This window comes from Chelonia mydas, chromosome 20 (assembly GCF_015237465.2).
Source record: "Chelonia mydas isolate rCheMyd1 chromosome 20, rCheMyd1.pri.v2, whole genome shotgun sequence".
Lineage (NCBI taxonomy): Eukaryota > Metazoa > Chordata > Testudines > Cheloniidae > Chelonia > Chelonia mydas.
The window spans coordinates 16,877,830-17,013,675 of NC_051260.2; the positions used below are offsets into that span (position 1 = coordinate 16,877,830).

The window sequence follows — 135,846 nt, forward strand, 5'->3', positions numbered from 1 at the left end:
ATGGGCCCCCCCGGGCTGAGCCACTGTAACTAACCCTGTTGGTAGCTAATTCAATCTGCTCTGTGCAAATGTTCGTTCCTATTGTAATCGAATCTAAGGCAAGCTAATTTGATCCCATCTGATCTATAGGTCTGCCTGTTTCTGTTTCTAATTGAATCTTACCCCATCTGTAGAGAGGGAATGAATAAACCAGGGCAATTATCGACTGGTCCACCCCCTGTCCTCCAGCCCCAGCTTCTGGCAGTCAGAGGTTTAGGGACACCCTGAGCATGGGGCTGTGTGCCTGCCCACCCTGGCTAAGAGCCACCGATGGACCTGCCCTCTATGAACTTCTCTGGTTCTTTTCTGAACCCAGTTATACTTTTGGCCTTCACAACATCCCCTGGCGAGGAGTTCCACAGGCTGACTGAGCGTTGTGTGAAGAAATGTTTCCTTCTGTTTGGTTGAAACCTGCTGATCACTAATTTCACTGGGTGACCCCCTGGTTCTTGGGTTATGCGAAGGGGTAAATAACACTTCCCTAGTCACTTTCTCCACCCCGGGCATGATCGTACAGACCTCTCTCAGATCCCTCCTTAGTCGTCTCTGTTCCAAGCTGAACCGTTCCAGCCTTTGTAATCGCCTCACACAGCAGCTGTTCCACCCCCCCCATCACCCCCCCAGCACTCACTGCTTAGGGCACCCACAGCTGTTCCACCCCCCCCATCACCCCCCCCCATCACTTGTTGCCCTTCACGGCACTTTTCCCCGTTCTAATATATCTAGTTTGAGCTGGTGTGACCAGAGCTGCGGGCCGCATTCGAGATGCTGGGTGACCTTGGGCACATCCCCTGCCTTCTGTGTGCCTCAGTTTCCCCTCCCGCCCTTTGTCTCTTTAGACTGTGAGCTAATTGGGGCAGGGGCTGTCTCTCAATGTCTGTCAGTGCAGCACACTGCACAGGGGGGCGGTGATCTCGGATGGGGTCTGGGCAGTGCCGGCCCCCTGCACTATCCTACTGTACAGCTGATAATAGGCCGACCCACCAGCCCCACAGAATAAATGACACCCAGCCCCACTCCTTGCACAGGAGGGCGAGGAGTCGGATCTCCCGAAAGTGGGGGGGAGGGACTCCCTGTAGGGTCATTGGTATTTCTATAGGGGAAAGGGCCCCGGGCAGGAGGAGTCTCCGTCTTGATGGGATGTCTCCAGGGGAAAAGGTCTCTCTGCCTTTACAGCTGCATTTCTGTAGGGGATGCTGCTGTTTATAGGTGTCTTTTATAAAAGCACTGTTTATACGGGGGGGGGTCTCACTGGAGGGGGAAAGTCTGTCTATAGGTGCCCTATAAGGGCCTGTGTAGGGGAAGGGTCTCTCTCTGAGGGCTCTCTGTGGGGGAAGTGGTCTCTCTACGGAGTTCGTTACGGGACCTCTCAGTCGTTAGGGCGCATTTCTGTAGGGGATTCTGCCTATAGCTCTCTGCTCACAAGGGCTGCGTCTATACAGGGCTCTCCCGCAAGGTGGAGAGGGGAAGCGTCCATAGGGGGTCTCTAGGGGTCTCGCTATAGGGTTTCCCGGGGGGGGTCTCCGCCCGGGGCAGGGCTGTCTCCGGGCGCTCTATAGGGTCTCCATAGGGGACGCTGCCCCTACAGGGCTCCGGCCGGCAGGTGGCGGCGCGGTCCCGGCGGCCGGACCCGGAAGGTGCCGCCCCCGGCTCGGCCCCGCCCGCCCAGCCCGGCCCGGGGCGCCCAGCGCGGAGCGGAGCCGGCGGCGGCGGGACGGAGCCACATGGCGGCCCCGGAGCGACGGGCCTTCGCCCAGCGCATCAGCCGGTGAGAGACCCAGCGCCCCCCCCGGGTCCCCCCCGGCACCCAGCGTGTCCCCCCCGGCGCCCCCCCCGGCACCCAGCGTGTCCCCCCCGGCGCCCCCCCCCGGGCACCCAGCGCGCCCCCCCGGGCACCCAGCGTGTCCCCCCAGCGCCCTCCCCGGGCACCCAGCGTGTCCCCCCAGTATCCCCCCGGGGCACCCAACCTCCCCCCTGGGGCACCCAGCGCGCCCCCCAGCACCCCCCCGGGCCCCAGTGCGTCCCCCCCAGCGCTCCCCCCGGGCACCCGGCGCCGCCCCCCCGGGCACCCAGCGCGTCCCCCCCGGCGCCGCCCCCCCGGGTACCCGGCGCCGCCCCCCCGGGCACCCAGCGCGTCCCCCCCGGCGCCGCCCCCCCGGGCACCCAGCGCGTCCCCCCCGGCGCCGCCCCCCCGGGCACCCAGCGCCCTCCCCGGGCACCCAGCGTGTCCCCCCCCAGCGCCCCCCCCGGGCACCCAGCGCCCCCCCGGGTCCCCCCCGGCACCCAGCGTGTCCCCCCCCAGCACCCCCCCCGGGCACCCAGCGCCCTCCCCGGGCACCCAGCGTGTCCCCCCCCCAGCGCCCCCCCCGGGCACCCAGCGCCCCCCCCCGGGTGCCCCCCCGGCACCCAGCGTGTCCCCTCCCAGCGCCCCCCCCGGGCACCCAGCGCCCCCCCCAGCACCCCCCACCGGCACCCAGCGCCCCCCCCCCCCCGGGGCACCCAGCGTGTCCCCACAGTATCCCCCGGGGCACCCAGCGTGTCCCCCCAGCGCCCCCCCCGGGCACCCCCTCCGGGCACCCAGCGCCCCCCCAGGCACCCCCTCCGGGCACCTAGCATGTCCCCCGGGCACCCAGCGCCCGCCCCCGGGCACCCAGCATGTCCCCCCCAGCGCCCGCCCCCGGGCACCCAGTTTGTCCCCCCAGCGCTCCCCTGGGGCACCCACCACTCTGGGCACTGAGCGCCCCCCCCAGCCACACAGCACCCCTCCGAGGGCACCCAGCACCCACCCAGAGTCCAGCCCCTCCAGCGTACTTGACCAAGGGCACCCACCCCTGCCTGAGAGAACCCAGTCCCTACCCACCCCACCCCAAGGGCACCCAGTGCCCTTGCCCTAGCCAGCCCCTTGGGGCCCCCAGCACTCACTCTTAGGGCACCCACCCAGCGTCCACCCCCCAGCACCCAGGGCACCCAGCACCCACCCAGTGAAGGCACCCAAGGCACCCACTGCCCAGGACACCCACTTCCCAGCCCCCTCAGGGCCCCCAGCCTCATGGTACCCAGTCCCCAACCCACAGTGCCAGCAGTACCCCCCTACTGCCCCCTACGGTACCCTGCACCTACTCCATGGGCACCCCAGTCTGTGCACCTCCACCCATCCCTGTGTATCTTCCTCTGCATCCCGTGGGCCCCTCTAACCCCACGGTGCCCCCACTCCCAGCCCTGATCCTCCCCATGGCAAGCTAATGGGCAGCCACCCCTATTCCTGACCCCACAGGCCCCTGTGGGGCACCCCCCATTTTCCATCCACCCACGAACACCCCCAGCCCTGATCCCTCCCCTGTGGGGCACCTCTGAGCCCCACAGCTCCCTCTGCACTGGGGGCGCCATGTCCCCGTCCCCTCTGGCAGCCAATAGCCTGGTGCTCCCCAAAACCTGCTTCCACCTCCCAGCAGAGCCCCCTCCTGCCAGGCGTAGGCTGAACGGGCGGGGGGGGGTCCCCAGGATGTGCACTGGGGGAAGGGGATAGAATCCTGAACAGCTTCCTAGCACGGCCTTGGTGGCGTGGGTCTCTGGGGGAGGAATCCTGTGCCCTGTGGGGTCCCAGCTGGCATCCCCCCTTCCCCCCTAGATGGACGTGTGAGCCAACCACCCCTCCTGCCTTTGCCGGACGGGAGCGTCACCCGCACTCGCCTTTTTCTAAAGACGTGGGATTGGGCGTTGATGGGGCTGAGAACTGGAGTCTCTCCCCCCCGCACCCCAAATGTGAGCTGAGCCCCAGCCCCAGAAGATGACGGGGCAGCCAGGTATCCCCACTCTCCCCTTGTAAGGCGCATTGGTGACTTCTTGCACGTGCTTGTGCCAGGCGTGTCCCGTCGTGAAATGCTGGGGCTGCCCGGGGCCGGGTCGGTGTCCGAGACGCCAGGCTGTCCGTGGTGCGGGAGACACGGTGTGTTTCAGGAGGGTGCCCCGTGGCGAGGTGGGTTTTACCACCCCAGCGTTCGTGGTTGTGCTTTTGACAGCTCGCCGTCGCCACAAAACCTTGGCACAGCTGCAGCCTTGTGTAGACGCTGCTTTGAGAGGATGACCGTAGCGGGCACTGGCTCCCCCCTGCGAGGAGCCTAGTGCAGACAGGCTGAGATGATCGCCGGGAAGCATGGGCTGGCCCCTCGACAGCCCTCCGTTCCGCACCAGCGCTGACTCGGGCCAGGTAACACGGCGACATGACAAGTGGCCCGTCTACACCAGGATCTTAACCCGTGTGTGCCTAAGGGGCTAACGCCCTCTGGATCCAGGCAAGACCTGCCCTAGGCCACGGTCACCAGCGCCTCCTCCCCTTCCCGGCCCTCGGCCAGCCCCGCTCTGGCATGTATTGTTTCATCCCGCGGAAGGAAATTCTGACCCATTTCCTGGCTCTCCCCGCTGGGACCAGAGCTGGCCCTGCAGTTTTTAATTGCTGGGCTTTGTTGCCTTGCCTGCTTGGGGGGGGTGTGTGTGTGTGTGTGTGTGTGTGTGTGTGTGTGCGCGCGCGCGCACGCACGGGTTTGCTTTTCCTCCAGTTTGCAAAGTGTGGGGCTAATGCTCTGGCAAAGCGCTGGTGTCTCGTAGGTGGAAGGCGGGGAGCTGGGCCCACCCACGCACCCATTCAAATTTAAATAGCAGTTCGTGGACGTTGAACTGTGTCGGTTTCGTTCTGCGGCCGGAGTCTTGGATTTGTGTCCCGTCGTTTTCTTGTTCTGTAAAAAAAACAAACCCCCCAACTCCACACAACCCAGCTCAGCGTCCGGCAGTCGCCTGGCAATAGCCGAAGGAGTAAGAGCAGGATCTCCGGGGTGTGTGTTGGGGCAGGGTTGCAAAATGGACAATGCCGGGCCTTCGGGTCATCTCATGAGCTGGCAGCAAGCGGGGAGCAGGTGTGTGAATAATTCAGCGCTCTGGGCTCTCCCTCCCCCGCCTCTGTGGTTGCTTTCGGCTTCCTCTTTCCTTCGCCAGGCTCCCGGTGGCGGATGTGTGCGCGGCGGGCTGGGCCGCCGGGCCTCTGGCTGCACTTGGCCCCGCCGGTTTCCGAGGGGAAGGCAGAGGGGCAGCGGGCAGAGACACGTCCCGTGGGCTTAGCTTGGGGGCGTAAGAGACGGTCTGGGACCTGGGGGACCTGCCCGGGCTGCAGACTCCCTTGGGCAAGTCTCTTCATTTACCCGTCTCAGGTACTTGTCTGATCCCCATCCCCGTGGTAGCTGAGCGCCTCACAGGTCCCAGGCCAGCGCCCTAACCACTGCACCATCCTTTCCCTCCACTCTCTTGGCCTTGGTTCTCCCAGCTGCAAAAATGGGCATAAAAGTCCTCCCTCTCCCCCCCCCCTTGTCTCGTTGGACAGTGACCCCCTTCTGGCAAGGACTCTGTGCAGCCCCCCCAGTCCGGGACAGCACCCGGCACAGCAGGGGAGCCTCCCCATCGCTCCAGGGCGGGGCCCTTGCAGCGATCACAGGGCTCCAAGGCGCTATCACAGAATCCATAAATAATCCATCGTACAGCCTGCGGCAGGAGCCTGTCTCTGAGCTAGTCCCAGGAGCGCAGGGCGGCTGTCCCTACCCCAACCCCTCCCATTCGCCCTCGCTAGGCTGTGGGGAGGTGGCGAGGACAGAGTCCCTCGCTGTGACTCAAAGGTCCGGGCGATGCGGGAACTCACAATCTGGCAAGACAATCCTGGCCTTGCTGGTGACATCGGGCCAGGCATCCCTCCTTGCCTCAGTTTCCCCATCTGTAAGGGGGGTGAGTGATCTCCCCTAGCCTCTGCAGAGGCGGGTGGCCCATGCTGGATGAGAGCCAAGGCAGGGATTTAGGTGCCGGGCTCCCGTTGAGTTACTTGGGGGCCTGACTCCCTTCAGCTAAAGGGTGCCCGGTGTTATTGTGGGGCTGCAGGTGGCCGGGTTCCCCCTCCCCCACAGCCAGCGTACCGGAGAGAGGGAGCCAGTCGCCACCAGGCTTCCTGGCCCGATCCCGGCACCTCGGGCCGGACAGATGTGCCTCCCCTGCCCCCCCCCCCCCCCCCGCCCCCAGACACACAGGGCCAGGCTGACTGCAGCTTATTACGGCCTGCACATCCTCCCCCAGACATGGCACCGCCCCACTTCCCCTGCCCTGAGCTCCTGGCTGGGCCTGCCCCGGAGGAGGGGAGGGGGCAGGAAGGCTGCCCCACGGCTGGACCACTCCCCTGGCGTTGTGGATTCCAGGGCCCGAGGGGACCCCTGTGAGCAGCTGGTCTGACTGGCTGCCGGGTGCCCCGATTCCGTTCCTCACCCTGGACAGACCCTCTGCCTGAATGGAGAAGCCACCGCAGCCCGGGGCGAATTGCACCCAGGGTCCATTCGCCTCCTTTCCCGTCTGAGTTCATCTCGCTCCCACTTCCAGCCTCCTTTGGCTGCTAGACTCAAGAGCCCGGTGTGAAGTATTTGTTCCCCAGGCCGATACTTCTAGCCTGTGCTGTAGGGGGCGCTCTCTCTGCCTCCGGGGCCCAATGCTCCAGTGTGGCGCTAGGGGGGCGCTGTGCTGCTGTGGGTACCACCCTTTGCTAGTGCTGTAATCCCGGGGCTCTGGCATGTGGGAGTGATGGGGAGGGACCCTGGAGTCCTGACGAAATCCCGGCTCTGGTCGCTGCAGTCTCTCCCCTCCAACTGGGGGGCGCCGCTTCCCTTAGGGGGCCGAGCCCCCCGCTGGGCCCGGGCATTAACAGCCCCTGTGCATGGGACGGGGGCGCTGTTCCCAGTGCACCTTTCCCCGTTTGCTTTGGGGCACTGCCTGCAGGAATCCCGCAGTTAAAACCTCGGTGTGGTTTGTCGCTGGCTTTATTGTCCCGGGGCAGGTCAGCTTCCCCAGGGGGGTGGGTAGGGGGCAGTGACCCTCAGGCCTTGTCTGCACCGGGCTTTGAGCCGCAAGCCTCTAGCGTGGTCGCGTGCCCTGCAGTCCTGGCAGCATTGACGCCCAGGGAAGCTGGGGTCCCTGCTGGCCTAGCTTGGGGCTCCGGACTAGCCTGCCACCCCGACGACTCCTCTCCCTCCCTCCCTGGCTGGGCCCCGCTGCTGGAGCGTGGGAGCCTGGCCGAGGAGCCAGCTGGAAAAACATCCATCTCCCCAGGAAGCCGGGCTGAATGCTGAGCCGGGGAGGTCGGCCCGGCAGCTGCTGCGCCATGGCTGAGTTGCCAAGCCTGGCACTGCCAGCCCCAGCCAGATGGGTGCCCAGCCGGGGCCCTGTGCCGTGCTCTGAGTCCCAGGCCGGAGCGAGGGTAGAGAGCGCGAGCGGGACTGGGGCAGCTAGCGCCAGCTGGCCTGTGCAGTTCAGAGCACTGGGTGAACTGGGCCCCCGGGGGCCGCTGGCTTCGGACCCGCTCAGGGTCTGCTCTGGAGTTTGCAGAGCTGCTGGCCTGGAGACGCTCGGCTCTTCGGGGGCCTCTCCCCTCCGGCGGGGCAGGGAGCTGCCCCCAGAGCCTGTCGTGCGCTCTGCGCTCGCATCTGCGGATGCCTCCGTGTCTCGGAGCAGGGCCAGCAGTGCGGAGTTTCAGGCACGTCAGAGCCGACTCCGGCCCGGATTGCGGGGAGGGCGCTGGGCAGGGCCTCGGACACCTGGGTTCGATTCTCGGCTCCGCCTCGGAGGCGCTGTGGCCCCGTTTCAGAGGGGGAAGGTTGGGGCTAAAAGTTGCTGGTTTGAGTGGTTAATTTTTTTTCCCCCCACTGAAAAGTTGAAATCTAACCACTAGACCCCATTCCCCTCCCAGAGCTGGGACAGAACCCAGGAGTCCTGACCCCCAGCCCCCATGGTCTAATCCCTAGACCCCTCTCCCCTGCCAGAGCTGGGAGAGAACCCAGGAGTCCTGACCCCCACGCCCCTGCTCTAACTGCGAGACCCCGCTCCCCTGCCAGGCCAGAACCCAGGATTCCTGACTCCCCCCTCGAACACTAGCTCCCTGCTTTTCCCCTTGCACTGGTATAGGCCTGGCAGGGGTTAAGTGACATGAAGCAGATAAAGTCGTTGCTTGAAGCGGGGGGCCGGGAGAAGACAGACCCTCCTTTTCAGCAGCCCCCCCGCCCCCGGGGGTTTCCCACCCGGTTGGCGCCTGCGCTCCGAGCGCCCCCTCTCTGGGCAGGCAGGTGCCACTCGCAGCTGTCTCTGTGTCGCCGTGGGGAGATCTCCGGGTGCGGGGCCACCTGGCAGCACCCGTCGCCTTTCACATGCGCCCAGCAGTGCCTGTCTGTGATGGGGGGGGGTCTGCTCATCATGATGCTCCCACCCCCTGCCCCCCCGGGAATTTGAGCAGGGGCCAGGGCTGACCTCACCCAACTGGGCTGACGGCGGGCCACATGTCGGCTTCTCGGAGGCACCGCCCTGCAGTCGCTGCTGAGCTAGAAGGAATTCGGGGGCCCCCCCCCAGGACGGGGGCGCTAAAGGCAGCAGAGGATCCACTGCCAGGGCGGGAGAGCGTCCCTGCTTCCAGATCACTTGTGCCAGGGATGCAGGTGTGAGGATGTGACGCAGCAGGGAGGGGGGAGTGTTGACCTGGGCATGTGCTCTGGGGATGGGAGACCTGAGAGCCTGTCACCTGAGCCAGGAGGGGGAGAGGGAGGGAGGGGACACCTCTGCCCAGGAATGAGAAGACAGGCTGAGAAGGGAGCCTGCTGGGGGGGTTTAGTTTCAGTTTGGGGCTGGGTGGAGGAACGCAGGGAACCCCAGGGCTGGGGTCTAAGCTCCCTGCTCCCCCAGAAGGACTTGACTGAGGAGTCCTGGGGGTACCCACAAGCTCTGTTTTGGACTGTGTTCCTGTTGTCCAATAAACCTCCCGTTTTACTGGCTGGCTGAGAGTCTCAGTGAATCCCAGGAAGAGGGGTGCAGGGCCTGGACTCCCCCACACTCCGTGACAACTGGTGGGAGTGGTGGGATGTACTGCACCCCGTGACTGGCGCTTCCTGCAGTAAGTAACAGGGGAACAGTAAAACGAAGGGGGATTGATGGGGACTGGGCATGCTGAAGATTCAGAGAGAGACGGTTTCAGGGGGCGGTTAACCCCTGGGAGTGTGTGACCAGAGAGAAGGACTTTTGCAGTAACAGGGTCCGCCGGGGGATTGCAGCGAGCGGTCCCAGGGGCGGAGGAGTCTGCAGCTCGACCCTGGCAAAGAGGTGGTGACCTCAAGAAGGACTGGCACACGAGGGGTTTTTCCTGGAAACCGTGGACAGCTGCCCGGCCTGCGAGTGGCCAGCAGGGAGATGTACGCTAAACGCCTGAAGAGTGACCTGGTGGAGCTGTGCAGGCAGAGGGGGCTGCGCATCGGGAGGTCCACCAAGGAACAGCTGATCGCCCAGCTGGAGGAGAGGGATCGCTTGGATGACCCGATCCCTGTCCCGGAGGGAAGCCGCCCGGCGGATGCAGCGTGGGCCTGGGGCCTGACCAGGCTGGGAGGGGTCAGACTGCTGCCGAGGACATCCCGAGACCCTTCCTACCTATGCCTGGGGGAGGGGTTGGGGGAAGCCCAGCGAATACCGAGGGCACCCTGACCCCAGCAGCCAGCAGGGGATCCTCCCGGCGGAGCTCCCCATCCCTGGAGCGGATGCGGCTGGAATGGGAGAGGGAGGATCACGAGAAACAACGTAAGCATGAGCAGGAGGAGAAGGAGAGGGAACGTCAGGAGAAGGAGAGGCAACATAGGCATGAGCAGGAGGAGAAGGAGAAACAGAGGCAGCATGAACTGGAGCTGGCCAGGCTGAGGAGCAGTGGGGCCCCGGCTGCGGTGAGTGCGGGGGGACCCAAGACTGCAAGGAGCTTTGATAAGTGCTTCCTGGCCCAGCGGAAGGAGGGGGAGGACATAGATAGCTTCCTGACGGCCTTTGAGAATGCCTGCGAGCTGCACAGGGTTGACCCTGCAGACAGGCTCCAGTTCCTCACCCCCTTACTGGACCCCAAAGCCGTGGAGGTGTACAGCTGAATGACAGGGGTGGAGGCAGGGGACTATGAACTGTTCAAACAGGCCCTGCTCCGTGAGTTTGGGCTGACCCCCGAGATGTACCGGAGAAGGTTCCGGAGTCAGCGTAAAACGCCTGAGGTCACCTACCTACAACTGGTCAACAGGATGCAGGGATATGCCCGCAAGTGGACAGCGGGGGCCCAAACTAAAGAGGACCTGCTTGACCTGTTCGTACTGGAGCACCTGTATGAACAGTGCCCTTCCGACCTGAGGCTGTGGCTGGTGGACAAAAAGCTCGCGAACCCCCAGCACGCAGGGCAGCTGGCCGACGAGTTTGTGAACAGTCGGTCAGGGGGTAGCCGGGAGGAGTCCCGAAAGAACAGGCCCCCCCCCGATGCAGAGAGAGAGTCACCATGGGGCCTCCCAGCGGGGAAATAGGGAGAACCCCCTCCCAAGGGGAACGCCTGGTGTCGGGCCCCTCCGACCCACGCGAGGGGAACAACGTGACATGAGCTGCTATCACTGTGGCCAGAGAGGCCACGTACGGGCCCAGTGCCCCGGGCTCAGGGACAAACTGAGCAGACCCAACCTACCCAGGGTTAACTGGGTAGGGGCTCAGCTGGACGAGGGGAAGACGGCCCAGGCAAGGGGGGCTGCCAGTTTACCACCTGCTCAGGAGGGAAGAGTACCCCCGGCCAGCCCCACCAGAGGGCCGGATGCTCTGGACTCAGGGTGCTCGGTTTACAGGGTGGGCGCGGGGCTGTCCCTCCGGAGAAAGTGCCTTGTTCCCCTGGAGGTGGATGGGAGGAAGGTCAATGGATAGTGGGATACGGGGGCGGAGGTGACGCTGGCCCGGTCCGAGGTGGTGGCCCCAGGTCGGGTGGTGCCCAACACCTACCTGACCCTGACGGGGGTGGGCAGGACCCCATTTAAGGTGCCCGTGGCAAGGTTACACCTGAAATGGGGGGCCAAGGAGGGCCCCAAGGAGGTGGGGGTACACCACCATTTGCCCACTGAAGTTTTGATGGGGGGAGACCTAGAGGACTGGCCAAGCAACCCCCAGACCGCCCTGGTTGTGACCCGTAGCCAGAGCCGGCGAGGGGCACTGCACCCTGACCTGGGGGAGGGTACCACACCGGAGGCGCAGGACCCTACCCTGGTGGGGAGGGAGCACCGAGGGGCACGGCTCAGAGAGGCTGAGGCCTCAGACCTGACCACTGCGGGGGAACCGGGCCCCATCCCTTCCCCAGCCGCTGAGTTCCAGGCCGAGGTGAGGAAAGATCCCTCCTTGCGGAAGCTCAGGGACCTGGCCGACCTCAGTGTGGGACGGACCATGAGGAGAGGCTGCCAGGAGAGGTTCCTGTGGGAGAAGGGGTTCCTGTACCGAAAATGGGCTCCCCCAGGGGAAGGGGAGTTCTGTGGGATCAGGAGGCAGCTGGTCGTCCCCCAGAAGTATCGCCGCAAGCTCCTGTCCCTGGCCCATGACATCCCCCTCGCAGGGCACCAGGGAATCCGGCGCACCCGGCAGAGGTTGCTACAGAACTTTTACTGGCCTGGGGTCTTTACCACCGTCCGGCAGTATTGCCGATCCTGTGACCCCTGTCAGAGGGTGGGGAAGGCCCGGGACAAGGGGAAAGCGGCTTTGAGACCTTTGCCCATCATAGAGGAGCCTTTCCAGAAGGTGGCCATGGACATCGTGGGGCCTCTCAGCAAGACGACCCGGTCGGGGAAGAAATACGTCCTGGTGGTGGTAGATTTCGCCACCCGCTACCCCGAGGCAGTGCCCTTAGCGTCCATTGAAGCAGACACCGTGGCAGATGCGCTCCTGACCATTTTCAGCCGAGTGGGGTTCCCCAGGGAAGTCTTGACAGACCAAGGCTCCAACTTCATGTCGGCCCTGCTCCGGTGCTTGTGGGAGAAATGTGGGGTCCGGCACGACTGGGCCTCAGCTTATCACCCCCAGTCCAATGGGCTGGTGGAGAGGTTCAATGGGACGCTAAAGATGATGCTGAAAACCTTTATGCACCAGCACCCGCAGGATTGGGACAAGTACTTACCTCACCTGCTGTTCGCGTACAGGGAGGTGCCCCAGGAGTCTACCGGATTTTCGCCTTTCGAACTGTTATATGGCAGGAGGGTGAGGGGCCCCCTGGACCTGATGAGAGACGAGTGGGAGGGGAAGGCCACTCCCGATGGAGAGTCAGTGGTGGAGTATGTCCTGATCTTCCGAGAGAGACTGGCTGAACTCATGGGCCTGGCCAGGGAGAATCTGGCCAGAGCCCAGAGGAAGCAGAAGGTCTGGTATGACCGCACGGCGCGGGCCCGTGCCTACGCCACCGGGGATCAGGTGATGGTTCTCATCCCCGTGAGAAAGAACAAACTACAGGCCGCCTGGGAGGGCCCTTTCAAGGTCGTCAAGCAGCTCAATGAGGTAAACTATGTGGTGGAGCTGTCGAACCGGGCCCACCACCGCCGGGTGTACCATGTGAATATGATGAAGCCATATTATGCCAGGGGGAATGTGGTGTTGGCCGTGTGTGGACAGTGGGAGGAGCAGGGAGATGACCCTTTAGTAGATCTATTCCCTGGGACCAGAGCTGGTTCCCCCCTGGAAACAATTCCCCTCTCGGATCAGCTAACCCCTGCCCAGCAAGCTGAGGTCAGGGGGGTGCTGCATCCGTACCGACAGCTGTTTTCCAACCAGCCTGGACGCACTAATCTGACTGTCCACCGGGTGCAGACAGGGTCGCACCCGCCGATAAGATGCTCCCCGTTCCGAGTCACAGGGAAAACTGCTCAGGACCTGGAAAGAGAGGTCCGGGACATGCTGGCTTTGGGGGTGATCCAGCCATCTGCCAGCCCTTGGGCCTCGCCGGTGGTGCTGGTCCCCAAAAAGGATGGGTCGGTCCGGTTCTGTGTGGACGATCGGAAGCTCAATGCCATCACTGTATCTGATGCCTACCCCATGCCCAGGCCGGACGAGCTCCTAGACAAGCTGGGAGGAGCTCGGTACCTTGCCAATAACGCTTTGTAAGGTCCATGGTGGTAAGTGCCGCTGGATGCAGATGCCCGGCTGAAATCGGCCTTTATCACCCATCTGGGGCTCTATGAGTTCCTGACCCTGCCTTTCGGCCTCAGGGGAGCGCCGGCCACCTTCCAGCGCCTAGTGGACCAGCTCCTGAGGGGGATGGAGAGTTTTGCCGTGTCGTATATTGATGACATCTGTGTCTTTAGCCAGACCTGGGAGGACCACGTGTCCCAGGTTAGACAAGTGCTGGACCGACTCCAGGGGGCTGGGCTGGCTGTAAAAGCGGAGAAGTGCAAGGTGGGGATGGCGGAAGTATCTTACCTGGGCCATCGGGTGGGGAGCGGCCGCCTAAAGCCGGAACCGGCCAAGGTGGAGGGGATCAGAGACTGGCCCGCTCCCCACACCAAAAAGCAGGTCCAAGCCTTCACTGGGATGGCAGGATACTACCGAAGATTTGTGCCCCACTTTAGCGCCATCGCCACCCCCATCACTGAGCTATGCAAGAAGGGGAAGCCAGACAAGATGGTCTGGACCGGGCAGTGCCAGGAGGCTTTCCGGGCGCTAAAGGAGGCTCTGGTCAGTGGCCCAGTTCTGGCAAACCCAGACTTTGACAAGCCCTTTGTGGTGTTCACCGACGCCTCAGACACGGGACTGGGGGAGGTGTTAATGCAGGAGGATGAAAAGGGGGAGAGACACCCCATCGGGTACCTGAGCAAGAAGTTGCTACCCCGGGAGCAACACTACGCGGCCATCGAGAAGGAGTGCCTGGCCATGGTGTGGGCCCTCAAGAAACTAGAGCCCTATCTCTTCGGGCAACACTTCACGGTGTACACCGACCACTCGCCCCTGATCTGGCTGCACCGGATGAAAGGAGCCAACGCCAAGCTCCTGAGGTGGAGCCTGCTCCTGCAGGATTACGACATGGACGTGGTCCATGTGAAGGGAAGTGCCAACCTGATAGCGGATGCGCTGTCCCGGAGAGGGGGCCCCGAACTTCCCCAGGTCACGGGTCACAGTGACCCCGCTCAGTTCAGTCTCGAAGGGGGGAGAGATGTGAGGATGTGACGCAGCAGGGAGGGGGGAGTGTTGACCTGGGAATGTGCCCTGGGGATGGGAGAGCCTGTTACCTGAGCCAGGAGGGGGAGGGGGAGGTGACACCTCTGCCCAGGAATGTGAACAGAGGCTGCAGAAGGGAGCCTGCTGGGGGGGGTTTAGTTTCAGTTTTGGGCTGGGTGCTCGAAGGCAGGGAGCCCCAGGGCTGGGGTCTAAGCTCCGTGCTCCCCCAGAAGGACTTGACTGAGGGGTCCTGGTTGTACCCACAAGCTCTGTTTTGGACTGTGTTCCTGTTGTCCAATAAACCTTCTGTGTTACTGGCTGGCTGAGAGTCTCAGTGAATCCCAGGAAGAGGGGTGCAGGGCCTGGACTCCCCCACACTCCGTGATAGCAGGACTCCTGGGTTCTATTCCTGCCTCTGCCACTGGCTTGCTGGGTGCCTTGGGGCAAGCCCCTTCCCTGCTCTGTGCCTCAGTTTCCCCATCTGTGAAATGGGGGTGATGGTAACCACCTTTGGAGAGAGCTTGCAGATCTACTAAACCCAGGCCTGCTGTTTCCTGCCAACTCCCTTACCTAGCAGTAGGTGTATTACGGTAGCACGTAGGAGCCCTCACCGAGATCAGGGCCCCGTCGTGCTGGGTGTTGCCCGGACCCCAGCAGTGATCGGGGCCCCGTCGTGCCAGGCACTGCACAGATCCAGCGCGGGACAGTCCCTAACCCAGTGAGGGAAAAATGAAGGATCATTAGCGGCATGTTACAGGTGGGGGAAACTGAGGCACGGGGCAGCCCAGTGGCTTACCCAAGGTCACACAGGGAGTCAGTAGCAGAGCCCGGGTGTCCTCAGTGCACATCACTGAGAGAAGGGGAATTAAAAACCAAATGCTGTGGTGAAGCAAGGAGGCTCCCCCAGGCTCACCGGTGCCACCCCCAGGCCTTGGGGCGATTCGTGGAGGGGAGCTCAGAGCCTGCCAGGCCAGCTGAGGCTGAGAGAGCAAAGTTGGGGAGGGAGGGGCCGGGGGCAGCGCAGCCCTGGGTGGGGAAGGGGGGGGCAGCAGCTGCTGGCCTGGGGCTGGGCGCGCATTTCTCCAGCTCAGCTGTGTGCAGTGCGGGTCTTGTTTGATCTAATCTGCAGCCGGGCACAGAGGGGGGAGTTCACGGGGGGGGAGGAGGGGGGCTGCGAGCCTGGACTCCTGGGTTCTGTTCGGAGCGGGAGTGTGACCTAGTGGTTAGACCAGAGGACTGGGGGACAGGAAGGACTAGTGAATGGCCCCCTGTGTGAACCCCCAGCCCCCCTCGTCCGGCTCCCTGCCCCGCGGGATCGGCCGAGCCCAGGGCGCTATCGCCCCTGACCCGTGTCTCTTGCAGGACGGTGGCCGCCGAGGTGCGGAAGCAGGTGTCCCGGGAGCACAGCGGGTCCCCCCAGCTCTCCAAGAAGCGCAGTGGCTCCCAGCAGTTGGTGAGTACCCCAGCGCCCCGCGTCCCCCAGCCCCCGGCACTGACGGGCTCTCAACGTGGTGCAGCCACTAGAGGGGGACAGAGCCACCTTGGGGAACGTCACCGCCGGCTCCTGCCATTGGCTCTTCCCCTGTAGCCCCTCCCCTTCCCAAAGCATCATGGGAACGTCCCGGGACTCTACCTCCTTGGTCCCGCCCTTCCCGACCCCGCCCACCACTCTGGGCTCGGGGCGGGCGGCAGCAGGCATCGAACCTGCCACCTCGGTGTGTAAAGGCGGCACCCTCCTGCCCGAGCTGGCGCTGCCGAGGGCTGGGAGTCGCGGCTGGAGCCGGCTCGTGGCCCCCGCTAGACATGGGGCCGTGGTGAGGGCCCCAGCACCCGGGCGAGGAGCCAGCCGCACTGTTCCCTGTCGTCCCTTCTCCGCTCCAGGACCCTGGGGGCCCTTGGGGGCTTAGCGAGGGGCCCGCGGCAGGGAGGGGGACGGCGCGGGCTCCCCCCTACAACGGTTTCCAGGCCTCTCTCCCGCGCTGCCTCTTGTCCCGGGTGCGGCCTTTCCCGGCGGCGAACCCGCTGAGCTTTAACAGGAGGTGGAGCTGTTAGACGGGGAGTGGGGTCTAGTGGCTAGAGTGGGTGGGGGAGAAGACTGGGAGCCAGGACTCCTGGGTTCTCTACCCAGCTCTGGGAGGAGAGTGAGGGGCTAGTGGTTAGAGCAGGGGGGCTGCACTGGGGGGAGCATGCCGTGGAGAATGGGGCGTTTCCATCCGTCTCCCGGTCCCAAGTGCTGGCAGGCTCAGGGCCGGCGCATTGGCCTCCGGGAGCCCCAGGCCGAGCGGCTGGGGCCAAGCGCCAAGGGGGAGGGTTCCGGCGCGCTTTAGATCTAACCGCGTTGGTTTCCCCTTCCCTTTCCCGTGTGGTTTCGGTGTCTTGCCCTCACTTCCTGCCCGGTTAGTGCCGGCCCAGCAGGCGCTTGTGAGCAGGTCGGCGCTGAGATTTCCTCTGGCACAGATGGCTTGTGCTCCCCGCGCCCCCTCCCGTCAGCCGGCGTGGCCCCCGCCCAGCCCGGGAGTATTGAGAGAGCCCCCTTGGCCAGCCACGTGCCGGCAGCTGCCCGACTTCCTGCCGCCTCTCAGTGGCCAGGCTGGGAGGATGCCGGGGGGCTGCAGGGAGCGATGCTGGGGGTTCGCTTGGGGCGCTCAATTCCCAGTCGATACTGACTCTCAGCTGTGCTGGGCTGCCAGGAGCTCAGCCGGGGTCGCTCTCCCCGCTCAGTCAGACAGTGATGTGGTACCCCAGATTGCACACTGAGTTGGCAAAGGAACCCAGGAGTCCTGAGTCTCCTGCTCCAATCACTGGACCCCACTCCCCTCCCGGAGCCGGGGATAGAACCCAGGAGTCCTGCTCCCAGCCCCCAGCTCTAACCCTTAGCTTATCCCACTGCTGTGGGGAGCGCAGCCCTTCTCATCCTTGGGGGTCCACACTGGGGTTGTCCCAGCTCCAACCACCAGCAGGGGGCAGCGGTGGGGTGGGGTTTGCAGGGAGCTGCCCTGGCTGCATTGGGACGATCCCGCCCTGTGCTGACCGGTCTGTCCCCGCAGGTGCCGCTGACGGAGGTGGTGGAGCCGGTGGACTTCGAGGAGTACCTGGCTGCCCACCCCCCCGAGGTGGAGCCTGGCCCGCTCCGTGACCTGGTCGAGTTCCCCGCTGATGACGTGGAGGTGGTCCGGGAGCCGCGGGAATGCCGCACGCTGGAACCGGGGTTACCCGACGAGGGGTGGGTGCCTGGGCCGGGGCTTGCTGCTGAATGCGGGAGAGGGGTGGGACCTGGCCCTGTGTGGTGGTGCAAGAGACCCCCAGCCCTGGATGGGGCACCGCAGGTTAGCGTCTCAGTACTGCCCAGCCACCAGCAGGGGGCAGCGCATCTAGCACAGGGTCCTACGTCTTGGGGCATTTTGTCGTCCCCCTGGGGAAACTGAGCCACCAGGGGGACTGACCAGACTGCGGAGGTGGGGACTCGGGATAAGGGGCCTGGCCTGAGCTATACAGACCGGACAGGGGTGGGGACTTGAGGCATCAGAGCTCATGAATTCTCGGCTTCCAGCCCCGTGATCACCCCCTACCCTCTCTGTGTCTCGCCCCCTTGCCGTGCACACCCTGTGCCTGGCTCAGCCCCGTCCTCTGCTGCACAAGGGGTGCTTTGAGATGGGGCATTTGAGCCTTCCTCCACCTTGGCACGTCCCCGGCCTGGACGCATGGCTGGGATAATGCTCCTTGCCTGCCCCCGGGGGCTGTGACGAGGCTTAATTAGGGAGTTATAATTAATGAATGCCGGCAGAGTGACTTGCTCAAGGTCACCCAGCCGGCCAGCGGCAGAGCCAGGAAGCGGGAACCCAGGTGTCCTGGCTGTTCTGAAGGCTGCGGGGTTGGAAAAGAGGCCCCCTGGGGTTGTGGTGTACCCGCTGCCCCCTGGAGCTGCCCAAGCGTCCCCTGCCCTCGTCCCTCCCCCCGCTGATGCAGAGGCGAGCCCTGTGTGTTTCCCTCCCGCCAGGAAGCTGGATGCCCGGGTGCGGGACGCGGTGCAGGTCTACACGGAGGACTGGCTCGTGGTGCGGAGGAAGTAAGTTGGCGAGCCCGGAGCCAGCGCCCGTGGACGGCTTCCGGTGCTGCGCTTTGGAGCCAGGCGTGTCTCCCGTCCCCTCTCCCCGCAGGCTGAAATCTCTGGCCCACTGCATGCCTGGCGGGAGGCCAGGGGGATGGGCCCAGCACGCCGGCGCGTGTCTGGGTTGCCCGGAGCTATACCGGAGCCAGCCGCCCGCTGTGGGCTTCCAAACTCCTGCTAACCGGATCCGCTCAGTCCTTGGAGAAAGGGACCTTGTTTCTCCTGGTGCCTGGGGCTCGGTCAGCCGAGCCCGGCTCTGCCTCGTGTTCCGGAGGCGGGCGCAACTGGTGGCTTGGCCAAGGGACAATGGGCTGTTTGTCCTCTGCCCATCTGTCCGTCCCTCAGCCCGGGTTACACAGCAGCTGAATCCTTGGGAAGGAGGGGAGCGCCACCCCCTGTTTTACAGATGGAGAAATCGAGGCACAGAATGGGGTGGTTAGTTCCTGGCTCCCTTTCCTGTGCTCCGAGCCTGGGTCCCTGCCCCTCTCTACCTGGGCTGGGGTGATCCAGGTGTGTCGTTCCCTGCCCCCCTCCCCCATGCTAGGGCGACCCATCATGTGGCTGAAATAAAGGGGGAGGATGATGGGAAATATTCTTTCTTGCACCTCTCCCCCCATCCCCCAGACAATAGCCTGGTCTCCCCCGCCGCACTCCCTCGCTCTCATTGTGGGGCTGCGCTGCGGGGGGCCGGGGGATGTGACCAAGGCTCCCCGCGCCCGCAGGTACCAGCGTCTCAGCACCATGTACTGCCCCAACACGGCCGAGCGGCAGCGCCAGAGACAGAGGGGGCTGCCCCGGCAGGTCTTCGAGCTGGATGAGGCCGCGGAGGAGCCGGTGAGGCCAGGGGGCGAGGGAGGATGCCCCCGGGCAGAGCGTGGCCCCAGCTGGGGGATCTGTAGGGGAAGAGGCCTGGCTGGGATGGCGGTATCATCTGCAGGGGTCGGGGGCTGGGGCGGAGGGACATTGGGGTAGAGGGAGGATGTTGGGGGGGCTGGGACAGGGGTGTTGGGGGGGCTGGGACAGGGGTGTTGTGGGGTGCCAGGGCTGGGCTGGCCTGGGGTGGTGGGAGGCGGCCTGGCGCCCCCTCACCCCCCCCGCCCCCCCAGGAGGAGCTGAAGCGCCGCTCGCCCTCCCTGGACGACACGCCCCGGGGCAGCTGGGCCTCCAGCATCTTTGACCTGAAGAACTCGGTGGCCGACCCACTACTGCCCACCCTGCTGGAGCACACGGCCATGGAGGAGGTCGACCGCCGTAACGAGGAGCTGCGCAAGGAGAACCGGCACCCGGAGCTCCTGGCCCTCTTCCCCGCCCCCGACGAGGTGAGCTCCGCCTCGGGGAACGGGCCGGGTCCCCTTTCCTAGGTGTGTTAAGGTGGTGTCCCAATGTCCCAAGCGAGATCGGGGCCCCCTCTTTAGGCTGGGCCCTGCCCCAACAAGCTCTCAGTCTAAACATACCCGGGGGGAGGGGAAACTGAGGCACAGAGCTGAAGTCAATGGCAGAGCCGGGAATAGAGCCCCGATGTCTCCACAAGGCCACGGTGCCTGCGCAGGGCCTGCGTGTGCAGCGGTGTATAAGGCAGGGTCTGGGTGGCCGCATGGGGCGGGCTGGGGGGCCCTGGGTTTCGAGGGGCCACTCTCACCGCTGCTCCCCCCGGCCGGCAGGACGAGGCGGTGGAGCGCTGCAGCCTGCCCGAGGCGCCCCGGGAGCACTTCGGCCAGCGGATCCTGGTGAAGTGCCTGTCTCTCAAGTAAGTCGCCCCCCCCATCATCACAGCGAGGGAGAGCTAGGGGCTGCGGGGGCTCCCTGGGGCTGGGGGGAAGTAGTGTTTCCATCCCCGCTGCTGGGAGGAGCCTGCCAGAGCCAAGCAAAACTGCCCTGGAGGCTGGGCCTGTCCAGCAAGGGGAGGAGAGGTCTTCCGGGTAGGGTGGGGTCCCTGGCTCCCCCCCGCAGAATGGGAGGAGGGGCTGGCTGTGAGAGCGGAACGGGCTCAGCCTTGGATGTCCATGCTGAGCCCTGCTCATCCCTAGGACCACTGGGGGGCATGTGGGGGCAGTGATATCTGTGTTGGAGGGGAAACTGGGGGTGGGGCTTCGCCATGGCAGCCCAGTGAGTAGTGGCAGATGCTGGAATGGAACCCAGGAATCCAGTCCCTCTCCCCCTCCCCGCTCTAACCACTAGACCCTGCTCCCCCCGAGCTGGGAATGGAACCCAGGTGTCCTGGCTCGCAGCCGCCTGGGCCACACTGCCCCCTGAGTGCCGAGGGGTGTGGGGCTGAGGGTGGGGGGTGACTGTGGGGCTGTTGCTCCCAGCTGAAGGGCCCTGATGCGCTCGCCGTCTCTCTGGTGCCAGGTTTGAGATCGAGATCGAGCCCATCTTCGGGACACTCGCCCTGTATGACATCAAGGAAAAGAAAAAGGTACCCGATGGCCCCGCCCCATCGGGGCATGTGCCAGGCCAGGGGGGCGAGGACGCAGGGTGAGGGGTGTGTCCTCGGCTGTACTGACCAGATGGGTGGGCGGGGAGCCTGTCCTGGGCTGTACTGACTGAACGGGGGGCCAAGGACACAGGGTGAGCGGCATGTCCTGGCCTGGTCTATACCTACTGGGCAGAGGGGCGGGGATGCGGGATGGGGGGTGTGGCCGGGCCGTGCTGACCAGGGGGCGGGGATGCAGGGTGAGGGGCGTGGCCTGGGCTGGACGGTCATGGGGTCCCCGGGCGATGCTCTGGAACGGCTCCCCATGAAGCCAGGCAGGACTCTGGGGGAGTCTCCTCTCTGGGAGCAGCCTGTCTGCAGGACACACAGCTCCCCCGGCTCCACCTTCCTGGGTCTGACCTTGGAGCATTCGGCCTCCTCTGCCCCTCCCTGCGCTTCCCACAGCCAGTCCGCCCAGGCGGGGTCCTCGGGGGGCCAGAGGGTCCTGCCCCCCAACTCCGCAGTCAGACGGGACTCTCAGCCAGCCAGTAAAACAGAAGGTTTATTAGACGACAGGGACATGGTCTAACACAGAGCTGGTAGGTGCAGAGAACAGGACCCCTCAGCCGGGTCCATTTTGGGGGGCAGTGAGCCAGACAACCCCGTCTGCCCTTCACTCCACGTCCCCAGTCAGCCCCAAACTGAAACTCTCTCCAGCCCCTCCTCCTCTGGGCTTTGTCCCTTTCCCGGGCCAGGAGGTCACCTGAGTCCTTTGTTCTCCAACCCTTTAGCTCTCAGCTTGCAGGGGGGAAGGGCCAGGCCATCAGTGGCCAGGAAACAGGGTGTCGGCCATTGTCTGTGTCCAGACCCCTGCACACACCTGCCCTCTAGGGCTCTGCAACGACCATACACCCTTATCCCACCACCTAGATACTTAAGAACTGCCTAGGGGAAACTGAGGCACCCCCACAATATTCAGAGGAAACATTAAGAACAGTCCTGCTTCGTCACAACTGACCAGGGGGCGTGGATGTGGGCTGGGGGGCGTGGCCTGGGTAGTACTGACCAGGGGGCGGGGAAGCGGGATGGGGGGCATGGCATGGCTAGTACTGACCAGGGGGCGGGGATGAGGGGCAGGAATGCGGGGCGTGGCCTGGGGCGTACTGACCAGGGGTGAGGGGCGGGGCCTGGGCCGTACTGACTGGGGCGGGGGGCTGAGGGGCAGGGCCTTGGCCAGCCCACGTGGGGGCTCTGTCTCCTGCTCTCACCTTTGCTCCGTCCCTAGATCTCCGAGAACTTCTACTTCGACCTCAACTCGGAGCAGGTGAAGGGGCTGCTGCGGGCGCCCGGCGCCCACCCCGCCATCTCCACGCTAGCACGCTCCGCCATCTTCTCCATCACCTACCCCTCCCCCGACATCTTCCTGGTCATCAAGGTGAGGGGGGGGCTCCCAGCCTCCTGCTCTAAGCACTAGACCTCACTCCCGAGAGCTGGAACCCAGGAGTCCTGGCTCCCAGCCCACCCCCCCTGCTCTAAGCACTGGCCCCCACTCCCCTCCCCAGTGGGTCACTGTTCCTCTTCTCCCCCAGCTGGAGAAGGTACTGCAGCAGGGGGACATCGGGGACTGCTGTGAGCCCTACATGGTCATGAAGGAGACGGACACAGCCAAGGTAGGTGCTGCCTCGGAGCCAGCCCGTCCTCCCTGCTCTAACCACTGAGCACCACTGCCCTCCCAAGGCTTGGGAGAGAACCCAGGAGTCCTGGCTCCCAGCCCCCCCCCACTCTAACCACTCAGCACCGCTCCCCTCCCAGAGCCAGGGAGAGAACCCCGGAGTCCTAGCTCCCAGCACCCTCCGCTCTAGCCACTCAGCACCAGTGCCCTCCCCAGAGTCAGGGAGAGAACCCCGGAGTCCTGGCTCCCAGCTCACCCCTCCCACACAATAGCCACTCAGCACTGCTCCCCTCCCAGAGCCAGGGAGAGAACCCCGGAGTCCTAGCTCCCAGCTTCCCCCGCTCTAGCCACTCAGCACCTGTGCCCTCCCCAGAGTCAGGGAGAGAACCCAGGAGTCCTGGCTCCCAGCCCCCCCCCACTCTAACCACTCAGCACCACTCCCCTCCCAGAGCCAGGGAGAGAACCCTGGAGTCCTAGCTCCCAGCACACCCCTCCCACACAATAGCCACTCAGCACTGCTCCCCTCCCAGAGCCAGGGAGAGAACCCCGGAGTCCTGGCTCACAGCTCACCCCTCCCACACAATAGCCACTCAGCACTGCTCCCCTCCGAGAGCCAGGGAGAGAACCCCGGAGTCCTAGCTCCCAGCACCCTCCGCTCTAGCCACTCAGCACCAGTGCCCTCCCCAGAGTCAGGGAGAGAACCCAGGAGTCCTGGCTCCCAGCACACCCCTCCCACACAATAGCCACTCAGCACTGCTCCCCTCCCAGAGCCAGGGAGAGAACCCAGGAGTCCTAGCTCCCAGCCCCCCACTCTAACAGGGGTACAGCTCTGACAGTGGCAGTGCAATGCCCGGTGCCCCAGAGGGCTTGGTCTGGGGCTCGGGGTGAGCCGGGGTTGCCCCGCCCCGGTGACTCGGTGCCCGCCCGCCCCAGAACAAGGAGAAGCTGGAGAAGCTGCGTGGGGCGGTGGAGCAGTTCTGCGGCCGTCTGGGCCGGTACCGCATGCCCTTCGCCTGGACGGCCATCCACCTGCTGAACATCGCCAGCACCGCCGGGGCCCTGGAGCGCGAGGCCGCCGACGCCGAGAGCGGTGAGCCCGGTGGGGGCGCGGCACGTGGGGCACGGGCCTGGGCGCGGTCCGGAGACCTCCCTGGCGCCACGTTCCCCGCAGCCTGGGGCTGGGGGGCGCTGCCAGGCTTGGTAGGGGGCATTCTGCCCTCTGGCTCGGTGCTGGCCCCAGTGCCCCCAGGGCGGCGCTAGGGGGCGCTGTTCCCCCGGGGCGGGATGGGGCTCAGTGGGGGGCGCTCTCCCCTGGCAGGCAGGGCTGGCCCCGGGGCGGCGCTAGGGGGCGCTGTTCCCCAGGGGCGGGATGGGGCTCAGCGGGGGGCGCTCTCCCCTGGCAGGCAGGGCTGGCCCCGGGGCGGCGCTAGGGGGCGCTGTTCCCCAGGGGCGGGATGGGGCTCAGCGGGGGGCGCTGGCGCCTGGCAGGCAGGGCTGGCCCCAGAGCCCCGGGCCCAAGCTAGGGGGCGCTGTGCTGCAGGAGGTCCTGGCTGCTGCTGGGGGTTAACGGTTCCTGTTCCCCGTGTCTGAGCGCTGGCCGTGCCTGCCCCCCGTGGGTACAGTGGGCCGCAGGTTTCTTACCAGTGGCTGTTTAGGCAGCTGCTGCCTCCCACCCCAGAGGTGGCTGCAAAAAAAACCCAACCCTTCGTCGTCTAGCTGAGCTGGGGGCCCCCCGGGAAGAGTCTGGGTGCTGCCGGGCTTTTCCCTGGGCGGCCGGCAGGCCCAGCGGAGCCGGGCGCGTTGCCGGTTGACACGGCCTGTGGGGCTTTGCTGGGCCTGCCCGCTGGGAGCCCCCTTGCCCGGGGTGACCACCCTCCCCTCCCCGGCAGAGCGCCGGGGCACCTGGAACGAGCGCAAGCGGAGGACGCTGGAGCGCGTGAGCGCCGGGGAGGAGCCATGCAGCTTCGGCAGCTTCCGCCCCGCCACCCTGACCGTCACCAACTTCTTCAAACAGGTAACGGGGCGGGACGCCCCCTCCTGGCCCTGGTGGGGATTGCTTTGCTTTTAGGACGGGTGGGGCTTGGGGTGGATGGAGGCAGCATTTAGGGTGCTTGGGGGGTGGAGCTGCTCGGGGTGTGATGGGCAGCATTTGGCTTGGGGCAGCTGGGGCTATGGGGTGTGTTTGCTTTGGGGGAGCCTGGCCGCCTTGTGGCTCTGGGGGCTGGTGCCAGACGCCGCAGCCCCCTCCGCTCTCACGCCCGCCCGGCCCCCGCAGGAAGGCGACCGGCTGAGCACCGAGGACCTGTACAAGTTCCTGGCGGACATGAGGCGCCCGTCCTCACTGCTGCGCCGGCTGCGGCCCGTCACAGGTGCGGCTGGCGGGGACGGTGTGGGCTCTGTGTACTGGGGGGGGGTGGTTAGGGGCTCATACGCAGCAGTAAGGCCCCCCGGGGAAGCTGACTATGCCCCCTTCAGGGGGCGGGGCCCCAGGGGCAGCCACAGAGCCGCACCCGCAATGGCCGCTGCACCCAGGGCAACCCTCACGGCTGCTCTAACCTGCATCGAGGCCAAAGGAGCCTCCGGCAGCTCTGGGGGAGGGGAGCTCCAAACCCCGCCCTCTGCACCTCCAAGCCCTGCCCCGTCCTGGGTCCCACCTTTTCCCTGCCCTGGGCCAGGGGCCAGGTGCCTTCCCCAGTTGGATTCTTCCTTGGGCCCCTTCCCACCAGCCCCTGGGCTCAGTCCTGTGTGTTAGCGTAGCCATGGCCCTCCCTTCCCATCAGGCACCGGGCCGGCTCTGGCCCTGGGGGTCTGCCCCACGCACCGGCCCCATAGCGCTACCATCCTTACGGCCCGTCGCCTCCTCTCTGCAGCACAGTTCAAGGTGGACATCTCGCCGGCGCCCGAAAGCCCCCACTACTGCCTCTCCCCGGAGCTGCTGCACGTCAAGCCCTACCCGGACCCCCGGGTGCGGCCCACCAAGGAGATCCTGGAGTTCCCGGCCCGGGAGGTCTATGTCCCCCACACCACCTACAGGTGGGTGGCAGCCGAGTGGGCACCCGTGAGCGCGTGGGCTGCTGGCCTCTCCTGGGGAGTCACTGGCCACGCGGCGACACCCGGGCACTGCGCAATCGGCGATCAGATGGGCGCTTTGCGGATCAGTAGGGCCGGGCGCGTCCGCTGGGACCCCTGGTGCACCCACGAAAGCCGCTGGGAAAATGTGACTGTAGGGGCAGTCTGACTTCTGAAGGCAACAACAAAGATGGGTGTGGGATGTCAGCGGCTGGGATAGTCGGGGGGCTGCAGGTTGAGAATGCGGGCTACCGGCAGAGCTGGGGGGGGGGCAGGGCTGTGATAGTGGGGGACTGCGGGTTGGGAGTGAGGGCCACCAGCAGAGCTGGGGGGGCAGGGCTGGGGTAGCAGGGAGCTGCGGGTTGAGAGTGAGGGGCACTGGCAGACCTGGGGGCACAGGGCTGGGGTAGCAGGGGGGCTATGGGTTGGGAGTGAGGGGCACTGGCAGACCCTGGGGGCGCAGGGCTGAGGGTAGCAGGGGGCTATGGGTTGGGAGTGAGGGGCACTGGCAGAGCTGGGGAGGGCAGGGCTGTGATAGTGGGGGGGCTGCGGGTTGAGAGTGAGGGCCACCGGCAGAGCTGGGGGGCAGGGCTGGGGTAGCAGGGGCTGCAGGTTGGGAGTGAGGGGCACCGGCAGACCTGGGGGGGCAGGGCTGGGGTAGCAGGGGGCTGTGGGTTGAGAGTGAGGGGCACCGGCAGAGCTGGGGGCCAGGGCTGGGCTAGCAGGGGGCTGCGGGTTGAGAATGTGGGCCACCGGCAGAGCTGGGGGGCAGGGCTGTGATAGTCGGGGGGCGGGTTGGGAGTGAGGGCCACCGGCAGAGCTGGGGGGGGGGGCAGGGCTGGGGTAGCAGGGGGCTGCGGGTTGGGAGTGAGGGCCACCGGCAGACTTGGGGGGGCAGGGCTGGGCTGGCAGGGGGCTGCGGGTTGGAAGTGAGGGGCACTGGCAGAGCTGGGGAGGGCAGGGCTGGGGTAGCAGGGGGCTGTGGGTTGGGAGTGAGGGGCACCGGCAGAGCTGTGTTATGGGGGAGCTTTTCCCCCGCACCCCTGTAGAAGCCAGAGTCACTTTCTCTCCAATCAGCCCCAGGAGGAGGGCGGCTCCCCCCTGCCCCAGGTTCATTTATTTCCCAGGGGAGATGTGGGGGGGATGGAGGGAGGCTCCGGCGCTCGGTGCCAAGAGCCCCCGTGAGGGTGGTCTGTCCCCCGGGAGCCGGGGTCCTCCAGATCCAGCGGCCCGGCTGGCGCGGCCCAGCCCCTCGTCGCAGCGGGCCCTGGAGCCGGGGTCCCCGCGGCCAGCTGGGCGTGTGCTCTCCGGGCCGTCCCTCGCAGCGGTGAGGCTCCGTGTGGGTTTCCTCCGCCGTCCCTGTGGGGCCTGATCATGTCCTGGTGCCAGCCTGACCCTCCGTCTGCCAGGGGGAGGAGTGGGCAGGCTGAGAGCAGGCGGGGGCTGGGCAGCGGAGCGGGGGGCAATCAGCGTCGTGGCGGGGGGACGGACTGGCTTTTCAGGGAGACCACCTGGGCTCCGCCCCCACGGACAGCACCCAAAGGAGCCGATCCCGCTCACAGACCCAGGGTCCCCAGCCTGGCTCAGGCCCCCTGGCTGCAGAGGGGGGGCGGGGAAGGGGGGGATAGTTGTGCCTGAGAGCTGGGGATCATGGGCAGCATGGGCTCGTGGCTAGTGCGATGGCCACAGGGCACCAGGTTCTAATCCCAGCTCTGCTAGGCCCTCTCTGCCTCAGTTTCCCTGTGGGTAGCGATGCCAGCCTTTCCCACGGCAGCCCTGAGCTGTGGCCCCCCGATGCTCTCCCAAGCCGAGCTCCCCTCCCCGCCATCCTGCGGGGGCCTTGCCTGCTTCCGGAGCCGGGCCAGCTGCTCCGCCTGCCTGGCCACTTGCTCCTGCTGCTGCCGGGCTACGTCCGCCAGGGACCGGAGGGAGAGGTTCTGCCGCTCCACGTGCGTCTGGGGAGAGGCGGGGGTCAGAGACGCCCCCGGCAGCCGCGCTCTCCCCAGCTCCCCTCGTGTTAGCCCTCTGCCCCTCCCCACAGGCTGCCTGCCCCGCATCTCCCCTGAGCTGGGGGCCCAGCAGCCCTGGGGGATCAGCGCCCCGCCCCCCCCACTGTTGGGGCCAAACGGATCATAGGGGCCGGATCCCAGCCGGGGTTGGTCGGTGTCACTCCTTGGGGGCTGTTGGGGCCAGATCCCAGCTGGGGTCGCTCCACTCCCATTGACGGGCCGTGCCGATCCCCGCCAGGCGAGGGCTGAGCCCGCCGTTCAGCGCTCCCCCTGCGGCACAGGCCGGGCCAGGGCTGGGTTCAGGGGTGTCTGACACCGGGGGTCAGTGCAGCATCTGGAGCTGGGAATTCCCAGGCCCAGGCCTGTAAGGACCCCAGCGCGCGTGCACGTTACCTTGAGAGCAAGCCAGCTCCCTGCCCCCATCCCGGGGGTCCCTCCTCGCCAGACCGGCCAGCGTGTCCTCCAGCTCCCTCACCCGCTCCGCCAGCAGGAGGCGCACTCCGGCTAGCATTGGCCCGGAAGGCCTGGGCCGTGCTCTGGGTCTGCAGCCGCAGGGCCGTCTCCTTGGCCTGGCCGGGGGGGAGAGCAGAGAGCTGTTGGGCCACTGAGCTTGGGGCTGGGGGTACTGCAAGGGGGGAGAGCAAGCAAAAGTATCCTTCCCTGTGCCTCAGTTTCCCCATCCAGGGCTGGTAATCCTGCCCCGTCCTTGGGGTTGTGGGACTGAGGCCAGGGGCTGGGTGAGCCCTCAGGTGGGCAGGTGAAGTGGGAGACCCAGAAACTTGGGGGTTAATAGACACCTGGCCCCAGCCGGGGAGACACCCCCAAATCCTCTTAGCCCCAGGGCCAGGGTCCAGCGGCCTCGTCGTCCTCCCCGCCTGGCCTCCCGCAGGCTTTGCAGACTCTAAACCATCACCCTCTGCTGTGCAGCTGGGGAAACTGAGGCACAGATGTGCCCCGCAGCTTGAAACCTTGAGCAAGTGCCAGAGCCAGGAATAGAACCCAGGAGTCCTGGCTCCCAACCCCCCCTCCCCTACTTCCCCATGCTCCCCAGTGGGTACCTTGAGCCCCTCCACTGCCCCGCGCAGCTCCCCCACTGCCTGCCGGGTCTGGCGCGCCTGGCGCTGCAGGGCCCCCAGCAGGTGTTGGCAGCGCCCGACCCGGCGCCCGGCCTGCTCCAGCCGCTGCCCCGTGGTGCCGTAGGTCTCGTGCAGCGCCTGGCTGAACTGCAGCACCCCATAGACCAGGATGTCCACCTCCTCCTGCGGGGCCCCCCCTGGGGCGGGCAGGGCTGTGCCAGGGGGCAGCAGGGCCAGCAGCAGCAGCAGGCTCAGCATCGCCCAGCACCTGGTGCCGGAGGGTAGGAGGCGGTCTTATGTGGGCCTGGGGACAGGGGGTGGGGTGGGGCAGGGCATTGGGTGTCTGGTGAGCGTCTCCTCCCCGCCCCCGGGGCTCCAGTGCCAGCAGACTTTGGCAGCTGGCGTGGGTCCAGCGCCCTGTCCTGACGGCTGCCCTGGGGCATGGAGCCCCTGGCCGGGGCAGGGCAGTTGCGAAAGGGGGTTGCGTCAGAGGCGGGCAGCGAGGGGTTAATAGCAGAGCCGGCGAGGGCTCCTCAAAGTTCCCTGCTGCCAGTGCGGGCTGGGAGGGGCGCGGGACAGAGCCCCAGCAGGCAACCATAGAGCTCCTGACCCCCCCAACCACTAGATCCCGCTCCCCGCGCAGAGCCGGGGGGAGAACCCAGGAGTCCTGACACCCCCCCCCCCCTCCCCAACCACTAGACCTCACTCCCCTCCCAGAGCTGGGGAGAGAACCCAGGAGTCCTGACACCCCCACCCCCTCCCCAACTGCTAGACCTCACTCCCCTCCCAGAGCTGGGGAGAGAACCCAGGAGTCCTGACACCCCCCACCCCCCTCTAACCACTAGACCTCACTCCCCTCCCAGAGCTGGGGAGAGAACCCAGGAGTCCTGGTTCCCAGCCCTGCCCCTCTAACCACTAGATCCTGCTCCCCTGGGGTTCCAGCTGAGACAGGAGCTGGGGCAGTCCAGTGCAGGACAGCAGGGGGATGACACCAAATCTCAAACCAAATCCTTCCCCAAATCCTCCCCCGCCTTTCATCCCCCTCCCCCACACTCCTGGCTCCCTGCTGCCCATTGGCTCTTTGCCTGCCCAGCTGCGTGGCCGTCCCAGAGTGGCCTCGTGATCAGTCCCATCAGGGTCACTGGCGGGCAGCCATGTGCAGGCGGGGGTCAGGCAGGGGCTGGGGGGCAGGAGGCACCACTGCTCAGCCGGGGGGGGGAGGAAGGCAGGGCAGCACCACCTAGGAGCTAGGATGCCTGGGTTCTCTCCTCTGCCTTGGCACCAAGCTCCTTCCTCCCTCCGTGCCTCAGTTTCCCTCCCTGCAATGGGGCCGCTGCTCTGCCCCGCAGGCCTCTGGGAGGCAGGACCCCGTCCCAGCCTGCAGCTGTGTGAATGGGTGTTGCTGGGCCCCGCTGACCCCCTGTGTCTCTCCCGCCCTCCCAGGAACCTGCTCTACGTCTACCCCCACAGTCTGAACTTCAGCAGCCGCCAGGGTCGGTGCGCAACATCGCCGTGAAGGTGCAGTTCATGGCGGGCGAGGACCCCAGCCAGGCCCTGCCGGTGAGTGCCGGCCCCAGCCCAGAGCTCCCCGGTCCCCGCCCCCCCCGGGAGCGACAGCCGGCAGGGGCACCCAGCTCCTTCCGCCCCAGGGCGCGGCCAGGGCACCTGTGCCGATGGTCCGTTCGGGGGGCAGCAGAAATGGACCCGAGAAAGGGGTGAAGCCGAGATGGGTCTGTCCCCCCCCCCGCTGAGAGCGGGCACCGCCCCTCCCTGCTTGCAGCCCAGAAGCAGAGGTCTGGCCAAGCAAGAGGCTGGGGGGCCCTGGCCCTACAACCAAAGCGCCATCCCGGGGCGGGGAGGGATGGGGTACCCTGGGGGTGCTGGGCCCGTAGGGGGCGAACAGGCTCTGGCTCTCCTCGGGGCATCACAGAGCCGCAGCCTCCAGCCCGTCTCGGGATTTCAGGGGCCTGGCTGGAGAGTTTTGCCTCCTCGGAGCTGCCAAGCCTGAGACATCCCAAAAACGCCCAGGCTTCAGGGGAGCCACAGGTTGCCTGCGAACTCAGGGCCCTTCAAGGCACTTCACGTCAGCCCCGAGATCAGGTGGGGGGCCCCCAGCTCTGCGATGTTAATAGGGGGCACCCAAAGCTTCCAGCCAGAAAGGTTAAACTATCCAGGAGCCCAGGGAGGTTAGACCCACGCCTGGTGCCTGGAACCCACCCTCGGCAGCACTGTCCCCTCTCCCATCTCTTGCCGTCGTGTTGTTCTGTGGCCGTCCCGCCTGTCTGCTCCAGGCCAGGGGTGGCCGCAGTTCAACCCCCCCTCACCTGGTGTCACCTCGTTTCTCTTTCACCAGGTGATATTTGGCAAGTCGAGCTGCAGCGAGATTTACGAGGGAGGCCTACACGGCCGTGGTGTATCACAACAGGTGAGCGCTGGCCCACCCAGCTGTCCGAGGGCCAGGCGGGGGCCTATTTCAGTAAATACGGTAACCCGCCTAGGGGTGTCTGGGTGGGAGTGCTAAGCTGGATGGGGGGGCTATTTCAGTTAATACGGTAACCCGACTAGGGGTGTCTGGGTGGGGGGTGCTAAACTGGATTGGGGGGGCTATTTCAGTTAATACGGTAAACCCGCCTAGGGGTGTCAGGGTGGGGGGTGCTAAGTTGGATTTCGGGAGGCTATTTCAGTTAATACGGTAACCCGCCTAGGGGTGTCTGGGTCGGGGCTGCTAAGCTGGATTGGGGGGGCTATTTCAGTTAATACGGTAACCCGACTAGGGGTGTCTGGGTGGGGGCTGCTAAGCTGGATTGGGGGGGCTATTTCAGTTAATACGGTAACCCACCTAGGGGTGTCTGGGTGAGGGGTGCTAAGCTGGATTTGGGGGGGCCTATTTCAGTTAATATGGTAACCCGCTAGGGGTGTCTGGGTGGGGGGTGCTAAGCTGGATTGGGGGGGGGGCTATTTCAGTTAATACGGTAACCCGTCTAGGGGTGTCTGGATTGAGGGGGGCGCTGGGCCCAACCGGTCTCTGCCGTGGGCCGGGGCCCAGGGCAGCCCCCCAGCCTGGAGATCGGGGGGGGGCTTTCAGTGCCTGTGCGTGGGGATCGGGGGCTGCCCCGCGCGGACAGCTTGGGGCCCTCACTGCCTGCTGGCGCCCCCCAGGTGCCCCGAGTTCTACGAGGAGTTCAAGCTGCGGATCCCGCCCGCCCTGACGGACAATCACCACCTGCTCTTCACCTTCTACCACGTCAGCTGTCAGCCGAAGCAGAACACGCCGCTGGAGACGCCCGTCGGCTACACGGTCCGCCTGGCCCCGGGGGCCTCCCCCCTGCCCCGGGGGCCTCCCCAGGCCCTCGGACCCCCAAATCCCTGCCACGGGAGCCTCCCCCACCCCTGGTCCCCCTGCAGGCCCGCGTCCCTGCCCCCGGGAACCTCCCCAGGCCCTCGGACCCCCAAATCCCTCCCCCCCGGAACCTCCCCCACCCCTGGTGCCCCTGCAGGCCCGCGTCCCTGCCCCCCGGGAACCTCCCCAGGTCCTCGGACCCCCAAATCCCTGCCCCCCGGAACCTCCCCAGGCCCTTGGACCCCCAAATCCCTGCCCCGGGAACCTCCCCCACCCCTGGTCCCCCTGCAGGCCCGCGTCCCTGCCCCCCGGAACCTCCCCAGGCCCTCGGACCCCCAAATCCCTCCCCCCCCGGAACCTCCCCCACCCCTGGTGCCCCTGCAGGCCCGCGTCCCTGCCCCCCGGGAACCTCCCCAGGCCCTCGGACCCCCAAATCCCTGCCCCGGGAACCTCCCCCACCCCTGGTCCCCCTGCAGGCCGGTGTCCGTGCCCCCCGGGAACCTCCCCAGGCCCTCGGACCCCCAAATCCCTCCCCCCCGGAACCTCCCCCACCCCTGGTGCCCCTGCAGGCCCGCGTCCCTGCCCCCCGGGAACCTCCCCAGGCCCTCGGACCCCCAAATCCCTGCCCCGGGAACCTCCCCCACCCCTGGTCCCCCTGCAGGCCTGTGTCCCTGCCCCCCGGGAACCTCCCCAGGCCCTCGGACCCCCAAATCCCTCCCCCCCGGAACCTCCCCCACCCCTGGTGCCCCTGCAGGCTCGCGTCCCTGCCCCCCGGGAACCTCCCCAGGCCCTCGGACCCCCAAATCCCTGCCCCCCGGAACCTCCCCAGGCCCTCGGACCCCCCAAATCCTGCCCCGGGAACCTCCCCCACCCCTGGTCCCCCTGCAGGCCCACGTCCTTGCCCCCCGGGAACCTCCCCAGGCCCTCGGACCCCCAAATCCCTGCCCCCTGGGAACCTCCCCAGGCCCTCGGACCCCCAAATCCCTGCCCCCCGGGAACCTCCCCCACCCCTGGTCCCCCTGCAGGTCTGCGTCCCTGCCCCCCGGGAACCTCCCCAGGGCCTCAGACCCCCAAATCCCTGCCCCCTGGGAACCTCCCTAGCCCTGAGGCCCCCTGCCTTGTGTCCCTGCCCCCTGGGAACCTCCCCGGCCGCTCGGACCCCCCGCCCTGTGTCTGGGTCCCCCAGGAACCTCCCCACCCCATGGCCTAGTCCGCCGGTCTCATCCCCGCTCTCTCCCGCCAGTGGATCCCGCTGCTGCAGCACGGCCGTCTGCGGACGGGGCCCCTCTGCCTGCCCGTGTCGGTGGAGAAGCCCCCCCCCAGCTACTCCGTGCTCACCCCTGACGTAAGTAGGCACGGTGGCTCCGTGGCAGCCCTGGGCCGGCTGGACCCAGTGTTCCGGCCCCTGGCCCGAGGGGGCGCCGGTCGGCTCGGGCTGGGCTCTGGGAGGTGCGTGTCCAGGCCAGCAGACCCAGTCTGGACCTCGCAGGGCCCTGCTGGGACCTCCCCACACCCAGCACCCTCGCCCAGTAAGGCCGGGGTGGGGGAGTCAGCCCCCTTTGAGACGGGGCTAAGCAGGGCCGGGCAGGGGTGTCCTTCCTTCGGGCACTACCTGCCCTGCAGCTGGCAGGGAAACTGAGTCACGTGGGCGTGGTCAGATCCCAAGAGGGAGCACTGCCGTGCCCTCTGCCCATGGGGATGGGGTGGGAGTGGGTGCAGGCGCCGGGCCCTGGGTAGGGGCGGGTGTGGGGGGCAGGGGGAGGGAGTGGGGCCGAGCGGTCAGGGGCTGGGGCCCACGGCTCTCCCTCCCCGCCGGCAGGTGCAGCTCCCCGGCATGAAGTGGGTCGATAACCACAAGGGGGTGTTTCACGTGGAGCTGCTGGTCGTGTCCTCGGTGCACACGCAGGTGAGGGGGGGCATCCTGGTGGACTGGAGCTGTGTGGTTCCCCAGCGGGGGGTGGGGAAGTAGTGTAGGGGGAATGGGGGGTGCTGGAACTGGGATCCCCGGGGGGTGGGGTGGGTAGGGGGATGGGGGAGGTTGGGGATGCTCTGTAAGGCTTCCCAGTGGGGTGGGGAGGTACAGGGGATGGGGGGATGGGGGTCGAGGCTCCAGGGCACCGTGTCTAGTTACTGCGCGTCGGGCGCTTTGCCCAGCTGCGTTGGGTCCCCGGGGGCCTGGCTGAGGATCTGGGCCCTGCCCATCGTCCTCATGCGCCGTCTGTCTCTGGGGCTGGGATTGGGGCCTGCGCCCCCTGGCTCCAGACCCGCCGCCCCAGCTCTTGGCCATCACGCGCCCCCTGGCTCCAGCCCCAGCCCCCCTCTGCCAACGTACCCAGCGTCCCTGTGGCTGATGGGTCTGATCCCTCTGTGCCCGCACTACGTACCCACTGGGGTGCCCCGTGGGGAGCTAGAGCCTGGCGTTGGGGGCCAGGACTCCTGGGTCCATTTCCCAGCTCGTTGGTCCCCCCCCTGCACTGGGGGGCACTAGTGCAAGAGGGCAGATCGGCGCCAGCCAGTGCTGGGAGATCCCAGGAGCTGGGGCTGCCCCCCCCCCCCGGTGCCACCTGCCCCTGTCCCCCGGCAGGACCCCGCCCTGGATAAGTTCTTCACGCTGGGCCACGTGCTGGAGGAGAGCAACTTCCCGGTGCGCCTGCGGGACGCCGTGCTGACCGAGAGCAACGTGGAGGGGGAGCTGCGGGCCAGCGTGGCGGGGCTGCGGGGGGCCGGCCTGGGGCCACTGCTGGCCCACTGCCACCAGGTCCTGGACAAGCTGCTGCTGCTCATCGCCCGGCCGCCCGTCATCGGGGGCCAGATTGGTGAGTGCCCGGCCACCCCGCGGGGACCTTGCCCTGTGATCGGGGGGAGCCCGCCCCCCCCGCCACCCCGCAGGGACCTCGCCCTGTGATTGGGGGTGCCTGCCTCCCCCACCTGGGGTTCTCGGCACCCAATCATCGGAGTACCTAGTGCTGCCCCCCGCCCCCCACGGGGACCTCGCCCCCTGATCGCCGGATTACCTGGCCTCTCTTCCCCCCACCCGCCCAGCGAGGATCTCGGCCCCTGAGTGTCGGGGGCCAGAGCAGCGAGTTCCAGGCTTAACAGGGTCTAGAAAAAGGGAATGGGGGAGTCTGTCGTTTTCTGCCGATCGAATTCTGCCCCCCCACCTCTGCTCCTCCTGGGGACTCACTCACCCCCTTTCCAGGCCTGGGAGGTCAGCACTGGGGTCCTCTCCCCCTTCCCAGGCTAGGTGCTAGGCTAGGGAAGACCGCCAATCAGGGGGGGCTTTTCACACAGTCGATTTCCTGGTTGTGACCCGGGGCGCATGTCGGAGCCCCCGCCCCAGGGGAGCCTTAGCCCTGCTGTCCCGAAGGGGAAACTGAGGCACCGGGAGGGGCAGTGGCTTGCCTGTGATCGGCCAGAGGCAGAGCCAAGGACTCCCGCGTGCCAGGGCAGGGCTCCCCCCACTGGGCCAGGACTGATGGGGACCTGCTCCCGTGCCCCAGGGAGAGGAACCCAGGAGTCCTGGGGCCCAGTCCTGCCCCGGCTCACCCCCGCCCGCTTCGTGTCTTCCCTCAGTCAACCTGGGCCGCGCCGCCTTCGAGGCCATGGCCGTCATGGTGAATCAGATCCACCAGGGCCTGGAGGCCAGCCAGGGCCAGCACGGCCACAATCCGCTGCTGGCCGCCTACATCCACTTCGCCTTCCGCCTGCCCGCCGAGCCGCCGGCCCCGGGGAGAGGTGAGCTGGGGGGGAGGCAGAGCCCCCGGGGGCTCGTCGGCTGGGGGAGCTCTGGGAAGCTGGCCCCTTAACATCCATGGGGCTGTGAGTTCTGGGGGGGCGGGGCGGCTGCTGGGGACCAGTTCTCAGGGGTGTGGGGGAGGCAGGGGCTGCTTCTGGGGAGGGGTGGGTGGGAGGAGTCCAGTGGGGAGGGGAGGGCTGCTCCCAGGGGGGTGGGGAGGGGGTCTGATCCCGGGAGGGGATCCTTGGGAATGGGGGCAGAGTCGGGGAGGGGAACTGGGCTGAGATGCAGGACTCCTGGGTTCTCTCCCCAGCCCTGGGAGGGGAGTGGGGTGTGGTGGTTAGAGCAGGGGGCTGGGAGCCAGGACTCCTGGGTTCTCCAAGGGGGGTTAAAATGCCTCCACACCCCCTTGACCCCCCCCGGGTGTGTTTGTTCCAGAGGCCGGGACGCCGCCCCATGGGGCTGCCGTCCAGTGCGCCACCCTGTCCCGCGCCTCCGGCCGCCCCGCCAGCCTCAACCTGTCGCGCTCCAAGAGCATCAGCAACAGCAACCCCGACCTGGCCACCGCGCCCGGCTCCCCCGACGACGAGGTGCAGAAGATCCTGGGCAGCAAAGTAAGGCCGGCGCTGGCTGCGCCCTGGGGAGGGGCGCCCGGGGCCCGCACCCCCGACCCCCTTCCCGGCTCTGCCGCTCCCCGGGGCGCTCTGCACCCTCCGGGGTGGAATTGGCCCCCGGGTCGGCCCTTCCCCGCAGTCCGTGCAAGCCGCCGGTCGGGGCACGGCTCCCCCGTCCCCTGCCACCTCCCCCGCTTGGTGCTTTCGGGCTGGGGCTGCTCCGGTGGTGGGTCGCTCTGGGGGGGGCCTTTCCTCCCGGTTCCCGTCTGCAATCCCGCCGTGGGGTGGGGGTGGGCGGGGGTCCTGCTCTTGGCTCTGAATCCGCCCTCCCCCTGGTGACGGCTCTCGCTGCTCTCTTCTCTCCCGGCGGCCGCGGTGCAGGGGATCGACCGCTCGCACTCCTGGGTGAACTCGGCCTACGCCCCCGGCGGGCCCAAGGCCGTGCTCCGCCGGAACCCGCCCAGCTCCAGCGCCGACCTCAAACAGGTGCCCCTTCCCCTTCTCCGCTTCACTTGCCAGCCGCGCCGGGCCCCCACCGGGCCCCCGGCCCGCCCAGCGCTGACCCCTGCTGGTGGGGAGCGAGGCCTGCGGCACCACTTCGCTGTCGCTCGGCACCTCCGCCCGGGGTGGGCGGGTAGAGCCGGAGCAGACCCCGCATGGGGCACGGGGTGGGGGGGGGGCTCGTCCATCACATCTCTCCTCTGCTCCATCCTCTTGTTCCATTAACTCCTCTCCTCCATCGTCGCGGCCCCCCGCACCCCGCAGGCCTGCGAGCGAAGCTCTAACCGCCTCTCCTCCTTCCTGGAGCGCCCCTCCGCGCCTGCCGCCCCCACCAGGCCGACCGCCAAGAAGGTAGAGGGGGCGGGAGGGCGGCCTAGCAAAAATCGGGAGGTGGGGGGATGGTTCTTGCTCACTACAGCTGATCCTCAGGCTCACCCCACCCACCCCCCGCATCCACCCATGGGACAGAGGAGACCCGGGGTGGGGGGGGTGTCTCATGATCAAAGCCCAAGGCTGGGAGCCCGGACTCCTGGGTTCTGTCCCCCGCGCTGGGAGGGGAGTGGGAGCTAGTGGTGAGAGTGGGGGGGCTGGGAGCCAGGACTCCTGGGTTCCATCCCTGGCTCTAGGAGCGGGAAGTGATGTAATGGCTAAAGCTGGAGCACTGGGAGTCCGGTCCTCTGCCCCCAGCCTTGCCACTGACGTCCTGTGTGGCCTGGGGTAGGTCACGTCCCTTTTCTGTGCCTCAGTTTCCCCACTGATAACGCTTAGCCTCACTGGGGTGACAGGAAGCCGAGTTAACGAACCCCAGGAAAGTGCTTGGAGCCCTGCCCTGGAGAGTCCCGGTGTGTCGTTAGAGCGTTGAATCGGTCCTGGGCTGTGATTCCGCCCACGCCCGACGCATTATTCAGAATCCCCTCGCTCCAAAATCGTTCCGTGCTCCGGGTACCCCGGCCGGACAGAGAGAGAATCCAGGTCGGGGGGAGACGTCTCCTTTCAGACAGGTTCCATCTATCACCCCCCAGCTAAAATCTCCTGTCTCTGTTACTCTCCATCCATCTTCTGCCCTGCGCCCCATCACCATCCACCCCTCCTCTGCCATGTCTGCGTGAGCCGCCTTCCACCTCAGCCCCTCGCCGGCTTCCTCGCCGGCGTGCCCAGGGAGCGCCCGGCTGGGCCGCTTTCCCCTCCAGGTTCGCAGCCTCGGGCCGGCGGGGAGGTGCAGCCACCGGGCAGGTCCCGCTAGCCAAGGGCAGGCCCGGCGCCCAGTGGTAGCCGTGAGCTAACGGAGGGGCCCAGTGTGTTTCGGGGGGAAACATGCTGCAGACCGGCCGTGGGCCATAAGGAATTCCGGCAGGGCCGTGCTGGGGCCAGACGAACCCAGGGTCTGTCCCTGCCCTGGGCGCCTCTCCGGAGCGTTTCCTCCGCTCGGCCCGCCCAGGCAGGCGTCGGTGGGGAGCGGGGTACCGTTCCCAGGCCAGGAGAACTGCCCGAGCCAGGCCTGGCGCATGCCAGCGGGGCTGGACCCACGTAGCTGAGTCGCCCTGCGCCTCGGTTCCCCACCTGTGCCGAGGGGTCAGAACCTGGCCTGGCCACGGTGGGGCGGGGGCGCGGTTGTGTGGACTGGGGAGCAGGAAGGGTGATGGGGGCCGGTGTAAATCAGTGTAAATTCCTGCTGGGGCCAGGCCTCGGAGCAGTGGGGGAGGGGGAAGACGCTTGATGCCCCAGCCCGGGAGGAGACCCCCCCCCCCTCCCCCGGTGTTACCCGCTTGGTGCTGCCGGCCATGCCCCCGTCCCCGTTAACCACCCGTCCGTCTCTGCCCAGCTGCTGCACGAGGAGCTGGCCCTGCAATGGGTGGTGAGCACCAGCGCCGTGCGCGAGGCCGTGATACGCCAGGCCTGGTTCTTCTTCCGGCTGCTGGTGAGTGCCCGGGAGGGGCCCCTCCCTCAGCCCCCTTGGCCCTGGCAGCCCCCCTAGTGTGCGGGCTCCCCCAGCATTAGCCTCATGTCCATCCCCCCGCCGTGCATCGGCCTTGGCCTGGCAGCCCCCCAGCACCGTCCCTGGGGACATGGGGCGGGGAAGGGGCCGGCGCCTCCTGCTGGGGAGGGAGGCTCCAGGCTGCGGTTCTGGCAGCAGGTGGCTGCCGTCCCCTGGCAGGGGGTTCCTTGGTCCCCACGGCTCCTGCCCCCCCTGCAGCTCCCCCTCCCCCCGGTGGCTCCTGCCTGCCCCCCGCCCGTGCCCAGCGCTGGCGGCTCTCGCCCGCAGGGGAAGAGCATGGCCCTGCATCTGCACCAGGCCGAGAAGCTGGAGGCCCCGCGCCGGGTGCGCTTCCCCAGCCGCTTCGTGGACGACATCGCCGCCCTGGTGGGCGCCGTCAGCATCGAGATCGCCACCCGCTACCAGAAGGTCGGTGCCCCCACCCGCCCCCCGACACCTGACCTGCTTCCCAACCCCCCTGCCCCCCTTCCCGTTAAGCTGTCCCCCCATTGTCATCTATCCCCTGCTCATCTGTCCATCTAGGTATCCAGCCAGCCCCCCGTAACCCACCCGTGTGTCCCTCCCTCCATCCCCAGCCTGTCCGGCCCCACATTGTCCATCCATCCCCTAACCCCTGCCGGCCAGCCCCCCTGTTATCCATCCGCTCCTCGTGTCTGCCCCTCCCTCTGCCTGCCCTTGCTGGCACCCAGCCTGACCTCCTCTCTTGCCCCACCCATTGTTCCTGGACTGCTTGGAGTCCCGTGTCCCTGGGGGGCTGTCACGGGGTCCCTGGGCGATGCTCTGGAACGGCTCCCCATGAAGCCAGGCCAGACTCTGGGGAAGTCTCCTCTCTGGGAGCAGCCTGTCTGCAGGACACACAGCTCCCCCGGCTTCCCCCTTCCTGGGTCTGACCTCGGAGCCTTCAGCCTCCTCTGCCCCTCCTTGCGCTTCCCACAGTGAGTCCTGGGGAAGCCAGAGGGTCCTGCCCCCCCAACTCCGCAGTCAGACGTGACTCTCAGCCAGCCAGTAAAACAGAAGGTTTATTAGACGACAGGAACATGGTCTAACACAGAGCTTGTAGGTGCAGAGAACAGGACCCCTCAGCTGGGTCCATTTTGGGGGGCAGTGAGCCAGACAACCACGTCTGCCCTTCACTCCATGTCCCAGCTAGCCCCAAACTGAAACTCCCTCCAGCCCCTCCTTTGACCCTTTCCCGGGCCAGGAGGTCACCTGATTCCTTTGTTCTCCAACCCTTTAGCTCTCACCTTGTAGGGGGGAAGGGCCAGGCCATCAGTGGCCAGGAAACAGGGTGTCGGCCCTTCTCTGTGTCCAGACCCCTGCACACCCCTGCCCTCTAGGGCTCTGCAACGACCATACACCCTTACCCCACCACCCAGACACTCAAGGACTGTATAGGGGAAACTGAGGCACCCCCACACTATTCAGAGGAAACATTAAGAACAGTCCCGCTTCGTCACACCATTGCTCCTGGATTGCTTGGAGCCCCGCGTCCCTGGGGGGCATAAACACCGCCCCCCGGCCTTGTCTCGGCAGGACGTGGAGCTGGTGGAGCGCCTCAACAGCAGCCTGGCCTTCTTCCTCAACGACCTGCTCTCCCTGATGGACCGCGGCTTCGTCTTCGGCCTCATCCGCGCCTACTACAAGCAGGTTGGCTGGGGCAGGCTTCCCACGGGACGTCCTGGCCAGGGCTTTGAAACCCCCCTAGGGTGGTCGGTTCTCCACTTTGAGCTGCGGCCTCAGAACCGGGGTGGGGTGGGGGGCTGTGCCACCGGGCTACGGGAGATCAGCCAGCGAACTCCCAGAGCTGGGGAGGGGGTGGGCACGGGGGGCTAGAGTGGGTGGGGGGGATGGTTGAGCAGACGGGCAGGCGGGAAAGGGGGCGGTCGGGGGGAACAACTGAGCTGGGGGGGCAGGCGGGAAAGGGGGCGGTCAGGGGGGGAAGCAGGCTGGAAAGGGGGCGGTCGGGGGGAACAACTGAGCTGGGGGGGCAGGCGAGAAAGGGGGAGGTAGGGGGGGCAGCTGGGCCGGCGGGAGCGGGCAGGTGGGAAAAGGGGCCATCGGGAGGGGGCAGCTGGGCCGGGGGGATTACCTGGGGAGCTGTCAGCTGCTGGGCTGTCCCCGGGACCCCGTCCCCGCCGTCACAGGCTGCGTCCCCCCCAGATCGGTAACCGGCTGCCGAGCGCCCAGAACCCCCCCGCCCTGGTGGCGCTGCGCCTGGATTTCCTGCGCGTCGTCTGCAGCCACGAGCACTACGTCAGCCTGAACCTGCCCTGGCACCGCCTCTCGCCGCCCGCCTCGCCCTCGCCCTCCGTGTCCTCCGCCACCTCCCAGGTACGGCCCGCGGCCAGGCCCAAGCCCCCGGGCGCCCCCCGGAGCCGAGCAAAATCCCCCCTGGGCCCGGGGGCTCCGTCTCTGCCTGGGGGTGCTAGTCTGGGGAGGTCCCACACCGAGCTCTGGCACCCCCGGCCCGGCCATCACAGCCGGAGGGAGCCCCCGGCTGGTGGGCGGCACCGTGGAGGGGACCACGGGGGGGAGCCCCCAGCTGGTGGGCGGCGACCCAGGCATGGGGCAGTGGCTGGCCAGGCGGTTCCTGTTCCCATGGCTTTCCCCGCCCCCGCCCTTGTGCCACCTTCTCCCCCCAACCCCTATGCTCCTGGCTCATGCCCACTCGCTCCCGCAGGGCTCGGCCTTCTCTAGCCCGGCGCAGGACCCGCGGGTGGCCAGCATGTTCGAGCTGTCGGGACCCTACCGCCGGCAGCATTTCCTGGCGGGGCTGGTGTTGACGGAGCTGGCGCTCGTCCTGGAGCCGGACGCCGAAGGGTGAGCGGGGTCCCCCGGCCGCTCTCCCGGGGAGGCCCGGGTCCCCCCTGCGATCCAGCCCAGAGCTCGCGAGAGCTTCCCGCGGGTGGATGGGCCCAGGACTCCTGGGTTCTATCCCAGGTCAGGGAAGGGAGTTGGGTACAGTGGTTAGAGCAGGGGGGCTGGGAGCCCGGACTCCTGGGTTCTTGCCCCAGCTCTGGGAGGGGAGTGCGATGCAGTGGGTAGAGCGGGATGGGGCTGGGAGCCCGGACGCTTGGGTTCTATCCCAGCTCGGGGAGGGGAGTTGGGTGCAGTGGGTAGAGCGGGGAAGTCTCATTCCCAGGCTCCGTCTCACGCAGCCCCTCCTTCCCACCCCCACCTCCCCGCAGCATCTTCTTCCTGCACAAGAAGGCCATCAGTGCCCTGCACAGTCTGCTGTGCAGCCACGACGCCGACGCCCGCTACGCCGCCCCCCCCGCCCGCGCCCACGTGGCCCGGCTGTACCTGCCGCTCCTCAGCATCGCCCTGGACGCCCTGCCGCAGCTCTACGACTTCACCGGTGAGCGGGGAGGGCTCGGACCTGCCGGGCAGCCCCCCCCGAGAGTACACGGCAACGCCCAGCCAGCCCCTGGCTCTAACCACTAGACCCCGCTCCCCTCCCGGAGCCTGGGAGAGAACCCAGGAGTCCTGGCTCCCAGCCCCTGGCTCTAACCCACCAGCCTCCACTCCCCTCCCAGAGCCGGGGAGAGAACCCAGGAGTCCTGGCTCCCAGCCCCCCCTGCTCTAACCCACCAGCCTCCACTCCCTTCCCTGAGCCGGAGAGAGAACCTAGGAGTCCTGGCTCCCAGCCCCCCTGCTCTAACCCACTAGACCCCGTCCCCTTCCCAGAGCTGGGGAGAGAACCCAGGAGTCTGAGCTCTAGCCACTCCAGCTCCTGGCTCTGTTCCCTTTTCTCTGTCCGGGGACCCCCACAGGCTGCCTAGTGCCCCGACACCCCCCAGCCCTGCGCTCTCTCCCCCCAGAGAACCACAGTCCACGTGGGCGCCTGGTCACTGTGCCAGGGGATGAAGGAGACAGCGACAGCGGCAGCATCAGCCAGTCAGTGGCCATGGCCATTGCCGGCTCCCCACTGCCCCACGCCCACCGGGCCAGCCCCTTCCTGCTGCCAGCAGCCGTGAGTACCTGTCGGGGTGCAGGGGTAGGAGGGGAGCCTAGAGGCCCCCCGGGACATCAGAGCAACCCCGATCTCTGGAGATGGAGAGCTCTCTTTCCAGGGACCCCTCCCTCCCAGAGCTGGGGAGAGAACCCAGGCGTCCTGGCTCCCAGCCCCCGCCCTCTAACAACTAGACCCCCACCCAGAGCCAGGAGTGGCTCTCCTTTGAGCACAGCGCCCCCTGGGGGTGGGTGGCATCTGCGGGCTCGTTAGGCCTTGCAGGGCTGTCCCTAGTGAGCAGCTGGGCATGGGCGGGGTGGGGCCCGCCCCCCGCCCCCCGCCCCCAGGATCGATCCTGGGCCCCAGCTGTGAGAGTGAAACCAGGGGCTGGGAATGGGGGGCAGCTGCTGGAGGGCACCCCATGGGGTACGGTCCTGGAGCTCCCCACCAGCCGGGCGAGGATGGCCGCTGACCCCGTCTCTCCCCGCAGCCCCCCCGCCCGGGTGGCACTCTGTCGGCCGAGGCGAGCCGCACCCTGCTGGCCTGCCTGCTGTGGGTGCTGAAGAACGGGGACGCGGGGGCGCTGCAAGGCTGGTTTGCGGAGCTGTCCCCCCTGCACCTCGGCCGCCTCCTCGACCTGCTCTACCTCTGCGTGGCCTGCTTCGAGTACAAGGTGGGGGGGACTTGGGGGGATCTGGGGGCAGGGATCCAGCGGGCCAGAGGCGGATCTATGGGGGAACCCAGTGGGTCAGGGGGATCTGGGGGCAGGGATCCAGTGGGCGGGGGCGGATCTGGGGGGAACCCAGTGGGTCAGGGGGATCTGGGGGCAGGGATCCAGAGGTCAGGGGGGCAGATCTGGGGGGAAACCCAGAGGGCCGGGCAGATCTGGAGGCAGGGATCCAGAGGTCGGGGGGGCAGATCTGGGGGGGAACCCAGCGGGCTGGGCGGATCTGGGGGCAGGGATCCAGCAGGCCGGGGGTCAGATCTGTGGGGGGAACCCGGTGGGGCAGGGCAGTCCCCAGACACAGCCCTGAGCATCCGGGCCCCCTGGGGCTCCATGTAGGGTGCAGCGCCCCCTGCAGGCTGTGTGCCCTGGCCAGGGGCCCCTCATCTCCAGCCTCTGTCCAGGCTGCCGGGGGGCCCCTCCCCTGCCCAGCCCCACTTGGAGTCACGGGGGCCCCTCCCCTTTCCAGACCCGCTTGGAGTCGCAGGGGCCCATGCTGGGGGGCTGGGTCTGATTCCCTGGGGAACCTTCCATCAGCCCCCCCAGTGCTTAATCCGGCTCCCTGCGGCCGCCCCCGACCCCAGCCCTGTTCTCACCCCCCCACTCCCGCAGGGCAGGAAGGCCTTCGAGCGCATCAGCAGCCTGGCCTTTAAGAAGTCGCTGGACATGAAGGCGCGGCTGGAGGAGGCCATCCTGGGCACCGTCGGGGCGCGCCAGGAGATGGTGCGGCGCAGCAGGGGTGAGCCGGGGCAGGGGGAGGGGGACAGTGGCCTGACCCGCCCCCCCCCCCCCGGTCACAAGAGCCGCAGCGACAGCTTCTCGTGGGCGGGGGGGAGCAGCGCCACAGGGCTGAGCCATGGCCCTGCCCCTCCTGGCCCTGCCCCCCCGCTACTGGCCCTGCCCCTGCCCCCCCAGCCCTGCCCCCCGGCCACTCCCCCCCCCCCCACTGGCTCTGTCCCGCCCTGCCCCGCCCCCGGTAACAGTGCTGGCTTTGGTGGGACTTCTGAGCGTATCAAGTCAGGACACATTGCTGAGAGCAGGGCAGGGCTTTTGCAAACTAAGGCAAACCAAACCCGCCAGCCAGCGAGGATTTGGGGGTCTCACCCCACCGGCTAACCACAAGTCAGGCCGGCAATGCCCTCAGACGCGCCCGTTTCCCAGGATCCCCACCAGCGCCGCTCGCTGTGGGGACGCACAGTTATGAAAACCAATTCGCCAGTAAAAGAAAGACGGTTCTCCCGATCCCAACGGACCAAGCCCCAGACCCCGAGACGAGTCAGCTCTTACCCACAAATCACACTGTTGCCCATCCTTTAGCATCTAAAAGCTAAAGGTTTATTGATCAAAGGAAACCGAGGTCGGTGAGAGCCAGCACGGGTGAAATGGAATCAGTCCCATCCAGTAACGGCCAAGTTCTCGGGTCAGGCTTGTAGCAGGGATGGAATAAGCGGCAGGTTCAAATCAAGTCTCTGGAGAACGTCCCCAGCTGGGAGGGGACCTTCGGTCCCGGGTTCAGAGCTTCCGTGTGTAGCAAGGTCCCTCCAGAGGTGAGCAGCAGGACAGACGACCAGGTGGGAGGGGTTTTCAGGGCCTGTTATATTCTCTGCCCGTGGGAGGACCCCCCTCCATTCCCACTATGGAAATCACAGCAGCAAGATGGAGTCTGGAGTCACATGGGCAAGTCACATGTCCATGCATGCCTCAGTTTGCTGTTCTTTACCTGTTAGTTTGAGTTCCCAGGAAAGCTCAGATGTGGATTGGCGTCTCCCAAAGTCCATTGTCAGCGAAGTGTTTCTGGATTGGGCACTTTCGGAGAATAGTCCCTTCTCAAGAAGCTGGCCAAATACTTCACTGAGGCTGCTTAGAATCATAACACATAACAGTCATAACGTCTCACACACACACACACACACACACACACACTCTCACACACCCCATCGTCATAACCAGCAACTCGCAACCTCTCCATAGACCCCGTCCTGGACCCCCTTTGTACAAGATTTGGTGCAACTACAGGACCTTGGTTGCAACAATGATCTATACGGTCCCAGTTCACGTCAGTAACGTTACACCCCCTTGTCGGCCCTGGCCCTGCCCCGCCAGCCCTGCTTCTGGCCCTGGCCGACCCTGCCCACTGCACCTGCCAGACTCCCCCAGCCCCTGCTGTGCCACGCCTGCCTCTACCCACCCCAGCCTGCGGCTCCCCCAGCCCCTGCCATGCAGCTCCTGACACACACACCCCCCGCCTTCCCGCAGAGCGCAGCCCCCTGGGGGGCCAGGAGAGCGTTCGCTGGAGGAAGAACCTCGCCCACTGGCGCCCGAACTCCGACAAGGTGGACAAGTGCGTGTGCTGCCACACCTGGGGCCCTGGGGTGGGGGGCGCCGGGAGACACTGGGGGCACTGGGCTGGGATGGGAGGGGGGTGCTGGGGGCACCGGGCTGGGGAGTGCTGGGCAGGGCCCAGGATGGGAGCGATGCCAGGGAGCCCGGGGCACTGTGGGGGGCTGGTCCGGGGGGGGCTCCATGCTAGGGGTGCTGGGGCAGTGTCTGGGTGGGGGGTGGATGCTGGGGAGCACTGTGTTGGGCCCTGGGGGGCCATGGGGTGGGTGGGGGCACCGGGCAGGGACCAGGATGGGAGTGACGCCAAGGAGCCCGTGGCACTGCGGGGGGCTGGCCCTGGGGAGTGCCAGGCTGGGGGATGGAGGGGTGGGGGGCACTGGGCTGGGAGGGTGGATGCTGATGCCCCGCTCTCCCCCAGGAGCCGGGAGGAGGTGGAGCAGGAGGTGCTGGTGGAGGGGAACCTGGCGACCGAGGCCAACCTGGTGGTGCTGGACACACTGGAGATCATCGTCCAGGTGCGGGCAAGGCGGAGTTAACCCCTTCCCTCCCAGCGCCCCCCACACCCCAGCAGCTGCCGCTGACCTGTCCTGCCCCCTCCCAGAGCTGGGGATGGAACCCAGGAGTCCTGGCTCCCAGCTCCTGCCTCTAACAACCAGCCCCTGCTCCCTGTGAACATCAGGGACTGGTTGCCCCAGGAGGCTCCGCCTCCCGGCCCCCCAGGCAATACCCCCAACCCCACAAGCTCTGCCCTCCTGCTCCTTCCTCTCCTGCCCTGGGCGAGCTCCACCCCCACTCCCCAGAGCTCCGCCCTCCCGGCCCCTCCCCCTGGCGAGCTCCGCCCTCCCGGCCCCCCAGGCAATACCCCCAACCCCACAAGCTCTGCCCTCCTGTTCCTTCCTCTCCTGCCCTGGGCGAGCTCCACCCCCACTCCCCAGAGCACCACCCTCCCGGCCCCTCCCCCTGGCGAGCTCCGCCCTCCCGGCCCCTCCCCCTGGCGAGCTCCGCCCTCCCGGCCCCCCAGGCAATACCCCCAACCCCACAAGCTCTGCCCTCCTGTTCCTTCCTCTCCTGCCCTGGGCGAGCTCCACCCCCACTCCCCAGAGCACCACCCTCCCGGCCCCTCCCCCTGGCGAGCTCTGCCCCTGGGGAGCTCCGCCCTCCCGGCCCCTCCCCCTGGCAAGCTCCTCCCCCTGGGAGCTCCGCCTTCCCGGCTCCTCCCCCTGGAAGCTCCACCCCTGGCGAGCTCCGCCTTCCCGGCCCCTCCCCCTGGCAAGCTCCGCCTTCCCGGCCCCTCCCCCTGGCGAGCTCCGCCCTCCCCCTGGCGAGCCCCTCCCCCTGGTGAGCCCCTCCCCCTGGGAGCTCCGCCCTCCCGGCCCCTCCCCTGGCGAGCTCTGCCCCTGGGGAGCTCCGCCCTCCCGGCCCCTCCCCCTGGCGAGCTCCTCCCCCTGGGAGCTCCGCCTTCCCGGCTCCTCCCCCTGGGAGCTCCGCCTTCCCGGCTCCTCCCCCTGGGAGCTCCGCCTTCCCAGCTCCTCCCCCTGGGAGCTCCTCCCCCTGGCAGCTCCGCCCCTGGCGAGCTCCGCCCTCCCAGCCCCTCCCCCTGGCGAGCTCCGCCTTCCCGGCCCCTCCCCCTGGCGAGCTCCGCCCTCCCCCTGGCGAGCTCCGCCCTCCCCCTGGCGAGCTCCGCCCTCACGGCCCCTCCCCCTGGCGAGCTCCGCCCTCACGGCCCCTCCCCCTGGCGAGCTGCGCCCTCACGGCCCCTCCCCCTGGCGAGCCCCTCCCCCTGGGAGCTCCGCCCTCACGGCCCCTGCCCCTGGGAGCTCCGCCCTCACGGCCCGTGTCCCGCAGACGGTGCTGCTGGCGGAGGCCAAGGAGAGCGTGCTGGACGGGGTGCTGCGGGTGCTGCTCCACGGCATGGCCTGCACGCCCAGCGCCCTCTTCCTGCAGCACTGCTTCGCCTCCCAGAGGGCGCTGGTGAGCAAGGTGAGTGGGGCCCCCCGCACGGCCCCCCGGCTCCCCAGCGGGGCCGCGCTCCGCTGCCTCCGAGTAGCCGCGCCCCGGGGCTGGGGCAGGTGCCCGCTGGCTCAGCCCAGCCGGGGCAGGTCGATCCAGGGGCCCCGAGATCGATGGCCCGCGGGGAGCTGGCGGGGGGGTGGACGGGGTGACTGGGCTGCAGGGAGAAGGGCTCTGTCTGCCCATGGGGGCCCCTGGGCAGCGGGAGATCGGAGTCCGGGGCGGGTTCGCCTGGGCCGTCCCACGGGTGGCTGGGCGGGCCAGCTCTGGGGGGGGGTCGCGCCCGGGTTTGTGTGTCTCCATCCAGAGGGGGTGGTGAAGCCAGGATGGGAACCCAACCCGCTGCCGCAGCTGCTGGGCCCTCCAGCAAGCCAGGCGAGAACCCAGGTGTCCTGGCTGCCAGCGCTTCCTGCCAGCGCAGGGCGAGAACCCAGGCATCCTGGCTCCCAGCGCCCCCCCACATTCCAGCCACTGGACCCCGCTACCTGCCAGCACCGGGCGAGAACCCAGGCGTCCTGGCTCCCAGCGGCCCCCCACCTTCCAGTCACCGGACCCCGCTCCCTGCCAGTGCCGGGCGAGAACCCAGGCGTCCTGGCTCCCAGCGCCCCCCCCACCTTCCAGTCACCGGACCCCGCTCCCTGCCAGCCCCGGGATGGGACTCAGGCGTCCTGGCTCCCAGCATTCCCTGCCAGCGCTGGGCGAGAACCCAGACGTCCTGGCTCCCAGCGCCACCCCAACATTCCAGCCCCTGGACCCCGCTCCCGGCCAGCCCCGGGCGAGAACCCAGGCGTCCTGGCCTCCAGGGGCGGCTGTAACCCCTCTCCCCGCGGCGCAGTTCCCGGAGATGCTGTTCGAGGAGGACACGGAGCTCTGCGCCGACCTGTGTCTGCGGCTGCTGCGGCATTGCAGCAGCCGGGTGGCTGCCATCCGCACCCACGCCAGCGCCTCCCTCTACCTGCTCATGCGCCAGAACTTCGAGATCGGCCACGTGAGTGCAGCGCCCCGCCCCCCCCCCCCCGCTGGGCATGGCCCCCACGCCCTGCCCGCTGCCATGCGGCTGTCTCTGGGGTGGAGCGCAGCCGTCGGATGGGCCGTCTGGGGCACGCCGCCGGCTCCTTTGCAAGAGGAAGATGGGGGCGGTTTGTTGGAGGCTCCGGGCTGCCAGGCAACTAGGGCACAGCCAGCCGGTGGGATCCCAGGGGCTGCCTGGGCATCCCCTGCCCTCACCCCCGTGCCAGGAGCCGGGCAGCAGGGGGCGCCGCAGGTTCCTCGGCTCAGCCCCTCCCCTCCCCCTCCCCCCCGCAGAACTTTGCCCGGGTGAAGATGCAGGTGACCATGTCGCTCTCCTCGCTCGTCGGGACCTCGTCCAACTTCAACGAGGAGCATCTGCGGCGCTCGCTGAAAACCATCCTGACCTACACCGAGGAGGACGCCGGGCTGCGGGACAGCAGCTTCGCCGAGCAGGTACGGGGGGGGCAAGCCCACTGCACGGCACCTTCCCTGAGTGGGGGGGGCCTGCCCTGATTGACAGGCCCCCAGCCAGCCAGGCTCCCCGGCTGTGCCCCCTGAGGGCCCATTCCTGTAGCTGAGTGGGTACCGGGCCCTGTTCCCATGGTAGCGGGGGGGGGGCGCACAGGGTCCCCTCGACAGCCTGGGGCTGGTCCAGCCAAGGGCTCCTCGACTCTCGGCCCCCTGTGGCAGGCCGGTGCGTGGCCGGCTCTGCTGGGGGCCCCGGCCCAGCCACGCTCCCGGAGCGGCGCCGGCAGTGTGGGGTGATGGGCGGGGAGGGGGGAGTCTGAGCCCCGGCCCCCCCCTGTCCCCCCCAGGTGCAGGACCTCGTCTTCAACCTGCACATGATCCTCACCGACACCGTCAAGATGAAGGAGCATCAGGAGGATCCGGAGATGCTGATAGACCTGATGTACAGGTGAGAGCCCCGGCCACGCCCCCTACCTAGCCCCGGCCACGCCCCCAGCCATGGCCACGCCCCCAGCCTGCTCCTCAGCGTCCTCCCCCATGCCCCATCCGCCCCCAGCCAGGTTCCTGGTCCTGCCCACCCCTGTGCGCTGCCCAGCACTGTCCAGGCAGGAATACTGCCCCCCCCCCCCCCCCGGCAACTCCCTGGGAGTGGCACCTCCCAGTAGAGAAGTGGGGGGCTGAGGAGCAGAGGGGAGACTTGTCACAAGCTAATGGACTGAGTCCTGGGTTCCAGCCCCCCACTCCAACCGACTAGACCCCCCCTCCCCTCCCCGGGCTGGCGAGAGAACCCAGGTGTCCTGGCTCTCAGCCCTCCCCCACCACCGCTCTAACCCACTAGTCATCCCGTCCCGGCCCCCCGCCCCGGACCACGGAGAGAACCCAGGCGTCCTGGCTGTCAGCCCCTGTTTCTTTCCCAGGATCGCCAAGGGCTACCAGAACTCCCCGGACCTGCGGCTGACGTGGCTGCAGAACATGGCGGCCAAGCACTCGTCGCAGGGGAACCACGCCGAGGCGGCCCAGTGCCTGGTGCACGCGGCCGCGCTGGTGGCCGAGTACCTGAGCATGCTGGAGGACTGTCGCTACCTGCCCGTGGGCTGCGTCTCCTTCCAGGTGAGCGGGGGGCAGCAGAGGAGATCGGGGACGGTGCCCCCCTCGAGTGCTGACCAGACACACCACCCCTGCCAGGGGGAGAAGGAGAGAACCCAGGAGTCCTGGCTCCCAGACCCATGCTCTGACCCCTAGACTCCACCCCGCTCCCCTCCCTGAGCTGGGGGGAGAACCCAGGAGTCCTGGCTTCCAGCCCCAACTCCCCTCCAGAGCCAGGGAGAGAACCCAGGAGTCCTGGCCCCTAGCCCCATGCTCTGACCATTAGACTCCGCTCCCCTCCCTGAGCTGAGGAGAGAACCCAGGAGTCCTGGCTTCCAGCCCCCGACCTCCGCTCCAACCCACCAGCCCCAACTCCCCTCCAGAGCCAGGGAGAGAACCCAGGAGTCCTGGCCCCCAGCCCCATGCTCTGACCATTAGACCCCGCTCCCCTCCCTGAGCTGAGGAGAGAACCCAGGAGTCCTGGCTGCCCCCCCACCCCTCTAACACTAGAGCCTCCTCCCTGCCCCGTCCCCGAGCAGGCCTGCCCGCTGACCCGCCCGCCCGTGGGGAGCAGCGGGGGGTTCTCGGCCCCCCAGCCCCGCTCACCGCCCGTCTCCGGCAGGGCGTCTCGTCCAACGTGCTGGAGGAGTCGGCCGTCTCGGACGACGTGCTGGCCCCGGACGAGGAGGGGATCTGCTCCGGGAAGTTCTTCACCGAGCTGGGGCTGGTGGGGCTGCTGGAGCAGGCGGCCGCCTTCTTCACCATGGTGAGCGCCAGGGAACGGCCCCGCTGCGGCCGCCGGCCGAGGGAGGGAGCCAGCGTGGCCCTGAGCCTGCCCCTGGCGGGGGAAGGGGCAGTGCGTGGGGCGTTGGGAGGGGTGTCTGGGCCTGGGGGAGCCGGGCAGGGGGCAGACTATTTGCCCCCTTTGCTCACGTGGCTGGGGGGCTGCGGTCCCCGTCTGCCCCCCCCAGGGCGGGCTGTACGAGGCGGTGAACGAGGTCTACAAGATCCTCATCCCCATCCACGAGGCCAACCGGGAGTTCAAGAAGCTGGCGGCGCTGCACGGCAACCTGCAGGACGCCTTCGGCAAGATCACCAGCCAGGTGAGCGCCCGCCGGCCGGCACAGCCGGGGCCCTGCAGCCTCGGGGCCGTGGGTCCTGGAGGGGAGCGGCTCCAGTGGGTGGCGTTGGGACCGAGAGCCAGGACTCCTGGGTTCTCTCCCTGGCTCGGGGAAGGGAGTTGGGGGTCGAGTGGTTAGAGTGGCGGGGCTGGGAGCCAGGACTCCTGGGTTCTCTCCCTGGCTCTGCCACTGTCTGCCCGCGTCCCTGGGCAGGTCCCTTCCTGTCTGTGCCTCAGTTTCCCCCTCTGCACCGTGGAGCGACTTCTGTTAGCCTGAGGGGGCCCCTTGGCTGCTCGGCTGAGGCAGAGTGTGGGCGTGGTCCCTTGGTGAGAGCGCCCCCTTGTGGCAGAGATGTGAATTGTAGGGGAGGGGACCCCAGCCTCCCACTGAAGGCGAAGTGTGGGGTGCCCAGCTGGCTGCAGTGGGGAGCTGCCTCGGGGTTGCCCCAGTTCCCCAGGGGGGCAGTGTTTTCCGATCGGTCAGGCCTCCCCTCCGAGCCCCACCTGCAGCGTCCGGGGGGCGGGTTGGGGCGTGCTGTGGGTGCGATCCTGTGCGGCGGGGGGAGGGGGCGGGGGGGGTCCCGACGGCAATTGACGAGCTCTCTCTCCTGCTCTCTTCGCCCCCCTCTGCGCCCGTCCTGTCAGAGCACTGGCTGGGAGGTAGGACACGTGTGTGTGTGTGTGCGTGTGTGTGTGTGTGTGTGTGTGCGCGCGCCCACCCCCTCCCCCGAGCCCTGTGTGTGCAGCACCCTCACAGCCCCCCCCTTCATGTCCCCCCCCGTGCATGGTCTGGGCTGCCTGGCAGAATGGTCTGTTTCTAACACTGTCCAGCTTGGGAAGCGGGGCCTAGCGGTTAGAGCAGCGGGGGCTGGGAGCCAGGACTCCTGGGTTCTCTCCCTGACTCGGGGAGAGAAGCGGGGCCTAGCGGTTAGAGCAGCGGGGGCTGGGAGCCAGGACTCCTGGGTTCTCTCCCTGGCTCGGGGAGGGAAGCGGGGCCTAGCGGTTAGAGCAGCGGGGGCTGGGAGCCAGGACTCCTGGGTTCTCTCCCTGACTCGGGGAGAGGAGCGGGGCCTAGCGGTTAGAGCGGCGGGGGCTGGGAGCCGGGACTCCTGGGTTCTCTCCCTGGCTCGGGGAGGGGAGTGGGGCCTAGCGGTTAGTGGCCCTGCTCTCCCTGCTGCGAGTGACCCCGACCGTGGGCGGTTGTCCTGGGTGTGATGAGTTAGCAGGTCTCGGCTGGTCCCTGCTTTGCGCCCACTTCCAGACTGGGGGGCCAGGTAGCCCTGGCTGGGAAGAGCTGTGGGCTGCACGGCCAGGGCTATGGGCCAGGGCAGGAAATCCCCATACACGGTGGGGGTGCAGCCCCCCCCAGCCCCTCTGCCCCAGTGTGCCCCGGTTGACCCCAGCTGTGATGCCGGTGACCTTTCACCTCTGTATGGGGGGTCAAAGTGGAGGTGGCTGGGGGTGGCAGTGCCCCGGGGGGGATGGGGGCTGCATGGTTGTTGTGGTTTCAGCTCTACCGCAAGGGGGGGCCGATCTGTCCCAGGGGCCCCCCCTGCCAGGCCCTGGGCCCCCCAGTGCCACGCTAGGAGCCACCCCCTGCCCCCTACTAACCTGCTGCCTCTCGTCTTCTCTCCCCGGCTGCCGGTCCTGCCCGCTGCTGCTCCCCCACCTCGATGCTGCGGTAAGTCGCCCCCCTGGGGCGTGCCACCAATTTGGGGGGGTACCCTGGGCCAGGTCCTCCAAGCTGCGGGAACCTCCCAGCCAGGGAGCAAAGCCAGGTCGGGGGCGGGGAGGGGAGGGAGGGAGGGATGCAGGGGAGGAGCCAGAGAAAAGCTCGTAGGGACGGGGCCTGAGCCGGGGCCCCGAGGCAGCCGAGAGAGAGGGGGGCTCTATTCTCAGCAGGGACGGGTGAGGGGGTGCCCTGGGGGCGGGGGGTCCTGAGGGCAGGATTGTGCAGGAGGATGGAGGGGAGCGTCCGTGTGGGGGTGCGGCCGTGGCAGCCAAGTGCCTGGGAAGGGACTGGGGGGGCCGTTTCCTGGAAACCCCCGAGCCTGGTGGGTTCTGGGTCCGGCCTCGGAGCCTCGCGCCCAGGAACGCCCAGGCAAGGCCGTGGGTTTCCCTGCTGCGCCCGGCTCCACCAGCCCGGCTGGCTCCCTGCGGGGTGGGTAGCAGGGTCAGAGAGCAGCTCCTGGGTCCCTGCTGAGAGGGAAGGGGGCATCTAGTGGTTAGAGCAGGGGGCCGGGCGCCAGGACTCCTGAGTTCTCTCCCTAGCTCTGGGTGGGGTCTAACCACTAGCCCTCACTTCCCCTCCCAGAGCTGGGGAGAGAACCCAGGCGTCCTGCTGTAACCATTAGGCCCCACTGCCCCCTACAGCCCCCCCCCGCCCCTCACCCGCTCTATCCCCAGCCAGGAGCCCAGAGCATCACCCCCCTTCCCCCCCGCCAGTCAGGTCCCAGGGTTCCCCTATGGCAGCCTCATGGCCGCCCCTTCCCCACCCTGCCCCCAAGCTGTTGCTGTATCCGGAGATGGCTGCAGTTAAGGGAGGCTTGCGGCTGCTGGCTCTTGGCCTTTCCCAGCCCGGCGCCCAGGCTCACCGGCCCCGCTCTGCCCAGGCCCCCAGCGCATGTTCGGGACGTATTTCCGGGTCGGGTTCTACGGCAGCAAGTTCGGGGACCTGGACGAGCAGGAGTTTGTGTATAAAGAGCCGTCCATCACCAAGCTGGCCGAGATCTCCCACCGGCTGGAGGTGAGGCGGGGGCAGGGAGAGGGGCACCGGCAGGATGGGGGGAGCCTAGGGCTGGGCTGGCAGGGGGCTGCAGGTCGGAGTGAGGGGCACCAGCAGGATGGGGGGGGAACCCAGGGCTGGGGTGGCTGGGGGCTGCGGGTCGGAGTGAGGGGCACCGGCAGGATGGGGGTGGGGGCCAGGGCTGGGGTGGCTGGGGGCTGCGGGTCGGAGTGAGGGGCACCGGCAGGATGGGGGGGAGCCCAGGGCTGGGGTGGCTGGGGGCTGCGGGTCGGAGTGAGGGGCACCGGCAGGATGGGGGTGGGGGCCAGGGCTGGGGTGGCTGGGGGCTGCGGGTCGGAGTGAGGGGCACCGGCAGGATGGGGGGAGGGAACCCAGGGCTGGGGTGGCTGGGGGCTGCGCGTCGGAGTGAGGGGCACCGGCAGGATGGGGGGGGGAACCCAGGGCTGGGGTGGCTGGGGGCTGCGCGTCGGAGTGAGGGGCACTGGCAGGATGGGGGGAGCCCAGGGCTGGGGTAGGTGGGGGCTGCGGGTCGGTTGGAAATGGCCCTGCTCTCCCCCTTGGGCCGCCCTGGCCGGAGTCCCATGGGCTGGTTCTGCCCCTCAAACTGCCCCCCAGCTCCCCGCAGTGGCCGGGGTGGGAGGGGTGGGAATCCTGCTGGATTTTAGCAGCTCTCCTGGGGGCCCGGCTTGTAACCCGCCCCCCTGCATGGGATGCTGCCTGGGTGCCCCCCCATGGACCCCTGATCACCAGGTGGCCATGCCCCCTCTGCCCGTCATTGTGGTCTCTGGGCACCTAGACGAATTCTGTCTGCAGCTTGGGCAGCTCTGCCCCAGGACAGCGGGGTGGGCGGCTGGGGGCCCTTCGACACACATTGGGCCTCCGTGGTCCCTCCGCTGCCAGCCAGGGAGGCTGCAGGCTGGGGGACCTGGGGCTGTTCTGGGGCCACCCCCCGGGGTGACGGCCAGAGGCGCCCTGCCTGGAAACTGGCCAGTTCCAGGCCCAGCCCCATAGAACGGGGGGGGTCTCTCTCCCCCCCTCCGCCCCCAGGAGTTCTACGCCGAACGCTTCGGGGATGACCTGGTCGAGATCATCAAGGACTCGAACCCTGTGGACAAGGCCAAGCTGGACCCCAATAAGGTAAAGCTGGGGCCCATGGGTGGGGGTATACGGCAGTGCCTGGGGCCCCCGGCTGAGATTGGGCCCCCTCCCTCACCTGTCACGCCCCGGGTGCTGCCCAGACCCCAGCTGAGATTGGGGGTCCCCATCGTGCCGGGCGCTGCATGGACACAGCGAGACCTGCCCTGCCCCAAGGAGCTCCCAGTCTGAGTAGACACAAGGCAGGAGGGGAAACTGAGGCGCGGAGCAGGACAAGGACTCGCCCAGTGTCACCCAGCTCCGGGGCCGTGAGGAGGGTAGGGTGGGCCGGGTCCTCCTGTCATGGGGCTCCCTGGGGCTGGGCGGCAGATTCCCGGCCGTGACCCCCTTCACGGCCTCCCCCCGCCCCCAGGCCTACATCCAGCTGACCTATGTGGAGCCGTTCTTCGACACCTACGAGCTGAAGGAGCGGGTCACCTACTTCGAGAAGAACTACGGTCTGCGCAGCTTCCTCTTCTGCACGCCCTTCACGCTGGACGGGCGGGCGCACGGGGAGCTGCACGAGCAGTTCAAGCGCAAGACGCTGCTCGCCACCTCGCACGCCTTCCCCTACCTCAGAACCCGCCTGCCCGTCGTCCACAAGGAGGAGGTGCCGCCGGGGGGCGGCGATGGGCGCCGTGGGCGGGGGTTCGGGAGGGGGGCTCGGCGGGGGCGCCGTGGGCGGGGGTTCGGGAGGGGGGCTCGGCGATGGGCGCAGGGCTGCGGGGGTACGGGAGGGGGGCTCGGCGATGGGCGCCATGGGCGGGGGTTCGGGAGGGGGGCTCGGCGATGGGCGCCGGGCTGCGGGGGTTCGGGAGGGGGGCTCGGCGATGGGCGCCATGGGCGGGGGTTCGGGAGGGGGGCTCGGCGATGGGTGCCGGGCTGCGGGGGTTCGGGGGGGGGCTCGGCGATGGGCGCAGGGCTGCGGGGGTTCGGGAGGGGGGCTCGGCGGGAGCGCCGTGGGCAGGGGTACGGGAGGGGGGCTCGGCGATGGGCGCCGGGCTGCGGGGGTTCGGGAGGGGGGCTCGGCGATGGGCGCCGTAGGCGGGGGTTCGGGAGGGGGGCTCGGCGATGGGCGCAGGGCTGCGGGGGTTCGGGAGGGGGGCTCGGCGGGAGCGCCGTGGGCGGGGGTTCGGGAGGGGGGCTCGGTGATGGGCGCCGTGGGCGGGGGTTCGGGAGGGGGGCTCGGCGATGGGCGCCGGGCTGCGGGGGTTCGGGAGGGGGGCTCGGCGATGGGCGCCGGGCTGCGGGGGTTCGGGAGGGGGGCTCGGCGATGGGCGCAGGGCTGCGGGGGTTCGGGAGGGGGGCTCGGCGGGAGCGCCGTGGGCGGGGGTTCGGGAGGGGGGCTCGGCGGGAGCGCCGTGGGCGGGGGTTCGGGAGGGGGGCTCGGCGATGGGCGCAGGGCTGCGGGGGTTCGGGAGGGGGGCTCGGCGATGGGCGCAGGGCTGCGGGGGTTCGGGAGGGGGGCTCGGCGGGAGCGCCGTGGGCGGGGGTTCGGGAGGGGGGCTCGGCGGGAGCGCCGTGGGCGGGGGTTCGGGAGGGGGGCTCGGCGATGGGCGCAGGGCTGCGGGGGTTCGGGAGGGGGGCTCGGCGGGAGCGCCGTGGGCGGGGGTTCGGGAGGGGGGCTCGGCGATGGGCGCAGGGCTGCGGGGGTTCGGGAGGGGGGCTCGGCGATGGGCACAGGGCTGCGGGGGTTCGGGAGGGGGGCTCGGCGGGAGCGCCGTGGGCAGGGGTTCGGGAGGGGGGCTCGGCGATGGGCGTCGGGCTGCGGGGGTTCGGGAGGGGGTGGGCGCCGGGCTGGGGGGGGGGGCTTGGTGGGGGTCAGGGTGCCGCAGGGGTCTGGGGGGCCGAGCTGACCTCCCCCCCCCCGCCCCGGTGCACCCAGATCATCCTGACCCCCATCGAGGTGGCCATTGAGGACATGCAGAAGAAGACGCAGGAACTGGCCTTCGCCACCCACCAGGACCCGGCCGACGCCAAGATGCTGCAGATGGTGCTGCAGGGCTGCGTGGGCACCACCGTCAACCAGGTGGGGCGGCCCCGGGCAGGGCAGGGGGGTCGGGGGTCACGCAGCGGACACGGGCCAGGAGGGGGCCTCGATCCTCCCCCCACCCCCTTCTGGGGCTGTGCCGGTGCCCATCCCCCGCCACCCGCCTCGCCCCACGGCCGCTTTGGCCCTCGCGCCAGGAGTTGAGTCATGCTGGGGCACCGGCAGGGCTGGGCCAGCAGGGGGCGGGGCAGGACTGGGCGGGGCTGGGCCGGACAGGGGCGGGGCCGGGCGGGGGCGGGGCAGGGCGGGGGCAGGGTCAGGAGGGGGCGGGGCAGGGCTGGGCTGGGCTGGTCGGGGGGCAGGACTGGGCTGGGCTGGACGGGGGCGGGGCTGGGCCAGCAGGAGGCGGGGCAGGGCGGGGGCAGGGTCAGGAGGGGGCAGGGCTGGGCCGGGCGGGGGCGGGGCAGGGCAGGGCCCTGACCCACTGCCCGTTGCCCAGGGCCCGCTGGAGGTGGCCCAGGTGTTCCTGGCCGAGATCCCGGACGACCCCCGGCTCTACCGGCACCACAACAAGCTGCGCCTCTGCTTCAGGGACTTCACCAAACGGTACCGGCCCCCCCCATCCCCCCCGGCAGCCCACATCTCCCCCCCCGACACCCATCCCCCCCCTTCCCCCACTGGCACAACCCTTCTCCAGGGCTGGCCTCATCCCCAGGAGGTGGGGGGCTGGGTCCTGGCCCCTCCCTGCCCGGAGCTCCCTCCGCTGGGCTCCGAGCCCCCCCAGCCCCCTCTCCCCAGCCCGGGGCCCTGCGCTCAGCGGGGGCGAAGCGGTGCATTCTGGGACCCCTGCGGGCCGTGGTGATGAGCCCCGCCCCTCGGTTCCAGGTGCGAAGACGCCCTGCGTAAGAACAAGGCGCTGATCGGGCCGGACCAGCGCGAGTATCACCGGGAGCTGGAACGGAACTTCCTGCGCCTCCGGGAGTCGCTGCACCCCCTGCTGGGCCGCCGGATCCCCCAGCTCTACGCCCCGCTCGTCCCGCGCTCCACCCCCCGGTGAGCACCCCCCGGACCCGGGGAGAGACCGTCCCCAGGTCGTTCCCAGCCGGAACACGCACAGGACAAGAGGAGAAACTGAGGCAGAGAGGAGACGGGACGTGCCCAGGGTCATGCAGGGAAACCTGGGGCATAGCCAGGAATGGGACCCAGGAGTCCTGGCTCTCTGCTCTGACCACTACACTCCACTCCCTTCCCTGAGCTGGGAATCCAGGCTTGGCTTGTTCCCTGGGGTCTCTCCACACCCAGCAGTTACCAGGGTTCCCCACCCGCCGGGGAGGGGGCGGATTTGCCACATGTTAATTTCACCCATTGGATTAATTAGAGGCTTCCCCCCCTCGCCCCCACCAGAAACTCTCTGAACAGGTCTAGTCTCCACAAGCTGGAGGGCTAGGAGGAGCCAGCGGGATCACCGAGGACCTTGGACCGGCTGCGTCCGCTCTTCCAGCCTGGGGGGACACACCCCGCCAGCCTCCAGAGTGCCTTGCTGAGCCCCCCGTATGGAGCCAGCCCAAGCCGCCTCCCCCGGGTCCAGGCCCACTCTCAAACTCTGCCCCCAGCCGGGCCTGCGGGGAGACCACTCGACCCAGTCAAATGCCAGGTGTATCGGGGTCGTTCTCCGCCCCTTCCCGTTGCCTTCTGCTGCCCGGGGCGTTAAGGGCAGGGCCCCAGGGCTCGGGCCTGGTGTCTCTCCCGCGGCCTGGGCCCGGTGCTGCAGGAGCCAGGCGGGCTGTCTGGCCTGTTTACCTAGCAGCCAGCGGTAGAAGTTGGGTGGCCCCAATCCTGCCAGGGGCCCTGCCTCTGGACCAAAGCTCAGCAAGCTGCCCTCGGAGCGTCTCCCCCTGCGGATCCCCCAAATGCGGGCAGCGAAGCGGCACCAGGCCAAGATCACCCCCCCCCCATGGCAAATGGCGCAGCTGGCTGGTTCCTGGGGCTAGAGAGTGGGGCAGGCCATGGAGGTCCCCCTCCCAGTGCCGGGAACAGAACCCAGGAGTCCTGGCTCCCCCTCAGTGCCGAAGCCAGGGGCCCTATGGCCCTTGTGGTGCCTGAGGATCCTGCTCCCCCACACCTCTGGGGGGGGGACACAGCCTCTGCCCAATCCCTGTGCTGGGGGCGGGGGGGGACAGCCGGAGCCTTCCAACCCCCCAAGTGCCTGGGCCAGCCCTAGCTGTAGTGGAAGGGGGGGGTGCCCCACTTCCCGCCCCACTCACCTCTGTATGTTTCTTTTCTCACCCTGAGGAGCCTTCCTCTCCCCCGCTTCTGCTATCTCTTCCTTTGACCCCCAGCGGGGGAGCCCTCTGGGACGTTCATTAACCCATGGGTGGAAGGGGTGCCCTGGGGGGCTGAGCTGGTTAAATGGGGGCGGGGGGGCAAGCGGGGGCAGGGTGAAGCATAGCCATGAGGCTGTTCCACGTGAGTCGGGGAGGGGGGGCTGGTCTACTGGCAAAGGGGCACAGAGATGGGGCGGGGCTGCCAGGCCTGGGCCCCTCCATTAGGTCCCACTCCAGGCCCTCCACCTGTGGGGTGGGCAGGGGATTCCCCGGGCCCTGCAGTGCCAGTGCGAGTCCCCCCACCCCCCAGCTGTACCCTGAGGGGGCCAAGAGTGTCCGGCGTGGGGCCCTGCTGCCCCCTCAACTCCAGCAGGGCCTGGATGGGGAGTTGGGAGGGAGCCCAGACCTTCCCTGCCCCCTTCAAATCACTGGTGCTGTGCCCCCCCCCTTCCCGGTCTGGGCCACTGGCCTTAACCCCAGACTGGAAACTCTCCCCCACATTAAATACCAGGTGGGGGAGGGGTGAAGCTGTTGCTGCCCCGCCCCCCCAGCTCCCTCCCCTCCCGTGCACCCCACTGGATTTGGCTCCTGCCTTGCTCTGGGCCAGGACATGGGGGGACGTGGTCTCCCCTCAGCGTCCTCCGTAGCACCCCACCCCGGGCCTGCCCCCCCACCCCGCATCTGGCCGGCTGGGACCGCGGGGAGAGGCGCCGGCCGGGGGTTTATTTATAAAGCGATTTAACAATAAAACCCCAAACCTTTGGATTGTTTGAATTCCCAGGAGCCGAGTCTGGTTTGTGTTGCAGTGGGGCCGAGTGAGGGCGGGGGGGGGGGCTGTGCAGACACCCCCAGCCAGGCTGGGGGCCCCTCTGCCCGCCAGCCCCCGTGCAGCCCCCCAGGAATGTGGGGGCCCCCTCGGGCTGAGCGCTGGGCAGACACATCCCTGCCTGTCGAGCTGACGCTCGCCAAGGCTTTGGAGGGGAAACTGAGGACACACCCTCCCCCCCCCCCCGCAGGCCAGTGGCAGAGCCAGGCCCCACTACCCACCCGCCCCCTTTCGCTGGAGCTTGTGGTATCTAATCTTGCCAGGCCCATGCCAGGGCGGCGTGTGCTGGGTGATAGCGCCCAGCCCTGATAGACCCAACGGCTGGAGCGGGGCCTGGCGCGGGGGAGGGGGCAGTCAGCTGCGCCGGGGGGGCCCAGCTCGGGCACGGGCAATTGGGGGGCAGGCGCTGCTGACACGCGGGCACCTGGGCAGGAATTGCTGATGGCCGTGGGGGGACAGCGGGGGTTAGGGGCTGGGCTGGATGTGAATTAGTTACTGTTAGGTGTATTATGGTAGCACTGAGATCTGGGGCTCCCCCACTTGGTGCCAGGTGCTGCCCAGCCCTGTCTGAGATCCGGGCCCCGGCGCTGCCCAGACACGCAGCGAGAGACTCTCCAGACCCCAAAGAGCTCCCAGACTAGCTAGAGGCAGGGTGGGAGGGGAAACTGAGGCAGGGGGCGGGACTTGCCTATGGTTGGAGCAGGGGAAAGAACCCAGGTGTCCCAGGCCATGCGGCTGGGGTTCGGTAAGGCAGCCGGACGGGGCCCTCGCGAGGTGACGCTGCCTGCGAGTCGCCCCAGCAGGCCTGGGGCCCAGCAGCTGCCAGGTGTGGGGAGGGGGACGAGGGGCCCTGAGATGGAGGCCGGGACCTCGGGTTCAATGCCCGGCTTGGCGCCAGGCCTCCCTCAGGCCCCCGGGCAAGTCACTGGGTCCGGCTGGGCCCGTTTCGGGGGCGGGAAGGGGGGATTATCTGGCCCTAGAGCTGCTCAGCTGCGGGGCGGCCCAGCCCAGGGCCCTGGCAGGAGCAGACGGGCACAGCCGAGCAAAACGCCAGCTCAGGGTGGTGCCACATGCATCTGGCTGCAGCCCTGGCGCCGTGGGGCTCGTGAGGCCAGGGATAAATGTCCCTTGGCCGGCCCCTCTCTGCACCCGCTGGGCTGAGCCCCCTCTGCGGGGCGGGGCGCCCTCCCCCAGGCGTCAGGGCAGAGCTGGAGCCCCCAGCAATGGGAAAGACGGGAGCTGGGCTGCTGTTTGCAGAGCGACGCCTTCTGCCCTGGGCCTCTGAGCCGAAACCCAGCCGAGCAGGGTGAGGAATCGACGCAGCTGGGTTCGCCGGCTACCCCGGGGGCGGGGGGAAGCAGCTGGAGCCAAAACCGGGGCCCCGTGGGGCCGGGCGCTGCCCAGACCTCGACCCTCGAGTGCAGTGTAACTGGACAGCCAGCAGGATGACGTAACTTGCCCCCCAGTCAGGCGGGGCCGAGGCAGGAGCAAAACCCAACTCTCCCTGCGCCCTCCCCCGGAGCCCCAGTGCAGGCCGAGGGCCCGACCCTTCCAGGATCTGCCCCCCACCTCGCCCGCCTGGTGGAGTCCGGGCTGCAGGATCGGGGCCCGGGTTTGACAGCAGAGCCTTGCGGCCGGCAGCACCACAGTGATTTGGTGCATCCAAACCCCAGCCTGCTCTTGGCTGGGGTCTGGGCGGCGCCCGGCGCGACGGAGCCCTGATCTCGGGTGGGGCCTGGGCAGCGCCCGGCACGACGGGGCCCTGATCTCCGCTGGGGCCTGGGCAGCGCCCGGCGTGACGGGGCCCTGATCTCGGCTGGGGTCTGGGCGGCGCCCGGCGCGACGGGGCCCTGATCTCGGCCGGGGTCTGGGCAGCACCCGGCGCAACGGGGCCCTGATGTTGGCTGGGGCCTGGGCAGCGCCCGGCGCGACGGGGCCTGGTCTTAGCTGGGGCCTGGGCGGCGCCCGGCGCGACGGGGCCCCAATCTCGGCTGGGCTCCACCCATGAAGCTCTAACCCACGTCATTATCACTAGCCACAAACTCTGCGTGTAACGTTTCAGCTCCAAGCAAAAATGCACCAAGAGCCGGGAGCAGCAGCTAAATTAGAACCAGGCCCGAGAGCCGGTCACCAGCCGCTGCGAATTAACTCCTGCCAGGCTGCCTTCCCCTGCCTCGCGGCCGCCCGCAGGACCCAGGGGGAGCCCCCGGAGAGGGGCAGCGCAACGGGCAGGGCCTGGCTTTTAGTTCTGGGTCTGTGCAGCGCCTGGCACGGGTGGGGGGGTGGGGCTGGGCGCTACCGTAATACACCTAATAATTGCCACTTACTGTGCTGATGGAGGGTGTAAATGGGCCCCCCAATCCCCACAGATTCCCCTGGAATGTTACCTGGCACAGACCCCCACTGAGATCAGAGCCCCAGCAGCCCAGGCGCTGCCCAGACCCCAGCCGAGATCAGGGGCCCATCACACCGGGCGCTGCCCAGACCCTGACCGAGACCAGGGCCCTGTCGTACCGGGCATTGCCCAGACCCCGACCAAGATCAGGGGCCCATCACGCCGGGCACTGCCCAGACCCCGACCGAGATCAGGGCCCCGTCGCGCTGGGCACTGCCAGACCCCGACCGATATCAGGGCCCCATCGCGCCGGGCACTGCCCAGACCCCAACCGAGACCAGGGCCCCGTCGCGCGGGCACTGCCCAGACCCCGACCGAGACCAGGGCCCCGTCGCGCTGGGCGCTGCCCAGACCCCGACCGAGACCAGGGCCCGTCGCGCCGGGCGCTGCCCAGACCCCGACCGAGATCAGGGGCCCATCACACCGGGCACGGCCCAGACCCCAACCGAGACCAGGGCCCCGTCGCGCTGGGCGCTGCCCAGACCCTGACCGAGATCAGGGCCCCGTCGTGCCGCCCAGGACCCTCAGGAAGACGTGGCCGTACCCTGATGAGCCCAGCCCGGTTTCGCCCAGTTGGCCCAAATCCCCTTTGCCTGGAGCTCGGAAGCAGCCGGGCCTGAGGCCCAGCCCTTGGCGCTCTGGGCTCCTGGTTGTGCGGCTCCCCGGCGGGCCACAGCCCGGGCTCTGGTTCTGCTCCTCGCAGAGGAATAGCTCAGTGGTTTGAGCATGGCCTGCTAAACCCAGGGTTGTGAGTTTCAATCCTTGAGGGGCCCATTTAGGGATCTGGGGCAAAAATTGGGGACTGGTCCTACTTTGAGCAGGGGGTTGGACTAGATGATCTCCTGAGGTCCCTTCCTGCCCTGATCTTCTATCCCACACAGCGCTTCGCACGCCGGATCGGGCCCACTCACACTGGTCGCTGCCCCTTTTAGCTGGGGAGGGGTGTGTCCCGGGCAGGGGGCGGGACCGAAGGCAGCCCCAGGGCGCTGGGCTGGCTGGTCACTTTCAGAGGGAGTCTCTGCCCGGGAGACTGGGAAACTGACAGCGGAGGGAAAAACGGTACCAGACCCTGCAAAATCCCCCCAGATCCTCCTCTGCCCCCTTGGCGCGGGGCCCCCGAGGGGCGCAACTGGGACCCGGAAGGCCGGAGACCCAGGGAACCCGCCTGTTCTCCCAAGGAGCCCGACTAATTTGGTGCCACCCTGGGGGCCCTTTGCAGGCACGGCGTCGAGGGGGAAGTGGGGAACAGGAGGGAGCCGGCGTCTCCTTTGGGCCTGTGGAGACCAGGTCCCGTTCCCCGAGTTTAGCTGAGGTCACTTCACCGCTTCTTTCTCTGCCCTGTTCAAAACCCAGATTCTGACCCCGCGCGGCGCCGCCATCCCGATGCCCCCGGCCCCCCGAACCGCCGGTTCCCGTTAAACCGAGACCTTTCTTCTCGCTCGCCAGGTCGGGACGGGGGAGGAGAGTCCGACGTGGGGACGGGGTTTCTCCCAAGGTAAGCGAGCGACGATCCCCGGCCTCCTGCTTCGCCCGGGTTCGCGGTCTTCGCCAGGCGACTTTCCAGCCGGATTCCCCGGCCCTCGTTGGGCAGGACCAGGAGAGGAGCCCGGGAGTCGGAAATGTAACTGCACCCCAGGGGCGTCGATCGGGCTGTCCATGGTCCATTCGAAACACAGCGAGGGCCCAAAGGCGGCCTCAGAAGTCCCCAACTCCCGACCAAGCGGCTCTGGAAGAGACTGGAGTATTTTGCTGGGCCCTTTTCTCCCGGGGTCCTGCCCTCCAGCCGGCGAGGGGGAGCCGTGTGCCGGGGACGGCTCCGCTCGGAGGCAATCGGATATATTTTGGAAGGGCACGTTCTGGGCTGGACTGAGCTGGGGGGAGGGGAGCTCTGGTCAGTCTCCAGCTCCAGATGTTTGTCATTAGACTCCAGCGGCTTTACCCCTTGTTTTCCACTTGTGTGCCGGGGGTGGGGGCTGGGGTGGCTAGTGGCTGGGCCAGCCGGGAGGGGCTCGCAGAGCGGCTCCCTGGGCCTTGGGGAAGGGAAATGCGGGAGCGACCAGTTTGGGGGCTGAGATCGGAGCAGGATGGGGGCTCCCAGGGGAAGCGCCTTGTCTTTGGCCCCCTGGGCCTGCAGTTTGATTCCCAGTTGGGGTTCCGGAGTCAGGTCCCGGGCCCAGCCTGGCCCCCCACGATAGATGCTTGAGCAGCAGCCCTGGGTCAGGCATCTTGGCTTCTCCCTACACATCTGGGTGCCAGGTGAGGGTTGGGTGGTGCGGGGGGTTGAAATCACTCCAGGGGATACGGGGCGGCCCGCGGGCCGCTGGGGAGAGGGCGGACGGTGTCAGTCTGGCACATGCCAGGGCGGGAGGTGGGGTCAAATCCCAGCTTGCCAGCGACTTGCTGTGGGGCCCTGGCTGCTCACTTAGCTCTCCGGGGGTAACGTGGGGGCCATGACCCCTGGACTGGGAGATCCCAGGGGCAGGGACTGGAACTTATTATGAGTCTGGGCAGCGCCCGGCACAACAGGGCCCTGATCTCAGCTGGGGTCTGGGCAGCGCCTGGCGCGACGGGGCCCTGATCTCAATCGGGGTCTGTGCAGCGCCCGGCGCGATGGGGCCCTGATCTCAGCTGGGGTCTGGGCAGCGCCCGGTGCAACGGGGCCCTGATCTCGGTTGGGGTCTGGGCAGCGCCCAGACCGATGGGGCCCTGATCTCGGCCGGGGTCTGGGCAGCACCCGGCGCGACGGGGCCCTGATATCGGCTGGGGTCTGGGCAGCGCCCGGTGCTATGGGGCCCCGATCTCGGTCGGGGTCTGTGCAGCGCCCGGCGCGACGGGGCCCCAATCTCGGTCGGGGTCTGTGCAGCGCCCGGCGCGATGGGGCCCCGATCTCGGTCGGGGTCTGTGCAGCGCCCGGCGCGACGGGGCCCTGATCTCGGTTGGGGTCTGTGCAGCGCCCGGCCCCATGGGGCCCTGATCTCGGCGGGGTCTGGGCAGCGCCCGGCACAACGGGGCCCTGATCTCGGCCGGGGTCTGGGCAGCGCCCGGCGCGACGGGGCCCTGATCTCGGCCGGGGTCTGGGCAGCGCCCGGCACGACAGGGCCCTGGTCTCGGTCAGGGTCTGGGCAGCGCCCGGCGCGACAGGGCCCTGATCTCGGCCAGGGTCTGGGCCACGCCTGGCACAACAAGGGTCACAAACCTCGGCCGGATCTCTGTATCGAGTAAGCAGTATCTCATTTCTCCTCCAGTTGCTGGAGGCCAGATCCCCCCGGACTCACCTGCCAGGTGGAAATGCCCCTGGTTTAACAGGCTCCCACGGCGGGAGGTTATAATACACAGGAGGTTCACGAGCTACGTTGCAGTAGCACCCCAGGCCACGGCTGAGTCGGGGCCCTGGGGGGCCTGGTGCTGCAGACACAGAGGGGCAGAGCCTAGAGCTCCCAGGCTAAGATCCCAGCTCTGCACGTGCAAAAGCGATTGCAGAATCGGGGATAATCACAAGAGCCGTTTCCTGCATCCCCACATGCAGACAGGTAGCTGCCTCTGGTGGGGAACGCGGCAGCCGTTTGGAACGGGAAGCGAGGGAGAATCCTCGGGGGACTTTAAGGGGGTGGAATTTAGGGGGAGGGGCCAGTAATAAGTTTGGGGGGTGAAGGTCGGGATCGGGTGGCGTTTCGGTGGGTGGCCGGGGACCTGACGGGCCATGTCCCCACCCCGGCAGGCAGGCTGGGTGCGGCGGCCGTGGGGGAGGTAATGGTGGGACAGTGCCAAGGAGCAGCTGAGACGTGTGATGTCAGAAGGGAAGGATCAGAACCGGGATTAGCCGATTAGGGCCGATTAGCAATTAACCCCTCCGTGGCCACCGCTAAGAGCTGCTGGGGGAAAATCCTCTCGCAGCCATGGCTGGGATCGGGGACCCCCCCATTGTGTGTCCCCCCAAATTCAGGGCCCCCATCGTGCCGGCTGCAGCCCAGACCCCAACTGAGATTAGGGCCCCATTGTGTGTCCCCACCAGTCAAATGTGGGGCCCCCATCGTGCTGGGCACTGGGACATGTACTATGAGAGCTCACATGGAGGAAACTGAGGCACGGAGTGGGGGAAGGGACTCAGCCAGGGGATCAGAGGCAGACATGGAACCCAGGTGTCCGGGCTCCCAATCCAGTGCCGCAGCACCTCGGGGGCGGCCACCTGGCCCCAACATCTGCTGCTTTCAGCTTCTGCGCAGGCTCCTTGCCAGGGAGCCTGGGGGGGCCAGGCAGGGTGCAGGGCCGGAGGCTGGGCCCCGATCCCTCCCCGCCCCAAGCAGGACAACAGGGCAGGAGACGCCCCCCCTCCCCCCCAGGACATTCTTGACGGTGGCTCAAAAACAGCAAAAGCGGAAGGAATTTCTGTGCCCAACAGGGGTGCCGCCCCCCATTCTCAGCGCTGGGCAGGGAGGGGCCGCGGGTAGCTGGGCCCAGTCATGCTGGGAGACAAACTCGAGCCGGTTGTGGGCTGGACTTGGCCCATGGGAAGGGGGGGTTGGGGGATGGGGCAGCAGCAGTGGGAGGGGAGGCTCGGGCTGGGGGGGGCTTGGATTGCGAGGGGGGGTCGTAGGGCTGTGGGCAGGGGAGGAGGGATGGGGCAGAGGGTGGGGGGGTCCCGGCCTGCAGGGAGGATCGGGGGGATCCGACCTACATCAGCCAGTCTCTGTCTCCCCACATCATAGCTTGAGGAGCCCCCAGCCTGATTTCCCCCCCCCCCCCCCCCCCCCAGTCACTGCCGTGGGCCATGCAGGCTGCTTGGCCCAGGCCTGTCTGGGTCGGGGGCGGCTGCCACACGTGGGGCTGGCTGGGTTTGGGGTGAGTGTGTGGGGTGGGGCTGCTCTGGGTGGAGGGATGAGCCTGTTCCCAGGGGCCACGGGAATTGTGGGATCCCCCTGGCACACTCCATCCCCCAGATCAGCTCCCCCAGTATCCCTCCTGCCCCCCACCACTGCCGCCCACCACCCAGTCCAGCCCCATGGGCCCAGCTAGCCAGGCTCCCCCTGTTCCTTGCCGCCCCAGTCTGGATCCCTGGACCCAGCCACTCCGGTCCAATCTCCAGCGCCTGACACCCCAGAGGTCCCCGCCCCCTGCATTAGCGGCGCGTCCTTCCTGACCCCCTGCGGCTGCCAAAGCCCTGAAGCCTGCGGCTGTTTTTCCCCCTTTGCAGCCTCTCTGCTTCCTCCAGTCTCGGCGCTAGGGCCAGGAACAGCATCGGGGGGGGGTTGGGCTAAGTCCTGCCTTCTTGTGGGGGGCTCTGTGCCATTTGGGGAGAGTGAAAAGGGTCCCCCGACCTTCCCCCTATTCCAGAATCTGCCCCACAACCTGCAAGCCCATTTAAAGCGCTGCAGCCCCTCTCTCCCACGCCCTGGTCTGTGCCAGAAGGGGAGGATTTACACGGACACCCCCATTTTGGGGGCCCCGTCTCTTAAGGTGCAGCCCTCCCCACGGCTCCCCCCAGTCCCTGTGCACTGGCCGGACCCCGTTGGGGGGGGAGGGGGGCTGGGGGGCTCCCGAGGCTGAATGGCTCCGTTGTGCGAGCGAGGCGCGGGCGGCGGGGGAAGGTCAGACAATCGCTGCTTTCATGCCAGGCCCAGGCGGAAGTAGGAAAAGTCCCTAAGGGGGCCCGGGCGGGGCCTGTGGCTGGGGCGGGGGCTCAGAGCAGGGGGGTGGGGAGCTTGGGGGGTGGGATTCCAGCTGGGATGGGGGTGGGGGCTTGATTTATTTCCTGCAGCTCCCCCCTGGGGCAGAGACAGGGGCAGGAGGTCCAAAATCTGTGGGGCTGTAGCATGGACCATTTGGAGGTCCTGCCCTCCTTCCATGCCAGCCCCTCACCCGGCCTCTGAGCCCATCCCCACGGCCGCAGAAGGGGGAACGGGACACCGGGCCTTTCCCCTCTGACCAGCCCCAGGCTGGGGGCTGGCTGGGGGAGGCAGGGGGCAGGGCCCGGGGCCCGGCTGGGATACCCTGGCCTTGGCCCATGGGGTGGGTTTTGGGGCACCCTGTCCATGTCTTTGCCACAGGGCTGGCTCTGAGGGTGTTGTCCGAGGCCCAGAAGCCCCGGGGATGGGCACCCTGGAGGGGTCACTGCTCTCAGCGCCGTCCCAGGGCCCAGCGCACCATGGGTGGGACCAGAGCAGCCTCGCCAGGGGTTGCCTAGAACGGGGGCACTGATCCGCGGCTGTGTCTGCGCCCGGAGCTCCTGCTAGGCGGGTGCCGCCCTGGCCGTGGCCCCCGCACTCTTTTGGGGCACTTGCACTTGCTGTGGGGGGCCGGCGGGGGTCGGAGCTGGGCAGGTCCCGCAGTCAGTGGGGGCCAGGTGGGATCAAGGCCGCTGTGGCTCAGACCAGAGCTGGACGCAGGCGTCTGAGAAAACCCAGTCCGGTGCCTCGGCCAGGAGCAAGCCCAGGTTTCTTATTCACTGCGTCCCCCTCCACCCCGCACCCCCTGAGCCTGGGCCCAGCCGACCCACTCCACCCCGGCACCAGCCTGGCGCCAGCACCCTCCTTCCCTGCCGGGATCCCTGTATAACCAGCCCCGGGGCCCCACCCCAGAGGTAGCTGCATCTCAGCGCTGGGGGCAGGGTCCCTGTACAACCAGCCCCCGCTCCCCTCCCCTGTGTACAGCTCTGGGCGTGAAACCCGAGCCCCGGCCGGACCCATGTGAGCCGGGCCCAGACTAATTGGTTCCATGTGCTCCCAGGGCTGTGCAGGGGGGGAGCGGACCTGCCTTAAAGGGGCCGCACTGAGGTCTGGGGTCGGGGAGAGTGTCCCTTCTGTGATCCTCCCCTCCCAAGCTGCAGCCTGGCATCCTGGCCCTGTAGAGACCGGTCCGTATGGGTCACCCGTGGGGAGAGCACTTGGACACAGGGCCCTGGGGTGTGATCTGGGGGCCCAGAACCCCCCTCCCAGGCCTGGATCTGGAACCCAGGTGTCCTGACTCCCAGTCTCCCGGCACATGCACCAAGGCTGGGGGGTGACAGTCCCTGGGTGGTGGACGGGGGGAGGCCCAGGCCGGGGTCCCTCTAACCCTATTGGATCCCCCCCAATTCCCTGGTGCCCTGGGGGTTCCCGACACCCCGAACAGCAGGATTAGCAGGGCCTGAGCTGGGCTGGAGGGATGGTGTGGGCGGGGGGGGGGGGGGGGGGTCAATGGAAAACACAGACACAGGGACACACCCAGGCAGCGCGGCCCCCACCCCTCGGGCGTGTCCCGGAGCCAGCGCCCTGCAGCTCCCGGCTGCAAAACAAGCAGGAATGTGGCAGCTTTGCCCCAGCCTCCTGGCCTTCTATAGGCAAAGCCACATGTGGGGGCTGTGGGTCAGGAGGGAGGGGCCGGGGGGAGCCCAGGGCTGGGGATTCAGGGGGCTGTGGGTTGGGAGTGAGCGGCCGGGGGGAGCCCAGGGCTGGGGTTTCAGGGGGCTGCGGGTCGGGAGGGAAGGGCCAGGGGGGAGCCCAGGGCTGGGGTTTCAGGGGGCTGTGGGTCGGGAGTGAGGGGCCGGGGGGAGCCCAGGGCTGGGGTTTCAGGGGGCTGTGGGTCAGGAGGGAGGGGCCGGGGGGAGCCCAGGGCTGGGGTTTCAGGGGGCTGTGGGTCAGGAGGGAGGAACCGGGGGGGAGCTGGGGTTTCAGGGGGCTGTGGGTCAGGAGGGAGGGCCGGGGGGAGCCCAGGGCTGGGGTTTCAGGGGGCTGTGGGTCGGGAGTGAGGGGCACCGGCAGGGCTGGGCTAGCAGGGGGCTGCGGGGCGGGAGTGAGGGGCCAGGGGGAGCCCAGGGCTGGGGTTTCAGGGGCTCTGGGTTGGGAGTGAGCGGCCGGGGGGAGCCCAGGGCTGGGGTTTCAGGGGGCTGCAGGTCGGGAGGGACGGGCCAGGGGGAGCCCAGGGCTGGGGTTTCAGGGGCTGTGGGTCAGGAGGGAGGGGCCGGGGGGGAGCCCAGGGCTGGGGTTTCAGGGGGCTGTGGGTCAGGGGAGGGGCTGGGGGGAGCCCAGGGCTGGGGTTTCAGGGGGCTGTGGGTCAGGAGGGAGGAGCCGGGGGGGAGCCCAGGGCTGGGGTTTCAGGGGGCTGTGGGTCGGGAGTGAGGGGCCGGGGGGAGCCCAGGGCTGGGGTTTCAGGGGGCTGTGGGTCAGGAGGGAGGAGCCGGGGGGGAGCTGGGGTTTCAGGGGGCTGTGGGTCAGGAGGGAGGGGCCGGGGGGAGCCCAGGGCTGGGGTTTCAGGGGGCTGTGGGTCGGGAGTGAGGGGCACCGGCAGGGCTGGGCTAGCAGGGGGCTGCGGGGCGGGAGTGAGGGGCCAGGGGGGAGCCCAGGGCTGGGGTTTCAGGGGGCGGAGTCTGGATTGAGGGGTGCTGGCATTGCTGGGTGCAGTGCCCCCCCGCCCCCAGCGCTCCCAGCAGGGACCCCAGGCCAGTGCCGGGGGGCGAGGGGTTTCCATTGCCTGGCCTATGCTGGCTGGCACCGGGGCGGGGCTGGCACAGCAAATTCCCTGCAGCCTGTGCCCCCCGCAGGTCAGTCAGCCGCCCCCCAGCCAGCCCCACTCTGGCTCCTTCAACCCGGGAGAGCCCCATGGCGGCCACTCCCTGCTGCGGGGGGCGCTCTCCTCTCCTCCATGGGCCACTGCCGGGAACAGGGTGGGGCTCAGTATCCGGGGAGAGCGCCCCCTGCTGCCCCACCCCCTCCCTGCAGCACAGCACCCCCTAGGGCTGCACTGGGGCACTGGCCAGCCCGGACTGCCAGGGGATCGCCTGCCTGCCGCGTCCCGCCCCAGAGGTGGCTGCATTTGGGGCAGGAGCCAGGTCTCTCGCTGGCCAAGGCAGTGGTGGGGCCCAGGGCAGAGCCAGGAGCTGGCAAGGATCCCACGGCGCCAGCTGTGGTCAGGAGCGATGGATGTTCCAGCGTGGGGGAGCCGGGGCCCCGGGAACCGGCCAAATCCCTCCCCAGCCGGGGGCTGCTCTGAGCCCGGTTCCCCCAGGGCCGACCGCGCCCTGTCGGGTGGTCTCTGAGCCAGACCCCGGCTGGGATGCTTGGCTCCCCGGGGTGGGCAGGGCCCGGGCCAGCCCGGATGCCCCGGAGCAGCTCCTCTCCCGGGCCCAACTCACCACCAGCTCCAGCCAGCGCCGGCGGGGCCTCCGGGGTGACTCACGGGAAGCGAAGGAGAAGGGGGTGTCTCCTGGGGATGGGGTCAGGGAGCGGCTCGTCCAGCCGGCAACTCGCGGCCCTCGCCGGCTCCTTTCCCTCGCCCCGGCCTCGCCCGCGGTCTCTGTGTGTCCCTCCCCCTCCCATTCGCTTCGGCGGGGCTTTCGGGCTGCCCTGCCCTCTTCTCTCTATGTCCTTTCCCTTCCCTCCACATGTCCCACCTCCAGGGGACCCATCTCCTGGTCTGGGCGGCGCCCGGCGCCACACGGCCCTGGTCTCGGCTGGGGTCTGGGCGGCGCCTGGTGCGACGGGGCCCTGATCTCGGTTGGGGTCTGGGCAGCGCCCGGCGCAATGGGGCCCTGATCTCGGGTGGGGTCTGGATGGCGCCCGGCGCGACGGGGCCCTGATCTCGGGTGGGGTCTGGGCGGCGCCCAGCGCGACGGGGCCCTGATCTCAGCTGGGGTCTGGGCGGCGCCCGGTGCGACGGGGCCCCGATCTCGGGTGGGGTCTGGGCGGCGCCCAGCACAACGGGGCCCTGATCTCGGCTGGGGTCTGGGCAGCACCTGGCGCGACGGGGCCCTGATCTCAGGCGGGGTCTGGGCAGCACCCGGCGCGACGGGGCCCTGATCTCGGGTGGGGTCTGGATGGCGCCCGGCGCGACGGGGCCCTGATCTCGGGTGGGGTCTGGGCAGCGCCCGGCGCGATGGGGCCCTGATCTCGGGTGGGGTCTGGATGGCGCCCGGCGCGACGGGGCCCTGATCTCGGCTGGGGTCTGGGCAGCACCCGGCGCGACGGGGCCCTGATCTCGGCTGGGGTCTGGGCAGTGCCCGGCGCGACGGGGCCCTGATCTCAGGCGGGGTCTGGGCAGCACCCGGCGCGACGGGGCCCTGGTCTCAGGTGGGGTCTGGGCAGCGCCCGGCGCGACGGGGCCCTGATCTCGGGTAGGGTCTGGGCAGTGCCTCAATCTCACTGTTTCTTAATACTAATTCTTTCGGGGTCCAGGGGGAGATGGAACAATTGAGCGTGAGTCCAGCATTGGGGGGCGTTTCCCCCACATCCTTCAGCTCCCAGACCCTGCCGGGAGGGGGACCCACCCCAGCCCCGCACCACGGGGAGGGGTAGGGAGAGGCTGAGCCGCGTCCGGCCTGTGGTGGGAGGCTCGGGAGCGAAGCTAAATTTTCCATGCACAGACTGGCAGCTTGCTGGGGGGTGGGGGGAAGAGCACGCCGGGGGGACTCCAGGGTCCTCTCCCAGCTCTGGGAGGGGAGTGGGGTCCAGTGGTGGTGGTGGGGGGGGCAGGCTGGGAGCCAGGACTCCTGGGTTCTCCTCCGTTCAGTGACTGACACTCGGTGCCTTTTGCTCCGCAGGGCAGCGACCGTCGCCGGGCAGGTGGGGACGGCTCGGGGGGCGACGTGCCCGGGGGCAGCATGGTGCTGGCGTCCCGTCTCCCCCCGCACAGGCAGAGTGATCGGGAGGTGCCGCTGGCTGGGGTGAGAGCGGGTCGCCAGCCGCGGGGGGCGGGGGTGGCGGAGCATACCCCCCCTAGGACCAGAGGGTCGAAGGGTCCCTGGTTGTGCAATGAAGGGCTCACAGGTGACTGTGCCCAGGGAGGGGGCACCCGGCCGCGCTGCCCGACGGGCCAGGGACCCCCTGCTTAGCCCCAATGTAGCCCGCTGAGACTGGGGCCGGGCAGCTCCCCTTGGCGGGGCAGGAGTTGGGGGGCAGGGGGGTGGGAGGGAGCCTTTGGGGGACCCGTGGCCGGAGCAGGGGCTCCCGGGGGATGGGCAGTTAGATGCAGCACACGACACAGCCGGGTCCGCTTCGTTTCGCCCCACGCGGCCCCCCTGAGGGTCCCTCCAAAGGAGGCTGCAGCGGCTGCCCCTCGGGTGGGCAGGGGGTCCCCAGCTTTGCTAAGGGCTGACCAGGGGGAAGGGGCACCCGCTCTGGGCTGGGCAGGGGGTGACACTCGCAGGGGGGCGCGTAGGAGGAGGGCTGCCCCAGGAGGAAGGACCCTGCGTGGGGCGGGAGGGGGGCCTGCTGTGCCCCAGTGGTTCCCAGAGCAAGGCCCACGGCTGCCTCCCTGCCCGGCACCCAGGGCCCTGCTCTGCGCCCTGGGGGGGGAGCCGGGCCTCTGGGGGTAAAGCCACCCCCCCACCCCGCTGGCCACCGGGGCCTGGGCTGAGACCTGCCACGCTTGGTGCACAATGGGGCACACACAGGCCTGAGCTGGGGACGACCCCGAGTCCCCCCCGACCCCCCCAGGGCAGATGGGAGCCCGCCCCTGAGGGGAAGGGCCTCTTGTTGCTTTTGCCTCATTGCCCCCGTGCCCCTGGCTGGGGGGGCTGCAGGCGGGGGTTGGCGGGGGGGCTGAGCCTGGCCCGGCGGCAGGAAATTCTCACGTAGCCGCCTGCAAAACTGTTTATTTTTAGAGCAAATCGCTGCCATATACGGAAAGGACCCGGGCTGCGGGGGCCCTTCCCCCCTCCCTGTGTGCCCCCCGCTGCCCCTCCCCCTCTCCCGCCCCTCCCCCACTTCTCCCCTGCTCCCCCACTGCCCATCCCCCCCTCCAACTCCCCCTCTGCCTGTGCTCCCCCTCCCCGCCCCATCCCCCCCTCCACCCTCCCCTCTCTCCCTGTGCTCCCCTCCCTCGCCCATCCCCCCCTCCACCCTCCCCCTCTCCCTGTGCTCCCCCCTTCTCCCTGTGCTCCCCTCCCCGCCCATCCCCCCTCCACCTCCCCCACTCCCTGTGCTCCCCTCCCCTGCCCATCCCCCCCTCCACCCTCCCTCTCTCCCTGTGCTCCCCTCCCCCTTTCCCTGTGCTCCCCTTCCCTGCCCATCCCCCCTCCCCCTCCCCCTCTCCTTGTGCTCCCCTCCCCTGCCATCCCCCCTCCCCCTCCCCCTGTGCTCCCCTCCCCCTCTCCCTGTGCTCCCCTCCCCTGCCATCCCCCTGCTCTCCCCCCACTGCCCATCCGCTCCATCCCCAACTCCCGTGCTCCCCCCTCGCCTGCTGCAGTCCCCCCATCGCCCATCCCCCTCCCCATCTCCCCCCACCTCTCTCTGCCCTTCCCCTTCACTGCCCTATCTGCTCCCCTAGCCCCTGCCCCTCCCCGCTCCCCCCTTCCCTTCTGCCCTCTCCCCGGCTCACACAGACCCTCCCCCCCACCTCCCTCCCATTTCTCCAGCTTCCTGCCCCTGCCCCCCGCTGGGTCAGCAGCCCCAGGTCTCAAATCAGCCACCAAAGGGGCCGGAGCCCAGAGCTGGGGGGGGCCCAGGGCTGGGGGGCAGGGGCTGCGGGTGGGGCGTGAGGGGCAACCGGCAGGGCTGGGGGGCAGGGGCTGCGGGTGGGGCGTGAGGGCACCGGCAGGGCTGGGGGGCAGGGGCTGCGGGTGGGGCGTGAGGGGCACCGGCAGGGCTGGGGGGGCAGGGGCTGCGGGGTGGGGAATGAGGGCACCGGCAGGGCGGGGGGGCAGGGGGCTGCGGGTGGGGAGTGAGGGGCACCGGCAGGGCTGGGGGGCAGGGCTCTGGTGAAATGGGCAGAGGGCCTGATCCTGCTCTGCGCTCTGCCTCCCCCCACCGCCCCCCCACCACCCCGGCCTTGGCAGCTCCCAGCCCCAGATGCTGCTTCCTGGGTCTGTGCCTCAAAAGCTCCCCCCCCCGTCCCCCCCGCTTCTATTTTTAAAACCCATTTGTTTTAGTTTCCATCTGATGCTTTAGCTACGGAGCCGCCCCCTCCCCCAGCAACATCCCGTCCTGCCTCCGGCCGGCCGGGGCCGTGCCCCCCAACGGGGGTCCCCGGCACTGGGGAGTCGGGGGCGGGGGGGGGTCACTGGGGAGCTCCTGCGGGTGAGCATTGGGTGGGGGCCTGGGGGGACCAGCGTGCTGGGCCCTGCTCTTCCCCTGGGGGAGCGGGGTCCGGGGCGGCCCCCCACAGCCGCTGGGCCCGAGTCCCTCCTGTCCCCATGGACTAGGGCCTGGGGGGGGGCAGGGACGGGCCCCTCGGTGCGTGGGGGGCAGCGTCTGGCACAACGGGGGCCTGGGCCGTGGGCTGGGGCTCCCGGGCGCCGTCATGACACGAAAACGTCCCGATGCCCCCGGGTCCCATCCTCCTGGCAGAACCCAGCGCCTGGAAACTGGCCAGAAACGGGGGGGGGGCTGACCGATCCAGCACCCAGCACCCACGCTAGCAACCCAGCCGCCCCCCCCCCCCCCGCTGGGCTTACACCCTGCGCCCAGCCCCCCCAGCTGGCGCTTACATCCCCCAACCCTCCCATCTGGCCTCTTACACCCTGCGCACAGCCCCCCCCAGCTGGCGCTTACATCCCCCACCCAGCTGCGCCCCTGCCCCCCCGCTGGTGCTTAACCCCCCGCCCAGCTGTAGGTGGGACAATCTCTCCTCTGCCCCTGCCGCGCCGGGAGCTGCGCTGGTGCCCAGCTGATCTCTGGCAACCGCACGCTTCTCGCCCTCCCCTCCGGGTACCTCCCCCCCTTGTGACCAGATCTCAGCCCCTTGCGGCCTGGGCACCGGCTGCACCGTGAACCCCGGCATCCTGCGAGTGATGCCACCTCCGGTCACTATGGCAGCCTCGGCGGGGGTGGGGGGGGGGGTTGCTCCTTGGCTATGAACTATTTTCCCTTCTGCTTGATTTTGTTGCTTCCTAATTGGCTGACTGGGCCGGGGGAGAGGGGGGTTGCAAAGGGGAAACACCGGGTGCTGTAGATTGGATGGTGCCCCCCCCCCACGGGCTGAGCAGGGGGCTCGGGGCCCAGTTATCCCCCCGCCCCCCCAGCGCCATTCCCAGAGCACCAGGGCAGCGGATCCCTCTGCCCCTAAGGCCGACATCGCAGGGAGGGGGCGCAAAGGCCCAACGACCTAGCGGGACATGGAAAAATCAATGGGCACCAGCCATGTGCTGATGTGGGTCAGGCTTTGCCGGGGGCAGCTGCCCAGGGGGCGGGGGGCCGTGAACAGCCCCGGTCCAGCAATGCCTTTGGTGCGTTTCTGCTGCTGGCGAGGGAAGGGGGCGCGTGTGCCCCCTGTCTGGGTCTCTCACCCGTGTCCGTGTGTCCGTCTCGCCCCCCGAGCCCGGCGGCCTCTCCGGTTCTCTGTGCCGCTTGCATCCCGGCTCAGGGCTTTGCCGAGGTGCGTGGGGCAATGCGGGTGAGTGCAGGCCCTGTGGGCAGGCAGCTGGGGGGGGCGGGTGCACCCCGAGATTAACACAGCGTCAGAGCCCTGTGCTCTGGGGTTGGCACACCAGCCCCACCCCCTTGGCATCGGGTCTGTAGGGATCACGCAGGACTCCTGGGTTCTCTCCCCAGCGCTGGGAGGGGAGTGGGGTCCGGGAGAGCCGGGGTGCTGGGAGCCAGGACTCCTGGGTTCTCTCCCCAATTCTGGGAAAGGAGCCCGGTCTCCCAGCCACCACCTCCTCCCCAAGCCACGCTCCTGTCCCGCCGCCAGGCATCGATGTGCCCGGCAGAGGGATCCAGTCCCCTGCCAGGGAGGCCGGACCAACCCCAGGGGGGCGCTTTCCCCCTCCCAGCGAGACGCTGGTCTTGGCCCAGTTCCCCAGCCCCCTCCCCTGCCCAGCATCAGACTTCCCAGAGGCCTGGCACCGGGAATGACCCCGCCAGGAGCTCCGCTTGGCCAGGGGGCTGGAAAGTCCCTGTGGCTCCCTGGCCCCTGTCACTGGTTCTCTGCGCCTGGCTCCTTTGCAGAAATGCCCTTGGCGTGACGGTGCCAGGGGGCCGGAGCTCCAGCGGGCCTCCCCTGCGGCTGACCGAGCAATGCCAGCTCACCCCAGCTGAGCAGCCTGGCCAAGCAGCTCACGTTAATGCCTGGCTGGGGAATGGGGTCCAGTGGTTAGAGCGGGTGGGGGTCAGAGCCAGGACTCCTGGGTTCTCTCCCTGGCTCTGGGAGGGGAGTGGGGGCTGGTAGGTTAGAGCAGGGTGGGGCTGGGAGCCAGGACTCCTGGGTTCTCTCCCTGGCTCTGGGAGGGGAGTGGGGGCTGGTAGGTTAGAGCAGGGTGGGGCTGGGAGCCAGGACTCCTGGGTTCTCTCCCTGGCTCTGTGGGAGGAATGGGGGCTGGTGGGTTAGAGCAGGGTGGGGCTGGGAGCCAGGACTCCTGGGTTCTCTCCCTGGCTCTGGGAGAGGAGTGGGGTCTAGTGGGGGGTCAGAGCAGGACTCCCCCCAACAGGTCCCGGGCTCCACACTGGGTGGGGGGACCCTGCTCTGGGCTCCAGGCATGGATGGAGTGGGGAAGAGACCCCCTGCAGTCGGAGGGGCTCTTGGGGGAGGGAGTGTGAGGGAGGGGGACGCTGTGGGTCAGTGGGAGGCCATGTCCCCGCCCCGTGACTGGCTGAGCAGGCTGGGGAGGGGACACCCCGTAGGACCCCCCAGCGAGCGGATGGGGGAGGGCGGGATCCATGCTGCTGGCTCAGGGCCCAGCCTGGCGGGGCCAGGAAACCAGACGCAGCAGATGGGAAAGTGCTGGGGGGGTCTGGGCGCTGGGTCACCGGGAGGGCGAGAGCCAGGGGCGGGGCGGGGGGGCGGTACGGGGCCTGGAGAGTCAGGCTTCGAGCAAACTGGGATCTTGGTGGAGGGGAGCGGGGCTGGGAGCCAGGACTCCTGGGTTCTCTCCCCGGCTCTGGGAGGGGAGGGGGGGCTGGTGGGTTAGAGCAGGGGCGCTGGGAGCCAGGACGCCTGGGTTCTCTCCCCGGCTCTGGGAGGGGAGGGGGACTGGTGGGTTAGAGCAGGGGGGCTGAGAGCCAGGACGCCTGGGTTCTCTCCCCAGCCCTGGGAGGAAAGTGGGCGTGTAGCGGTTTGAGGCAGGACTCCTGGGCCAGCCAGTCCCCTCGAGGCTGGGGGGGCCTGGAGCTAGATGGGCCCCCTGGTCGGTCTCCTCCCCCGGCCGTGTTCCCAGCCACGTCACTGCCTCTTGTTGCAGGTCATGGGGCTGCGTCTTCCCGCTTGCTAAGGGCTCCCCGGGATTTCGGTGACAGGCTGAGGCGGGGACCCGGGCCGGGATGGCGCAGGTGCTGCACATGGAGTCCGGTTTCCCAGGTGAGCGCTTGTGCTCAGGGCGCAGGGAGTGCAAAGACCTCTGGGCCCGCTTTGCAGAGCTCAGGTGTGAAACCAGGAGTCCGGGCCAACGTCTGCCCTCAGTGCGGTTTCGGTCGAACCCAAGAGCCTCACTTCCTGTCCAGTGCAGCGGTGCTGTGGGGTGTTAGTCAGCTGCTGTGCCCCACCCCAGAGGTGGCTGCACTCTACCCATGAGACATGGAAGCTGCCTGGGCACCTATAGGTGGTAAATTAGTTTTCTAAGGACCTTTGGGTTCTTCCAGGGTGCAAGGCGCTGGATAAATCCAAATCCCATGGGCCTAACGCTGTTCCTGGTTTCTGTTCCCAGCTCGGCGAGGGGAAGTAGGGTCTAGCGGTTAATGTGTGTGTGGGAGGGGGGCTGGGAGCCAGGACCTCCTGGGCTCTATCCCCAGCTCTGGGAGGGGAGGGGGCTGGGTGCCAGGACTCCTGGGTTCTATCCCCAGCTCGGGGAGGGGAGTGGGTTAGTGAGGCGGGGGCTGGGTGCCAGGACTCTGGGGGTCTAGTTACTGATGCACTTGGGGGTAACGTTCTCGTGGCTCAGTTTTTCTCTCTCTGCAAACAGGGACGGGGGCGGGGTGGGGGAGTCAGCTAACGCCTGTGCACCCCCACTGACCCCTGCCCTCCCCCGGCTTGCAGGGAAGCCCACCCCCACCTCCCCCGCCGCCTTCGGGGCCCAGGAGCCGCAGCTGCCCTACTCGGTGGAGACGCCGTACGGCTACCGCCTCGACCTGGACTTCCTGAAGTACGTGGACGACATCGAGAAAGGCAACACCATCCGGCGGGTCCCGGTGCACCGGCGGCCCCGGCACAGCTCCCTGCCCCGCGGCGCCGGATCCTGGTGGACTTCCACCGAGTCCCTGTGCTCCAACGCCAGCCTGGACAGCCGCCACTCCTCCTACTCCTACTGCGCCCCCGGCTTCTACCCCCCGGGCGGGACGGGCGCCTTCAACGCCCGCGTGGAGAAGACCCTGCTGGACGCCCGCAAGAAGCTGGAGGACCAGGCGGGGGGCCTGGGGAGCCTGCACAGCAGCGTCTCGGGCTCCACCAGCTCCCTGCTGGGCGGGCAGCCCCCCGGCGCGCAGGCCGGGTTCACCCCGCTGGGCTCGGGGCTGTCCACGCCCGTGTGCCCCAGCCCCGGGCACCTGCAGCATGTGCGGGAGCAGATGGCCGTGGCCCTGCAGAAGCTGCGGCAGCTGGAGGAGCAGGTGAAGGTGATCCCGGTGCTGCAGGTGAAGGTCTCGGTGCTGCAGGAGGAGAAGCGGCAGCTCAGCGTCCAGCTGAAGAGCCAGAAGTTCCTGGGCCACCCAGGCGGGTTTGGGAAGGGCAAAGCCAGGGGCGAGCTCTACATCGAGATCCCGGAGGAGGGCGGGGGCGGGGAGGGGGCCCACCTCCCCGCTGCGGGGGAGCCGGAGGCCGGATTCGGGGGGCTCGGCCCCCCTGAGCCCCCCGCCGGCGGCAGAGCGGAAGGAGGTGAGGTCGGTGGGGGTGGGGACGTCGGAAGCCGGGGGACCGGCGGAGCGTGGGGGTGGGGGTGAGCGAGCAGGAGCTGGTGCCGGAGGGGGCAGCGCCAGGGCCGCGCTCGCCCTGTCGGCCAAGGTCGCCGTGCTGGAGAAGCAGCTGCAGAAGGCCCTCCGGGAGCTGCAGGGGGCCCAGCAGAAGCTGGCGCAGCCGGGCACGGCCGGGCAGGGAGGGGGCCGCGGGGCAGCGGCGGGCGGAGGGACGCCCCGGCTGGCAGCAGCAGGAGGTGCCCGTCAAGGCGGACACGGTCAAGGTGATCCAGGTGCAGCGGGAGCCGGAGATCGCCGCCAGCAAGGCCACGGGCGTGGCCCACCGGCCGCAGCGGGCACAGAGCCTGGAGACCAAGGAGCCCTACGCTAGCCTGCGGGCCCTGACCCGGGGGGAGCCGGGGACGCCGCCCCAGGCCGTGGTGGTGGAGACGCCTTCCCCGTCCACGCCGCCGCGCCCCACGCCGCCCCCATCCACGGCGTTAAGAAGATCAGCATCGTGGCCGAGCCCCGCGGGGAGGAGACGGGCCCGGGCGGTGGAGCCTCGCCAGGTAGGGCCCAGCGCAGGCATCCGTGGGGGAGATGGGGGGGCTCCCTGTGTCCTTCCTCAGGGGCTCCCCGCCCCCTGGTCAGTGCTGGGGTGGGATTATTGGGGGCAGAGCTAAATGGAAAAGGCCCCGTGTCCCGTTCCCCACCCCCCTGAGCCGGCCCGTCCCCCCCGTCCCCCCACCTGTCCAATGCAGTGCCCCCCAGGGAAAGGCTGCACGTTCTGGTGAGATCTGCACTCGTCCAACCAGCCCGACCTAAACTGGTTCGAAAGCCCAGCTACGGGGCACGTCTACACGGCCCAGCGAGGTGCGGTCTAACTGGCCGCAGCTCTGGTGAGTGAGCGGTGGGTAGGAGTCGAACGCAAGTTAGCAGATCAAGGTCAAAATCATAAGGGCGTCTGGAGTTTAATGTGACCTCCAAATTCCTCTTGATTAGGCTCGTTACTCGAGTTAAGGGTAAGAAGACAGCTGGGTTTTGCAGGGAACAACGGGCCCTGAGTTCATAGGTCCATCGATTAGAACCGGGCTTGGAAGGGTCAGATTTTTCTCAGGGACTGCCGATGTCACGGCACGGACCCAGCCGAAAGATCTCGCCCATGGCAGTCTGCGAAGCGCACAGGCGGGCGAAGCCAGCGAGCCGCTGCTTGAGACTCCATCGGCGTTCGACTTCAGGCTGCTCCCCCGGGCTTCTTGGACCTGTGCCCCGGGCGGTTTGGGTTGGACCGGTTTGCAGCATGTCCCTTTTGGACGCTCGGCGGCTGCAGTAAAAAACAATTCCTGCCTGCCCCTCCGTACTATCCCACCAGCGGGGAAACTGCAAAGCAGTGCTTGGACCCCGTCAGCCAGCGCAACTGGGGAAACCGAAATCGATAAAAATAGAGAAAAGATGCTTAAAAATAAACTTTGCCGGCCATCAAAATGAGTCCAAAATAAACCCGCTGGCTGCCGAGCCTCGCACGGCCAGCTGGGCCGCAGTGAGCGTGGGCTCCGGTCTCCTGGGGAACTTGGGCCCTGGGACTTCGGGCATTAGAGGGAGATCTCGCCAGAACCCAGCCCGTGTTGAGTTTAAAATGTCCAGCGTCCGTCCCCGTTGGAACCAGAGCAGAATCCGGTGCCGACGGCTCCTGCAATAACAGCACTGGCCGTCCCCCGTCTCCGGCCTGCCCGAAATCGCGGGGGGACACCGCTGGCCGTCCCCCATCTCCCGCCTGCCTGAAATCGCGGGGGCCACCGTTGGCCGTCCCCCGTCTCCCGCCTGCCCAAAATCGTGGGGGGTTGTTTGGAGAGGATGGTTGGGGCCAGCTGCTTCGAGCAGACGAGAGAGACTTTAAGCAGCCTCCTCCCTGGGGAGATCAAAGGGGGCTGGGAATCCAGGAGCCTGGCGAGCTCTGGGTCTTGTCAGTCCTTTCCCGGCGGCTGGATGGATAAACCCACTTGCCCCCCAGTCCCATTGCTCGTGCCTCTGGGGTGGCTCCAGGCTTGTTTCCTGGGGCCCCAGCTCTCTCCACAAATGTCCAGCCTGTCCTTGGGGGAGGGGGTCTGAGCCTCTTTAGTGCCTTCCCCTCTCCCTGTCCTGCCCAGACCCCGTGTCACTTCCAGCAGCCTTGGGGCTGCTCTACCGCATGCATGGCCGAGCAGAGAATACCCAGAATGTGCTCTGGCCGTGCCCCTGACCCGTCCCCCTACACCAGGGAGCAGCGACCTCGGAGGGGCACTTCCACCACGGGGGCGGGGCGAGCATCACTGAGAATTGGGCCCCTTCTTGTTGACTGAGGGGTCTCTGGTCTCACAAGTGGAGTTGGAGGGGGGGATGGATGTGGGGGGCAGCTGGTCTAAACCTAAGAGCTGGAAGGGGAGATGGGGGCTGGCTGGGGGGAAGGCCTGGGAGGGAGCTGGGGGTGGGGCGGGGAAAGGGTTGTGCGGGGCTGGGAAACCACACAAGACAGTGAGTGCAGCGCAGGACACCTGGGTCCCTTCCCAGCCCTAGCCAGGGATTGTAGCTTCATGGCTAGAGGCCTGGGAGCCCGGACTCTTGGGTCCCCCTCCTGGCTAGAGGTCCTGGGAGCCCGGACCCCTGGGTTCCCCTCCTGCCTAGAGGTCCTGGGAGCCCGGACCCCTGGGTCCCCCTCCTGCCTAGAGGTCCTGGGAGCCCAGACCCCTGGGTCCCCCTCCTGCCTAGGGGCTCTGGACTGCTGAAGCTGAGGCCGGAGCTTGAGATTTGATTAGCGTCCTTGTTAGTTCACCATTACCATGAGCCGGTCTCATTGCATCACCCAGTGTCGTCCCCCCAGATTGCCCCACATGCCGGGGGGGGGGGGGGGGGGGGCTAGAGGGTGGAACGGGACCTGCTGGGGAGGCACTGGGCCCATGGATGCAAGGATTGCTGCTGAGGGGGGGGCAGGGGGTCTCTGATCCTATCTCCCAACCACCCCCCCCCGAACCTCTTAGAGCCCCTCCCCCACACTCCACCATCCCCCTGCCCGCTGGGCACCTGTCACAGCCTTGCTGGGCCAGCCCCAGCCGGCATCCAAGCATCTCCCCTCCCCCGTCAGCCAGCCCAGGGTCAGTGGTGCCACCTGGGCATGGGTCTGTGTCTCTAACCCTGCCCCCTTCGCCCCCCCTCCAGAGCCCCCCGGAGCCCCCCAGAAGCCAGAGGCTGCAGTCGCCCCGGACCTTGTCCCAGCTCAGCCAGCTGCACCGTGTCCAAGCAAGGCAGAGGACCCAGGTGAGGGGCGTGGTGGGCCAGGAGCTTCAGGAGCGGCCAAGGGGCTTCAGGGGCGGGGGGCTCGGGCCGGTCTCTGATCCTGGCCTCTCTGCTTGTCTCCCCGCAGCCTCGGCGCAGGGGGGCGTCAGAACCGGCACGAAGCGGCAGGGGGAGGCCCCGGAGATGGCGGGCAAGAAAAGTCTCCAGTTTGTGGGCGTCAACGGCGGGTAAGGAGAACTGCAGAGCAGGAGGAGAGGGGGCTGGTGGCCAGGACTCCTGGGTTCGCTTCCTGTTTCAGGAAATGGGGGTCTAGTGGTTAGAGCGGGGTGGGCGGGGCTGGGTGTTAGGACTCCTGGGTTCTATTTGCCAGCTGTGGAGGGGAGTGGGGGTCTAGCGGTTAGAGCAGGGGGGCTGGGAGCCAGGACTCCTGGGTTCGGGGAGGGGCGCAAGGCCTGGTGCTGCCCTGCCAGCTCTGACCCCACTCCCCATCTCAGGTACGAGTCCACTTCCTCGGGCTCCAGCACAGCCGAGAACTCCTCCGACAACGAGAGCACGGAGAGCGAGTACCATGAGGCCAGCGAGGGGCCCCCGGCGGGGCAGGTGCCGGCCCCCCAGAGAGTCCTGGCAGAGGGCAACACGGCGACGGCAGGGGAACCCCCCAGCACGGCACAAGGAAGAACCACTGGGTAACTGTACAGGGGTCTGCGCCCTCATGCAAGGGGAGTGGGGTTGGGGGTTAGACCAGGGAGCCAGGACTCCTGGGTTCTCTCCCAGCTCTGGGAGGGGAATGTTGTGCCAGGGATTTGTCTGGATCCTAGCTAGGCTAACGCCTTCAGCACCTGGTTGGGCTCTGCCCCCACCCAGCTGGGACTAACCTGGGCCCAGGCTGGGCTCTCGGGGCTGCAGCCAGAGCCGGGATCATGCCCTGAGCAGCTGGCTCCTTGGCTTCCGTCTGTCCTGAACCATGCCTGGGGAGGGCAGCTCTCCCCTCCGGCCACCTTGCCCTGGCCCTGCTGCCCGTTAGGCCCAACATAACGCCTCGGATGCCACTTTCAGGGTCCAGCCCCCTCTGCAGGGCTCACTAGAGTCCCTGGCTCGTCCTCTCATCCCCCCCCAGATTCAGGATTCCCCCCCCGCAATGGGTTAGACCCCACTAACCCCCTGCTCCCACCTCTCGTTGCAGGACAGGACTCAGCCCGGAGTTGTTAGCGGCCTGTGAAACCCTGCGGAAGTACCTGGAGAGCCCAGACCTGCTCATGGACAAGGAGATGGTACGGAGAGATAAGGGGCCCGTGCGCGGGTCTAGAACCTGGGACCTCAGGGTACGACAGCCCAGGCTGCTTCTGCCGGAGCTACAGGATCTAGAGCACCTGCTGTACACAGAGTGGCCACTGTGTGTGTGGCGGGGGGGGACAGCGAACTATCCTGGTGCAGGCTGTGGGTGGAGGCAGAACTCCCGGGTTCTCGCTGCTTTCTCCTGGCAGAGGGCTTTCCTCAGCGAGCCCAGAACACACCCCACCAGCCTCGGGCAGCGAGACACGGCCCAGCTTCCTGCCCAGCAGGTGGTTTAATGGACGTGGAGGAACGAACAAGAATAATCCCTAGAGCTCAGATCCCTTTGAAAAGCAGGTCACAGAATCGTCATCTGAGAAACCGAGGCACTGGGCGGGGATGTGACCTGCCCCAGCTCATCCAGCGGGCCTAGGGCAGAGCTGGGAGGAGATCCCCGGGCTCCTGAGGGCCAGGGCAGTGCCCTACCCTTTAGGCCACGCTGCCTCCCTTCACACTGCCCTCTTGGCTAGCTGCAGGGAGCACCCCGGGAAGGGCCAGGGGTTATACAACGTGAAGCCCGGCCGAAGAGCCCGCAGAGGGGCTCAAACAACCGGGAAATTCCCCGGCAGGATTCTGCCAGCGAAGCAGAGCAGCACCGGGAGGTGAAAGTGACGCGGCCTTAAAGTGAAATGAGGCACCTCGTTCATGTCAGCTGAGAGAAACAGGGTGGGGGGGATTGAAACAGAGCAAAAGCAGGTGCCAGGCAAAGATTTGCTCCTGTTAATTCTTTGTACTAGGGTTAGAGGGTAATGACCCCAGCCAAAATCAGAGCCCCATCGTGCTGGGCGCTGCACAGCCCTGGCTGAGACTGGGGGGGTCTAGGGTCAGAGCAGGGGGTCTGGGAGCCAGGAGTGACAGGTTCAGTCACAGAGACCCCCTTGGGACTGTCACCTGATGTGCTGAGACTTCTGAGCCCGTTTTCCCTGCCAGCTTGGGACTCCAGAACCCTGCCTTGTCGAGCCAGACACGCCACCCAGGGTCTGAACCAGGCCCCCAAAGCTGCAGACGTAACTGAAAACAGCTCAGCAAGTGCTCCTGTCTCCAGCCCCCAGACACCCAGCTCCCAGTGGGATCCAAACCCCAAATAAATCCGTTTTGCTCAGTATAAAGCTTATACAGGGTAAACTCATAAATTGTCCACCCTCTATAATACTGATAGCACAGCTCTTTGCTCCCCCAGGAATTAATCACTTACTCTGGGTTAATTAATAAACAAAAGTGATTTTATTAAGTATAAAAAGTAGGATTTAAGTGGTTCCAAGTAATAACAGACAGAACAAAGTGAGTTACCAAGCAAAATAAAACAAAACACACAAGTCTAAGCCTGATACATTAAGAAACTGAATACAGGTAAATCTCACCCCTAGAGATGTTCCAATAAGCTTCTTTCACAGACTAGACTCCTTCCTAGTCTGGGCCCAATCCTTTCCCCTGGTACAGACCTTGTTAGTTCCCGTTCAGGTGGTAACTAGGGGATTTCTCATGACTGGCAGCCCCCTTTGTTCTGCTCCACCCCCTTTTATAGCTTTGGCACAAGGTGGGACTCTCTTGTCTCTCTGGGTCCCCACCCCTTCTTCTAAATGGAAAAGCACCAGATTTAAGATGGATTCCAGTACCAGGTGACATGGTCACATGTCCTGTGAGACCCCTCAAGCCTTCATTCTTCCAGGCCTGACTCACAGGAAGGCTTGCAAGTAAACAGAGCCATCTACAGTCAGTTGTCCTGGTTAATGGGAGCCATCAAGATTCCAAACCTCCATTAATGGCCCACGCTTTGCATAATTACAATAGGACCTCAGAGTTATATTTCATATTTCTAGTTTCAGATACAAGAATGGTACATTCATACAAATAGGATGACTACGCTCAGTGGATTATAAGCTTTGTAATGATACCTTACACGAGACCTTTTGCTTAAAGCATATTCCAGTTACATTATATTTACACTCATAAGCATAAAAAGAAAAGGAGTACTTGTGGCACCTTAGCGACTAACCAGTTTATTTGAGCATGAGCTTTCGTGAGCTACAGCTCACTTCATCGGATGCATAGCATATCGTGGAAACTGCAGAAGACATTATATACACACAGAGACCATGAAACAAAACTTCCTCCCACCCCACTCTCCTGCTGGTAACAGCTTATCTAAAGTGATCATCAAGTAGGGCCATTTCCAGCACAAATCCAGGTCTTCAAATCCAGACTCCAGCGAGAAACTGCTGAATTGGAATTCATTTGCAAATTGGATACTATTAATTTGGGCTTGAATAGAGACTGGGAGTGGCTAAGTCATTATGCAAGGTAGCCTGTCTCCCCTTGTTTTTTTCCTACAAACCCCCCCCAAGACGTTCTGGTTAAACTTGGATTTATGCTGGAAATGGCCCACCTTGATTGCTGTGCACATTGTAAGGAGAGTGGTCAGTGTGGATGAGCTATTGCCAGCAGGTGAGTGAGTTTGTGTGTGTGGTTTTTGGAGGGGGGTGTGTGGGGGGGGGTGAGAAAACCTGGATTAGTGCTGGAAATGACCCACCTTGATTATCATGTGCATTATAAAGAGAGGTTTCAAAGAGGGATGGGCTATTACCAGCAGGAGAGTGAGTTTGTATGTGTGTGGGGGGGGGGGGAAGGGTAAGAAAACCTGGATTTGTGCTGGAAATGGCCCTACTTGATGATCACTTTAGATAAGCTGTTACCAGCAGGAGAGCGGGGTGGGAGGAAGTTTTGTTTCATGGTCTCTGTGTGTATATAATGTCTTCTGCAGTTTCCACGATATGCTATGCATCCGATGAAGTGAGCTGTAGCTCACGAAAGCTCATGCTCAAATAAACTGGTTAGTCTCTAAGGTGCCACAAGTCCTCCTTTTCTTTTTACGAATACAGACTAACACGGCTGTTACTCTGAAACCACTCATAAGCATATTTCCATAAACATATGGAGTGCAACATCACACCAGGACTCCTGGGTTCTGTCCCAGCTCTGGGAGGGGAGTGGGGGCTGGTGGCTAGAGCCTCCAAAAGCTCGCGGGCGACACCCCTCTCCCTGTCTCCCCCCAGAAGGCCGCCTACACCCTGGTGCTGCAGGACTGGCTGCAGCTGTCGTGCCACAGGGAGGCTGCCCCTGAGGCCGTGGGGGGGCGCCTGGCCGCGTACCGCGCCCTCTCACCCCGGCTGCTGGAGTTCGTCCTCAACATGGCGGACGGGAACGGGAACACGGCCCTGCACTACACCGTCTCACACTCCAACTTCCCCGTTGTCCAGCGCCTCCTGGAGACCGGTGAGGGGCCACAGAGGGGAGAGTGGGGGCTAGTGGTTAGAGCAGGGGGTGTGTGGAGAGCCCAGACTCCTGGGTTCTATTCCAGCACTGGGATGGGGGTGGGGGCTAGTGGTTAGCAGAGCAGGGCGGGGTGGGGGGGGATCTTCCCTCTACTGACTCTGTTTCCCTCCCCAGGCCTGTGCAACGTGGACAAGCAGAACAAAGCAGGCTACACGGCCATCATGCTGACGGCGCTGGCCGCCACCCGCTCCGACAAGGACATGGCCACCATCCAGCAGCTGCTGCAGCTGGGCGACGTCAACGCCAAGGCCAGCCAGGTGTGGGAGGGGGCAGGCCAGGAGCACGGGGGCGTGGGGGACTGGCCGGGGCGGGGGCGGGGGGAACTGGCTGGGAGCGTGGGGGGCTGGGGGCTGGCTGAGGAGTGGGACTGGCCAGGAGTGCAGGGTGCTGGAGCCTGGCCAAAGCAGGGCGGGGGAACTGGCTGGGAGCGTGGGAGGCTGGGGGCTAGCTGGGGAGTGGGGCTGGCCAGGAGTGCAGGGGGCTGGGGACTGGCCGGAGGGGCGGGGGTTGGATGAACTAGCCTGGGTGCAACCCCTTCCACCCCACCTGGCCCACGCCTCACCCCACGCCCTTCCCTACGGATTCCTCCCTCACCCCCCCAGCTCGCTCTCCCCCCCACCCACAGACACCCCCCACCCCTCCTGTCTCCTGTGGACTCCTCCCCCTATAGATCTCTCCTGAGATTCGCCCCCCCCGTCCTCCCTCCCCCATCAATCTCTCCCCTCGCACTGAGTTTCCTCCTTCCCACCTGCCCCCATGGATCAATCCCACAAGCTCTGCCTGACCCCGGGCTCCCCGCAGGCAGGGCAGACGGCCCTGATGCTGGCCGTGAGCCACGGGCGCCAGGACATGGTGGGGGCTCTGCTGGCCTGCGCGGCCGACGTGAACCTGCAGGACGCCGACGGCTCGACGGCCCTGATGTGCGCCTGCGAGCACGGCCACGCCGAGATCGCCCGCCTGCTGCTGGCCACGCCCGCCTGCCACGTGGGCCTGGCCGACCACGTGAGTGCCACGCCCGGGGGGCAGCCCAGGGACTGTGTCAGCATCCCCGGCCTGGTAGCTTAAAGGGGGGCCCTCGAGGTGGGGACGGGGGGAGACCCAGCTTTGCAGATACTCCGAGGGGTGTGGGGGGAGCTTATGCAAATGCGGTGATGTCCTGATTTGCATATTGGCCTGTGCGTCACCCCACTGCGGAACCATTCCCCCACGGGGTGGGTGCTAGCTGCTTTGGGGCAGCCAGAGGGGCCAGGAGCATCGGGGGGGGGCAGCTGCGGAGACGGGACAGGTCACCCCAAGCGGGCGCCCCTGACCCCGTCCCCCCCCGCAGGACGGCAGCACGGCCCTGTCCATCGCGCTGGAGGCCGGGCAGAACGACATCGCCGCCATGCTCTACGCCCACATGAACTTCGCCAAGCCGCCTTCCCCGGTGAGTGATGGGTGTGCCCCCCACCCCGCATGGCCCCCCTGGGTGCAGACAGAGCCCGGCCCGGGGCGTGTAACACGCACCCCCCCACACTGATACAGACAGAGCAGGGCCAAGCCAAGGGGCATGTCCAGCTTTCCCGGGCTTGGGCCCTGTTTTTCGGTGCCCCCCGCTGGCTCCCCCAGCCCCTAGTGGCTCTAGCTGGGGGGAGCCATGGGGCAGCGCTGCCCTGAAAGAGGGAGCTCTGGCTGCCGGGCGTCTGGGAGCCCCGAGGACGGGGCAGCGAGCAAGCCAGGCAGAGCTGGGGGCAAGCAGCCCCTCGGCACGCAGCAGGAGCGGGGTGGGGCAGCCCAGTGCCCAGGGCCCCTCTGGGAGACAGAGCCTGCAGGGGCTGGTGTCCTCTCCCAAGGGTGGGATGGGGGGACAGAGTCTTGGGTGGGGGGGAGGCCTGGGCGTGTCTCACACACAAAGACACCTGCAGATGCAGACCGAGCCGGGTGGGCTGCTTCTGGAGTGGTCGGCACGGCTTAGAGCCGGCTGGCCCCCGGGTCTGGGCCGTTATCCCCGGCTCTGAGAGAGGTTCCCTGAGCACGGCTGAGTGGACGACCTGGGCTGGGACTCAGCAGCCCTGGGTTCGAATTCTGGCTCTGTTGTGCATGAGCAGTGGCGTGTCCTGTGCCCGCTCCATGCCTCAGTTTCCCCAGCTGTTAAATGGGGACAGGGAGCGGGCGGACGGGGCCAAGGCCGGGTCGACACTGAAGCCAAAATGTTCTTTCCAGGGGACCCCAAAGCAGCCAAAAGCTGAGACCGCAGCAGCCGTCCTGCCCACCGAGGCTCAGTAGCGGAGGAGGGACCTGCCGTGTTTCTCGCCCAGGCAGCCCCGAAGACAGCGATCGCGATGTGGGGGGAGGAAGGGGGCGGGTCTCGAGGGAATGCCGTCCACCCCAAGCACTGAAACTTACGAAGGCCCGTCCCTCCTGCGGTCCGAGCCGAGCCGCTGGAGCCTCTGCGTCAGCCGGAGCCGGGGGGCGGCTGCCGCTGGCTGGGGGGAGTTGGGATGGATGTTGGGGGGCAGCAAGGACACGAGACAAAGGAAGCCGGAGACAAGCTCAGTGGTGGAAATCGGGCAGCTGCGTTTTCTACGTCTCCACTGGATTCGGTCCCACAGGGAAGGACCCGCGACTGTGGGCCCTGTCACAGCTGGTTTGACAGGCTCCGCTCCAGCAGCAGCTGCATCGCCCTGGCCTGCTTCTGGCAGACACGGGATTCCCGTCCAGGGGCCATTCCTACACGCCATGGAAATTCACGCGAGCCGGGAGCTCCCCTCCCCTGTCCCCCCATTGGACTGTAGCTGGAGACGGGGGGCTCTTTGGTGCATTGTGGGTACTCCGTCCATCTTCAGGTGACAGACCCAGACTCCTCCTGTGCGTGTGACCTTGGGCAAGTCACATTCTGTCGCTCTGTGCCTCAGTTTCCCGTCTGGATTTTTTTTCCCCACTTAAAAAAGCTGGCTCTACTCCATGTTATTTCTGTGATGGAAGCAGCTGGGGCTCTGTTTCTAGAATCGATTTTAAAGGGAGCAGGTTTTTAAAAAAAACCTTCCTAAAAATTCCAGCCTGGTAAATACCCACACAACTCATAGGGTGTTAACTGTCTGGAGGTTGCATGGATTAATTACCCTACCTGGCCAGTAGGGGGCAGCACCTCCTCTCTCTCTATACTTACCTAGCTCTCTATATAAAAAGAACAGGAGGACTTGTGGCACCTTAGAGACTAACCAATTTATTTGAGCATAAGCTTTCGTGGGCTACAGCTCACTTCATCGGATGCATTCAGTGGAAAATACAGTGGGGAGATTTATATCCACAGAACATGAAGCAATGGGTGTTACCATACACACTGTAAGGAGAGTGATCGCTTAAGGTGAGCTATTACCAGCAGGAGAGCCGGGGGGGACCTTTTGTAGTGATGATCAAGGTGGGCCATTTCCAGCAGTTGACAAGAACGTGTGAGGAAGTGTTTGTGTGGGGGGAAGGGCGGGGGAATAAACAAGGGGAAACAGTTTTACTTTGTGTAATGACCCATCCACTCCCGGTCTCTATTCAAGCCTAAGTTAATGGTGTCCAGTTTGCAAATTAAGTCCAATTCAGCAGTCTCTGGTTGGAGTCTGTTTTTGAAGTTTTGTTGTTGAAGAATTGCCACTTTTAGGTCTGAAATCGAGTGTCCAGGGAGGTTGACGTGTTCTCCGACTGGTTTTTGAATGTTAAAATTCTTGACGTCTGATTTGTGTCCGTTTATTCTTTTACGTAGAGACTGTCCGGTCTGGCCAACGTACATGGCAGAGGGGCATTGCTGGCACAGGATGGCATAGACCACCCATTTTTTCATGTTCTCTGTGCATATCAAATCTCCCCACTGTATTTTCCACTGCATGCATCCGATGAAGTGAGCTGTAGCCCACGAAAGCTTCTGCTCAAATAAATTGGTTAGTCTCTGAGGTGCCACAAGGACTCCTGTTCCTCTTGCGGATACAGACTCACACGGCTGCTCCTCTGGAACCCAGCTCTATGTATCTTTGAGCTGCAAGAACAAAACCTTTTAAGTGCCAAACTTCTCCCAAAAGACATTTCTCTCCGGCCAAAGGACGGGAAAGAAATTGGAACCAAAGGGTGTGGCAAGTGGTTTTAAAAAGAAAGAACTAAGAAGGGAAACATTCCAATTTTATACCAAATCTATAGATTAATATACGCCAAGAATAGAACGACAGATCTACGTTACTTTACCGCCCGGTATTTAGGGCCTCGGCGGACGCAGACGGCCGGACGCAGAGGGCAGGGCTGGCTGCAGCGTTCACAGACCCGCCGGGTGTTTAGCTTCCACATTTACACTCTGCCTTGGTATGAGCCAGTCAGACTTTTAGGGTGATGTCTTATTTTCCCCTCCCCTCCCCCTCCACCCCGACATTTGGGGCTTGGTTCAAAGCCGCGGTACAAATCTGTGTCTTTTTTTTTTTAAGCTTCCATTTGCTGTCTGACCCACCCCACCCCCCAGCCATGTTTATTGAACATTTTATAATCCCCCCCCCGCCCGCGCACGCTAGGGCAGTATCCTGGGGAGGGGGGCGGTGAGCTCAGCACTCAGTTTATACCTGGGGGGGCTGTTTAGTCGCACATACAAAGAGGTGTATTCGCTGATGTCAGTATTACGTTAATCCCATTTATAACCTGTTAAAAATAAAGCTCTTGGAAAAACGATGCCCTGGTTCTGGTCTGTTAAACATCAGGGTGGGTTGGAGGGCTGGGGCGTGCTGCGGGCTGAGCTGAGACCCAAGGTCTGGTCCCAGCTCTGCCACTGCCCTGCTGGGTGACCTACAGTGAGTCACTTGTCCCTCCATGCCTCAGTTTCCCCTCTCTACCTTTGTCTGGTTAGACTGTAAGCTCTTTAGGGCAAGGACTGTCTCAGCGTGTCACTGCAGGGCCCGGCATGACAAGGGGTCTGGGCAGCGCCCGACGCAACAGGGCCCAGATCTCGGCTGGGCTCTGGGCAGCGCCTGATGCAACGGGGCCCTGATCTCAGCTGGGGTCTGGGCAGTGCCTGGCACGACGGGGCCCTGATCTCGGGTGGGGGTCTGGGCAGCGCCTGGCACGATGGGGCCCTGATCTTGGGTGGGGGTTTGTGCAGCACCTGGCACGCTGTGTGTGTGTGGGGGGGGGCCAATCTCAGCCTAGCTATCTCTAATTGCTACCATAATGCAACTAATATTAATGGGGCCAGCTAGCTGTGAAATCGCATCCTCACCTGGGGAGCATTATTGTCCAGCCAGCACTCGGATTTTAAGCTCTCATCTCAAAATCCCTGCATGGCCCGTCAGAGCAAAGGAATTGCCAGACTCCAGGGGCCCATCTACCCCGGCATCTGGCCTCTGACAGCCACCAGCTGCTGCAGAGGAAGGTGCCAGACGCCCCCTACTGGCCAGGGACTGCACAGGTTGAAATAAAGCCAGTGCATCGGTGCACGGAGCCGAGCATCATCGGGCTGGTCTGGGTGGCACCAGCCCGGGCGCATGTGTCACTAATACAACGCAGCTCTGACCCCCCGTCCCCCCCGGGGGCTGCAGCACGCGCTGGCCTTGGGCTCAGGCTGGCACGCGTCTCCCTGGTCCAGGCAGAGGGGCTGGTGCCCGGCTCCCTGCACAGCCCCAGCCTGGGCCGGCAAAGCCCCAGCGCCCGCCCTTGCTCTGCCAGCGCAAGCCAGCAGCAGCTGCTAAGGCCTGGTCCCGGCAGCCCGGGAGCCGCTGTCCACACACAGGCCTTGGGTGTTTACCTGGCCCGGCTTGAGCCAGGCGCGCCCCGGGCAGAAACGTGGCAGGCTCCGGCCTTGGTCTCATTCCCACCCCCACCCCAGTTCTCCTGCTCCCCCCCCAATGCCCCTCACTCTTGACCAACTGCCCCCCCACCTAGCCCAGGCCAACCCCCCCCCCGGCAAACATGGCACCTTGCAGCCCCTCATGGCAGGCAGCGCCTGACCCGCCATTCAGCCAGGGCAGCGCGAAGCCAATTGCGTTAATGCTCCGACACTAAACCCCCGAGCCGGGCTTTGAACCCTCCGCGCCTCCCCCTGCAGCGCGGCCATTGGGGAGGGGGAGACACTCAACTTGGACTCTCTCATCGAGCGGCTGCTGGAAGGTGCGGGGGGCCCTGGAGGCACGGGGGGGGCCCTAGCATGGGGGGCCGGGACGGGAGGAGACCGAGTGGGGGCGATTGAGGGCATGGGGCAGTGCTGGGGGGTTTGTCCAGTTGGATCCCCCCCCCAATGCACAGGCTGAGCTGGGCTGGGAGGGGGGCAGGAAGCCCCAGGACGCTGTGGCTGGAATGGCCCGGGCCCCGCACCCCCCATATCCCCCAGGGTCTGTCCCCCTGGGCCCCTCATCCCCTCCCCTCCAGGGTCTGCCCCGCCCAGGGCCCCTCACCCCCATCTTCCCTAGGATCTGGCCCACCGAAAACCCCACAGTCCCATCCCCCAGGGTCTGCCCCGCTCAGGGTTCTTCCCCCACATCTTTGATTCCAGCCCAGGGCCCCACACCTCCATTCCCACCCGCCCCCCGGGCCCAGCTCCTCCCACCCCATGTGTACTGTGGGGAGGAATCCATGGGGGGCTGGTTTCTCGTGTGTCTATCCTGGGGGAGGGGGTGACTTTGTGAAGCCCTTGTCTCCAAGCCTGCCCCCCCCCCCGCAGCCCGGCTCAGGGGGCTTCCTAAGGAATCTCCCCACATTGCCCCCAAGGAGCCCTCCCCGAGCTCCGTTCCCTTGTTCCCACCTCAGGGTGCCCAATCCCCTTGGGTCGTGCTCTGTGCTGGGGCCATTCCCAGTGCAGCAGTGCCCAGGTGGCACGGCCGGGCACCCGCCCCTTGCCAACCCCCCAGTCCAGCGCGCTCCCCGCGGGCGCTGCAAACTGGTCTCCTCTTTGCTGCCATTTCCCTTTGCACCCCACCGGGCTGAGGCCACGGGGAGTGTGGCCCCCACCCCGCCCCCTGCAGCGCCCCCTGCCGGCAGAGACTGGAATAGCCGGGAACTTCCCCCCCAGCCAGCGACCCCACCCCGCTCCCTGCAGCGCCCCCTGCCGGCAGAGGCTGGAATAGCCGGGAGCTCCCCCCCCAACCAGCGACCCCATCCCGCCCCGTTCAGCGCCCCCTGCCGGCAGAGGCTGGAATAGCCGGAAGCTCCCCCCCCAGCCAGCGCCCCCACCCCGCCCCCTGCAGCGCCCCCTGCCGGCAGAGGCTGGAATAGCCGGGAGCTCCCCCCCCAGCCAGCGCCCCCACCCCGCCCCCTGCCGGCAGAGGCTGGAATAGCCGGGAGCTCCCCCCCCCCTCCAGCGACCCCATCCCGCTCCCTGCAGCGCCCCCTGCTGGCAGAGGCTGGAATAGCCGGGAGCTCCCCCCCCAACCAGCGCCCCCACCCCGCCCCCTGCAGCGCCCCCTGCCGGCAGAGGCTGGAATTGCCGGGAGCTCCCCCCCCCGCCAGCGCCCCCACCCCGCTCCCTGCAGCGCCCCCTGCCGGCAGAGACTGGAATAGCCGGGAACTTCCCCCCCAGCCAGCGCCCCCATCCCGCCCCGTTCAGCGCCCCCTGCCGGCAGAGGCTGGAATACCCGGGAGCTTCCCCCCAGCCAGCGACCCCACTCCGCTCCCTGCAGCGCCCCCTGCCGGCAGAGGCTGGAATAGCCGGGAACTTCCCCCCCAGCCAGCGACCCCACCCCGCTCCCTGCAGCGCCCCCTGCCGGCAGAGACTGGAATAGCCGGGAGCTCCCCCCCAGCCAGCGCCCCCACCCCGCCCCCTGCAGCGCCCCCTGCCGGCAGAGGCTGGAACAGCGGGGAGCCCGCCCCCAGCCAGCGCCCCCGCTCCTCCCGCTCCCTCCCAGCGCTTCCCGCCCCCTAACAGCTGTTTGGCGGGGCTTAGGAGCTTCCCGGGGGGGGAGGCGGAGAAGGGACGCGGCAGGGGCGGGCATTTGCGGGAACAGGAGGGGCGGGGTGAGGGCGGTGCCGGTGCCGGTGCCGGGCAAAGGTGAAGTCGGCGCCTATGAGTCCAGGTCCCCCCCCCGCAGAGCTGCCATGTCGGAGGGCGAGAAACTCAACTTGGACTCTATCATCCTGCGGCTGCTGGAAGGTGGGGGGGGGACCCTGGGGCCGGGGGGGGACCCTAGCATGGGGGGGGCCGGGAGGGGAGGAGTCTGAGCGGGGGCGATCAAGGGCGTGGGGCGGTGCTGGGGGGTTTGTCCGGTTGGATCCTGCCCCCCCCCATGCACAGGCTGGGCTGTGGCGGGGCCGGCCGCGGGGGGCCCGGGGCGCCCCGGGGTGCCGGGGCTGGAACTGCCGCGGGCCGGGCGCTCCGGCAAGTTCCGTGTTGACTTTGTGGGCTCCTTTGTTTTCGCTCGGGTCTCCCCGCCTGCAGCGCTCCTGGGCGGGGGTCGGGGCTGGCCCTACGGGGGGGGGCGGTCGTCCCAGTGCGAACTCTGTTCTCCCCGTGCTGCTACCAAACGGGCGGGGGAGATTAGCTGTTACTTCCCGGCACCCCTATAATACTGGGGGTGTTGCGGGGGGTGACCCCAGCTACCCTTTCTGGGTGGCACCTGACCCTGGGGCTGGACCCGAGGCTGGAGCAGTTGCTGAGCGGCAGATTATCTGATCTGGCATCCCCATGCATCACCCATGCAAAGCAGACGCATCAGTCCTGTGTGTCATATGGGGAAACTGAGGCACGGGGGAAGGGCGTGGCCCAAGGTCACGGAATCGTTCAGAGCTGGGGAAAGAACCCAGGTGCCCGGCCTCACAGTCCGGTATCAGCTGCTAGGCCACCCTGCTTCTTAAAGCGTGTGTATTCTGCCTCCTGCAGTGTTGGAAAGGACTCGAGTGTGCCCAGGAGCCAGGGGGGTGGGGAACGGGATGCAGGACCTGTCCCTCGAGTGGGCCCCGGCTCTGATCCTGCCCTTTGGCCGGGGGCAGAGGGGTGGTGCCCAGGCCTGCCCAGAAGAGCCTCCGGCAGTTCAGCCCGGTTGCCCCTTGGAACATGCCAGCTGGAGCTGGGGCCTTGCCCTGAGCTGTGGGTGGGTCTGTGAGCAGTACGGGGGCTATGACCCTGGCCCGGCAGAGACGCCCGCTGTGCCGTGTTGCAGTGCAAGGCTCCCAGCCCAGCAAGAACGTGTGTTTGTTGGAGCATGAGATCCGGTACCTCTGCCACAAGTCGCGGGAGATCTTCCTGAGCCAGCCCATCCTGCTGGAGCTGGAGGCCCCGCTGAAGATCTGCGGTGAGTGGGCCAGGTCGGGGGGTGGGGACCCTTCCTCCCAGCGGCCATGGGGGGATTCCCTGCACCCCTTGTTCACTCTGCAGGGGTTCACTGGCTGGGACTGGGCTGGGTGGGCAGGCCAGGGGTGGATCCGTGGCCCCCTTGCTGGCCCTTTCCAGCGGTGGGAGGGATCCCTGGCCCTGGGGGGGAGGCGGGTTAGGCCTGGCTGTGGTAGCTGCTCCCTCACCTCCCGCCCTCCCCAGGCGACATCCATGGGCAGTTCTACGACCTGCTGCGGCTCTTCGAGTGCGGGGGCTTCCCGCCTGAGAGCAACTACCTCTTCCTGGGCGACTACGTGGACCGGGGCAAGCAGTCGCTGGAGACCATCTGCCTGCTGCTGGCCTACAAGGTCAAGTACCCCGAGAACTTCTTCCTGCTGCGTGGCAACCACGAGTGCCCCAGCATCAACCGCATCTACGGCTTCTACGATGAGTGTGAGTGTGGCCCCCCCCCCCCAGCGCCCGGCCCCCCGAGGCCCCCCCCCCGGCTCCCCTCACCCCTACCACGAGTGCCCCAGCATCAACCGCATCTACGGCTTCTACGATGAGTGTGAGTGTGGGCCCCCCCCCCAGCGCCTGGCCCCCCGAGTCCCCCCCTCCCTGCTCCCCTCACCCCTACCACGAGTGCCCCAGCATCAACCGCATCTACGGCTTCTACGATGAGTGTGAGTGTGGGCCCCCCCCCCAGCGCCCGGCCCCCCGAGTCCCCCGACCCTGCTCCCCTCACCCCTACCACGAGTGCCCCAGCATCAACCGCATCTACGGCTTCTACGATGAGTGTGAGTGTGGGGCCCCCCCCCCCCCCCAGCGCCTGGCCCCCCCGAGTCCCCCCCCTCCCTGCTCCCCTCACCCCTACCACGAGTGCCCCAGCATCAACCGCACCTACGGCTTCTACGATGAGTGTGAGTGTGGGCCCCCCCCCAGCGTCCGGCCCCCCGAGTCCCCCCCACCCTGCTCCCCTCACCCCTACCACGAGTGCCCCAGCATTAACCGCACCTACGGCTTCTACGATGAGTGTGAGTGTGGGCCCCCCCCCCCCAGCGCCCGGCCCCCCGGGTCCCCCCCACCCTACTCCCCTCACCCCTACCACGAGTGCCCCAGCATCAACCGCACCTACGGCTTCTACGACGAGTGTGAGTGTGGGCCCCCCCCCCAGCGTCCGGCCCCCCGAGTCCCCCCCACCCTGCTCCCCTCACCCCTACCACGAGTGCCCCAGCATCAACCGCACCTACGGCTTCTACGATGAGTGTGAGTGTGGGCCCCCCCCCCAGCGCCCGGCCCCCCGAGTCCCCCCCCTCCCTGCTCCCCTCACCCCTACCACGATGTGCCCCAGCATCAACCGCATCTACGGCTTCTACGATGAGTGTGAGTGTGGGCCCCCCCCCAGCGTCCGGCCCCCCCGAGTCCCCCCCACCCTGCTCCCCTCACCCCTACCACGAGTGCCCCAGCATCAACCGCATCTACGGCTTCTACGATGAGTGTGAGTGTGGGCCCCCCCCCAGCGCCCGGCCCCCCGAAGTCCCCCCCACCCTGCTCCCCTCACCCCTACCACGAGTGCCCCCGCATCAACCGCATCTACGGCTTCTACGATGAGTGTGAGTGTGGGCCCCCCCCCCCAGCGCCCGGCCCCCCGAGTCCCCCCCACCCTGCTCCCCTCACCCCTACCACGAGTGCCCCAGCATCAACCGCATCTACGGCTTCTACGATGAGTGTGAGTGTGGGCCCCCCCCCCAGCGCCCGGCCCCCCGAGTCCCCCCCACCCTGCTCCCCTCACCCCTACCACGAGTGCCCCAGCATCAACCGCATCTACGGCTTCTACGATGAGTGTGAGTGTGGGCCCCCCCCCCAGCGCCTGGCCCCCCGAGTCCCCCCCTCCCTGCTCCCCTCACCCCTACCACGAGTGCCCCAGCATCAACCGCATCTACGGCTTCTACGATGAGTGTGAGTGTGGGCCCCCCCCCCAGCGCCCGGCCCCCCCGAGTCCCCCGACCCTGCTCCCCTCACCCCTACCACGAGTGCCCCAGCATCAACCGCACCTACGGCTTCTACGATGAGTGTGAGTGTGGGCCCCCCCCCCAGCGCCCAGCCCCCCGAGTCCCCCCCTCCCTGCTCCCCTCACCCCTACCACGAGTGCCCCAGCATCAACCGCATCTACGGCTTCTACGATGAGTGTGAGTGTGGGCCCCCCCCCCCCAGCGCCCGGCCCCCCGGGTCCCCCCCACCCTGCTCCCCTCACCCCTACCACGAGTGCCCCAGCATTAACCGCATCTACGGCTTCTACGATGAGTGTGAGTGTGGGCCCCCCCCCAGCGCCCGGCCCCCCGAGTCCCCCCCACCCTGCTCCCCTCACCCCTACCACGAGTGCCCCAGCATCAACCGCATCTACGGCTTCTACGATGAGTGTGAGTGTGGGCCCCCCCCCAGCGCCTGGCCCCCCGAGTCCCCCCCACCCTGCTCCCCTCACCCCTACCACGAGTGCCCCAGCATCAACCGCATCTACGGCTTCTACGATGAGTGTGAGTGTGGGCCCCCCCCCAGCGCCTGGCCCCCGAGTCCCCCCTTCCCTGCTCCCCTCACCCCTACCACGAGTGCCCCAGCATCAACCGCACCTACGGCTTCTACGATGAGTGTGAGTGTGGGCCCCCCCCCAGCGCCCGGCCCCCCGAGTCCCCCCCACCCTGCTCCCCTCACCCCTACCACGAGTGCCCCAGCATCAACCGCATCTACGGCTTCTACGATGAGTGTGAGTGTGGGCCCCCCCCCAGCGCCCGGCCCCCCGAGTCCCCCCCACCCTGCTCCCCTCACCCCTACCACGAGTGCCCCAGCATCAACCGCACCTACGGCTTCTACGATGAGTGTGAGTGTGGGCCCCCCCCCCCAGCGTCCGGCCCCTCGAGTCCCCCCCACCCTGCTCCCCCTCACCCCTACCACGAGTGCCCCAGCATCAACCGCACCTACGGCTTCTACGATGTGTGTGAGTGTGGGCCCCCCCCCCAGCGCCTGGCCCCCCGAGTCCCCCCCACCCTGCTCCCCTCACCCCTACCACGAGTGCCCCAGCATCAACCGCATCTACGGCTTCTACGATGAGTGTGAGTGTGGGCCCCCCCCCAGCGCCCGGCCCCCCGAGTCCCCCCCACCCTACTCCCCTCACCCCTACCACGAGTGCCCCAGCATCAACCGCATCTACGGCTTCTACGATGAGTGTGAGTGTGGGCCCCCCCCCCAGCGCCCGGCCCCCCGAGAGTCCCCCCCTCCCTGCTCCCCTCACCCCTACCACGAGTGCCCCAGCATCAACCGCACCTACGGCTTCTACGATGAGTGTGAGTGTGGGCCCCCCCCCAGCGCCTGGCCCCCCGAGTCCCCCCCACCCTGCTCCCCCTCACCCCTACCACGAGTGCCCCAGCATCAACCGCATCTACGGCTTCTACGATGAGTGTGAGTGTGGGCCCCCCCCCCAGCGCCCGGCCCCCCGAGTCCCCCCACCCTGCTCCCCTCACCCCTACCACGAGTGCCCCAGCATCAACCGCATCTACGGCTTCTATGATGAGTGTGAGTGTGGGCCCCCCCCCAGCGCCCGGCCCCCCGAGTCCCCCCACCCTGCTCCCCTCACCCCTACCACGAGTGCCCCAGCATCAACCGCACCTACGGCTTCTACGATGAGTGTGAGTGTGGGCCCCCCCCCAGCGCCTGGCCCCCCGAGTCCCCCCTTCCCTGCTCCCCTCACCCCTACCACGAGTGCCCCAGCATCAACCGCATCTACGGCTTCTACGATGAGTGTGAGTGTGGGCCCCCCCCCAGCGCCCGGCCCCCCGAGTCCCCCCCACCCTGCTCCCCTCACCCCTACCACGAGTGCCCCAGCATCAACCGCATCTACGGCTTCTACGATGAGTGTGAGTGTGGGCCCCCCCCCAGCGTCCGGCCCCCCGAGTCCACCCCTCCCTGCTCCCCTCACCCCTACCACGAGTGCCCCAGCATCAACCGCATCTACGGCTTCTACGATGAGTGTGAGTGTGGGCCCCCCCCCCAGCGCCTGGCCCCCCGAGTCCCCCCCACCCTGCTCCCCTCACCCCTACCACGAGTGCCCCAGCATCAACCGCATCTACGGCTTCTACGATGAGTGTGAGTGTGGGCCCCCCCCCCAGCGCCTGGCCCCCCGAGTCCCCCCCACCCTGCTCCCCTCACCCCTACCACGAGTGCCCCAGCATCAACCGCATCTACGGCTTCTACGATGAGTGTGAGTGTGGGCCCCCCCCCCCAGCGCCCGGCCCCCCGAGTCCCCCCTCCCTGCTCCCCTCACCCCTACCACGAGTGCCCCAGCATCAACCGCATCTACGGCTTCTACGATGAGTGTGAGTGTGGGCCCCCCCCCCAGCGCCCGGCCCCCCGAGTCCCCCCCACCCTGCTCCCCTCACCCCTACCACGAGTGCCCCAGCATCAACCGCATCTACGGCTTCTATGATGAGTGTGAGTGTGGGCCCCCCCCCAGCGCCCGGCCCCCCCGTGTCCCCCCACCCTGCTCCCCTCACCCCTACCACGAGTGCCCCAGCATCAACCGCACCTACGGCTTCTACGATGAGTGTGAGTGTGGGCCCCCCCCCCAGCGCCTGGCCCCCCGAGGTCCCCCCTATCCCTGCTCCCCTCACCCCTACCACGAGTGCCCCAGCATCAACCGCATCTACGGCTTCTACGATGAGTGTGAGTGTGGGCCCCCCCCCCAGCGCCCTGGCCCCCCGAGTCCCCCCACCCTGCTCCCCTCACCCCTACCACGAGTGCCCCAGCATCAACCGCATCTACGGCTTCTACGATGAGTGTGAGTGTGGGCCCCCCCCCCCAGCGCCCGGCCCCCCGAGTCCCCCCCCACCCTGCCTCCCCTCACCCCTACCACGAGTGCCCCAGCATCAACCGCATCTACGGCTTCTACGATGAGTGTGAGTGTGGGCCCCCCCCCCAGCGCCCTGGCCCCCCCGAAGTCCCCCCCACCCTGCTCCCCTCACCCCTACCACGAGTGCCCCAGCATCAACCGCACCTACGGCTTCTACGATGAGTGTGAGTGTGGGCCCCCCCCCCAGCGCCCGGCCCCCCCGAGTCCCCCCCCTCCCTGCTCCCCCTCACCCCTACCACGAGTGCCCCAGCATCAACCGCACCTACGGCTTCTACGATGAGTGTGAGTGTGGGCCCCCCCCCAGCGCCCGGCCCCCCGAGTCCCCCCACCCTGCTCCCCTCACCCCTACCACGAGTGCCCCAGCATCAACCGCACCTACGGCTTCTATGATGAGTGTGAGTGTGGGCCCCCCCCCAGCGCCCGGCCCCCCGAGTCCCCCCCACCCTGCTCCCTCACCCCTACCACGAGTGCCCCAGCAATCAACCGCATCTACGGCTTCTACGATGAGTGTGAGTGTGGGCCCCCCCCCCCAGCGCCTGGCCCCCCTATTCCCCCGACCCTGCTCCCCTCACCCCTACCACGAGTGCCCCAGCATCAACCGCATCTACGGCTTCTACGATGAGTGTGAGTGTGGGCCCCCCCCCCAGCGCCCGGCCCCCCGAGTCCCCCCCCACCCTACTCCCCTCACCCCTACCACGAGTGCCCCAGCATCAACCGCATCTACGGCTTCTACGATGAGTGTGAGTGTGGGCCCCCCCCCCCCCAGCGCCCGGCCCCCCGAGTCCCCCCCACCCTGCTCCCCTCACCCCTACCACGAATGCCCCAGCATCAACCGCACCTACGGCTTCTACGATGAGTGTGAGTGTGGGCCCCCCCCCAGCGCCCGGCCCCCCGCAGTCCCCCCACCCTGCTCCCCTCACCCCTACCACGAGTGCCCCCAGCATCAACCGCACCTACGGCTTCTATGATGAGTGTGAGTGTGGGCCCCCCCCCAGCGCCCGGCCCCCCGAGTCCCCCCCACCCTGCTCCCCTCACCCCTACCACGAGTGCCCCAGCATCAACCGCACCTACGGCTTCTACGATGAGTGTGAGTGTGGGGCCCTCCCCCCAGCGCCCGGCCCCCCGAGTCCCCCCCACCCTGCTCCCCTCACCCCTACCACGAGTGCCCCAGCATCAACCGCACCTACGGCTTCTACGATGAGTGTGAGTGTGGGGCCCTCCCCCCAGCGCCCGGCCCCCCGAGTCCCCCCCACCCTGCTCCCCTCACCCCTACCACGAGTGCCCCAGCATCAACCGCATCTACGGCTTCTACGATGAGTGTGAGTGTGGGCCCCCCCCCAGCGCCCGGCCCCCCCGAGTCCCCCCACCCTGCTCCCCTCACCCCTACCACGAGTGCCCCAGCATCAACCGCATCTACGGCTTCTACGATGAGTGTGAGTGTGGGCCCCCCCCCCCAGCGCCTGGCCCCCCGAGTCCCCCGACCCTGCTCCCCTCACCCCTACCACGAGTGCCCCAGCATCAACCGCATCTACGGCTTCTACGATGAGTGTGAGTGTGGGCCCCCCCCCAGCGTCCGGCCCCCCGAGTCCCCCCCTCCCTGCTCCCCTCACCCCTACCACGAGTGCCCCAGCATCAACCGCACCTACGGCTTCTACGATGAGTGTGAGTGTGGGCCCCCCCCCAGCGTCCGGCCCCCCGAGTCCCCCCACCCTGCTCCCCTCACCCCTACCACGAGTGCCCCAGCATCAACCGCATCTATGGCTTCTACGATGAGTGTGAGTGTGGGCCCCCCCCCAGCGCCCGGCCCCCCGAGTCCCCCCCACCCTGCTCCCCTCACCCCTACCACGAGTGCCCCAGCATCAACCGCACCTACGACGAGTGTGAGTGTGGGCCCCCCCCCAGCGCCCGGCCCCCCGAGTCCCCCCCACCCTGCTCCCCTCACCCCTACCACGAGTGCCCCAGCATCAACCGCATCTACGGCTTCTACGATGAGTGTGAGTGTGGGCCCCCCCCCAGCGCCCGGCCCCCCGAGTCCCCCCCACCCTGCTCCCCTCACCCCTACCACGAGTGCCCCAGCATCAACCGCATCTACGGCTTCTACGATGAGTGTGAGTGTGGGCCCCCCCCCCCCAGCGCCCGGCCCCCCGAGTCCCCCCCACCCTGCTCCCCTCACCCCTACCACGAGTGCCCCAGCATCAACCGCATCTACGGCTTCTACGATGAGTGTGAGTGTGGGCCCCCCCCCCAGCGCCCGGCCCCCCGAGTCCCCCCCACCCTGCTCCCCTCACCCCTACCACGAGTGCCCCAGCATCAACCGCATCTACGGCTTCTACGATGAGTGTGAGTGTGGGCCCCCCCCCCCAGCGCCCGGCCCCCCGAGTCCCCCCCACCCTGCTCCCCTCACCCCTACCACGAGTGCCCCAGCATCAACCGCACCTACGGCTTCTACGATGAGTGTGAGTGTGGGCCCCCCCCCAGCGCCCGGCCCCCCGAGTCCCCCCCACCCTGCTCCCCTCACCCCTACCACGAGTGCCCCAGCATCAACCGCACCTACGACGAGTGTGCCTGATTCCTCCATCCCCTCCACCGCCCCCATCTATACTCTTGTACCCCCTCTGCCCTGACCACCATATCCCCTACACCCCCAGCCGTGAGGGCGCCAGCGTCCAGGGCAGGGGGCAGCCTCTGCCCCACATGCCGTGTGCTGATCCTGGGGTCCGGCGGAGGAAGGCCCTGTGTGAAGTCGCTGCACGGTTCACGTGGCTCCCTGTATGGCCTGGGTCTCTCCCAGCAGGCCAGGGCCCAGCCTGGCCAGGGGCCCCGCTCCCGTGCGTCTCCCTCAGTGGCTGGGCCCCCGTGCGTCTCCCTCAGTGGCTGGGCCCCCGTGCCCCCGATTGTCCCCCACAGGCAAGAGGCACCACAACATCAAGCTGTGGAAGACGTTCACCGACTGCTTCAACTGCCTGCCCATCGCCGCGATTGTGGACGAGAAAATCTTCTGCTGCCATGGAGGTGCGGGAGGGGCCGCAGGGTGTGGGGGGCAGTGCCCCGTGCCCCTGCCCCCGGCAGGGAGGGAGTCCGCCCAGCGGGGTGTTGCAGGAATGTGGGCTTCGTCCAGTGGAGGGCGCTGCTGGGGAAGGCGGAGGGCGCTAGGCCCCACGGGGCTGGGGGCACTTGATCAGGGCCGGGTGTTGTCATGGGGGTGGGATGGGGGGGTGCTGGGGCAGGGCTAATGGATGCTGGGAGGGCTGGGGGGGGCTGCAAGGCAGATATTGGGGAGGGCAGGGAATTGCTATCGGGGCTGTGTATGGTGGGATAATTAAAATGTAAGCCCCTTCGTTTTCAGTTTTAAATGATTTTTACTGGAAAATCCCCAGGTTTTACAAAAAGGACTGTTCGTTTTTTTCTGATTTTCGCCCTACTTTTGTGTCATTCAAATGTATATAAAGAACGTGTTTGATTAGGAAAATACAAAGCATCGCACGGGCGAAAGGTGTCACGATAAGACGTGCGTCTGGGCGCCTACGCAAAGCTGCCGGTTGAACTAAGGCTGCCTATCGGCCTCGAAGATGCACGCCAGAAACGGGCATGCTCGGGGGGGCGCGCGGGCATCTGACCTGCCGCGTACGCGTTTCAAGCCGTTAGCAGGTAACGGTGCAACGCTCTGACGCGCTGAAACGGGAAGACAGGGAAAATCCGTCGGAATACGTTTCCGACCGCAAGGAAGTATTCCAAAGTTTTCAGAAACCGAAAGAGGAGAAGAGGACGAAGGTGGGTGCACGCGCCCCAAATGGTGCGACCCCATTATTAACTGTCACTATTTACAGGCTAATGGTTCTAAGTCCACACCAGTAACCTGTTTGTTCAAACGAAAACTTTTCAATTTGGGGGTTAGAGCTCAAAGCGCATTGGTTAATGCTGTGACTTCCAGTCATCTGCTGGATACTCCCCCCCGTCCTTCCGGCCGCCAAGATAAATCCAATATTTACCCAGAAGAAATGAATTTTTGCTCTGATTTTCACCTGGGTTTGTTGTGGTGGTAATAAACACTGATAAATTCCTGGGGAAAATTAAATAAAATAAAAACTGAAAACGAAGGGCCCTATTAACATGCTGCCACAGTGGGAGGGGCTCCTGTGAGGGGCAGAATCTAACGCTCATCTCCCCCCTCCCCTCAGGGCTCTCGCCAGACCTGCAGTCGATGGAGCAGATCCGCAGAATCATGCGCCCCACAGGCGTGCCGGATCAGGGCCTGCTGTGCGACCTCCTCTGGTCGGACCCCGACAAGGACGTCCAGGGCTGGGGCGAGAACGATCGTGGCGTCTCCTTCACCTTTGGCCCTGACGTGGTCACCAAGTTCCTGCACAAACACAACCTGGACTTTATCTGTCGGGCACACCAGGTACCAGCCGGGGGGGCTGTCAGCGGGGATCGAGGGGCATCAGAAGGGCTGGGACAGCTGGGGGTCGTCGTGGAAGAGCATCGGCATGGGAGGAGATCGGCAGAGCTGTGTGGGGTGCAGGACCCTACTGGCTGGGGGTGGTTTGCATTGTTCGGATCAGTCTGTTCCCATGTGGGTGACAGAGAGGGGTTAGTCTGTGGTGCCAGGCTGTGCCTGTTTGGGGGGCAGGCAGAGCTGGGGGCAGGGAGTGGGGTGCCGGGGGTGGGCAGGGCCAGACACGCCCTCCTGTCTCCCTGCCCCAGGTGGTGGAGGATGGTTACGAGTTCTTTGCCAAGCGCCAGCTGGTGACGCTCTTCTCAGCCCCCAACTACTGCGGCGAGTTTGACAACGCGGGCGCCATGATGAGTGTGGACGAGACGCTGATGTGCTCCTTCCAGGTGAGCTCCCGGCCGGGGGGTGTCACTCCTCGGCGGGGGTAACGGTGAGTGGGGGAGGAAACCTCCTGCAGAGGACAACCCCCCTTCCGGTAACAGTCCAGATGGGGAAGGGTCTGGGCCTTAGAGGAGCTGTGGGGACCCCAAGTCTGGGCTCGGTGGCACCGACGCATGTGTGGGGGGCTGTCCCCATGGCAGCCACTTCTTCAGGTAGGGGGCAGGGCTCCAATTTCAAGAGCAGTAGATCCCCTGGGCTGTGGGGGCTGGCAGGGGCCCTGGCCCAGTACCTGTGACAGCTCTTGGGGGGCTGGGCCCCCCTTCCCTGCATCCAACCTGCTTCTCCTCCTGCAGATCCTGAAACCGGCTGACAAGACCAAGGGCAAGTACGGGCAGTTCAGCGGCCTGAACCCCGGCAGACGCCCTGTCACACCCCCGCACAACTCGGCCAAGGCCAAGAAGTAACTGGCTGCTCCCCCTGCCCTGCCCCATGGACAGGGGGTGCCCCCCTCACTGCCCTGCCCCCGGCTTTTTGGCTCTGCGGTCCGGTGCTCACCCGCCCTGCCTGCCTGGGACAGAGCTGAATTGTTACTTTTAAACTCCTGGAGTTTGAGACCAAAAATCCTGCTCCGGGGCGAGGGGGCCAGGGAGGGCTCTTGATTTTGGGAGCGTGAATTTAATCTTTTTGGATCAAGTCTGTTTTGCCAGTTGAGCCCCCACGCGCCCCCCCCCCCCATGCCCCATGCTGAGAGGATTCCTTCTCGAATAAATATTTACCAGAAATTCTTACCCGTGGCAGGGAGAAGGGGCTGGGGGGCTGTGCAGGGAATACCCCGTCCTGCCCCATGATCAGGCTCTAATGCCCCTGGGAGTGGAGCGTGGAATCTCCCCTCCACCCCCACGGCCAATGCCATGGGGGGTTCCTGCCTGACCTGTGAGTGGGGGCCTCGCCCTGGGTGGTGCCTTCCGGGCCCCAGCACCTCCTGACATGCCCCCGGGGCGGAGTGCTGACGTGCAGCCACTTCTGGGGAGAGCCATGCTGCCCCTCACTGCGGGTCGGGGGGTGTTACAGTGGGGCCATGAACTCCGCTGGGATCTACCTTGCTGGTGCGAGGGAGGAGAGCAGGGGGCCACAGCCCCTGCAGGGACCTTGATGGCGCCAGGACCCAAGAGGTCCCTGCCCGGAAGCGGGTGTTGAGGGTGTCAGAGGACGCTGAGCCCAGATTGGCAAAGTGGGGGTCGCTGTCGCAGAGGATCTCGGGGTATCACAGCCATTACAATGGGGCAGGGGGTGTTGCATTGCTGGGGGGGCGGGGCGAAGCATGGGCCTGCTCTTCCTGTCTCCCATGTGGGCTGACACGAGCCAGGAGTGGGACCCAGCCTCCCGCTCTGCCTAGCAGGGCGGCCTGGGGACAGCCGGTTACTGGGCCCCAGGGCTGGGTGGGATCGTGCTCCGGGGGCAGTCAGAGAGTTACCGTGGGCCCCAGCTGCTCAGCTCCGTAGCCAGCCCCCTCTCGGCCGGCAGCAGGGCTCTGCCAGCTTCCAGCAATTCGCCCTGAGCGAGGACAGTCCCTGCAGGGCAAGCTGGGGGAGACAGATACACCCCCAGCCCCCGCCGCAATCCCACCAGCCCTGCAAGAAGGACCTAGGCTAGCTTGGCTACTGTAAGAGGAACTTGGGGGACGGACTAGCCTGCCTCCCACTCCTGGCCCAGCCTCTGCAAGGTGCAGGAGGGAAAGGATCCTGGGGGTGTTCCTCTGCCTGGGAGAAGGGGGAGCTGAGCCTCTCCTCCAGCAGCAGCTGTGCCGGCAGCAGCCTGTTTTATTACACAACGCCGTCCAGAACCGCGAACCGCGCCATCCCCGCACCGCCAGCCAGCGGCGACCCGACGTCCTCATCGCCCACGAGGCCCAGAAAAAGATCACCCTCGTCGACGTCCCGGCCTCCTGTGAGAACAGGACCCCGGCCTTCCGCGAGGCCCCAGCGCGTAAGCTGGAAAAGTAGGGCCCCCCGGCCGGCCCCCTGAGAGCGAAGGGCTACGAGGGGCAGATGGACGCCCTGATCGTCGGAGCCCCGGGCGCCTGGGACCCCTGCGACGAGCGTGTGCTGCGGGCCTGCGGGATCGGTCGATGCTACGCACGGCTCATGCGGCCCCTCATGGTCTCGGACACCAGCCGCTGGTCCAGGGCCATGTACACCGAACACGACACCGGCCACCGACAGGACCAGGAGGGGTGAGCCGGAGCGACAGTGAGAAAGGGACCGAGAGACTTTTTCCTTTGGACCATGTGGGCGGAAACCATAAGCTCACTGAACGTTAACTCTCCCCAAATGGGGTCAATCCATCCTCATCCTCGTATCCGCTCATCATGCTCCACGCCGGAAGGTAGCCATTCTAGGAACACCATAGCCCATATCTCACCGCCTGTGCCTTGCCCCGTCAACCTTGTACCCCCGCTCAGGGATACTGCAGATTACGTATTCCTTCCGCCACCCACTGCGAACTTCGCACCCCTTGATAATCTGTACCTCGCTCCCTGATAACCAGGAAGGCCGACGCTTTCGCTCTGTTCCTTTTTTAAACATCTTAAACAAAGCTTTATTTCCAGGGCCACGTCTCTTCACAGGGCTTGGAAGCAAAGCCCCTGCCCACTCTTCCTGCCCTGCTCCAGCAGAGGTGAGGGGGTCGTAAAGTCCAGCTTCTCCACGCAGGCTCCTGGGGGCTTTCGGTGGGGGGGCTTGGAGCCGGGCTGCAGAAGGTGACCCAAAGGAGCAGAGCTGAAAGAGATGCAGCAGGATGCGGGGGGAACTCCCCAGCTTCCCCCTCCACCCACATGATCCCATTCCCCCCCAGGCACCAATACAGCCCCTGCGCCCCCCCCCACCCACCCACAGAACAGCCGGGATCCCTCTGCCCACATTAGGGCCCCCCAGTCACCACCCCATAACTTTTTCTGTGGGGGGGGTCCCTGGCACAGCCCCCTCCAGGTCGCTGCTCTCTGACTCCAGGGCAGCACCTGGATGAGGGTGTCTCTGGGGAAAGGTGGGGCTGGAGGGCAGCCCTAGCCCCTCCTCACGTGTGGTCTCCATGGCAATCAGGTAGGAATCGATGTCATCACCCGTGAAGTCATCAGCAGGGGTAGCTGGGGGAAAGGCCCTGTGGGGAGAAGGGAGCGGGGCTGGGGCCAGAGATGGGGTCCTTACCCTACCCCCCTGGGGCCAGCCTGGTATCCCAGCTCTCCCACCCTTAGGCTTCCCCACAGAAGCTGCTACCTGAGTGGGCAGAAGTCCTGCAACAGCAGCCCTATGAGGGAGATGGCAGCCAGCCAGTCCAATGGGGTTGTTTACTCTGAACCCTAATGACAACTGTGAGTGCCACTGTCAAACCCTCAGGGTCCTGCTTACCCATTGGCCGGCCGAGCCTGCAAGGTTCTGGAGTGGGCCTGTGAGCTGCTGTTGGGGTCTGACAAGGTGGCCAGGACCAGGTGCACTTCCAGCCCAGGGTCCAACAGGGCTAGCGCAGGGGAGTGAGACAGATGGGGCGGGGAGGGCCAGGACTTCACAGAGACAGCACGGGGTGTGTGCAGAGAGAGAGCTGCAGCAGGAACAGGGCCAGGGCGTGACCGGGGCAAGGAGCACATGATCCCATCGGAGGAGAGCCAGCTCAGGGCACTGAGGTAGAGGAAGCATCCCCACGGCCCCAAAGGCCTGGCCATAGCTGTTGGGGGAGTCAAAGAGGGGCACGTTGGCGGACTCGGCGATGCTCAGGAAACCCGAGGGGCAGACAGATGGGGCAGTGCGGCAGCTCCACCCTCTGGGGCTAGAGCAGAGGCGCCGTGGGGGGTGGATGCCTTGAAGCAGAAGGTGACATGGGACTGCTGCTGCCCCTGGCCATCCTGGAGCTCGTCCTCAGAGCGGCACCATTGTCCTGCTGGGCTCGGGGGGCTCAGCATCAGGCCCCCCCCCGGTGTCCCCACACTGCCACGCCACCCCCTAGGACCCACCGGCCACTCGCTATAAACTGCTGCCCAAGCCCCCCGCCCCAGAGATACCAGCCAGCCCAGACCCCAGGGCTTGTGGAGTGGGACATGGGGCCCTTCCCCTCTAGGGGCTGCCAGCTCCAATCCAGCCCCATGGCAGGGGGACTGGGCTGTGTTGTGTCTTGTTGGGATGGGGGCTGGCTCTCCGTCTCCTCAGCCAGGGAGCTGGATGACCCTCAGCGTCACCTCGGCCAGCGTCACCGGGAAATGGACCACGACACCCACCGGCACCCAGCCACCCGAGGTGAGCGAGTGTGAGCCCCACCCTACAGACAGAGCTGCAGCCTCCCACCCCCTCTGTGCCGATGAGCGCCCCAGAGAGCCGGCTGGGCCCCCCAACCCTCCCACCCCTCCGTGCCGACCCAGCACCCAAAGGAGCCAGCATATGTTCCTAATCCCTCTGCACTCCCCTCATCGATCCCTGCGGTTCTCAACCAAGGGTCCACAGCACTCCGGGGGGCGGGGGGGAGACTGGCTTCAGGGGTCTGTGGGGCCCAAAAGCTGAAGCCCAGAACCCCGAGTCCCAAGTCCCTTCCCCCCGCAGCGCTGAAGCTGGAAGCCTGGAGCGCCAAGCCCCGGCGCCCCATGAGGGAGAAGCCCCCAGCCCCAGAGGGCTCAAGCCCCAGACCCAGTGGCTGAAGCCCAGAGGCCCAGAGGCCCAGCCCCACTGGGCTAATGTCCCGCCTGCCCAGAAGCAGCCCCTGCGCTGGCAGCTGAAGCCTGGGGGCCGCCCCACTGGGCCCTGGCGTTTTTATAGCCTGCAGGGCAAATGGATTCCCCGGCCCTCCACACCCACACACCCCATAGGGCCAGGGCTCTGTGCTGGGCTTCCCATATCCCAGCCGGCACCGAGCTGTTAGCCGGTTTGCAGCAGCCGCTTAGCCCCGGCCTGCTCGCGAGCTGCCGGGTCGTCGCTCAGCCACCTCGACGGGCGGCCCGTGGGCGCGGCCGGGTTTGGGCGTCAAGGCGGGCGGCCTGTGGGCGCGGCCGGGCTTTGGGCGTCAAGGCGGGCGGCCCGTGGGCGCGGCAGGGTGCGGAGGGCTCCCGTGTAAGCTAAGCAGAGCGTGTGGGGCAGCAGAGGCTCATGCTGAATGGGGCCCGGGCCATTGTACCCGTGTGCACGAGGGCAGGGCAGCTGGGCCCCCAGGCATCCGGGTGCCAGGCTGAACACCACCGTGCCGAGGGCTGGCCTGGGCTGGGCTGGCCAAAGCCGCCTGCTGGTTCCAGCAGCTCGTGCGTCGGCCAGGGCTGGAAGCCCCCCAGGCCAAGCGTGCCCAGCTGGGGGGCAGCACGTCCCAAAGCAGCGGGGAGCCCCTCGGGTGAGGGCGAAGGGCCAGGAGCCCGGAGCTGCTGCCGCGCTATAGCCCATCCCCCCACCCACACGGCACCAGCTTCGGATGTGCCCCAAGCCCGGCACCGCTGTGGGATTTAGGTGCCAGCGATGGGGGGTTGGGCACCTAAGCCTAAGTGACTTAGGTGCCACTGAAAGTCTCAGGGGCGCAGGGCAGCCCTAGCAGGGAGCCCACAAATCACCTGATGTAGCTGACGGGGGAGGGAGGGGCATCGGGCTCAGCCTCATTGCTGGCGTGGGAAACTGAGGCACAGAGTGGTCTAGCAATTGTTTCAAGATCACATTGCTCTAAGCATTAGAGCCTACCCACCCTGAGCTAGAGATCAAGCCCGTGAGTCCTGACTCTCAGCCCTCCCCTGCTCTAACCACTAGACCCTACTCCCCTTCACTGGCTAGCTGCCCTGGTGGAAAGCCGTGCTACCCTGGCTCCCACCGCTAGGGGGTGCCCTCGTGCCATTCATGAACAGTCCTAGCCCTCCACCTGGACACTGCCTGCCCTCCCTGGGCCTAGCATTAGCTGCAGCCGCTGGGATTCCACAGCACTGAAGTAACAGAGCGGTTACGTAGTGTAAGTGCTCGAGGGGCTGGTGGATTAGAACAGGGGCCTGGGAGCCAGGACTCCTGGGTCCCACCCCAGCTTTGGCAGGGGACGCCGTGCCACCAGTTTGACTGCCCATACATCAAGTCTTGCACTATTTCCTGGCTTTCCTAAAGCCCCAGCTCCTGGAATCACGTTATCAAGCCCCTCGCCCCCCCCCCCCAGACCCCTACACACTATTGTAATCGTCTTCGCACACGACTTGCCTTGTGAGGGCTCATTTGAAAATTAACAACCCTGCCAGTCGCTATGAAATGGCCAGGGCCCTATTTGGGGTGCAGTTCGGCAGCTCCCTGTACGACGGTATTAGCTGCTCAAAAAACGGGCGGTGCTGCCCCGGCAAATGGCATCGAAGCGGCCTGGCCTAAACACAGCCGGGGCGGGCGGGTTAAACAGGGGCCTCAAGGCGGCCGGGGCGGTGCTGGCAGGACACGGAGCAATTTGCATTCGAGGAGCCCAGAGCCACCTTCCCGTTGCCTTTGTCACAGCTCGACTCAACTGCCCTTCGCAGGGACCCTGCCGAAGACGCCAGTGGCTCACAGGACTATAGACGTCAGGGGCCGAGATCCCCTTTCACCTACGGAGACTTTGGGTGCGAGCCGGGGCCAGGAGAGGGGCGCCGGGGGGGGGGTAGCAGCCGTCATGAGCAAAGCCCGGGCCCCAGACTTGCTAGGTTAAGGCTGAGACGTTTAGCTGCGTCGTCACTTAGATTTGCCGGGCCCCAGGTCTGTCGTCACCCCGGAGCCGGGAATTCACGCAAACGCCTGGCTCCTTTTGTTACTACCCCGGGGTTAGTTTTACTCTGCCCCAGCCCGGCTTGGTAACGCCGGTTAAAGGAACAAACTGTTAACTAGCGAGGCCTTAAAGGGGCGATGAACGCGACCGTCCCGCTGAGTGTTCCCAGACAGGGCTGGCCCGTCCCGCACGGCTCGGGGCTGGGGCAGCACCGGCCCAGGTAACCAAGGCTGGGGGACGCCAGCGGAGATCTGTGCTGTTGCCCCCAGGGCCCGACGCGGCAGCCTAGGGCTGCACAGGACCCAGAGCGCTGGACTGTCGCGGCCAGGGGCATGGTCTGGGGAGGCACTCGCGGGTACGGGGCAGGAGGCCACAGCCTGGGTGCACCCAAGGCCGGGACAGGGAGACTTGCAGGTTTCAGTTTAAAAAATGAGTTGATTTCTCACCCTCTCGGCTGTGGAGAAAAGAGCAGCTCCCTCTCCCTCACACTCACACACACAAGGGCTCAAAAGCCAGCAAATGGATCACTAAACAAAGTCAGCATTTGTCAGCCAGTCTCAGGGGTCCAACGGTCAGGGGTATCAATGCTGCGAATAACCCTGCCTGTGCCCAGCCCAAACCATCTCGCCTGGATCTAGTCCTGACATCCTGCTCTGACCACTGCACCCCACCACCCTCCCAGACCTGGGAAGAGAACCCAGGAGTCCTGACTCTCAACCCTCCCCCCAGGCTGTAACCAGTAAACCCCACTCCCCTTACAGAGTCAGGACAAGAACCCAGGGTCCCAGCCTAGCCCCTCTAACCACTAGACCCCACTCCCCTCCCAGAGCTGGGATAGACCCCAGGAGTCCTGATCCCCAGCCCCCTGTTCTAACCACTAGACCCCATTCCCCTCCCCTCCCAGAGCAGGGATAGAACCCAGGAGTCCTGGCTCCCGGCTCCCCCATCTCTCTCTTTGGCTCTCTGGCTGTCTCTGCTGACAGATCCCTAGGCCCTTTCAGAGGCAAGTGAGCTGTGGGGCCGGCTTTGGTGACCTCTGCGGCTCTCTCTTCAACCCTGACTCGTCGACAAGCCCCAGTGGGAGCGATGGCTGGTGAGCGTCCTTGTCCCCTGCCCTGTGACGTAGGCTGGCTGGCAGGGAGCAATGCCCAGGATGGCCTAGCGCCCACTAGCACAAAGTTCAAACCTTATTTATACGCCTCTCTGTCTGGCAGCGGGGAGAGGTGAGTGGGCACCCGGAGCTGCCGGGCCAACAGCAAAGCGTGTTAAAATTGCAGGCTGACCCTGTGCGGTTCAGGGGGGTCTCCTGGTGCTGCTGGCAGCGAGATGCTGTAGGAAATGCTGTGATCTGTGTCCCAGCCTGGTGGAAGGTGGGGAGAATTGTGCACCTCTGCCAGAGGGAGCAGCCTGCTTTGTCTCTCGCTGGTTTTGGATTTGACGGGGTTGGGATTCTCAGACAGGAAGCCGTGTTACGCGGCAGGCTGCCAGCAGGCACGGTTATGTGTGCACCTCGATGTCGTGAGGGTAACACCCGCCCTTTGCAAACTAGCCTAGAAAATGATTTGCAGAAGATGTCACCAGCTACCTCTGACCTTGGGCAAGTCACTTGCCCTCTCTGTGCCTCAGTTTCCCCTCTCTGTAAACTGAAGCTGGCACTACCGGCCTCCTGTGGTTAACAGTGGTAGGTGAACATTCAGGATCATTGCACAGAGCTCCGGGGGAGTTGGGGAATAAGGAGTTTACACCCGAGCCCCCCTCTCCAAATATTTTTGAGACACTCCCCCTTGAGCTCCTCAATTCCCCCCCTTCAGGCCAAGGCAAATGCCTTGGGCACCATGGAAAATGTCAAAGCAATACAGAGGAAAGAAACAAGGGGCTGGTTTGGTGCATTTAAAGTTTTATTCAGTAACTGGTGTATGGAAACAGCCAAATGCCAACGGGGGCTTGGCGGGGGGCGTGGTTTAAGGCAGGGTTTTAACACAGCTGAGGCCAGGTCAGGGGGCTTCCTCAGCCGATCCCTCCTCTCCCCGGCCCACATAGGCTAGGCTGGCAAAGCACGACCCAAACCCAGCCACGAGGCGTTCGCCGTCCCTGAAATCTCCCCCAGGCTCATCGGCCCGGCAGCTGCCGGGCTCAGGCAATCACACAGCAGTGACTCGGGCTCTGTCTGAGTAGGGAGCGGGACTTTAAGACGTCTCCCCTCCCACGGAGGAGCCCAGTGCCAGCCTTTCTGCAAACCCTGCTCCCAGGCCAAGTACCTCGCCCGCGGCGGGCCTGCCCGGAACTACATCTAGGCCTCAGCTCAGTGCCCGAACCCGAACCCGAACCCTGCCTGGGCTCCCAGGGACCCCTCGCGGGAAGGGGAGCAGGCCCTGCACATGGGGTTTGCTGCAAAGTGCCTGCAAACGGCCTGAAACGAAAGGGGGGAAACAGCTGGTTAAACAGCCTTTGTGGGGGGTATAGCTACACCCTGGCAACCACCTGGCTGCTTGTCGAGCGCACTGCGGGCAGCTGTGCCCTGGCTGGGGGAATCCCCCCCAAGAACACAGGCACCTGCTAGTCTAGACCCAGCTCTGCAGCAGCAGGTGGCCGCTATCTTCCCCTGGACTCAGTGGGATCTGGGTTGAGGAGCCCTGTGATTTTTGCACCAGCCCTATGCCCAGGAGAGACAAACCCCTTTGCCATCATTGCTTTTGCTTCCTGCCCCAGTTCAGTGTCTTGCCAATCCTGCAGAACACAGCCACCACTGAGGGCACTGGTTCAAAACTCTACCACGTAAAGGGGAAGCCAGGGCAGGGCCAGCTAGGAGGGACAGCAAAACGTGTTCCAAGGTGGTTTAGATAACAGCATTCAGAACGCCGGAGTCCTGTCTACACCAGGGCACCCAACATTGCTAGGGTTACTGCAGTTGAACTGCTGTTAACAGGGGAAGCTTGCAAAAATCTTCCTCCTAAGGCTTGCAGGGCACAGACTGAACGGTGACAGAGAGGGGCAGGACAGATGGCCCCACAGGCTGCTTCATGGAGAGAGAAACCACTCTACCAGCAGGTCTCCCTCCCCCTCCAATACCTCACTCTGCCACTTTCCCCCCGAGTGAGCAGCTAAGAAATTCCAACTAGCCCTTGGCCCCACAACTTTCAGCCCCCACCCCTCAAAGTCTTCAGGAAAGGAGGAATTTACTAGAAGGGAGAGCCACTGCCTGGGAAAAAGAGGTAGAATTTCCTTCGTGCATAAAAGAAGGAACTTGCGGAAACATTTAGAAGCAGGGATGCTGAACGAGGCAAGTGGCAGGAGATCAGTTTAGCACCATATGAAGAATTTGTGTAGAAACAGGCCACCTGTCTGGAAGGTAAGGCGGGGGGAAGAGAAGAGAAAAGAGAAGAAACCAAGGCAGAAAGTGAACAGAATCAAGGCAGTTGGGTTTAGCTCTTGGAGCCAGCGTTAGGACAAGTTTCACCTGAGCAGGTTTCAGGCAGGGTTTTTCTAACAGTCTCAGAAGAGCTTAACACTCAAATCCCACTGGAGTTGGTGTTTAATTGTCTTAGGTTCCTTTGAAACATCCCCGCTTGCCCTATTCAATTCCTTTCCCTTGTCTCGCTGGGTGGGAGACTTAGCTGAAGCTCAGAACCCCACAGGTCCGTCACGCTCACCATGAGCTGGGATGGGGCCTGTGGCACTAAGATCAGGTCAAATACAATTAAAGAAATTCCAATTCACTAACCCTGCTTGAGGACTGCAGGTGAGCCACGCAACTGTCTCCACATAAAAAAATAATGAGTGCAATTTTTAAGCTCCTTTCCCTTTCTGACAGAGCAGCGCTCTTGGCTTTTGGCAGAAGGAGACTCTGGCAGGAGGCCAGCTGATGATGGAGAAGAGCGGTAGGAGAGTAAGTTGATTTTTGGAGGCACCTCTGCCACGGAAAGGGAACGGTCTCTGGGCCACAGGCTTTGTCCTCTGGGAAAGGCGGCCTTTGGATCAGGTCCTCTGCAAGACAAGGACTTGGTCCAGCGCTTTGCCATCAAAAAACAGATCCATCACTTGTTAGTAAAGCCAAGAAATGTGTGGAATTAACATCTGGAGCCCCATTTCCTTAGCAGCGCTCCAGGACACGGAGTACAGAACTTCTCCTTATAAAGGTCTCTGTATTTGACAGAAAGACACCAGCTCACGTTGGATTGAAGGCCCAGCATTAGAAGTTGGTTTAGGTAACGGAGGACAGACGCTGCAGAACCCAACATTCGTTCCGGGTACAGGTTGCAGTCGTGTTTATATAAAAGGCAACAAAGTTTAGAGAAGTTAAAACAGGATGTTTTTTTCCCTTCTTTAAGAGTCACTTGGTTTAAATAAGTACGTGCAGCTCGGACTACGTGAGCGCAGCCAACCCGTGCCTTATTCGGCAGGCACATGTGAGACTTCAGGGGACGCATTCAAAGCCACTGAAGAGCAAGCTCAGGCTTGATTACATGGATACGACAGCCGAGGAGGGGAATAGAACAGACGGCGGCATATTCTGAGCCATCTCTGACTGCAATCAATCCATGCAGCAGCCCTCGCTTAAATCAGCAGAAGAGTCACGCCCCAGGGAGCTAGAGTCTAATGACCGACCATCCTGCCTCCACTAAGCTCCCATCAAAAGCCCTTACGGAAGGGTAAGTGGCTGGGGAGTATTATACAAGTAATGTCTGCGTAATCTCTTTTTTCAAGTAAAAATGCCAGGGTAAGGGTAATTTTTTGGCTGTGGAGCCAGATGGTCACAATTAAAGATGAGGTTAAAGAGGGCAACCAACAGAGATCGATAGATTAACATTATGCCGCACAGTTAATGATTAATATCAGCACATTTGCCAGGCAATTTACAAATAGGTGTGCCCAATGGGGAAGATAACCTGGAAACAGAGTTTACAGAACTTGTAAGAATCTCCTTTGTTTAAATTATATATAAAAAAATCAATTCAAGAAAGCAGGACCTTAGCTTTGACCACATGCTTAAGGTCTCATGGAATTCAAGCTTTCCTGAATTGAGAGTCAAAAGAACTGGAGGGGCGGGGGGGAAAAACCTCCACAAACCTTATCCCCTCATTGAAAAGGGAGATGTAACTAATTAAGAGTCTATATTAATTACAAAGAGAAGGACACGGTGAAGTTTCTACTGATAGTTTCCATTCCAAAATTTAATTGATCATATTAGAATAGAAATTTTAACACTTGGATTTTTTTTAAATCTGTGACACTTATTGACTGTAGACGACACTTTTCCCCAGTAGGCACTGGTTGTGACGGAGACCGGTCAGTAGTGCAAACATCCCTTTATTCACTGAAAAATTGGCTGGCAGGTGGAGACACCCCCCCACCCCCACAAACAAAATAGAAAGAGGGGGGGGATGAAGGAAGAAATTAACTCAGCAACCATGAAATCGAGAAAATAAATAAATCATATTTTACATACAGGAAATGGCTCCAGCCAAACATTTACAAACACACACAAAAGGCCAGTGTGTGTGGCCATAGATACTATGTATAAGCTGTACACAGACATTATTTACACCCTTCAAAATAAGAAAAGTTGAATTGGTCACAGCTTCAGGCAGAAAGGGGCGAGTTCTTTGCGTTGGTCTGTAGCCGTGTTCCCTGGCCCGAGGGAAAGGGTGGCTAAGCCAAGGCAGGAAGAGTTGCCCTTTTGTTATCTTTAACCTTTAGATCCCGGAACATTACACTGGCTTCCCCCCACCTCGATCATTAAAACTCACATCTATGCAGAATTCCCCCCCTGCAGACAGGCTGAATAGGGAAGGTACCAGATCAGATCAGAAAGGCAACATTTAAGCCCTGATCCTGCACGTTTGTGAGCAAAGTCGCTCCAACGCAAGATATACGCACATGGGGAATGCCAGTAACTCAAGTACGCTGTCGAGCGCGGGTAGAGAAAAGCTCCATCGTTCACGAAAGCTTAGAAGATTTTTCATTCTCGGTATTTTTGGTAGGGTGCAGAATCGAGCGGACTCGCAAGTCCTGCGCAGGGTTTTCTTTTTGGTTTTTTTTTTTTTTGTTGTTTTTGTTTTTTTTTAAAAAAAGGGCAGTTCCAGGGGAGGGGGTTTTAAAAAGCATTCCGACAAAGCAGGAGGGAGGGAGGGAGGGAGGAATTGGGGGGCGGGGGAAGGCAGCCCGGCTTAGTTGTTATCAAGACTCAAAGTGCTAAGGCATGTGGCACCTGTAAACAGTAATAAAAATTCAGAGCCCGCTATCATGGCTTACATTCCCTACTGCCCTGGCCAGCACAAGCCGCTCCTCTTTGCCCTCCCAGCCCGGTGCGCAGAGGACATACAGTACTAAGCGTCAGCACAGCACCAACGCAACGAGACCTCTTTGAGCCCGACTTGGATTTCTTCCTTGCGCCCCCCCCGTGCCCTGCAGCGCAAGAGGGAGGGAGGGAAAAAATGAAAGACCGTGCAAAAAAAAAAAAAAAAAAAAAAAAGTTACCAAAAATACACAACCCCCCCTGAAAAGAACCCCAAAAAGTGCAAGGCGGGTGGGGGAGAAGTTACAACATTTGAACCCGGCGACGGGAATCGGCGAAGGGCGACCGCACCGACCGGCCCATCTCCGAAGAACCGTCCTGTTCACACGCCAGTGTCGCTGACCGAGAGAAGCACGTGGGTCGTGCCATATTTGCCGGGGGAGCGGGGGGCGTGTCTGAAGACTTATCCTGCTTGGGAAAGAGACATGGGACACGTATATGCGTCGGGGTTGGGGGCGGGATTCCAGAGCCAAGCAAACATCCATTCCCCAGAAGGGGCGCACGCAGGCAGACACTGAGTAGATGTGATGGTAGCACCGATTTGGTTTTTAAGTCCCTGATACAGATCAGGCTCCATCCTTCCTCCCTGCCCTGAGCCCTCTAGTGAAATTGACCAGCTGTAGCCGTGGGGACTGCCAGCTTCCATCCAGAGAAGTTGTGTTTCTTTCCACAGCCCCCCCGATTTCCCACGTAAGAAAAATTCTCCTTCCCCAGGTAAAACGGAAGAAAACCAGCAGGTACATCCCTGGGGGAAATTGACTGCATCCGATACAAAAAGTATTAAATATATAAAACATAAAAACCCCACGAGTCAAACCACGTGCGTCTCCTCCCCCGAGAGCCAGGCGAACAGTGTGCTGGGGAGAAGCAGCGCAGGCTCATCAAGTTGCTCAGGAAGTGATGCGGCAGTGTGGGCGGGTTGGACGGTTGTTAAAGAATCAAAAAGTCAGGGGGGGGAGAAAGACGTGACACGTCCCTCCCTCCCGTGAAACGAGCAGCAAAGTCTGGCAGGAGGCACATTCCAGGTTCATGCAGCATCGTCTTCCAAGCTGACGATCTGTCTCTGTCAAGGAAACACATTTCAGCCGTTACCAAAGGGGTCTCCTTCGGGCGGGGATCTAGCTAAGCCTCAGAAACCAAACGAAGCGGCTGCTTCAGACTTCAGGGTTTGTCCCTACTGGGTGAAGCTCTGACTAGCCAGGATGTATCGGCCATTGGGAAACAGGAGGCAGGAAATTCTGCTTCAGAAATTGCTTGTGCTAAAGGAGAACTCCTCTTAGCTGCTGGCAGTATGGGGGCTAGGACACAGTCAAGCTACTCTGATTCCATCAGCTAGGGGGTAGTGGTACTCCCAGGATCCCGAGGAGGTGTGAAATATTATCCCAGTGAGATGAGCAGTGACTTTGCCAAAGCCCCCAAGTTTTTTGGGTGGGAAAAAAAACCCAAAAAACTTTTGACAAAGCAGATTCAGCGACCCCGCAAATGTTTCTCAAACACAGGCATCAATTTCACTGCGTTTTTGAAGCAGCCAGCTTCGACATGTCCCGATTGAACTGTGGGTTTGACACAGCTTTTTGTCTAAGCAATTCCTTTCAGTTAAAGCTACTCCGAACCAAACCAGCGGACAAAACACCCGGAAACTTTTTTTTTTTTAAGTTTTCAAAGTTGCGGACGAAGCAGAGGTTTTCTGGCCCAGCTCTGCTCAGACGTTCCTGGCTGCCAGCCCTGCGTGCAGGCCATGCCTGCAGCTCTTGGAAGACTCCTAGCAGAGCACAGACTGGGGACATACTTGGACCCTGGGCTCCTTGCCACCTTCCTCTCAGCGGGGACTGCAGACCTCCCGGTTGGCGTACAGGTCAGAACTCTGCTAGCTGCCAAAATCCGCTTGCAAAACAGAGAGGCAGGAACTGGCTTACCGATGGGTACGTGTATCCGTCCTGGCTCCGACAGATGTGAATCTCGTCCTCCGTCGTTTTCTGATAGACGGGGTTGTCGAAGTTGATGCTGTTGGTGTTCTTGAGGCGCCAGTTCTTCCACACCAGGAAAGCACCGAAGGCGATTAAGCTAATGAGCACTGGGGGGGGGGGAAGGGGGGGGGGCAAGAGGGGTAAGAGGAGGAGGAAACGTTATTGTAACTGCTGGAATTAAACACAAGACCTGAGAAGTTCTATTCAATCCCTGCCCCCGTGAGGCACTGGTACAGTCTGTATCGATTCACTACGGAAGATGCTGGGATGTGAAATTCCCATGGCGCACAGAGGCCCCCAACCGGTCCTGATCTGGCAAAGCATTTAAGCCGAGGTCAGAGAAACACCGATGGGAGGGAAAGATGGATCAGAGGTAATGGAGGTCTCTCTCTCTCTCTGGTACTTAGACCCCGCTGATGGGGACTATGAGTGTCTCAGAATCCAATGTGTTCATCTCCACAACAGCGCTGCTATTCCCCATTATACTGATGGGGAAACTGAGGCAGGCGCCCACCCCAGGGGTCCCTAACGCATTCATGGGAGAAATTCCTTCCCAACTCCAGACTGGGGCAAGCCGCTGAACCCGATGGCCACGACCGGACGCCTTGGCAACCAAGGCAGGGGACAGCCAGGATCCAAGCCCCCGGCAATTTCGTTCGCAGCGAAGGCGGCTGCTCGGAGCAGCCAGCGTTTTAGGAACAGGAACTTACCCAGTGGCAAGACAATGGAGAGCGCAGTGGGGCCGCTGTGCTTGTCCTGGTTGGTCTCAGCAGCAACGTCGTTGCGAGCTGGAGGAAGGGGGGAGAAGCCAGTTAGCACGTGGCAGAAGGGCAGGAGCCAAGTGGCCGCTCAAGACAGGATGGGACTGGTGGAAAGGATGGCTTGTCTATCCCAGGCGCTGTACAGAAATCCCACCGTCACGGTAGCCGACAGAGCGACTGGCTGACTCTTGGCTCTTCTGCCGCTGATTGCATCAGCCTCCTTTTACAGGTGGGGAAACTGAGGCACAGAAGCCCAGTGACCTCAGGCAAGCTGATGCCTTGGCAGGATTAGAACCCAGGAGTCCCAACTCCCATTTTCCCCTGCTGTCTAGTCATGAGAATACACTTCTCTCCCAGAACTGAAAAATAGAAGCCAGGTGTCCGGACACCAAGAACACCCGGCTCTAACCATGAGACCATGCTGCCCTCCCCCGAGTTGGGAGCATAACCCAGAAGTCAGGACTCCCAGTCCCCTCTGCTCTAACCGCTGGACAGCATTTCTAGCTATGGTTCTGCAGAAGGGAGGCTGTTTGCCCCCCGGGCTTGTTGGGGGTGGGGGGAGAAATAGAAAGACGCTCTTACCCTGCTGCGACAGAGTGACCATCTCTGGGGTGGTGAGGTCGGGGCTGGCACGGGTGGCAGCCGGCAGCCTTGCTGTCTGCTTCAGCACGCTGGTCGTGGTGAGCAGCCGGGCTGGAGGCATGGTGCTGGCGGCAGGTCTCCCAGGCGTGGTTCTGGGGGCCGCTGGGACTTCAGGATCTGGGAGGGGAATTTAACACTTAGCGGAGAGGTGGGAAGAGAGGTTTCTCTGCCCATTTTACTGGCAGCCTATGGAGGTCAAGTGCCTTTCCCTGTGTGATGCTGGGTGTCAACGACTGCACTGAGCATAGGACCCAGGAGTCCTGGCTCCCCACTCCCTTGCTCTAACCACTAGGCAACACTCCCGCCCCCTCCAACAGGACCAGGCCTTCTACAGAAAGCTGGGTACAGAGGCAGCGGGAAACGCCATCGAGCTGGCAGCAGAAGTGGTGACCGATTCCCCCACGTACCTTTGGTGCAGCTCCTCATGTCGGCGGCGAGGTGCAGGGCATCGGGGCAGGCACAGGTGTACTTGGGCGAGTGGTGTGTGATCTGGGGGGCCGGAAGGCACAGGTACTCGCAGCCACCGTTCGGGAGAGGGTGGTTCTCGCACCAGTTGACGCCTGGGAGGGCACAGAGTATAGGCATGAGCACCGAAAGCAACGGGGGGGCGCTCCGGAGACAGACGGAGGGATTCTGCTAGGAGATCCCAACGTGGGGGCAGAGAGTCACGCAGCCGGCACAAACTCCGGGTCGACCGGATGAGCGCCTTCCGTACCTGCCGGCTGCTGCAGGTTGTGATACAGGACGATATCTTCCGGGGAAAACAAGTCTTCCGCCACCAGGGTGACGTTGGCGCCAGTCAGGCGGTTGGCGCTGAAGATGGCTTCATTGAGGATATCTGTCCAGAACACTTTATCCTGAAGTGGGATTCGAGATGGAAAAAAAATCAAAAAGCCGCCCCCTCGTTAGCCATTGACTCCTCCCGACACCCACCCACCGAAAACACAACAGTACGTGCCAGGGACACGAGCAAATACTGACAAAGAGGCAGACAAATGCCTGGCCTCTGTAACCAGAGCAAGTTGCATCACTGATCTCTGCATGGTGCAAGGTCCAGGCAGTCCCAGACCTTCCTCCTCTAAGCGGTTGACCCAACGGATGGAATCGGGGGTTGAAGAGAGGCTAGAAATTTAGTGACTCGTCAGATGAGCCGAGTCAGGAGACCGGCCCCGTTCGGAACAGCCCCTATGCACAAAGCACGTCAGCCGTAAGCTCCTGGGACGGGCTTTTTCATTGTGTCTACACAGCCCCCGGCAGAACGGGGCGGTGTCAGACCAGGTTGGAGCCTGTAATGCAGTGTCACCCACCAACACGAGCTACAGCAGGTGCCGGGACACGGAGAGGCTTTTAACTCCAAGGTGAATGTTTTTCAAGAGTGACTAGCAATTACCGGGTGTCCAACTTGGGATCCCTTAAAGTGGCTGGATTTTCAGAGGGCAGGTGCTCAGAGCGCACTGGGAGAGCGGGGGAAAAAGCCAGGCCTCTTCTGAAGTGTCAAGTCGGGCAATCACAGAGGCACCCACATCACAAGCTGCTTTTGAAAGCAGGGAGCCCCATGACGCCAGGGGCAGGTACTTTGATTTTGTCCCGGGACGTTTAAGTTTCCACCATGATTTCGCAAGGCTGATCCAAGACAGGAGAGCTTAGACCCAAGACTCACCTCAAAGATGGTGACCGCGAAAGGGTGAGCCAGTCTCTCCCGGTCCTCGAGGACGGTTTTCCTGCTGCCCCCATTGACGCCCACGCTGGAGATGGAATGCAGCTTGGAGTCTACCCAGTAGAGGCGCTGGTTTACCAGATCTGAAATAGACCCAGGTACAGTGAAGGCTCCGGGGGCTCCAGGACAGCAGAGATCTCGCAGGGAGCTGGAGCACTCAGCTAAGAGACCTTCTAGACAAGCCAGCCTCCCCATTCAGCCAAGCCACGGAGAATCCAGCCACGTGAAAGGAACATGTTACGCCCCATTCTGTGCTAACGCTCCCCAAAGCTACAGAAACAAAGAGCTTCCAAAGGCATCTTTGGCTCGACAAGACCCACCAGCACACCTCGTATGCGTGCCTGAAACCTCCGCGTGGCCAAGAGGTCAAAGAAACCCGATTTAAATGGGACACAACAGATGGATTCAGGAGCCTCGCTTTAGACAATTTCTGGCCTTCAGAAGATCTATATTTGGGTGCCTAAGTCAGTGGCCTGATTTTCAGAAGCTCCCAAGAAACTCACTCCCTGAGGAGCTTAGTTTTGGGCTCCCAGACTTGAAAGTCTTGGCCAGTAAACCCTCCTCTGTGTGTGTTACTGACACCCCCCGCAAGCTCGTTACTCTAGCCCTGGTGGTTGTTCTTCGACCCATAGAAATATTGGGCTGAAAGGGGTCACTGCAGCACAGTGCCCAGGAGAGCGAAACCATATTGGCCAAATTCCCTTTGGTTTCCGATCTGTTTCCCCCTGCATTCTCCTACCCAGGCTCTCCTCAAGGGAACGTTCCTTCAGTTCTGTGCTCACCCTTCTGACGGGGAACAGTGGGACCCACAGACACCCCCCTCGTACCTAGAGTTATTCCATTCGGCCACTCGATGCCGTCTTTCACCAGAGGAAAGCTGTCCACTCCATTCAGCCCGCTCTTTGCAATCTTGGCAGAAGTCCCCCAGTCCGTCCAGTACATGAAGCTGCCAGGAGGGAGGCACAAGGAGATTAGAAACTACTGCTCACCGGGGACAGGCTAAGCTAGCACAACCTGGAGAAGAAAGCTCTGAGTCTGGGCACAGAGTTCAAGCCCATCTCTGTTTGAATTCTCCAGTCAGGGCATCAGACGTCTCATCTGTCTGCGTTGCCTAAGGAATGCTCACAGATTGGCAGGAGCTCTGAGGGGCGCTTCCCCTCCTCCCGTTACACACGAGACGGCTTTAAAGCCACGTACCCGTGGCTGGGGTCCACCACGATGGCTCGTGGCTTGGAGCCGGGCTCTTCGATCAGGGTCTTCCTCTTGGCACCCTCCCGGTCGGCCACAGAGACGGTGCCCAGCGCCGAGTCCGTCCAGTAGATGTTCCCGTGGACCCAGTCGACGGCGATGCCGTCGGGGGCTTGGAGGCCGGTGCTGATTACAGTGGTGTGGTGGGTGGAGTTGTCAGCCTGGTCTATCTGGGTGCTGCCGGGGAGAAGAGAGACGGGTTAGAGCCTGGGGCTTGGACCAAGGCACACTGGAGGAGTGGTACCAAGCGCATCCTCGCAGCAGGGCTGCAGGCAAGCAGAGACAACGGGCCAGTCAGGGCAGTGCCAATGAATGCCACGGAACCGCGACGGTTTCTGCCAGCGGAGGATCAAGGGCAAACTCTGGCACTGGTGAGAAGACACCAGACCAACAGTCCTGGAGACAGACATCCTCTAGGCACAGGACAAGGACAGCCTAGGGATCAGCAGGGCCAGTTTCCCCCCCAGCCCCTGCCCCAGCCCGCATCACCCCTCCCAGCCGAGGGAGGAGTCCTCACTGGAGTCTCTGCTGGGGCTACCATGAAGGGGCTTGTGGTTTCACTATGTGGACCCCCTTCCACTGGGAAACGGGATTAGCTTCTTTGCTGGAGGGTCTATCAGCTGGGGGCGGCCTTCACACCCTGCTGGGTCGGGCTACCCCTGCTCAGCGCGGGTCTGGGCCGTGCCCATCGCTAGCAAAGCCAGGCTGCCCCAGCGGAGCCGGCTGTACCTGTAGATTTTCTTCTGAGACAGGTCAGTCCAGTAGATTTTGCGCTGAGCGATTTCCAAGTCCAAGGCCACCACGTGCTTGAGGTGGGAGAGGAGGCTGCCGTAGTCGCTGCGATCCAGCGTCATGCGCCTCACTTCGTTACGGTTGGTGAAGAAGAGGTACGCGATGGTGCCTGGCAGGGACAGGAAGGAAGAGAGGGGCCATGAGACAGGGCCGTTAGCTTAGACCCGGGCAAGATGCGCCCGGTCCCCTTCGCGAGCGGGAAGAGGGAACAGCCCGGCAGAGCTGGAAGTTCACAGCGATAGACACAGTCCAACACCGAGACTCCTGCTGTCGCCGTGGCGACAACCATGGCCACAGCTACCATCCCACAGGGCGGTTTCCGCCTGACACCGCCAGGCACTGGGAAATAGCCTGTCGGTTTCTCATTAACCACTTGCAACAGTTTCCTTAAGCAAACATCCTGCTCTCAGATTCCCGGTGAGTCACCTGACCCTACGGCTGGGAAGCGCCGCTGGGGAATGGTCCTAAAAGCAGGGACTGCTGAGAGACAGACCTGGGACGGGCAAGAGGCAGACCTGAACCAGCCTGGCTGCACGGAGGGACTAGGAACCAGATGCTGCATTGCACAGTGAAGCGAACCCCAGTTTTCCCAAGAATACTGCAGTATTTTTTTAGCCCCGCCTGGCCAAAAGATACAGGCGTGTAGATCAAAAGAGGTGCCCCCAAGAACCAGGAGTTGCTGACTTACCGATGGCTTTGCAGGTTTTGGTAGTGAGGTCAAGCTGGTATCCTTCGTTACATTCACACTTGTAACTTCCCTCCAGGTTCACGCAGGTCTGGCTACACGTATCGGGGTTCAGACACTCGTCAATATCTGCAAACCCCAAGAGGAAGCAGTTAAAAACCCCTTGAAATGTAAGAGACAGGATGTCCCAGCAGAGATTTTAAATAAGGAAAAGTTTTTTCTTTTTTAATTCCCGGGAGGCTGAGAGCCGCACGCGTTTGTTGTGTCACAATCCCAGAGGAGATACTAAAAAGGGTCTTGCCAAGGTAGAGCGAGGAATGGGCTTCATAAAGGGAGCTACATTTACCTCCATTATAAAAACCGGGTCGCCCCAATTTCAGGGCTAGGGATGGTGGCCAGAGCCGGAGGTCGCCTTACTCATCAGCGGGGCCCTGTGGAAAGTCAGCTATGCTAGACGGAGCAAAGCCCCCTGTACAGCAAGGCGGGACTGGCAGCCACACGTCTGGTGACAGTAAACGGACCTGCCTTTGCGCTGAATATGGCCCAGTCAGGATGGAGTAGGACCTCCACGGGCCTCACTTGTCAGACGGCGCTTGCAGGCCGCGGTGCCGTCGGGAGCGGTCTCCGAGCGTGCTGCTTAAAAGCGGCCGTTACCCCTCAAAGCCACAGAAATGTCCCCCACGGCCAGCGAGAGGCGGTTAAAAATACTGCTCCAGACTCGTCACCGCACCTGGCAGCAGATTTTAAAGCCAAATGCAGCAGTTGGCGGGAGGTTGACGGCAGGGTGGAGAACCTACCTTCACATTTCTTCTGGCCAACCAGCTGGTAGCCCTCAGGACACAGGCACTCGTACCCAAGCTTGAGATCTTTGCAGATGTGGGAGCAGCCGCCTTTGTTGGCCAGGCACTCGTTTGTATCTGGAAGGAAACCGACTGGGGCATGAGTGGACGATGGTGAGCAAAGCTTTTCACCTAAGCTGCCCGCCCCTCCAAGGCCATCGACACACAGCGCGGGTCCCGAGCAGAGGTTTCTGTAAGCACGACACTGACTGCCCCCTTCCTCAAACCCATCAGAGAGTCTGTAGGATCCAGCAATGGCGAGAGAACCAATTGCAAGAAACTTGGGATCCCAGCTAAACGGAGCCATCTGTTCTCCCCTGAATGGACGGTGCCCTGCTCTGGCCAGCTGTGTGTCTTCGAGCAATGATGCTGCAAGGCAGCACGCCCAACGCACAACAGAACAAACTCTTACCACACTCCTTGATGGGCTCGTCGGACCAGTCCCTGCAATCCCTCTGCCGGTTGCACACTTTGTCCAGAGCGATGCACTCCCCAGAGCGGCACTTAAACTGGTCAGGCCCTTCGCAGGTAGTCACTGGAAGGAAGGAAGAGTCTCTTGAGTTTCCTGCTGGGCTTCTCTTGTAAGACAGACAAGCCCTGGATGGCTGCTCTGCCCCACTCAGCAAGAGCTGGAGAGGTCTGCCAACTGAGCACCTCATCTCCAGCAGTGCAGAGAAAGGCCAGGATGGGGTGGGCTGGGGGGGTTCAGTCTTCCCCCTCCTCCAGCTAAGAGCTCAGCACAGCAGCCAATTCCACATGGAAGTCTCTCAGTTTTGCTAAATCCATCGTTGTCCTGGACCTGGCTGGGTACTTTGGGAAGTGCTGGGTTCGGACTGTCCTGACATTTTATTGACTGCTTGGGAAAGGTTTTATTTGCCCTCCGAGTCTTGCTTTTAAATGGATAAGTAAAATAAATCCTGAACCCCATGGTGCCACTTCGGCACAGGAAACGAGCGAGAAAGCGCATCGCTCTTCCTAGCGGAGGATCCCCTTCCTGCCATTTAGGGTAAAGCTCCTCTACACCAGGCTGGCAGTGGAGGGGCCTGAAAACTGGCCCAGGTTTTATGCTGCTGGGGGAATGGACTGAGAATGGGAACCGTTAACTAACACCAGGAACATTAACAATGTTACTAGCAGGCAGGCTGCTGCATTTCTGCCTCAGAGAATGAGATCAATTTACTCAGGCAGGCTGCTACATTTGTATCTCTAGCCACCTCCCGCACAATAAAAAGCCTGACCCTTCCACGCCAGCCAGCTGCAGTAGCAAGGGAGAGGGACAGAGTCTCTCTCATTGGCACGTGTGTACACCCAGCCCTGCGCCCCCTCTCCCTCCCAACAGTGATCAATCACCCAGGCACGCACGCCCAGCGCCCCTCCCGTCTCGGAGCTGCTCCGGGCAAGCTGGAACAGATGCGCTGCCTGGAAAGAGGGGCGTGTCCCCCAGCAGATTTTTTTTGTGGGGGGGGGTACAGAAAAATGGAGGCCACATGAATTGTGTGCCCCTGCAGAAGCCCCCAGGAGTACCAGCCATCCTAGGACGTAGGCACGACTTGTGACTGCAGAATCCTTGTTCAGCTAGAGATTCTGGCCCAAATGGGAACCATTGGTCTTAGGACAGCTTGGAGAGCATTGGTGACCCGGCTCAAGCCCACAGGAGGCGGCCCTGGGCTTGTCGAACGCCGGGTCAAGCGGGTCTCTCGGGCGCGCCCACCCTGCAGCACTCACCGTTCTCGCAGCCGACCTCGTCACTCAGGTCTTTGCAGTCATACTCCTTGTCGCACTGCCGGCTGCCGTGCACGCAGGCCCCATCACCGCACTGAAACTCGTCCGGGCGGCACGTGGGCTTCGCTGAGGGGACGGAGAGGAAGGCAGAGACTTGAGGACCCAGCTGCAGAAGCAACCGGCGCGGTGTTTCCCGCTGCCCGGGGAAAGCCAACTCGGGTCTCTACCCCGCTTGCTCTGGGAGGGATTTTATTTAAATCCGACCCCAAAAAGCACACGGCGTCTCTGGGCTGGAGCCGGCCCCGGTGAACACGCCAGCTGAACGAGGGGCAGTCACAGCGGTCGCTTGCCAGGCAGCAGGCGGGCAACGTGACTATCATATCAGCCACTCCCAATTCATCCCTGAGCAGGGTCAGCCCAGGAGACGGACAGGCCGGGACGGGGTCACTAGCCTCGGTTTGCCAGAAGCTGGGAGTGGCCAACAGGGGATGGATCACACGATAATTGCCCTGTTTGGTTCATTCCCTCTGCAGCACCTGGCACTGGCTGCTGTCAGAAGACAGGACACTGGGCTGGATGGACCATTGCTCTGACCCAGTACGGCCGGTCTTATGTTAAGGCCAGGTTTCCCCGCCCCACCTCACGCTTCAGCCAACACGGCTGAGCCCTGGGCCTGGATGGGACCCCAGATCAGTATCTGGGGCTGTTCCAGGCCTCTCCCGATGCTGATCCACTAGAGCCGGTTGGGAGGGAGGAGACTGGGCCGATAGGAAGTGCACTGAAAACCCGACTCATTTCCCAGGAGCCACTGTGTGGCCCGCAGCCGGTCACAGGCGTCAGGCCTTCCCCGCGCGGTTAGAAGGCGGCAGCTCCCTTGCCCCGCCCGGAGCGTGCCCGACGTACCACAGCTCTCCTCGTCTGATCGATCCCGGCAGTCAAAGCCCCCGTCGCAGCGCCACTGGGCGTGGATGCACTCCCCGGAGCCACAGTGGAACTCCAGTGGCGAGCAGGGGTTGGGGGCAGGGGCCAGCCGCCCGCCGCAGTTCTGGGGCCACTCGTCGGAGCCGTCCGGGCAGTCGGGGTCGTCGTCGCAGGCCCATAGCTTGGGGATGCAGAGGGAGCTGTTGCACTGGAACATGTTGGGGTTGCAGGTCGGGGCCGGGCAGTCAGCCTCATCGCTCCCGTCCTCACAGTCGTGGTCCTCGTCGCAGACAAAAGCCAAGGAGACGCACTGCCCGCTGTGGCACTGGAACTGGTCGTCCATGCAGCTCTTGGGGGCTGGCGAGAGGGGCAAGGCAGAGGATGTGATCAGCAGCCCACGCCAGGGGGCTGGAGAGAGGGGCAAGGTGCGGGGGGTGATTGGCAGGCCACGCTGGGCGAGTGCGGGGGGACGACACTGGAGAGAGGGGCAAGGCACGGGGGTGATCAGCGGCCCACGCCATGGGGCTAGAGAGAGAGACTTGGCCCCTGCAACAGGACTTGACGCGCTTTTCGCCTTCCATGCGAGCCAGCTAGCGTGAACAGCCGCAACAGAACCACAGGAGCATGGGCAGCCCCCAGAGCACGTCCCCGGTGGCCCGGGAGGCTGATCCTGGAGCGAACTCAGCTCTGTCTACGCATGCAGCAGTCACACCTCCAGCTGCAGCTAGGCACTAGCCCTGTTCGACGTGCAGACGTGAAGCGAGGTGCCCAAGGTCACAACAAAGCAGCTACAGAGCTGGGGTAGGACCCAGGAGCCTGTCTCCCAGTTCCCCCTGCTCTAGCCACTAGCCCCCCTCCCCTCCCAGAACTGGGAGCAGAACCCCGCAATCACGATTCCCCGTTTTCCCCTAGACCAAACCAGTCCCTCCAGCACCAGCACCTCCCCACATGCCTGCTCGGATGCCAGGCCCTGCTCCCTCCATTTAAAGCCAGGCATCCAGGACGTCCCGTGAGAGCCTTTGGCTCCAGGAGCCCGAACAGCCCCGGCGCCGAGCGCAACTTACGGCAATCCCGCTCGTCTGAGCCGTTCTCGCAGTCCGCCTTGGTGTCACACCTCCAGGAAGCCGGGATGCACCGGTTAACGCGGCCCCCGCAGCTGAACTCCTCTGACTTGCACGTCACCAACTCTGGAGGAGACAAGGAACAGGCAACGGCCTCAGGAACTGCACTGGGTGCAGGGGACATGGGGCTGGATGAGACGTCGAGGCCAGTCCCTGCTTGCACGGGCCACCCTGTCATCTCACCCTGGCTGGCCCAGACCCTCCCTCCCTCTGTCCGATGGTTCAAAGATTTCCTCTCCTTTCCAGCTGGCGTCAGTCCCTGGCCAGTTTGCCCCCATTTCTTCTTGGGCCAACTTTGCCCTTTAACAGCTCTTCCCCCTCCCCCGGGGGTCCCCCCTGCCCCAATGCAGGCCCGCCCCCTCTCAGAGCCAGCCAAGCTCCACGTCTCCTCCCATGAGATCAGCCCTCGATTCCCTGCTCGGCTTCCTGGAGCGGTTACTTACTGCAGGTCTCCTGCCACTCGTCGGACTCGTCTTTGCACTCCGGGCTGCCGTCGCACACCCACTTGGAGGGGATGCACTCGCCATCCTGGCACTGGAATTCGGTCTTACCGCATTTCTCCTCTGCTGCGAGGGAAACAAGAGGCCACCAGGTTAGCTGCGGAGAGGAGAGCAAGACGGGCTCCCAGGGGAGCAGCAGCAGCCCGGGACGCAGACAGTGAAGCAGAGCGCTCGGAAATGTTCTATCAGGAACCACGCTGCATGGCTGGAGATGGACTAGACCCTATAAGCCGAGTTCATCCCTGGAAAAACTCCAGCTAAGCCCGTAGTATCCCTCATCTGCCTGTCTGCTGCAGCGGGCAAGATAACAGGCCAGATCCTCCGCTCCACAGCAACTTCGCTCCAGCGATATCCGCTGGTGTAAATCAGCATAAACCCACTGATGCCAAGGAAGCCATCCTGATTCACACCAGCTGAAGATCTGGCCCCTTAACCCATCTGAGGGAGAGAGGGGCAAACCAAGGTCTCTCATCATCTTTGGACGCAAGCTGTTATCCCAGCTCTGATCGGAGCCCCACTATCCATCTGGATTGGGGTCTCCCACTTGAGTGAATCCACATTTTAAAGATCTTCATGGTAGATCCATGGAGTGAATTTGTGGCTTCAATGGGCCCAGACTTCACCAGTGTCTTTTTATAGGCATTCTGCAAAGCACCGTGTACCCGTACGGTGCTACAGAACCCACATGGACATTGCACGGGGCCATGAAGCAATTCCCGGTCTCCCTACACCAGCTGAGCATTAAAGAATTGCTCCTCCAGCCTTGATCCCTTTCGCCAATGCAAGCAGAAGCCTTGGGAAAAGCATCGCTGGAGGGGAAAGGAAATGAACTCTCCTTGCTCATCCACAGGAGAGAGGGAGCCGGTGTTCAACCCGTGCTAAGAAATACCGTCACCCGACTAGAGACACTGTGAAAGCGACCAGAAGGAGCCGGGAGTTTTTGGTAGGAAAGCAGGGTACCTTTTCCACTACACAGTTTCCAGGTCTTGGCTCACATCTACCAGTCTAAAAGGGACCCAACAGGGCCATGTTCCGTGGTGCTGCAGGGGAACGGCGGCCCGTGGAGAACACGGGGCCCCATCAGCCCTTCATGGAACAAGTGGGGTTTAGGAGACAGAAGGTGCCTTGCCCCAGTGGGACAGAAGCCGGATTCAAGAACAGAACGGCTCAGCCCTGCCAACGCTTGCCATGTCTATTGCAAGTCTTGTGATATTTGACAGCCTTTGTGAAGGCCCAGCTTCTGGGGTCTGGTGATTTACATTCCTACCCCTTCCACCCCCAAATCAGCTTTAATTTAAAAGAGAAGCCACCTAGCCTCCTAGCTGCTGGGGGAATCTCAAACATGTCAGCCATACCCAAGGTCCTTCTCTGGCCCCCAGCACCAGAACAGCTGAGCACCTGACAGCCTTTAACGTCTTTAGGCTCACAAACACCCCTGGGAGGCAGGGTAGGGCCATTATCCAGATGGGAATGGAGGCCCAAAGACTGGGCCAAGGTCACACAGGGAGTCTGCCAGAGCCAGGATTTGAACCCAGAGCTCCTAGGCTAGTGCTCTAACTGCTGGGCCACCCAGTTCCTACGCCAAGAGAGTCCACTTTTAAGATCTCATGATTTTATGGGGCCCAGCTCGGGATTGTCTGATGCTTGGGGTCAGCCAGAATGTTGAAAACCCAAGGGACAGTCCCGCTGCAAGAGAATTACACTGAACTGCAATGATTGGAAGAGACCAGGGTTAGCCGGGCACTAGGCTGTTCTGCCCCGGCTCCTGCACCCCGGGGGGAAGTACATGACCGTGCGCGGCCCTCGGATCCCAGCTGGCATCCGACACGCCCTGCGAAACAGACACACGCACATCTCAGGCATGCGCTGACTCACGGCACACTGGGTTTTCCTCCCACTGCGGCTTCTACTCTTACTACTGCTGCCGCTCTGCAGCACGCCACCGAGTTTCAGCTGATTCACAAGACGTCATTTCTCACACGCCCTTAAAACAGGGGAGCCGCCCCAGCTCTGTGTCACAGTCATCCCAGCGCACAGCGAGGAGGAGCCAGGATCACACCACCAGCAGCCCGGGCTCAGCCCAGCTATTAATCTTCCGAGATAAGCTCTCCAAAGGAGAAGTACTTTTCCTGTCTGGCTCCACCACCGCTTCAGTGTTTGCTAGCCAGAGCCTAACACAAACAAGACGCCATCAGGTGATTGAGCCACGGGGACATCTTTGGCACAACACTGAAATCTATTCCCTGCCTTCAAACGCAAACCCGGTTGCGTCACCCGAGTTTAAATACTCGGGAGGCCTGAAGTAAAAACCTTCCTCCCCTCCAGCTGAATTTTGCAGCTGTTGGTCCATTTCTAGTATGCACCTTGTTACAGGATTGCACCTGTCACGAGGGATAATGGCAGACTGGAGCCTTTCTAGAAGTCAGTCTATTATATAGCTGGCCCTGACCACAGTGCCCTTCCCAGGATCTGGAATGGTTACCAATTTGCAAATCGTGTGGCACTGAAATGGACATGAGCCGGGCATTTTTTCCAGCCTAGATGGCTTAT

The 135,846-nt window shown here is 65.3% G+C and overlaps 4 protein-coding genes and 1 long non-coding RNA gene across 6 annotated transcripts in view; 3 read left to right on the forward strand and 2 right to left on the reverse strand.

Moving 5' to 3' along the window:
- The first annotated feature begins 1,692 nt into the window (after positions 1–1,692).
- On the forward strand, positions 1,693–60,280 carry DOCK6 (dedicator of cytokinesis 6). The gene is given in 52 exon segments (XM_037887832.2): positions 1,693–1,807; positions 15,430–15,520; positions 17,115–17,290; positions 18,065–18,133; positions 18,898–19,009; positions 19,282–19,494; positions 19,837–19,922; positions 20,525–20,591; positions 21,874–22,023; positions 22,178–22,258; positions 23,194–23,350; positions 24,150–24,274; positions 24,536–24,629; positions 25,131–25,293; positions 29,858–29,907; positions 29,910–29,974; positions 30,768–30,797; positions 30,799–30,839; positions 31,574–31,712; positions 32,998–33,099; positions 33,574–33,660; positions 34,339–34,570; positions 35,328–35,489; positions 35,929–36,104; positions 36,486–36,590; positions 36,870–36,956; positions 38,428–38,523; positions 38,869–39,009; positions 40,135–40,248; positions 40,762–40,932; positions 41,282–41,421; positions 41,790–41,959; positions 42,423–42,574; positions 43,044–43,226; positions 43,890–44,016; positions 45,534–45,618; positions 46,036–46,132; positions 47,463–47,597; positions 48,463–48,615; positions 48,933–49,091; positions 49,454–49,554; positions 50,024–50,216; positions 50,815–50,958; positions 51,164–51,295; positions 51,958–51,972; positions 53,933–54,058; positions 55,106–55,195; positions 55,566–55,802; positions 57,078–57,221; positions 57,682–57,788; positions 58,068–58,235; positions 58,587–60,280. Coding segments are annotated over 52 exon segments (6,327 nt in total). The 5' UTR covers positions 1,693–1,763; the 3' UTR covers positions 58,630–60,280.
- LOC119564797 lies at positions 44,590–45,466 on the reverse strand. The gene is made up of 2 exons (XR_005223640.2): positions 44,998–45,466; positions 44,590–44,911 (listed from the first exon to the last, which is right to left on the reverse strand). It is a non-coding gene; the product is annotated as an uncharacterized LOC119564797 (long non-coding RNA).
- Positions 60,281–63,702: 3,422 nt separating the features above from the next.
- KANK2 (KN motif and ankyrin repeat domains 2) lies at positions 63,703–93,065 on the forward strand. Its single transcript, XM_043532713.1, is given in 18 exon segments — positions 63,703–63,786; positions 64,081–64,222; positions 78,812–78,927; positions 79,603–80,350; positions 80,352–80,466; positions 80,468–80,524; positions 80,527–80,628; positions 80,630–80,903; positions 80,906–81,022; positions 83,646–83,744; positions 83,851–83,950; positions 84,218–84,409; positions 84,907–84,994; positions 88,109–88,328; positions 88,503–88,645; positions 89,190–89,390; positions 89,716–89,814; positions 90,591–93,065. Coding segments are annotated over 16 exon segments (2,655 nt in total). The 5' UTR covers positions 63,703–63,786; positions 64,081–64,222; positions 78,812–78,890; the 3' UTR covers positions 90,654–93,065.
- A 3,217-nt stretch (positions 93,066–96,282) lies between these two features.
- LOC102937166 (serine/threonine-protein phosphatase PP1-alpha catalytic subunit) lies at positions 96,283–109,970 on the forward strand. The gene is made up of 7 exons (XM_037888086.2): positions 96,283–96,471; positions 97,478–97,609; positions 97,852–98,082; positions 105,437–105,541; positions 106,708–106,931; positions 107,234–107,368; positions 107,717–109,970. The coding sequence occupies exons 1-7, from the start codon at positions 96,417–96,419 to the stop codon at positions 107,825–107,827; spliced, it is 993 nt and encodes a 330-aa protein (XP_037744014.1). The 5' UTR covers positions 96,283–96,416; the 3' UTR covers positions 107,828–109,970.
- Positions 109,971–119,500: 9,530 nt separating this feature from the next.
- LDLR (low density lipoprotein receptor) overlaps positions 119,501–135,846 on the reverse strand; it is a 22,385-nt gene continuing 6,039 nt past the window's right edge. The window contains exons 2-18 of one of the 2 annotated variants that reach the window (XM_037887833.2): positions 133,240–133,362; positions 132,740–132,862; positions 131,658–132,032; positions 130,758–130,880; positions 129,445–129,567; positions 128,991–129,110; positions 128,197–128,322; positions 127,446–127,617; positions 126,666–126,893; positions 126,296–126,414; positions 125,412–125,551; positions 124,467–124,608; positions 124,159–124,311; positions 123,692–123,868; positions 123,059–123,136; positions 122,298–122,455; positions 119,501–121,444 (exon numbers count right to left, since the gene is read on the reverse strand). In XM_037887833.2, coding sequence (XP_037743761.1) covers positions 121,409–121,444; positions 122,298–122,455; positions 123,059–123,136; positions 123,692–123,868; positions 124,159–124,311; positions 124,467–124,608; positions 125,412–125,551; positions 126,296–126,414; positions 126,666–126,893; positions 127,446–127,617; positions 128,197–128,322; positions 128,991–129,110; positions 129,445–129,567; positions 130,758–130,880; positions 131,658–132,032; positions 132,740–132,862; positions 133,240–133,362 — 2,516 coding nt within the window. In that variant the 3' untranslated portion in view covers positions 119,501–121,408. The remainder of the gene's footprint in view (positions 121,445–122,297; positions 122,456–123,058; positions 123,137–123,691; positions 123,869–124,158; positions 124,312–124,466; positions 124,609–125,411; positions 125,552–126,295; positions 126,415–126,665; positions 126,894–127,445; positions 127,618–128,196; positions 128,323–128,990; positions 129,111–129,444; positions 129,568–130,757; positions 130,881–131,657; positions 132,033–132,739; positions 132,863–133,239; positions 133,363–135,846) is intronic. The other variant, XM_037887834.2, reaches the window with a different exon arrangement.

Coding starts and splice junctions, on each gene's coding strand:
- LOC102937166 (XM_037888086.2), top strand. CDS start 96,417: ATGTCGGAGGGCGAGAAACTCAACTTGGACTCTATCATCCTGCGGCTG. Junction 96,472..97,477: donor CATCCTGCGGCTGCTGGAAG/GTGGGGGGGGGA, acceptor GCCGTGTTGCAG/TGCAAGGCTCCCAGCCCAGC. Junction 105,542..106,707: donor AATCTTCTGCTGCCATGGAG/GTGCGGGAGGGG, acceptor CCCTCCCCTCAG/GGCTCTCGCCAGACCTGCAG.